Source organism: Danio aesculapii, chromosome 15, assembly GCF_903798145.1.
Source record: "Danio aesculapii chromosome 15, fDanAes4.1, whole genome shotgun sequence".
NCBI classification, from domain to species: domain Eukaryota; kingdom Metazoa; phylum Chordata; class Actinopteri; order Cypriniformes; family Danionidae; genus Danio; species Danio aesculapii.
In genome coordinates, this window is record NC_079449.1 from 6121847 (window position 1) to 6246846 (window position 125000).

A 125000-nucleotide genomic window follows, 5' to 3' on the forward strand; every position below is an offset into this window, starting at 1 on the left:
AATGAGTTTTAGGTATTTTAATTAGTCACTTGTGTACTTGCCATAAATACTGTAAATAAATTCAACAGTTCTGTATCAGATCATGTCCTGTAACAACATGCGACAAGTCAAGACTCCAGCGACAAGCATTTTGTCTGTCTGCACTAAACATGACGCAATATGACAGAAACATTTAAATACCAGCCACTGCACTTCCAATGAAATGGTGAAGGTTTTTAATCAAATTAATACATATTAAACTTCTTTAACATTATTAATAGGCTACTGAGTGACTGATGTTGTCACAGTTCTGATTTTCATTTTCAAACCATCTTGTTGTAATTTTATTTTTCAGATCTGAGCTGAACTATCTGCTGCTGCTTTCAGTATGTCAATAAATGTCACATAAAATGATATTCAAACTCACATTATTAGCATTTAACACTGATTAAAGCACACAATCTTTACTAGAGGTGATCATTGTCACAGTAGTATATGCTGTTGTTTAGCTGCAACGAATAGAAATTTCACACGTCGCCATCGCAGATGGTTAGGACAAACTTTTTCCTTTTAACATGAAAAATATAGCTTTTATCTCATGTCATGGCGCTGCATCGCATATTATTAGGACATGGTATTAGGACTGTATTACGTTTTGTCTGGTTTAAAAGAGAATCTACAGTAAAATGTGGACAACTACTGAAGCAATCTGTAACATTAAAGGTGCATTAAGTTCTCAGTGGTTGAACTAGGTATTGAATTCCTGCATCAAAACACTCAAAATTGAGAACCAACATAAGCGAGCCTGACTATCGAGCCTAGAGGCTGATTTAAATTGTGTTCTATATAAAAGCAATGGCATGCGTAGAAGGAATATTCTCCATATTAAAAGCAGTTTTTGTCCTAACCAACACCTGAAATTTATATTTTAGAAACGGCTTCTATTTCTTGCAGCTAAACAACAGAATAAACTGACAATGATCAGCTCAGGTACACCTCATGTGCGTTATTCAGTGTTAAATGCTAACAATGTGAGTTTGAATGCCATTTCACATGACATTTATTGCCATACTACTGAAAGCAGCAGCAGATAGTTCACCTCAGATCTTAAATATAAAATAAACCGCTTGAAAGTGAATTTTAGAAATGTGAATCAGTGCAAACCAACATATATGCATGATTCAGCATCTACATTTAATAATGTTAAAGAGGTTTAATATGTATTAATTAGATTATAACCTTACCATTTTGTTGGAGTGCAGTGAGTGCACTATTCTGTGCTTCTGAATGGCTGTATTGAAATTTATGTCGTGTGTCGTCTGGTTAAAACAGCCAAATTGCTCATCACTGCCAATCTCGTCATGTAGCGTGTTGTTAGGACACGTGGCTACAATGTAACTTGTTCACCTAATGTTTACGTTTGTAATATTTATACTATTTGCTCATTAATAACCACATCATGTAGATCTCTAAGGGTGCTCTCACACTATGCTATCTTAACCGTGCCCAGGCCCGTTTCCCGGATCGTTTGAGAAGTGTGAGTGCTCTGAATTGGGCTCAGGCGTGGTTCAGTTGGTCCTGGCTCGGTTGGAAGAGGTAGGCCAGAGCGTGGTTCACTTGGACTCATGTCTTGTCTCAGTTTGAGCCCGAAACTGAGACGAGACGTGACTTTTAAGGGACTGTTTCATATGGATTTATTAATCATTCTTACTGTTCAATGAACGCAAACTGTCATAGACTATTAAAGACGCAAACCTCTCACTGCACTTCAGCAAACCTCCTAATTCCTGCAGCACGAGGACTTTTTTATGAGCGTCAAAGGCTGATCTGTTCGGCGAAATATTTGACTGCGTGTCACTGCATCCCAAACGACTAAAACAATATAACTAAAGAAATAGCCACTTTGCTGAGCGAGAGCGCTTCTTACTGAACAGCGAATCATTGATGACGCAAGCGTGCCCAGGCACGAATGCAATATGAGTGCGGGCCGTCGGGGGAGACGGGAGGGGGGACAAGCGTGCTTCGGCCCGGTTCAAGGCAACTGTACATAGTGTGAGTGCTCCCTGAATCTGCGTCTCATTTCAAAGTCTGCTACTGACCACAAGAGGTCGCATTTCAGTCACAGACACATGCTTTGAGAGCATTCCTGAATGAATGAATGAAATACTCTGTTTTCCACCAAGGCAACCCGGAGTACTGAAATATAATTGGCTAATCTGGTGATGGGTGGGTTAAAAGAACCAAAACAAAGACACATTCTGGCACGTAACTCCCATTTTCAAAGCAGAATATCTGACTTCAGCATTGTTTTTCAGATAAACAAGAATGTTCACTTAGCATTTAGCGTGTTTCTTACATATCTGCAAACATATTACGATATTTTTATGCTTTAGGAGAGTCAAACATTTACAGACAGTGCCTTATGTTAAACTTTACTCTTGTCATAGTATACTGCTACTCTCTGATTATTTACAGTGCTTATTTTATCCTTACTAGTAATGCCGAGTTCAGACTGCATGATTTTCAAAGTAGTCATGTCACGGATGTTTTCACACTGCATGACTATCTGGGCTAGCGTTCTGTCGTCCTGTGTTTACACTGCAAGATGGATTGGCGACAGGAGGTTTCACACTGCATGACTTTACAATAGGAAGAATCCCAGACAACTTTGTCCAAACTACATTTCACAACCAAACATGCAAGAAGTGACATGGAAACAACCCGAAGTCTTGTAGTATATTTTGTTATCAACTATATAATGAGAAAGAAGCCTTTAGTGATGTAGAAAATGTACTTATTTTGCTCACCTGGGTCCTCAACTTCTTTCTTTTTTGACTCAGTTTTGGTTTTGCTCAGATGACACGTCAAACAGACACAAGTGCTTTTGCCAAATTTGCACTAGTATTTCCTCCATTTCTTGGGTCCAAATAATAATAATAATAATTCCTTACATTTACATAGCACTTTTCTGGGCACTCAAAGCGCTTTACACATAGGGGGGATCTCCTCATCCACCACCAGTGTGCAGCATCCACCTGGATGACGTGACGGCAGCCATTTTTGCGCCAGACCGCACACCACACACCAGCTGATTGGTGTAGAGGAGACAGAGTGATGAAGCCAATTATAATATGGGGATGGTTAGGAGGCCATGATGGACAGAGGGCAGATTTGGCCAGGATACCGGGGTTAAACCCCTACTCTTTTTCAAAGGACATCCTGGGATTTTTAACGATCACAGAGAGTCAGGATCTCAGTTTAACATCTCATCCGAAAGACGGTGCTCACTGAGCAGTATAGAGTCCCCGTCACTATACCGGGGCATGAGGACCCACACAGATTGCAGGTTGGGCGCCCACTCCTGGCCTCACTAACACCACTTCCGGCAGCAACCTAGCTTTCCCATGTGGTCTCCCATCCAGGTACTGACCAGGTGCAGCCCTGCTTAGCTTCAGTGGGCGACCATGTGAGAGTTGCAGAGAGCTAGCTGCCGGCTAAATAAACTGATAATGAGTGCTATTAACTTCTCTCCCAACCCGCTGGCCTGCAGGTACCCATGCTAGTAAATGCTGCTCTCTCATTGGCTGTAGGCAATCGCTGATGTTATTTTCAGTCAAAACTCATTTCGCACAGCATGATTTAAATCTGTGTGGTTTAATATTGACTGCTGAGAGTTCAAACAAAGTGAATGTGAATATTCATTAATTAATTAATTCATTTTCTTTTCGACTTAGTCCCTTTATTAATCAGGGGTCGCCACAGCGGAAAGAACCACCAACTTATCCAGCATATGTTTTACACAGCGGATGCCCTTCCAGGCGCAACTCATCACTGGGAAACACACACTTATTCACACACATACACTACAGTCAGTTCTAGCATACCCAATTTACCTATAGCACATGTCTTTGGACTGTGGGGGAAGCCAGAGCACGCGGACGAAACCCACGCAAACACAGGGAGAACATGCAAACTCCACACAGAAATGCCAACTGACCCAGCCGAGGCTCGAACCAGCGACCTTCTTGCTGTGAGGCGATCGTGCTACCTAATGTGAATATACAAATACATATTAAATAAGCTTTGTCTGTCTGTGTGTTTGATATATTGCAGGACTCTTGGTGTTTAGTTTGCTCAGGACATGCTGATTGCGAACAAAAAGAGAGAGATATCAGAGAAATCTATCAACACAGACTGAAGACAGACGTCAGAGTGAGAACATGTTGCTGGTGTTTTTATTATAAGATTTGCATTCCTAATGATATTACACTCTTATTATAAAAAGAGTGTAATATATTTAAACAACTGTTGATATTTAAACAGGTCAAATACATTTTTAGAATTAATGAGGGACTGTCTTTGCTCCTTTATACCAGCAGAGGGCGACAAAAACCTGCCGTTTATTTTAGCATTGTTTTGTACGGTTTAATATTGATTGTAAAGACTGATTTCATATATACATATGATTTTAATTCCAGTGTTGAATTCTGAAATAAGCACGTTTTTTTATAATTAACTATATTATACGTAATGTTACAAGTTTTCCCAGTCTTGCTGTAAGCTTAGGGTTTGTTGTCATACTGTATATGGTGCCTTAAGGGAAAATACAGTCAAGGGGCCTGATTGTACTATTTTAACGGATAGATCTAAACACAAAGGATTCTATTTAAAAGAGTGCTAGAAACCGGCACTCATTACCTCCATTGTATTTATTTCCCTGCTATGGAAGTTGATGGGTGTCAGCAACCAGCATTCTTCAAAATATCTTCCCTTGTGTTTAAAATAAAGGTTTAAAACCACATGAGGGAGAGTAAGTGATGAGGTAATTTCACTGACAATGGTGATTATTTTCCGATCACTCATCTGACATTGTACTACCTAACAGGTTAATACATTTTTACACATATTGCATATGCAGAGAAAGTGTGTTGTTCTTGCAGTGTTCAGAATGCAAGTGTGTGTGTGAGGAGAAAACAGAAGCAGCTGGTGCTGCAGCACAAGGTCACAGATCCATAATCCTCCACGCTAGATTAAAAAGTCTCCGTTTTGATTAAGAAAGCAGGGTTAGAGGATTACGCTCCAGTCAACAAAAATGAAAGCAGTTTTAAAGTCAATCCCAGAGTTGATCAAAATACACAACCCTCAGACTGCCCGCAGATTAACGCTCAAGCTTCTCTGTGGTGGGTTTCATTCAAGAGAAACGCTTTCTGTGCTAATACGCCTGTGTACAACATATGACATAAACAATCGTTATTAACTGGTAAATGACTGTAATTATGATATAGAAGTCAAATATATCAAATAGTTAATATCATTCCTTAAGTCATATCATTCATAGGATGGCACATAAAATAATAAGAGATAGCACACACCTCTTAAACAAATATTTTGAGTGGATGCCCCTTGGGCAACATCTAAGAACAATAAGCTGTTCCACAAATCATTATAACTTTACTTTTATGCCTTAAGCTAGTGGATCTCAAACTTTTTTCACCAAGTACCACCTCAGAAAAAAAATTGTCTCTCCAAGTACCACAATAATGAGCACTACTGAAATACAGTAGCATAGTAGGCCCAGTAAAGAAGCTACAGCTCTGTACAGTTCAAAAACGTGGCAGATTCTTATTATTAAGAATATTTATTATTATCAACCACTTTAAACATTATAAATAACACTGCACTGTGCTTATATGTAAAAAAACAAACAAACAAAATAAAAGTCAACGTTTATATTGAAATGTGCTTTTAAAAGTTAATAAAGGTAGGTTATTGTTCTTAAAAGTAAAAAAATTAATAAATCCTGTACTTAAATGTAAAGTATTAACATATAGTAGCCTATTCATCTGGGGATGTTGCTCCTCATAAATATAGGCTATATGTCATCACATTGATATACAAATCATTTTTGATAGTTTTTGAATATATGTAGCATGTACAATACGACACATTTGATTCGTTCGCATACCACTAGATGGAAGCCACAGTTTGAGAACCACTGCCTTAAGCAATTCGAATACGTAATGTAGTTTATCAATTGATTATTATTAGCGGTGTGACGAGATGTCTAGTCCAGGAGACGAGATAAGAAACGAGATGAGATTTTTACAGTATTTTTAAGAAATCCTTAATGCTGAAACATATGAATGGAATAGTCTTAAATATTTTGCTAATATTTGAATATAGATTTTTATAAAAAATAAAAAATAAAAAAATCACAAAATGGAAAACAATAAACAATATTTTTTTTTTTATCAAATTGTTATGAATTTACTTCAATTTTTTAGAACACGCATACAATCTGATGTATGCAATAGTTTTATATTAGTTTACATTGAATTCTATGCAATGAACATGCGAACACTGTAAAATATTTGGTAATATATAAATGAAAAATAGCAAACTCTACCGACTGGCTTTTCCGCTATAGAATTTCACAGTATTTACAATGCAGATCTTGATGGTCAATTCAGATTTCGTGACTGTATCCAATTATTTAGATGACCTGTTTGATTTATCATCTTTTAAAGGTGACTCGTATCAGATTGTCTGCATTTACACTGCAAGGCGCAATGACCAGGGGAAAAATAAAAAAAGAGTGGGCGCTGACTGACAGCTAAACGGCTCATTATGCTGCTTGATGTTATTTTCTTATTACATTAATCTACTTTTTATGTATAGTCATAAATACGCTTATTTCTAGAGCAAGTTCTAGAACAATCAAAAACGAGCACACTTCCGCATTGAAGTATACGGTCAACTTTGAAAATGTTTTTGCATACCCTTTGTCATGCCCTCAAACTGATTGCTGCTGCTTGTTCAAACTACTTATGTAAAATGAGCTGAAACAACACAATTCTTGATTTTTTCCAATGACCAGAAAAAAAAGAGCGATATAATTAAAAAAGCACTTTCCATTCCTGTATTTATTCTGTTCGCATGGTTTCATTTCACTTTCTTTTTGATATGTTGTTTTGCTATAGTTTATGACAGAAAAGTTCTGTTTACATATCTGTACTGCACTTTAATAATGCGATTTTCAGCACATCTAAAGAGATATTCCATCGGATGATAGTGTCCATGGTTAATTTGTGTGGCTGCAGTTGTAGTTGCAGCCTCTGCTTGGATATGAATAACACAGCAGCCTTTGAACGCTAGTGAGAAAAAATGGTTGCATCACATTTCATTTTATTTTTGCAGCTTTTGTTTGTGTACTTGATGTTCAGTGTTGGTGCTTAATGTGTTGTGTCATTATGTGTAGCAACACCATGTCTGAATGAATTGCCCCTAAAGGAAAAATAAAGCTTTAAACTAAACTAATTATAGTATTTCATATTGACTAATCAGTTTTTATCTGTTTGTAATCATTTAATTCTTTTCTTTTCATGTTTCTTTTATTCATGTTTGTGTAAAGCACTTTGAATTACCATTGTATGTGAAATGTCCCATATACTGTAAATAAACTTGCCTAATATTGACTTTGACTTAATATTGTGCCAAATATTCTTTCAAAAGTTATTTTTTTGCAACAGTTTTAAATTATAATCGTTATATTTGAACATTTGATCTGAGATTTATACTGTAGGTCAATCGCAGGATTTCTAAACACGTCATCTCTTTTTAATCACATTTCTGACACTTTATCTCATAATTATTTCCTACTTTCCACGTTGTTAGTGTACTTTGTGCCTCATGTATCTTACAAGTTTAAATGTTCAAAAGTGTACTTTTTATCTCAATTATTGAGCTTTTTCTTGACATACGAGCAGCCACAACCATTGCAATTCAATTCACCTTTCAATTCAGCTTTATTTGTATAGCGCTTTTACAATGTAGATTGTGTCAAAGCCGCTTCACATAAAAGGTCATGGTAAATTGGAACAGTGTAGTTCAGTTTGTAGTGTTTAAATTCAGTTCAGTTTAGCTCAGCTCAGTGTGGTTTAATAATCACTACTGAGAGTCCAAACACTGAAGAGCCATTCTTTTTGGCTTCTCTTTTCATTCACTTCTATTGATTTTTAGACGTTAAAAATGGCACATTACGCTACTTGATGTTGCAAACTGATATTATTACATTAATCTACTTGTTATGTATATTCATAAACACATTTCTAGAGCAAGTAGTTTGACTACTTTCTGTCATTTACATTTAGTCATTTAGCAGACGCTTTTATCCAAAGCTACTTACAAATGAGGACAAGGAAGCAATTTACACAACTATAAGAGCAGCAGTGAACAAGTGCTATAGACAAGTTTTAGGTGTGTAAAGTCTAAGAAGCAAAGCATTAGTAATGTAATTTTATTATTATTTATTTTTTTTTTTTGAGAGAGTACAGTTAGTGGTATAGCCAGAGAGGCAGTTACAGATTAGGAAGGAAAGTGGAGACTAAACAGTTGCGTTTTTAGTCGTTTCTTGAAGACAGCAAGTGACTCTGCTGTTCTGATGTAGTTAGGGAGTTCATTCCACCAACTGGGCTGATTGAATGCGAGTGTTCGGGAAAGTGATTTCTTCCCTCTTTGGGATGGAACCACGAGGCGACGTTCATTCACAGAACGCAAGTTTCTGGAGGGCACATAAATCTGCAGAAGTGAGAGCAGATAAGAAGGAGCAAAGCCAGAGGTCGCTTTGAAAGCAAACATCAGAGCTTTGAATTTGATGCGAGCAGCAACTGGCAGCCAGTGCAAACGGGTGAGTAGCGGAGTGACATGTGCTCTTTTGGGTTCATCAAAGACCACTCGTGCTGCTGCGTTGTGAAGCAGCTGAAGAGGTTTGATAGAGTTAGCTGGAAGCCCGACATTTATTCCCAAGGTTTATAATTTCTCGCATAGGCAACTGAATCGGAAGTTCTAGAACAATCAAAAACGAGCACACTTCCACATTAAAGAATAAGGTCAATAACTTTGAAAATGTTTTTGCATACCCTTTGGCATGCACTGAAAAATAATTGTTGCTGCTTGTTCAAACTACTTATGTAAAATGAGCTGAAACAACACAATTCTTGATATTTTTTTGGAACAACTTAATTGTTTTAAGTTTAGTCCACTTAAATGTGTTACGTTAAAACAATTATTTGTGTTGAGACAACATAAAGGAATTGTTGTCTGCGATTCTTCCTATTTTAAAGTCATGTAGTATAAAACCCCCTGTCGCCGATTCATCTTGCAGTGTAAACAAAGCAGCGACGAAACACTCCCCCAGATAGTCATGCAGTGTGAAAACATCCGTGACATGGCTACTTAAAAAAAAACATGCAGTCTGAACTCGGCGTAAGAATCATGTCATCGCAGGAGTGTTTAGTCATTATTTCTTAGTCTTTATGAACCGCCAACTTCCGGCATATGTTTTACACAGCGGATGCCCTTCCGGCTGCAAACCAGTACTAGGAAACACCCACACACACACTCATTCACACACAACGGCCAATTTAGTTCATCCAATTCCCCTATAGCGCATGTGTTTGGTCTTGTGGGGGAAACCGGTGCACCCGGAGGAAACCCACATCAACACGGGGAGAACATGCAAACTCCACACAGAAATGCCAACTGACCCAGCCAGGACTCAAACCAGTGACCTTCTTGCTGTGAGGCCACAGTGCTAACCACAGAGCCACCGTGACACCCTCGTCCATTTTATTCAAGTCCTAATCAAAATGTCTAAATTTATTTTTCATCTCAAGCATATAAAATGTAATACTCTGTAGACAAAACATTCTCTGTGGACTATATAACACAGTTAAAATGAGTATAATCATTTCTTTTCTGATTAACTGGAAAGTGTTTTATAAAACCAAAAGAGTCTTGATCAACACGTAGATCCTGACCCAATGCTTATTATAGTAGGACATTCTGATCATACATATTCATTGAGCAGAACACAACAGAAATTCCTTAGATATTGTTTGATGACAGCCAAAAAGCTGCTATTATTATACTGGAAAAATGTTAATCCTCCAACTGCTAAACTATGGCTAGACTATGGCTTGAAGAATTGATATCTACTCTGCACTTGGAACGAACCAGATATATTTTAAAAGGCAACATTGGACAATTTCAGAAGATTTGGGGCCCTTTCTTTTGTCACTTCATGGGGAATTCTTCCCCCCAAAGCAATGTATTGTAACTAAAAAGTTGTATTGATTATCACTGTATTGTATACTTACAGGCTGGGCTTTAGGTGTTTGTTTTTGTTTTGTTTTCGTTCGTATTTTTTCATTCGTTTTTGTAAATGTGTGCATATCAGAAAAAACTAATCCTGGAATCTGTGATTATTGTAAGCTTATTCAATCACCAAATACAAAAACTTATTTGACAAAAAAAAAAATCAAACCAAAAGAGATTTGACACACATTAAACACTCTTGCAACACAGGAGCATTGCATTGAGCATTTCAGCTCTCGAGTGCTGCAGGAACAAAGCCGCTTTTTTCTGAATGTCACTGACAGAGCAAGTAAAAGGAAAATTGTTTCAGTTTTTACCCTTTTTCTGGAGCTTGACGTGTTTTCAAGCCTTCAGGTTCCAGAATGTCACATGGACAAATCCAAAAGGTCAGAAAAGGTTGAAAGATTTTTTTTTCATTTCGTATTCTCACGTTAAATCCTTTGAAGGGAGGCAGAGATCACACACACACACACACGCGTGCACACACACACACACGCACGCACGCACGCACGCACGCACGCACGCACGCACGCGCGCACGCACGCACACACGCACACACGCACACACACACACACACACACACACACACACACACATACACACACACACTCTTTATGGGGACTTCCCCTAGATGTATTGATGCTTATACTGTACAAACTGTATATTCTATCCCACTAAACCAACCCTCAAATGAAATAATCAGCATTTTTACAATTTTAAAGTACTTCATTCTGTATTTTATGAGCTGACCAAAAATGTCCTCACAGGGTGAAAATATTGCTATTCTTGTGGGGCAATGTGGTCCCCATAATGTAAGGAGTTCAAGTTACAAACACACACATAGGTGTACGATATCTGATCTTGATTTGCACGGAGTTATTTCTCTTAGGAATTGAGAGATGACTCTTTTGATGGTCGGACCCCTGAGGACACAACTCATAATCAGATGGAAATTGTTAGACGTGAGAACTGAATACCTGACTCTAGAACAGAGTTTGATATCAAAGGTTTCATGCAGGATGGCATTTCCAAATGAAAACCACAGGCGGATGTTTAATCAAACTCTACAGCACGCATCTCTGCTGTCCTCACTGTATTTATGAACACACATTCAGTATATTTGCATTACTTACCCACACATCGAGGGAAAACGTCCTGATTTTTCATATTTTGCTGCTGTGTTCAGTCATTCTGAATGGAAGTCTGTGGAAGAAACTGAACATGATTACAGTTAATTCACAGCCTCAGCAAACAGTCCTGTGCACATTTAAGTCAGTCTGGAGTGTGTTACTCTGGTTTTGCCTTGATGTTTTTGACTCTTAAAGTGCTTGCAGCTATTAGCAGCATTTGATGAATTAACAATGATCATCGTTTCAGCTAAACATCTTCTTTAATGTTAAGTTTAACTCCTTGAGCAGTATGATGTGGGATTGTCATTCCTGTACACCTGTCCCACATGTGGGATTTGGAAGGCTCAACATTTAGAATTGAACAGAACATGGTGCCATTCTTCTTAATTGAAGTATTGTGTGTTGCCATGGAAACTAAAATAGAATACAATCTAAAGTTCTAAAGCTGTTAAGGAACTCACTCCAGGAAGACACTTGAAGAGTTTTAAACTTACCAGTGTAGAGGTTAAAGTTAAGAGAAAAAAGTCATATGCAGCTCGGTATGAGGATGAGTGAATTAATGAGTTCAACCAGCACTTCAACCTACATAAATGATGCATGTTTAATTTAATTTCACAATAAGAGTGCCAATAATCTATGAATAGCTCTGATTATAACTTATATATCTACTTTTCTATGTAAATGTAAAAAGAATGTACACTTTACATGCTTATACCTTAATATATAGATATACAGTTGAAGTCAGAATTATTAGCCCCCCTTTGAATTTTTGTTTTCTTTTTGAAATATTTCCCAAATGATGTTTAACAGAGCAAGGAAATTTTCACAGTATGTCTGATAATATTTTTTCTTCTGGAGAAAGTCTTATTTGCTTTATTTCAGCAAAAATGAAAGCAGTTTTTAATTTTTTATGAACCATTTTAAGGTCAAAATTATTAGCCCCTTTAAGCTAATTTTTTCCCGATAGTCTACAGAACAAACCATCATTATACAATTACTTGCCTAATTACCCTAACCTGCCTAGTTAACCTAATTAACCTAGTTAAGCCTTTAAATGTCACTTTAAGCTGTATAGAAGTGTCTTGAAGAATATCTAGTCAAATATTATTTACTGTCATCATGGCAAAGATAAAATTAATCAATTATTAGAAATGAGTTATTAAAACTATCATGTTTAGAAATGTTTGAAAATATCTTCTCTCCGCATTAAACAGTAATAAGGGATTAAGCTAGTATTTCAGGACGGCTAATAATTCTGACTTCAACTATATATATATATATATATATATATATATATATATGGACACACAGGTCTGTTTCATTCTTCAATCAAATGAAAGCAGAGGCGGGGTTTCCACTGAGATGACAGCAGTGTTTGTGTTGTCAAGACGACTACAGAGACTTTTAAAGATGACGGAGAGACTAGTGGTCGCTGTTTCAAGTTATCCAGGTCTGTATGATGTTACAAATATTGAATATCACAATATTATTCAATATTAAAATTATATTAATATCAACAGCAACACTCGCACACAATATGCAGCTGATTCAGTCTTTGCCTAGTGATGTAAAAAGTATAGTGTGCTTCTTTAATTCTTGTCAACAAAAAGGCAGTGAGGTGCGCCTTGCGTTTTTGGAACGTAAAAACGTGTTCAGTGTAATCGGCCCCTGAGAGGGGAGTTTGAGCTCGGGTAGATCTCGACAACTCCCCTGCTTATAAATGGCAAATTATGAGGTGCTATGGAAATATACTGCTGACTCTTCTATAGTGCCATTTTGGTTTGGTTAATTCACCTGTCGCATGTCTTTGGACTGTGGGAGGATACCCAAACAAGCGCAGAGAGAACATGTAAACTCCTCACAGAAACGTTGGCTGGCCTGGTAAGAATTTGAACCAGTGATGTTCTTACTGTGAGGCACCAGTGCTAACCACTGGGCCACCGTGCAGCACTATAAAGGGAAAGGTGGAGTAGGGGTGGAAGGGGATATTCTTCAAAACAAAGATGCTGAGGTAAGAAACTCTGGTTATTTATGATGAGTTAGGAATTGACTGATTGGTGAATTGTGTATTAGCTAATGCAGGGCCAGCAGTGACAATCAGAAGCACATGCTACTCTCGAAATAAGTTTATAAATAACCCACACTTCAATTATAAAGCCTGTGAACTTGATCCAATCAATTCAAGGAAAGGAAAAACAAAGTAATCATAGATTGTGCTCATGAAGTAATGATTTCAAAGTGATATTTATATGCATTTTTAAAGTGTCAAACAATACAAAAGCAGAAATAATGCTCAAAAAAAGACAAAGTCCTGCACTTGTAGACTGGATAAAATATAACCATCTGAGTTTAATCCTATAATAAAACATTTGTTGAATCCGCACTGCATCTTAAACATTACAAATGCTCATATATTATTTGATCACTTCACTCTGCATTTTCAGCTCCAGCGAGGGCAGGTCAGGACTTGTGTATCTGTGGTTCTGCATGTTCAGTCTGCATCATAGACATTTTTTGTTTGATTTCACTTAAGTGTGTGCGATATGATGTTTAAATAATTCCCCTTTTAACATTGAGTGACCTGACATTATAGAGCTACTCATTTTGGTTAAAACAAAATATATAATTGTGATTATTCTGGTTTTCTGATGAAAACGATTCAAAACAAAGCCGAGGGAGTACAGAGCAACACTGCAGTGTTCAATTCCCGATTGAATCTGATTTTGAACAAATCATTTGATTAAATCAGGGGTGTCAAACTCAGTTTAGCTCAGGGGCCACATGGAGGAAAATCTATTCCCAAGTGGGCCGGACGGGTAAAATCATGGTATATATAACTTCAGATTGTTTTCTTTGTTTTAATACGATCAGCGTAAAACAAAGCTGGAGCCTGAGGACAACACGATCTCAAGACAGTTCATAACTTTTTGATTTAGTGGCTAATTCATATGAATTCGTATGATCTCGTACAATTTAGTGCGATTTTCTCATTCCCCAATGATGGTTGGGTTTAGGGGTGTGGACGGGTGCCACGCCTCCTTTTTTATATTGTACATTTTTATACGACTAAACTCGTACAATTAGCCACTAAACTAACAAAGCGTAAAATAATTACGTTTTTTTTGTGAGAACACCTCAGTGTGGTATGGCAGGGCATAAATGTAGCCTTTCTGTCTGAGAAGGCTGTCAAACTGATGCTAGTTCAGGCTTCTGGATTGGATGAAATTAACAGTTTGCAATTGATATTGCGCCAGTGGACCCAGTGGACACAATTGGAATAGCATTTTTTTTTTTTTTTTTTTTGGAAAATTGCATCTCCTTTTTATACTTTAGAGAATCATCTCGCAAGCTTGATTAAACCCTTTTGCCGGCCTGATCCGGCCTACGGGCCGTAAGTTTGACACCCCTGGATGATATGATTTGACGATACATATAAGAGAATCCCTTGCTTTGTTTCTTAACGAATCAGTCGTTTTGAATGAATCATTTGAATGTATGACTCAGTGAATCAGTCTGGGATTTGTTGTCATCTACTGGTTATTTTCATTCTCAAAAAAAAAAATCCAACTAAAACTGAACATTTCAGTATCAAAATATCGCACATCCGTCTTCTCACTACTTAAAAAAGGGGTCAAATAACACACAGGTTTAAGACAAAAGTTATTAACAGTCATTAGAGTCTTTCAGCACGCAAAATTGGCAAAAACAACGCCTTAGCCTTGTTTTTTTTGGTTTGACGTGCTTTGTTAAAAGCTGGTTGACCAGTGAGACCAATTTGTTAGTGGCTCACTTGGTTTCATTTCACTTAATTTTCTTTCACGGCTTGTAACTTTTTCCAGCAAACTTTTGTGTGCTGTATTGGAGGAGGTTCAACAGAAGTGGATAAGCTTGTGCTATAAATACATTAGTAAAACGTGTGAGGGTGATGACTTCTTCTGTGCAACATGGGAGTGTCAGGAGTTGCTTAGCGCCACCTTGTGTGCCGGAGTTTTTCTGTTTTTCATTAAGCACCATCTAGTGTCAGAGTGATTTAGCAATTTTACATGCTTACCGCCAGTGAAGATTACAAATGCTGAAAAACATCTTGAAAAACCCTTTTTATAAGTAAGAGCGAAAATCGATGTGCATAAGCCGTAAGACTCATGTCTTCATATTTCAAATAAGCTTAATTTCATCCATCGCCTAAAGTTGGGGAACTGTCGGGCATTGAGCAGCGTCTGTAGGGTTAGCTTGTTTGGTGTGTTTACCTCTCATGAGTTGTCTCATGTAGAAACAGCGTTGGTGAAAAAGAGCTTCTACTGCAGGGGTGGGCAAACTCGGTCCTGGAGGGCCGGTGTCCTGCATAGTTTAGCTCCAACTCTAATCAAAAACACCTGAACATGCTAATCAGTGTCTCCAAGATCACTAGAAATGTATAAGCAGGTGTGTTTGATTAGAGTTGGAGCTAAACTGTGCAGGACACCGGCCCTTCAGGACCGAGTTTGCCCACCCCTGCTCTACTGGATGTTCAGCCGTGAATTAGAGTGTGAGAACAAAAACCAAACTAAGCAAACGATTCGAGTGAAGAGGGAACACAAAGAAGCCAGCTGTGATTTTGTTGCATTTCTCACATTTTTGCAAACAACATGAACTATTGTTGTATTTGCATCAGCAAATCCCTTCGTGGTGAGTGAGAAGTACTGTCAAAGTGGTACTAAACATTGCTTTGCTGACATTTTGTATGTGTGCAGCACTATTTCCGGTCCCCCTTTGTGTATTGACAATACAGATACTGTCCCCTGCTGGTGTGGAAACACATGTCCTCTCACATAGTAGCATAACGGGGCTCTTGTTTCAGTCTGCTTTTTTCGGTTTTATGTTCACACGTATATTTTTGGCTCAGAGAAGACCAGACCCGACCGACGGGTCCACATTTCAGAGAGTCAAGGTGTAAAAGTAGTTTGGAAACCTACTATTATTAAATAAAACAATTAGTTTTATAATTAACCCTTGAATTAATGAATGAAGCTTCAAAGGAACATTTTGACATTGAAACAAAATCACCTTTTGTCTTATCATAAATTACAATAAGAAGAAACGTTCATATGATAAAAATACAAACAACATGGACGTGAACTACTTGAGTAAATAGAAACTTGCAGAATAGTCGAACTGCAAACCAATAATCCTGTCATCATCTCAGAAATCCATCTGACATGTCAAATGTAAAAAAAAACAAGGAAAAAGTCAAATTTTGCTTGCTGTCCAACATCGCCCCCTATATATCGGCATAGGTACTGTAGATTCCATGTTTCAGAGGGTTGAGGCATAAAAATTGTTTGTAAAGCTCAGAGTCAGTATTTGTTGCCAACAGTTGCTAAAAAAAACAAGTAATTTAAAGAGAGAAAGGCTAAGACTGTCAAAATAAGCCTTAAGAGTTAAGGACGTCATTTCTGCATCCGAGAATATAATCAAACAGGTTTCCCAATAACCACAGGACAAGTTTTTGCAAATCAATCCATGATAGAATGAAGCTCCAAATCCCCATTTCAGCATGAATACCTCTAATAAACCTTGCAGACATGTCTTACCATAAATTACAAAAAAGTAACCTCTGTATGATCAAAATACAAACAACATGGATGTGAACTACTCTAGTTAAATAGTAACTTGAGGAACAGTCAAACTGCAAACCAACACTCCTGTTGTCATCTCATCTTTCACCTTAGAAATCCGTCTGACATGAAAAATAACGTAAAATTGTTCTCGCTGTCCAACATCGCCCCCTATATAAGGGCGCAGGTACTGTAGAGTCTGTGTTTTGAAGGGGTGAGGCATAACAGTAGTTTGTAAATCTCAGTGTCAGTATTTCCTGCCAACAATTGCTAAGAAACCAAGTAATTTGAACAGAGAAAGGCTGAGATGGTCAAAATAAGCCTTTAAAAGTGAAGAATAAAAAATAATAAAATCGAACAGGTTTCCCAATAACCAGAGAACAACCATCTCATGAATGAATGATGCTTCAAATCCCCATTTTAGCATGAAAAATTTGTACTTATCATCAGTGCTTAATTTGTGAATTGCAAGGTCCCAGAACAGATCGGGGTAACGGATCCAGCATGTTACCCGAGGATGGAGAGGTGTCACGCATAAAAGAGAGGGAGAGGGGGGGGGGGGGGGGGGGTTGGTGCAGTGGATGGCAGAGGGGTGGCGCGGACAAAAGCGAGTGGGGTGGGGGTGTCGCGGACAAAAGTGAAGAGTGTTGGGGAGTCGCGGAGGAAAGTGAAAGTGAACAGCGGGTCAGTTGAGGAGGGAGATCGGTAAAATAAGGTCCCGTAAAATCCGCATCCGACGTGTTCCGGCACAAATTAAGCCCTGCTTATCATAAATTAAATTAAAAAGTAACACCTGTAGGATCAAAATACAAACAACATGAATGTGAACTACTCTAGTAAATAGTAACTTGAGTAAATGGTCGAACTGCAAACATCTTTCACTTCATCTCATCTTTCACTTCAGAAATCCGTCTGACATGAAAAACGTGAAGAAAAAAAACGTAAAATTTTGCTCGCTGTCCAACATTGCCGCAATCCGCATTACATGAAATCTGCGGGAAAAAAAATAAAATTTTTGCTCGCTGTCCAACATCATCAAAAATCGTCTGACATGAACAATGTCTAAAATAAAACGTAAAATTTTGCTCGCTGTCCAACATCGCCCCCTATATAACAGCACAGGTACTGTAAAATCCGTGTTTCGGAGCGTCGAGAAGTGAAAGTATTTTTTGTCAGTATTTGTTGTGCCATTCGCACTGTCCGACGCTCACCTCCTCGATGTCCAGGTTTTTTCTGGACTTGTAGATAAATTCTCCGATGGCCACGAAGACGGAGAGCACGAGTCCGGCCGCCAGCACGATGAAGATTCCGCCGATGTTCTCCACGCCGAGAGCGCTGGCCTCTTTACTGTCCTCCTCAGGACAGCCGTTTCCTCTCCACCATTTCTCCTTCATCATGTGCAGCTTTCCTTCCTCCTGCAGCTGAAGGATGGCGATCGTTACCTTGTCACGGTATGGGGAGCCTGAGAGAAAAACAGTGTTACTTAGCATTCACTCAAATAAAAAGTAAATCAATACATATTTTAATTCATTAAAATAAATAATTATATGTATTTTAAAGGTTTTATCCAAGGTATTTATACCTATATGTAAAATTTTCATCATAATATTATATAATACGTAAAATATATAACATGTAAAGAAAAAAAAACTATTAGCCCTCCTGTGAATTTTTTTTTTCTTTTTTAAATATTTCCCAAATGACATTAAACAGAGCAAGGAATTTTTTTATAGTATTTCCTTAAATATTGAAATATTTCTTTCTTCTGGAGAAAGTCTTATTTGTTTTATTTGGGCTAAATAAAAGCATTTTTTAAAAAACATTTTAAGGTCAAATTTATTAGCCCCCTTTTGGGTGTTTAACAGTGTTTGGTTTTATGAATCAATTACTTTTGTTCCAGTGTATTCTGTTTTTGGCTAAACACAAAGTTATGTTCAATAAAAATTATTTCATATTTCCATGTAAATCTTATAAAACTAAATAAAGGTGCAGTGCACTGAAAAATAAAAATTTACTATGACATTCATGTCGTTTTAAAACAGGATGATTTTTCTTTTAAGTTATTTTTAAAGATGTAACCAAATCTTTTTGGGGCTGTTATAACATTCTGTTATTTCTCAATATTAAAAAGTGCCAATACTAGCATAAAAGTTCATTTGTATTAATGTCTATGTTGAATGAAATAAAAAGAGTTTGAATTCTTATAACTAACATGCAAAAGATATAGCCCCTTTTACAGTAATTTGCTGTAATCATTCTACCTGCCTTAATTTCACAATAAAATTATGAATACAACATATTACTGTGAATTTTAACTGTTAAATCCTGTCAAGTGATACTAATGTAATTTACTATGAAAAATTACAGTAACTTGTTGTAAAAATCTGGACATTTTTACAGTGCATTACTTTCCATAAGATGTAACTAAGCAAAGCAACTAGTTTTTAAGGAGTAACTCAATATTGTAATGCATTACTTACAAAAGTAACTTTCCCCAACACTGAATAATACTATAATACATATATTATACCATGATGTTAGATAGTAGTTAGATACTATCATTTTGAAATACTTACAACAATAATTTTAGTTGTATATTTTAGGTGTAGTATTAAGAATAACCTACTTTATTTGAAACCGTTGTTAAGATGATTAATTTATGTAATAAAATAAAAATCAGTTGAAAATATATTAAACTAAAAATACAAACTGATAAGCCCTGACATGTCCTTATAAATTTTTAGTTTACCGATGGGAGTGCCGACGCCGTATCCCTTGGAGTCGATGAGTCCGCCGATCTGCGTGAGGTTGCAGTTCCTCTGGCTGATGTACTCGATGCTGGTGGACTCCATCAGAAGTGCGTAATCAGTGGTCAAGACCCGCTGGATGCCCTCACGGTTGTTCTTCACCAACGCTGTGTTCTTCCGGCTGCTCATGAATGCCCACATCTTTTCATACGTCGAGATCTTTGACTTCTGCAAACCAATGAAAGCGTCAGAGCATTATGATTCAGCGAATATACTGAATATATTGTCATATATGAAATAAACCATCAAAATATGAGGAACTTTTAATATTTGAGTTCATACTGTATATTCATTCATTCATTCATTTTCCTTTGGCTTAGTCCCTTTATTCATCAGGGATCGCCACAGCGGAATGAACTGCCAACTTATCCAGTATTTTTTTTATGCAGCGGATGCCCTTCCAGCCGCAACTCAGTACTGGGAAACACCCATACACACTCATTCACAAACATACACTACGGCCAATTTAGCTTATTCAATTCCAATATAACGCATGTGTTTGGACTGTGCGGGAAACCAAAGCACCCGGAGGACACCCACACCAACACTGGGAGGACATGCAAACTCCACACAGAAACTGGCCCAGTCGGGACTCGAACCAGATACCTTCTTGCTGTGAGGTGACAATGCTAACCACTGAGCCACTGTAGGCATTTTTAAGTATTTTTATTTTTAAAAATTCAGAATATTCTATTATTAAAAACAAAAGTTTTAATTATTATTTTTGATTAATTAAAAAAAGTCAGCTTTTCAAATAAAATAATGAAATAAAATGATTATTTACAAAAATGTCATAACAGTGTAACTGAACTTGGATAAGATTAAATTAAATTAAATAAAAAATAATAATAATAAAATTAAATTAAATTAAATTAAATAGAAAATAAATAAATAATAAAATAAAATAAGATAAAATAAATTATTTACAATGATGTTATAATGGTGTAATAATATTACTGAGGCCCAATAAAACTTGCTTTATCTAATATAAAAAATATCAAACAAATAGTGAATGGTTTAAATAACTTTATCAAAATAAAGTAAAATAAAATAAAATTAACTAAAATAATTATTTACATTAATGTTATAATGGTATAATATCATTAGAAACAAAATAGCATGTTTAATGTTTAATAAATAATAAATGAAACAAACTGTAGACAAAGTTTAAAACTATATAATTAAAATAAAAATATATAAATAATTATTTACAATTATATTATAATTGTGTAATAATATTACAAAAACAGAATATAACTTGCTAATGAAATGAATAGAAAATGTGAATCAGAAATGTGAAACAGAAAATGTAAATAGTTTAAATTACTTTATCAAAATAAAATAAAATAAAATTTTTATTTATATTTTTACTTAAAAAAACAGCTTAAGATTTTACTTAAAAAAACAGCTTAAGATACAATTCTTTACATATTTAAGTATTTTTATTTAAAAAGAAAATTGTTGATATTATTTCAACAACTGTATTAATTTACATGTTTGATTAACTACAAAAAAGTTGTTTCATAAGTAGACATACTGTAATGTATGAAATAAAAACTGCATCAACTTTTTTTATATAAACTGTAAAAAGAAATTCCTAAATACATAAAATAACATAATATATCTAATATAACATACTATAACAAAATATTTATTTTGTTGTTTGCTTTTTCATCAATAATTGTGTAATTTACTAACTGTTTCTAGTCAAAACTGTTGCAACCATTTGTTTCAGTGTAGTTTATATACATACATGTATATATCACCATTCAGCATCCAGAACCAAAATGATCCGTTAGATAAAGCAATTTAACAGCCAAAATGATTGATTTCTTAAAGATAACATTCACAAACTTTCAGTTTCTTTTGCTAACCCTCACATTCAGCCGTGTTTATTGTTAAAGCTTTGAGTAAATAAATGTACAGTACGCTGATCTTACGACTGGATTTCCTGCGCTCGTGTCTTATTTCTGCAGCAAAATCCTCATCTGCAGTGACAGACACTCTCATAACACTCCCTTCCTCCTATAAGCCGCTTTCATTCACTCTCTACATGCTGAAAACACACTGTGCTGTAATCATTCCTGCCAATCTGTGCCTGTCCAAACCTCACTGACCTACAAATACAGCACAAAACACATAGATACTGCATTAAAGCCCCTCTCAAATCAAAACTGATGGTTTTTATTTAGTGTCAGTAGCAGAATGTTAGTCTTAAAGGAACACTGCACTGTTTTTAAAAATAAAAACATATAAATAAATAAGATAACAGTTCAGTTTTACTATTTTTGCATCAATTTAAAGAATCTCCTGGTCTGGTGGGAGAACTTTCAGCTTAGCTTAGCATAGATCATTGATTCAGATTAGACCATTAGCATCTCACCATTACAAAACAAATAACCAACAGTTTTTGATAATTGTCCTATTCAAATCTCTAACCTAATCTATCACTTATCCTAACAAGCCATACATCAACTGAAAGACCATGTTTTCACCCTGTATAAATCTCTATTAAAAAAGTATACTTTGTGATAAAGAGTCACATATACAGTGGGTATGAAAATTATTCAGACCCCCTTAAACGTTTCACTCTTTGTTATATCCCAGCCATTTGCTAAAATCATTTAAGTACATTTTTTTTTCTCATTAATGTACACACAGCAGCCCATATTGACAGAAAAACACAGAACAATTCTAAGCACACAGCTAAAATAATGGAGTGGCTTCACAATAATTTTGCGACTGTTCTTGAATGGCCCAGCCAGAGCCCTGACTTAAACCCAATTGAGCATCTCTTGAGAGACCTAAAAATGGCTGTCCATCAACGTTTACCATCCAACCTGACAGAACTGGAGAGGATCTGCAAGGAGGAATGGCAGAGGATCCCCAAATCCAGCTGTGAAATAACTTGTATCTTTCCCGAAAAGACTCATGGCTGTATTAGATTAGGAATTGTACTTTACTAAGTATGTTTTAAGTTTTAAAAATGTGCACTTTTACTTTCACTTGAGTACTTTTTTAATGCTGTATGGGTTCTTTTACTCCACTATTTTCCCTCAACCTGCAGTCACCGCTTTATTTTTTTGCTTATTTTTTATATTTGATTGGGTAAGTAGAATAATCAGTCCTCTGATTCAAATCCAATCAAATCGTGTGAAGAAAAATGGCATCATACAGAACAACCTTAAGACACTGGCACTTTAAAAATGCAGCATATACAGTGTGGAAACATTAATAGTGTCCAAAAAGACAGATGATGTTAGATGATGATAAAGATGAAGGATGCTTACTGTATGAGGTATGAAATCACCAAATGGCCTAAAACAATCACTAAATTCCCTACAGAATGTTTCGTTTTCAAACACACGCATGCACAAATAGCATGTAAACAACATCGTAATACTCACTACTCACTACTCTTTAGTACTTTTAAAAGGGCTACTTTTTGCTAATACTTTGAGTAATATTTACAACAGATACTTTTACTCTGCTTGGACCACATTTTTGGTCAAGTAATGGTACTTTAACTTCATTCATTCATTCATTCATTCATTCATTCATTTGTTTTCCTTCGGTTTAGCTGATGAATAAATGTCAGTATTTGACGTCAATATGAAGTTGGTTTTAAATGTTGGGTCGATGTTGGATTTTGGTTACTTTCTAACAACCTAAAATCAACCAAATATCAACGTCATTTGACATCATTATTGGAGATCAAAATAACGTTGTCCTTAGACGCTGACTAGACATTGAATTTTGGTCACCTGACGTCACGACATAAATCTAACCTAATAATAACACCTTATGCCGTTGTGTGCCTGCTGGGCAATAACTAAATGCACTACAGAATGTTACGTTTACACACATCCACAAATTACATGTAAATACATCAGTTTTTAACAGCGTAATACTCACTACTCTTGAATACTTTTGAAAGGGCTACTTTTTACTCATACTTTGGGTAATATTTACAACAGATGCTTTTTACTCTACATTTTTAGGCAAGTAATGGTACTTTTACTTGAGTATGATTTTTCAGTACTCTTTCCACCACTGCCTATAGCACATGTGTTTGAACTGTGGGGGAAACTAGAGCACCCGGAGGAAACCCACGCCAACACGGGGAGAATATGCAAACTCCACACAGAAATGCCAACTGGCCCAGCCGTGACTCAAACCAGCGACCTTCTTGCTGTGAGGCGACCGTGCTAACCACTGAGCCACCATGACTCCGGTATTTTAACTGGAGTATTATTTTTCAGTACTCTCTCCATCAATGCTGATGTCCTAATGTCCGCTGGCAGAGCTGTGATATAAACTTTTAGCTGTTTTGGAAAAGGGGAGGAGCTACATGATACGCCCGCCCTGTTTTCAAGCATCCGTTCAAATGACATCACACTTTGAAGAAAGCTGTGGATTTCAAGGCATTTTAGGGCACCTTTAACCACATGATATCTAGCAAATATAATATATGTTCTGTATTGATGTTCAGAGGCTTGAATGAAGACGGTGACTGACCTTAAAGAAGGTCATGGTGGATCCGTCCCTCACAGCGCCGTACTCAATCTTGGTCTGCTTGGCCAGGTCATCAGCAGAGTCGATGGGAGAGTCCATTCTCTCTACGGTCAGGAAAGCGGCGAGGTTTGCAGTGTATGAGGAGATGATGATGAGGGTGAAGAACCACCAGATTCCTCCCACAATCCTTGTGGATAAAGCCTTGGGCATTAGCTCCGATCCTGACCACAGGGGGGACAAAAAAAAAATCAAGCATTTCTTAAAAACGTCCAAATATTCAGTTTGTTGTTTTCAGTTGTTTTATAGTTAAACAATTCAATTAAATATTAATAAAAAACAATAATTTAAATTGAATCAATAGCAAAAAATTAGAATTTCTACGTGTTGATAAACAATTCAATTAAATATTAATAAAAAACAATAATTTAAATTGAATAAATAGCAAAAAATGAGAATTTCTACGTGTTTATAAACAATTCAATTGAATATTAATAAAAAACAATTATTTAAATTGAATAAATAGCAAAAAAATGAGAATTTCTACGTGTTTATAAACAATTCAATTAAATATTGATAAAAAACAATAATTTAAATTGAATAAATAGCAAAAAAATGAGAATTTCTATGTTCATAAACAATTCAATTAAATATAAAAAAATAATAATAATAATTTAAATTGAATAAATAGCAAAAAATGAGAATTTCTACGTGTTTATAAACAATTCAATTAAATATTAATAAAAAACAATTATTTAAATTGAATAAATGGCAAAAAAATTAGGTTAAACTTGCCCTGACAATTAAAAATCTGGAAAAGTCATATCTCAAAGTTCTTTTGGTTCTACATGTCATACAAACACTCTTTTTTGAATTATATTGCACATCATATCTCTGCCTATAATCAGCACAAACATTAAGCAGCTGCCATAGGCGGAGGGTGAACAAACTCCAGGTTAAGGCATTTAAAAAGATTTGCGGTCGACCAAGAAGAGGTTTTGATAAAAGCACCGCTTATCAACAAACGTCTATTATATTCAACACGCGCATTACATTATTTTATTAAACTCTCCCACTGATCTACACTACCGGTCAAAAGTTTGGGGTCAGTTTATTTATTTATTATTATTATTACTTTTATTTTAAAATCTAATTAAAATTATTCTGTTCATCAAGGTGGCATTTAGACTATTAAATATTTTTAAAAATTGTTAAATACTTAATTAAAAAATATTTATTTATTACTTACTGTGTGCAGTTTCAAATGAAATTATTACTCCTTGTTACTTTTATTACTACTACCAATAATAGTAATAATAATAATAATAATAATAATAATAACAGAGTGATTTCTGAAGGATTGTGTGACTCTGAAGACAGCTGAAAATTCATCATCGCGGACGCAGCCCTCACTATTCTACCACCCTAAGCGGCCGCCTAGGTCGCCTCGGGACGCGCCGGCCCTGAGAATACGAAATCATTCTCTTTTTCAAGAGGCCAATCGAACACCAAACTTGTAATACAGCAATAAATATTTGACCTTTAAAATGTAAAACTCCAAACGATTGCCTAAACAAGATCACTACATTATAGACTAGATTACAATGAAACTACCAATTTCATTTAACGCTGACAACAAATTAAACCAGAATAATATATTATTATACCACTCTTGTAATACTCATTTGTCGTTTTATTTTTTATGTCCTTGACCAGCAAATCAGAATAGTCTGCTGGCCAGCACTTTTGGTTTGGTTTTCAGAGCAGCTGCTAACTCCAGTAATAAACAGCGCTCATCAGTGCAACGTGCGGGGTTGGACAGTTTAATTTCTGTGTGGAGGGGGACTTTAAATTTGACTGACAAACTGAAAATAACTAAAGTGTTGTGTTAATCATCAACATTAAATTACATTCATATTACGCCTTACACCCGTTACATGTTTTCAATGCATTTTTTTCTTTGCTGCTATCTCCGTGGTCTCTGGCCAGGTGGAGGCTAAACCTTCCCTAGCCTTACACACGCTCCGCCTATGGCAGCTGCTGAAAACCAGCGCTACTTGGGGAAAAGATAACCAAATCAGCATACATGTAAGGATTTATTATAGTATCACCAAGCACACAGCCAGTCCTACAATCACTTAATTCCTCAGACAACTCGTTCATTTAAACATTAAAAAGAGCAGGTGAAAGTAAACCTCCTTGTCGTGCTCCATTACATACTTTAAATGTATCAGATACAGCATTGCCCCACTTAATCCGCATACTTTGATTAGTATACGACTACGTAAAAATTTTAAAAATACTATTAGGTATTCCTCTTTGTTTTAATTTACTAATAAAAACATTTAATTAAATTTAAGAAATAGCATAAATGTGTGTAAACAATTCATAAATAATTCAATTAAATAATAAAAAAATTAGATGTGTTATATTATTATTATTATTATTATTGATTATAATAAATTATACAATAAATAAAACAATGTAATATAGCAAATCAAAAGAATAATATTACTTGATATTATTAAGATAATATTATAATGGTATAATAATATTACACAAGCATTAAATAATCTTTATCCAATATAACAATATCACAAACTGTAGAAAATGTGAAGGGTTAGTATTACATTATCAAAATAAAAAAAATAAAAAATAATTAAAAATAAAATAAAATAAAATAAAATAAAATAAAATAAAATAAAATAAAATAAAATAAAATAAAATAAAATAAAATAAAATAAAATTAAATTAAATTAAAAAATAAATAAAAAATTAAATTAAATTAAATTAAATTAAATAATTTAAATAAATAATAAAATAAAATAAAATAAAATTTAATTAAAAATTCAATTAAAAATTAAATAATTTAAATAATTTAAATAATTTAAATAATTTAAATAATAAAATAAAATAAAATAAAATAAAATAAAATAAAATAAAAAATTTAAATTAAATAATTTAAATTAAATAATTTAAATTAAATAATAAAATAAAATAAAATAAAATTTAAAACTAAATTAAATTAAATTAAATTATTTAAATAAAATAATAACATAAAATAAAATAAAATAAAATTTAATTAAAATTTACATTAAATTAAATCATTTAAATAAAATAAAATAAAATTAAATTAAATAAAATAAAATAAAATAAAATAAAATAAAATAAAATTAAATTAAATTAAATTAAAATTTTATTAAATAAAATAAATAAAATAAAATAAAATAAAATAAAATAAAATAAAATAAAATAAATTAAATTAAATTAAATTAAATTAAATTAAATTAAATTAAATTAAATTAAATTAAATTAAATTAGTTAGTAGTGGCTCATTAAACAATACACATTTCCTTTGACGTATGAAATAAAGATGTGTGTAAAAGCTGACCTTGCTGCATCAGAGCTCCAACACCGAACCACACACTGTTGATCAGGGTGAAGTTATTCTCCACCACGTCTGAGTCTGGGTTACACGGATGAGGATTATACCACTCATACGGAGTAAACCTGAAGAAACACACAATAAATAGACAGCTCTGCATTTAATTGTGCATTAAATAACACTGTAGCTGTCACAAGGGTTTGTGTAGTATACTGTACAGAGAGCTTGTGAAACCATGCAGAATTATACAATAAATAAACTGTGTAAACTAAACTGTGCTGGGCTTCGGCCCTCCAGGAATTGAGTTTGACATCCCTGCCTTAAACAGATAGTTCACCCAAAAACGAAAGTTTGGTCATCATTTACTCTGCCTTCACTTGTTCAAAACCTGTTTGATTTTTTCTATTCCTGTTTGTTATTGGTGGGTTGTTTCTGCGCTGTGTGTGTGTCTCTTGTTCTCTCTCTCTCCTGTCCTGTTCCTGTTTCCAGGTCTGTGGTTGGTGTCCGGAGAACGCAGCATCTTTTGAGAAAGAAACCGATGGAGTCAGATCGTGGGGGGAGAGACGGAGAGCTTTCCAAAGAATGTTTCGTTCTTGTTCAAAACCTGTTGTAGTGATTTCTAGTTGTTCTTAAATTGTGAACTTTAAGGTGCTCTCCACATTTCTTCTCTCCCCTCCTTGTTGTGACAGTCACACACATTTTTGTAAGATAAAGCTGAAAGCTGGGCGCTGTAGGGGCTGAATGCCATTTACTTTGACACTGACATTTTCACCCGTTTTTGGCTTAGTTAAGGAGTGAGGGTAGTATTTGTAATTTATTTTCTGCATTGCTTTTGGTTCATTAGGTAAGTTATCTTCGGGGTGGAGTTAGTGAATGTTTTCTTTATTATTTTGGCCTTGCTCAGCAGCTATTTTTGTTTGCGCTTGTTCTTTGTTTTCTTGTAATTACAAACATTTTCCCCCTTCTCACAATAAAAGAACCTTTAAGGTCATTTAAATAATAACCTGCTAACTGTTTGTTTATTTTCTTTAACTTTTATGTTCAACTATCTCAAATGCAGAAAAGCTAGTTCATGCTTTTATGACTTCTAGGCTGGATTACTGTAATGCTCTGTTAGCTGGCTGCCCGGCATCCTCTATTAACAAACTTCAATTAGTACAAAATGCAGCTGCCAGAGTTCTAACCAGGTCTAGAAAATTTGATCACATCACCCCAATTTTATCCTCCTTACACTGGCTGCCTGTTAAGTTTCGTATTGAATTTAAAATATTGCTTCTTACATATAAAGCTTTAAATAATCTAGCTCCTGTTTATCTAACCAACCTCCTGTCTTGCTACAATCCAACTCGCTCTTTAAGATCTCAAAACTCAGGGCTTCTAGTAGTACCTAGAATAGCAAAGTCAAGTAAAGGAGGTCGAGGCTTCTCATTTATGGCTCCTAAACTCTGGAATAGCCTTCCTGATAATCTCTGAGGCTCAGACACACTCTCGCAGTTCAAAACTAGAATAAAGACTTTTTTAGCAAAGCATACACTCAATGCATCACATAGTGTGGTATGATGCATGAATGTGCTCCACGCAAGTTTTTGTATCTTGTTTATATACACTATGAACAGCAGCTACGCTAATTGTTCTCTTTATTCTCTATTTCGACCTGGGATACTCATCCCGAGGCCCCCAGAGATTATGCAGTGCCACTGAAGTGATCCAAGACCTGTGAAGAGATGATCACAAGGTTCCCACATTCCTAGACCAGGCTGTAGCAGCTGCTGTGGTGGTCATAGAGGAGTAGAGAGCCTGAGACTGATTTCTGTGAGACTCCACGGACTGCCAAGTATTCACTGACGTCTTGCGTTTTCCAGCCTCCAGCGCCTAGACTGCATCTTTCCACAAGACATTTTGCCATATGAGAAATGGTCATGCTAACTGAGCCAGGTTTCTCCCGAGGTTTTTTTTTTCCTTCACTTTCGCCTATTGGTGAAGTTTTTTTCCTCACCGCTGTTGCCACTGGCTTGCATAGTTCGGGACTTGTAGAGCTGCGCATCAATAGATTACTCTTCAGTGCTTGGACTCCTAGTAGTGAATATTAAAACACATTGAACTGAACTGAGCTAATCTAAACTGAACTGAACTTAAATTCTGAAAACTGAACTACACTGTTTCAATTCACTATAATCTTCTATGTGAAGTAGCTTGACACAATCTACATTGTAAAAGCGCTTTCGAAATAAAGGTGAATTAAATTGAATTGAACCTCAGCCCTAAACATTTGGGGTCGTAACACTGTTGAACAACAAAAAAGATATTTTGAAGAATGCTGGAAACCTGTAACCACTGACTTCCACAGTATTTGTTTTTCCCACCATGGAAGTCAATGGTTACAGCTTTGCAGCATTCTTCAAAATATCTTCTTTTCTGTTCAACAGAAGAAGGAAACACATGTTTAAAATCACTTGAGGCTGAGTAAATCGTGAGTAAATGATTCTTTTCTGGGTGAACTATCCCTTTAAACACAATTAAACACTAAAAAATGTTGGGTTCCAACTGATTTGTGTTGGGACAACATGAAGGAATTAAGTTAACTTATAAGTTTTTACAAACTGAAGTGGACTGAACATAAAACAATTAAATTGTCCCAAAAAAACCTCATTATTATATATGAATATAATTTTTTGAGTGTATTCTTCGCAATAAAAGTGAAATAACTGAACCTACACAGGAGACAAATGCTCATTTTAGACGATTTTGCCTCTGGAGTCTTTATATCTGCATTTATCATGCACTTTAAAGACTGTTTACATTAAAGCACAGCTTCTTTACAATGCGCAAATAAGATAATTTTTCAAAAACCCATAAGAACTGCTCTTTAAGAAAACAACAGAGTGCGGAGAACAAACTGGTGCTGAACAGTGGGATTCATGACCCTTTAACACTCATTAAAAAGATTATAACCTTACCATCAATACCAGAACACAATAAAATGATTGTGCACATCTAATATAAAGCCTCTAATATTCATATCACTAACGCCACATCCACTAAATGTCAGACAGACATAAACCTGCATTTCCTACTAACAATAAACATCCATAAATCAATCAATCAATCTAAATCAATAAAAGATATTGCATCATTACTTTTATTTAATCACGCTGTCATTTGTGATGCATCATGGGAGCTCGTATCGGTCAGGTGTATTGGGTTATTTTGGCCGCTTGATCTCTTTATTGTGTTTCCCATGTGCTGTCCACACAACTAATCTTGCTTAACTGGAAAAAAAGCCACTGATCATCACACTGGCCATACATAAAGGATGACGTGTGTTTTATTAGACTCAAGAAAATCTGATTCTTCCTCCCTTCAACTCGGGTTTCTTTCTTCGACTGAACACAAAAGACGATAGTAGTTTGAAGTAGGGTTACACAATACAATATTCATTCACCTGGCGATGACGAAGAGCACACAGCTGACCCCGAGACAGGCCAGCAGCACATACATCCAGATGTCTGGAGAGAGCGGGTTGAGGAAGGAGAAAACGCCTGGATTGGTGCCGTTGGGTTTGTGGTAGAGAATGGAGATCCCCAGAGTCATGAAGGGCTTGGAGAAATCGATGACTTTCTCTCGAACGTAAGTGATGGTGAGCGGAGCAACGGCCAGATCTGCCACCTGAGCTCAACACAGACACAGTCAACACACTGAGTTACACACATTTACTGTTATTTCAGTGACACAGAGACGCTATTATAGATTTTAATATTGTATATTTCAAACATTTTCAGATTTATTGATTACTAAATTTACAAAAAAACTAATCGTTATTAGTTTGTTAATTCTTTTTTGAATATTTAGTTTTGTCTTTTTAATTATCTTTTAATAAACAAAATAAGTTTAGTTATTTAACAAACATTATTTTTATTTCAAGTAACATTTTTTTTGTTATCTTTAAAATATGAGTAAATAGTTTAATATTTTATTTGATTTTTATTTAATTTATTTGTATTTATTTGTATTTATTTTTTATTTATTATTTATTTATTTTTTATTTATTATTTATTTATTTTTATTTATTTTTTATTTATTATTTATTTATTTTTATTTATATATTATTTATTATTTATTTATTTTTATTTATTTTTATTTATTTTTATTTATTTTTATTTATTATTTATTTATTTTTATTTATTTTTATTTGCATTATTTAGATTTTGTTAATTAATTTTTGTTTATTGAGTTTTTATGTCTTTAATTTTTTTATTAACAAAATAAGTTTAGTTAATTAACATTATTTTATTAGTAACAAATGTTTTTATAGTTAATTTAAGTTTTTCAAATGCATTGTTGTTATTTTTAAAAATGACTAAGTTGTTCATTGACAAACATTATTTTTATTTTTTAAAAAAAATGTTTTTATAGTTTAAGCTTTTTAAAAATACATTGTTGTTATTTTTAAATATGACCAAATTTATATATATATATATTTTATTTGATTTTTATTTCATTATTTTTTTTGTTAATTCATTGATGTTTATTTAGTTTTTATGTTTTTTAAATATTTTTTTAACAAATAAAGTTTAGTTATTGAACAAACATTATTTTTATTAGTAACATATATTTTTATAATTTCATTTATTTTTTTTAAACAACATTGTTTATTTTTTTTTTAAATATGACTAAATAGCTTTTTAAATATTTTATTAGATTTTTATTTAAAATATAATAAGAATATATAATAATAATTAATATTATTTATTTAATTGTCAGTTATTTTAGTACATCAAGGTGCTTTAAGGGAAAATTTGAATTACTGCCTTTTCATTTATTTAATTTATACAATGTTAAATTTATATACAGCTTCCAGTTTTACATATGCTTATATTATTCCGTTTCTGTATCTGAAAACTTCTATTATTTACCTGAAAATCACTGTTTATTTTAGTGTTATCTTTGCTATATTGTATTCATTTGTGCTTTTGCATGTGGATTTTCTTTATTTTTATTTGACAGTGTTTTTTGTTACTGAACACAGTTGAAATCTGAATTATTAGCCCTCCTGAATTATTAGCTCCTTCCATTTCTGTTTAATGGAGAGAAGATTTTTTCAACACATTTCTAAAGCATAACAGTTTTAATAACTCATTTCATAACTGATTTCTTTTGTCTTTGCCATGATGACAGTACAGAATATTTGACTAGACATTTTTTAAGACACCAGTATTCAGTTTAAAGTGACATTTAAAGCCTTAACTAGGTTAATTAGGCAAGTTAGGGTAATTAGGCAAGTTGTTGTATAATGATGGTTTGTTCTCTAGACAAAAAAAATAAATAAATACTTATGGCAGCTCATAATATTGACCTTAAAATAGTTTTTAAAAAATGACAAACTGCTTTTATTCTAGCCAAAATAGAACAAATAAGCCTTTCACCAGAAGAAAAAATATTTTAGGAATTACTGTGAAAATTTCCTTGCCCTGAAATATTTTTAAAAGAAAAAAATGCAGGAGGGCAAATAATTTCGACTTCAACTGTACAGTATATACCAAAATCGTGACATGAACCCGACTATGAGTACACAATCCAGTAGTAATTTCCGGTGTAATACTCATACAAACTCAAAACCCTATTCGAGTTGGACTCACATGATCGATGAGCTCTCGGACCATGCCGTTCCACTCTCCTTTGTCATTCTGGGCTCCGTATTTCCCGTCGGTCACGAGTTTGACCTCGTAGGAGAAGCCCAGGATGTTGGAGAGCTCCTTCAGCAGGTCCAGACAGTAGCCCTCGAAGCGGTCGTTTCCGTACAGCGGCTTGTCCGACTTCTTGTACATCACATAGGGGTTTTCCTGCAGCACACAAACACCACATATATTTACATCCACCTATTTTGGTTGCCATTGCATTGAAAAAAGACAAAGATGTGCATACATTTAACTGAAGAAGCACATCCCCTCTGTCACTACATGAACATTAAATGTACTTATTATTTAAAATTATGGATTAAAACAAGGTGCATTTTCTTTATCCATCCATCCATCCATCCATCCATCCATCCATCCATCTATCTATCTGATTACCTGCACCTGTACACCACTATCTGGATGGATAACTATTTGTGTCTTGGTTATATAGAAAATGGATTTAGCTGATTGGCTGGAGATATTTACATTGAACAAACCAATCAGAATGCTATCGCGAGCTCTATGGTGCAACAATTTATTTTATGCAATATTTTATTTTTGCGCATAGAGTAAATTCTGAGCTTTGGTCAGAGCTATCAGTCATTTAGGGTGGGGCTATCAGTGCTTTAAAGCGGGGCTATCATTCATTTAGGGGCGGGCCTATCAGTCCTTTAGGGTGTGGGTATCATTCCTTTAGGGCAGGGCTATCAGTCCTTTATGGTCAGAGCTATCAATTCTTAAGGGCAGGGTTATCAGTCATTAGGGTGGGACTATCAGTCCTTTAGGGTGTGGTTATCAGTCCATTAAGGAGTCTCTATCAGTCCTTTAGGGCGAGGTTATCAGTCCTTTAAGGTGTGGCTATCAGTCATTTAGGGCGGAGCTATCAGTCCTTTAAGGTATGGCTATCAGTACTATAGGGCAGGGCTATCAGTCTTTTAGGGTGTGGCTATGAGTCATTTAGGGCTGGGCTATCAGTCATTTACAGTGTGGCTATCAGTCTTTTAGGGAGGGGCTATCAGTCCTTTGGTGTGGCTATCAGTCCTTTATGGTAGAGTTATCAAACATTTAGGGTGAGGCTATCAGTCCTTTCGGGAGGGGCTATCAGTCCTTTAGGGTGTGGCTATCAGTCCTTTAGGACGGGGCTGTCTTTCTTTTAGGGCAAGGCTATCAGTCATTTAGGGCAGGGCTATCAGTCCTTTAGGGTGTGGCTATTAGTCCTTTAGGGTAGGGCTATCAGTACTTTAGGGTGGGGCTATCAGTACTTAAGGGCGGGGCTATCAGTCATTTAGGGTGGGGCTATCAGTCCTTTATGGCATGACTATCAATCCTTTAGGGCAGGGCTATCAGGCCTTTAGAATGGTGCTATCAGTCATTTAGTGTGGGGCTATTAGTCATTTAATGCTGGAATATTAGTCCTTTAGGGCATGGCTATCAGTCATTAGGGACGGGGCTATTACTCCTTTAGGGTGTGGCTATCAGTCATTTAGGGCGTGGCCATCAGTATTTTAGGGCAGGCTATGAGTCATTTAGTGACGGGCTAACAGTCCTTTAGCACAGGGCTATCAGTTCAGTCCTTTAGGGCGGGGCTATCAGTAATTTAGGGCGGGGTTATCAGTCATTTTGTTAGCAATGCCCATCTTCCAACAATACAATCAATTCCCAAAGGATGAAATCATGCACCGCCCTACATTTTTTCTAATTTAAGACTGTTTCAAGTGGATGTACATCATGATAGAGGAAAAAAGACTTTCTTAACTTCCGTTTCATGGCAACTTTAATGTTAGTTGACTGATTTGTACCAGGATTGTGGTGACAATGAGTGTTCGGTTGGCCATGGAGTCAGTCACGTTGGTGTTTTTGTCCTTGTTGCTGTCGGTCAGATTTAGACCCGTGTTTGAGTTCCACACGCCAACCTGAGAAAAAACACAAGCACACAAATACACAATCAGTCTAGGTGCTGATCAGAGAGGACAGATTTCTTTCAGAAGTAATTGACTAGTTATTCAACGGGATGCAGTACTTTTCAATATTATCAGAAATGTTAGAAAGGTAAATGTGTTGCATTGAAAGATATTTATAGTAGTTTGTCTTGGCAGATATAAAATTGAGACTACAAGAAACTACTTAAACTATTAAATACCTACATGCCTTTATAGATTATGTATTATATTTTACAGAATATAATTTCGTCTCAAAATTACAATATGATGTAATTTTACTGATTAATTTACTGTTATTTTACCCCCAAAATAACTGAATGAAAACAAACAAACAAATAAACATTGCACAACAATTACACACCAGCGGAAGGGTCGCAGTAAAAAGACGAGGTAAACAAGACAAGAGGGAAAAAGTCCAAAATTATGCTTTAAATCTAAGAAAATAAATGCAGATTTAATCTAATAATGAATTTATTTATGTAAATTAATCTAGAAAGAGCACTGGAAACAGCTGTATTACTGAGTATTTAGTCAAATATATTATTGTACAAAAGATCCATCTCTGACAACGTCTGCATACATTGATGTAAATCCACTAAAGTATATTCGTGCAAAGTGTAAGTCATCTGAGAGTGTGCGTATGTGTGTGTGTTTTATATGCTACACCATGTCTCCTCTGTCATGCACAGCCTTTAAAATATACATTAAGAGTCTTCAAACTGAGAGCTTATTGTGTAATTAGTGTTCATAAGCAGATGTTTTATCAAATGAGCTCTGCATTGTTGACTCTTTGACTGATGTGAGATTACAGAAACGGCTGCAGCTTTCTGCTGTCTCTAATAGAAAGTTTGACAACGTGTTAACAGAAAAGTTTAAGTGATTTGTTAAAGGGATAGTTCACCCATAATGAAAATTCTGGTTTGGTTAGGTTAGGTTAGGTTAGGTTAACTAGGCGGGTTAGGGTAATTAGGCAAGTTATTGTATATCGATGGTTTGTTCTGTAGACTATCGAAAAAAATATAGCTTAAAGGGGCTAATAGTTTGACCCTTAAAATGGTTCATAAAAAATTAAAAACTGATTTTATCCTAGCCAAAATAAAACAAATAAGACTTTCTCCAGAAGAAAAAATATTATCAGACATACTGTGAAAATTTCCTTGCTCTGTTAAACATAATTTGGGAAATATTTAAGAAAAGAATAATAAAAAAATCAAAGGGGGGCCAATAATTCTGACTTCAACTGTACTTGTTTCAATCCGATTTGAGAATATGATGTGTATGATGTCTGATATGATGTTTCTTTCTTCTGTTGAAAACACAAAAGAAAATAGTTTGATAAATGCTGCAAACCTGTAAACACTTACTGTACTTCCATAGTATTTGTTTTTGCTACTATGGAAGTCAATGGTTACAGGATTTCACCATTCTTCAAATTATCTACATTAGTGTTCAACAGAAGAAAGAAACTCATAAAGGTTTGTGAAACCAAGTGAAGGGTGAGTAAATAGGGAGTATTTTTTTTTGATTTTGGTGTGAACTATCCCTTTAAGATTATATAATGCAGCAATAATTGAATGTCATAATTAAGTATAATGTATAAGTGAGCCAGATGCTGATGAAAAATATATTAGGGAAAAGAAAGAAACATAAGCTGGGTTTCTGTCAGCCTGTGTTAATGCATATTTTGACGTATCGCATGAGAAACAAGTGACGGAAATGACAAATTTATAATACAAATCCTTTAGTAACAGTTTTTATGCTTTCTTGAGGCGATTTTGAACTTTAATGTGAATAATGTGAGATGGAAATGCACTTGCTGAATAAACTCTGCAAACATTATACACACAGTATGTCATAGTTATGTCATTTTGAACAGATCTTAATAATAAATTAACTCAACTATGTTACACTGTCGAAAAAACTGTTTCGCTTCCTTTTTCCATGACACAACTCTCTGTCATAGCCGGAAACGACATCACATTTTCAAATAACCTGATACAATATTTCACATTCGGTGTATTATATTATTCATTTCCCATCTAGATGTAAATAAACAATTAACTTATGGCTCTCACAGATCAGCTGTCTCCATTATGCTTGGCTTGTTTATTTTTGGTTGCTAGGTTACCAATACTACTGTCTCCTGCTCTAATGGTAAAGTCTAGATAGGATACAGCTGCGGATACTCACATCAATTTAGCATCATTTTTGTTAGCACTGTATAACAATAATTATGATTTTTACAGTACAGTGATGGTTAATTTAATAGATAACATAAATAATACTCTGTACAAATACTGTTTTTACATTACTGTGACGATTGGGTATAGGGTTGGGGTAGATGTTAATAAAATACAATAAATGTTAAATTTTATAAATAATATAAATAATTCTCATTGACTTCCGGCCACAACCATATCTGATCTAGCAATAACCTGCTCTAACAGCTTCAAGGAAACACTCGTAATTGAACATTTGGGATTTTTTTTTTGTGGAAAGATTTGCTTCACATTAGGATGTAAACTCAGCTAATGCAATACTTTTTTTTCAATTACTGCATATTTTTAGTGTGCTTTTAGCCATGGAACAAAGGACTATAATATCACATTTCTTATTATTAGGAATTTAGGAATTTATTATTTATTATTAATAATTTAGGAATTATTATAAATAATTTTTAATCAATATAAAAATATTATTAGATAAATATTTTGTGTTTAGTTTGTTATTTAATCATCATAAGAAATAATATTTTATACTTTTAAAATCCATCTAATTTGGCAAGTGATAAATTGAGTAAAAAAAATTAATTATCATAACATTTTGTGTTACTCAGTGTTATATTCCGTTTCCGTTTCCGTTTCCGTTTCCGTTTTTCCGTTTCCTTTTATTTTTGTCATTCAAATCATCACAATAAAATTGTAATGCAGAACGAAATTACGTTGCAACAGACCCAACAAGAACATAAAAAACATCACTATACAAACATTATAAAATCCTGACATGATAAACAAACCTTATAAATTCATAAAAATATAAAAATATAGTTATATAAAATATAACCTAATTTAAAAAGAAATCTCAATAAAGAGTAACTTAATACTAAAATACCTATTTCACCATTTGTTATAATAGTTATAATATTAATAATTTATGCTAGTTTAACTATTTATTGATTTACTATTTTACACTAGCTATCAATAGTGTTTAAGAATTGATCTTATTCAAAAGTCTTATAATGACAGGATAAAAACTATCACGAAACCGCACTGATTTGGTCCTCAGGCTTCTGTAACGCCTGCCTGATGGCATAAGCGTGAGCAGGCTATAGCCAGGGTGAGTTGGATCCCTTAAAATGCTATTTGCCCTAGACAGACAACGTCGTTGATAAAGTTCCTCGATAGATGTCAACTTGACTCCAACAGACCTTTCAGCTGACTTTATGATCCTCTTGATGGTGTTCTTGTCAGATACACTACTATTCTCATACCAAAGGGAGATGCCATTAGTGAGAACACTCTCAACAGCCCCTCTGTAAAAAGTTGTAAGAATTGATGGGCTGAGGTGTGCCCTTTTTAACCTTCTCAGAAAGTGCAGTCGTTGGTGCGCTTTCCTTGAAAGACAAGTGGTATGGAGAGACCAAGTCAAGTTCTCGGTAACGTGGACTCCCAGGAATTTAACCTGCTGTACAGTCTCCACCGCAATATTGTTGATATATACAGGGGAGTAAATGGGGCGTTTCTTCCTGAAGTCGATCACCAACTCCTTGGTTTTTTCAACATTCAGAACTAAGTTGTTGTTACTGCACCACTCTGTAAAGAGCTTTACTTCCTCCCTGTAGTTTCTCTCATTATTATCCCGGATGAGACCCACTATTGTGGTGTCATCAGCATATTTAATGATGTGATTAGTGCAAAATTTTGCACAACAATCATGGGTCATCAGAGTGTATAGCAGTGGGCTCAAGACGCACCCCTGAGGGGAGCCTGTATTCAGCAGAGTGGTAGATGACGAAATACCCTCCGCTTGCACAAACTGTGGCCTGTTTGTCAGAAAGTCAAGAATCCAGTTCCGAAGAGGTGTATTCAGACCTAAAGATGCTAATTTATTGACCAAGTGCTGAGGAATGATAGTATTAAAAGCAGAGCTAAAATCAACAAACAGCATCCGTACCGATGTATTTTTATCCTCCAAGTGTTCAAGACTCAGATGCAGTGTAGTGGATATAGCATCATCAGTTGACCTGTTTGGCCGATAGGCAAACTGAAATGGGTCAAGTGAAGTAGGCAGGATGGAGGTGATATGACTTTTAACCAGTCTTTCAAAGCATTTCATTATCAGTGAAGTTAAAGCTATTGGCCGATAATCATTTAAAGAAGTAACTGAAGGCTTTTTTGGCACTGGGATGATAGCAGATGTTTTGTAGCATGATGGCACAACAGCTTGATGCAGACAGATATTAAATATGTCCGTCAGTACATGTGCAAGTTGTTCTGCACACCCTTTAAGAACTCTGCCTGGTATTTTGTCAGGCCCTGCCGCCTTACCAGCATTTAATTTCTTTAGGGTCTTGCGGACATCAGTAATATCAAAACTTAGCACCTGTTCGTCATGCTGCAATGTGGCCTTCACTGCTGGTGTATTATTAACAGCATCAAACCTTCCAAAGAAGTTGTTAAGATCATTTAGAAAGTCAATGTTATTTTCGCAGGACAATGAGATGCTTTTATAGTCTGTGACAGACTGAATACCCTGCCATAAACGTCTCGTGTCCTTGTGGTCCTGGAAGTATTCTTTAATCTTATTTCCATGGGCTCTTTTTGCCACTCTGATTGCCTTATTCAGATTGGCCCGAGCAGACCTAAGGACGGCTGCATCCCCACACTTGAAAGCAGAGTTTCTTGTTTTTAGCAAAGCCCGCACCTCTGCAGTCATCCAGGGTTTCTCATTCGCTCTAACTCTAATGTTTTTTGTGACACAGACATCCTCCATACACTTAAAAATGTAACTGGATACAGCATCAGCATATTCATTAATATCTGTGCCTTGGCCGTTTGTGGAGGCCTCTCTGAACACAGACCAGTCTGTGCGATCAAAGCAGTCCTGTAATACAGACATTGCTCCCTCTGGCCAAATTCTCACTTGTTTTATAGAGGGCTTGGTACTTGTAAGACATGCTCTGTATGTTGGTATTAACATGACAGAAAGGTGATCTGATGAGCCAAGATGGGGGCGGGGAACTGCTTTGTATGCCAGTTTAATATTTGTGTACACATGATCCAATACATTCATACCTCTTGTGGCAAAATGTACGTATTGAAAAAAGTGGGGGAGCACTTTCTTCATGTTTGCCTGGTTGTAATCACCAGCAGCAATGATTACTCCCTCTGGATGAGAAGTATGAAGTCTGTTGATAAAATGGTATAATACTTCAAGGGCTGTTTTCGTGTCTGCATCGGGAGGGATATATACAGCAATAATAAAAACAACGGAGAATTCTCTCGGAAGATAAAAAGGGCGGCACTTTACTGACAAAACCTCAATATCAGGTGAACAGTATGAGTAGATCATATTTACATCCTTGCACCATCTATTATTAATATAGATGCAGAGACCACCACCTCGGGATTTCCCACTAAGTGTGCCGTTTCTATCAGCCCGGGATACAGTTAGTCCCGTTAGGCTTATCGCTTCATCCGAAATGGAATCGTTTAACCACGTCTCGCTAAAGACTAGTGCACAACAGTCTCTCACCTCCCTTGTCGATGTTAACTCGAGTCTGAGGTTGTCCAGTTTGTTTTCATAAAGTAGAGTATTGTTTCATAAAGTAGAGTTTAAAAGGTAAAAAATAAATAAATAAATAAATGTAATATTGCAAAAATGTCACTTTAATAAAACTAAATCAATAAATAAATGAACAAATAAATTAATTAATGATTGAATGAAAAAATAAATAAACTAATTTAATATTTATAAAGTTTTTGTGTGTAGTTTGTTATTAAAATCCAAATTTCCTTGGCAGGCAGTGAACTAAAAAAAAGAAATAATATTATAATTACAGTTCGTGTTACTCAATATTCATGAGGTAAATGAATAAAAATGGTAAAGAAAAAAGAGATAAAATCTAGCACAAAAATGGCACTTAAAAAAACTCAATAAATGAATAAATGCACAAATAAATAAATGAATAGATAAATAAATAAATATTAGTAATATTTTTGTGTCTAGTATGTTATTTAGTCATCTAAATTTAACTTTAAATCATACAGTAGTAAATTAAATAAAATCCAACTATAATTACATTTCTTGTTACACAATATTATTGGTTTCATAAAGAGTTAAAATAGGTTAAAAATTAAGTAAAAAATAAATAGAAAAATATAAACTAAATATAAAAAAATTAAATTAAAATAAAAAATAAAATAAAATAACATTTAATAAAATTAAATTAAATTTAAAATAAAATAAAAATAAAAATCAGGTTGTGGGGCAGAAAAACATACCATGGAAATTCTTTTACTGAACTACATATTTCATAACATCCTTCAGGACCATGGTATATTTTTAAAGTACTACAGTTCATCAGCAGTACTTTCTGAAGGAGAAAAGGGACCAACACATCACGTCTCTAGAGTTTAATACCGACCTTCTTCCACACTTTGTTAAAACGGCCGCTCTCCAACGGCTTGTGAAGAGAAAACAGAAAGGCCACATTTGACATGTATGATCAGACAGAAGCAGATGACAGGACAGAGATCGTCGGCTGATTTTACCTTCTCCAAACCGTCCTCTTTCAGGCTGATGATGTCCAGGTCAAAGTCTTTCCTCAGGCCGTCTGTCTTGTTGATGATGATCTGTCCGGTCAGACCGTTCCACTGAGCCTGAGCACACAAAACACAATTAAACATTAAATGAATGGACGACATGATCTTACGGTTTTTCCATCAGTAGATCAAACTCGCAGTGCTCATCTGTTTTTTCAGTCTTCGTTTGGATGCCAGATGAAGGATTGTGGTCATTGCCAAACAAAACAAAAGTGAAGTACATTCTAGTAAAGTAAAGGTAAAGGGTGAAGCAACGCAAAGATAAAGCAGCCCCATAGACGCAATCCAAGACCAGCGAAGAAATTATGCCATAATGATGTCCATAATCCTGGAGCAGGCTGCATCCTGAGCTGATGCTGTGGCGGTCATCCTGAAAGACTCCAGTGACAGACAAGTCTTTGCATGGATCCCGTGGGCCAGCCTGAACACCCGCTGGTGACTTACTTACACCTGCAGCTTCTCCACGATGGACGTCCAGTGTTCTCCAGCCTTCGGCGCCTAGACTGCAGCTCTCCACAAGAAGTTTGGCCATGGGAGAAGTGGTCGTGCCCAACTGAGCCTGGTTTCTTTCAAAGTTTTTTCCCTTCACTTTCGTCAATTGGTGAAGTTTTGTTCCTCGCCACTGTCGCCACTGGCTTGCTTGGTTTGGGACTTGTGGAGCTGTGCATCGATGAATTTGCTCTTCAGTGTTTGGACTTTCAGCAGTGAAAAGTAAACCGCACTGAACCGAACAGAACTCTGAAAACTGGACTGACAGTTTCAGTTGACTAGAACTTCTATGTTAAGCTGCTTTGACACAATCTACATTGTTAAAGCGCTATAAAAATAAAGATGAATTTAATTTAATTGAATAAAGGTAAAGTTAAGGTGAAGAAAATGCAGACCAAAGAATAGTAAAAATAATCTAAATGTAAAGTAAAAATGAAGTAAATGTAAAATAAAAGTAATAACAAAGGAAAATTAAACTGAATTAGAGTAAAGTGCAGGTAAAGTAAAATTAAAGGTGAAGTAAAGACAAAGTCAGATAAAGGTAAAGTAAAAAAGTGGAGGTAAAGTAGAAGTGAATAGAAAAAGTGAAGGAAATGTAACAGAATAAAATATAATAAAGGAGAAGTACACTCGGCGGCCACTTTTTTAGGTACACCTGTCCAACTGCTCGTTAACGCAAACTTCTATTCAGCCAATCCCATGGCAGCAACTCAATGCATTTAGGCATGTAGACATGGTCAAGACGATCTGCTGCAGTTCAAACCGAGCATTAGAATGGGGAGGAAAGGTGATTTATATGACTTTAAACGTGGCATAGTTGTTGATGACAGACGGGCTGGTCTGAGTATTTCAGAAACTACTGATCTACTTGGATTTACACGCACAACCATCTCTAGGGTTTACAGAGAATGGTCTGAAAAAGAGAAAATATCCAGTTCTGTGGGCGCAAATGCCAGAGGAGAACACTCGTTATAACCGAGGTCTGCAGAAGAGCATCTCTGAATGCACAACACATCCAACTTTGAGGCAGATGGGCTACAGCAGCAGAACACCACAACCGGGTGCCACTCCTGTCAGTTAAGAACAGGAAACTGAGCAACAGGAAACTGCAGCAACTGTGTGATGCTAGCATGTTAGTATGGACCAAAATCTCTGAGGAATATGTCCAGGACCTTGTTGAATCTATGCCACGAAGGATTAAAACAGTTATGAAGGCAAAAAGGGGGTCCAACCCGGTACTAGTAAGGTGTACCTAATAATGTGGCTGGTGAGTATAAATGTCAAGTAAAATAAAGAAAATGCAAAGTAAATAAAGCAAGCAAAGGTAAAGTAAAATAAAGGTGAGGTAAAGGTAAAATAAATACATTTTTATTAGAATTAGAATTCGAAATTTCATGCATTTCTGTTGGTAAATTACTTGTTTCATTTATAAGAGAATCAAATGAAAACAAATGGAGTGAAGTGCTTTCGAAAGCCATACTTACATGGTCTCATCCAAAAGCCAGAACAACAGCTTGATTGGTAAATGGACTCTATAATCAATCTCACACGATAAACGAATGAATTCTGTCTGAACAAAAGCCAAAATCAGAGATGGTCCAGCCCAACGCATGATTCAGAAGAACTTTCACCCAGATCATGAGCATTTATGAAGACCCAGTGCATTCAACAGACGCTCAATAAAACCTCGTGAGCAAAGCCGCTGGATTACTTCTTTAATTTGCTCTTCTGTAAGAATTAAAACAGGGTTGGTAGCATTCATAATCTTCCTATATAGTAGTTTAAATCTTCAAGATATTCACACTGAGGTCACGTGACCTTCGTCCAGATATGTTCCGGTTAATATTCTTTAGTGTAAATCTCACTTGATCCTTCAGTTTTATCACGTCCGGCTCAAGATCACATGTACTGTACAAAGAGCTCCAGTTACAAAAACCAAGCCAAGATTAAACACACCAGCACTGGAGTCAAGACGTCAGTATTTCAGAGATGAGCTCACTAACAATGCAAAGAGTCAAAAAGCTTTTGGATCTGTTATGATGAGCTGCAATTACTATTACTTAATGAATTTATTTGGTAATCTAAAATAAAAATTCAAGCTAAGGGTGTACTCACACTAGGCATGATTGCCCTCCCTCCCCCTCGACTTGCACTCACACTGCAATTTTACCTTTCGAGCCTGAGCACGCTTATATCATTGATGATGGGCTGTTCAGTTAGGAAAAGAAACACTCTCGGTCAGTACAATGGAGATTGCTTTAGTTCTATTTTGAGTCGTTTGGGATGCAGTGACACACAGTCAAATCTTTTGCTGAACAGATCTATTACTTATGACACTCATAAGTTATCATAAAAGTCATCGTGCTGCAGGTATTAGGAGGTTTGCTGAAAGTATAGCTGTCGTGCAGAGGTTTGCGTCTTCAATAAAGTATCACAGTTTGCATTCATTGAAAAGTAAGAAGAGTTCCTTAAGTCACGTCGTGTCAGTTTCACTCTCAGGCACGCTTTGCACACTACAAGCATACCGCGCCAAAACCCAACCGAACCACGCTCTGGCACGCCTCTTCCAACAAACTGAACCGTGCCTAAGTGCTATTTGGAGCACTCACACTGGTCCAACGAACTGGGCACGGATAGCCTAGTGCGAGTACACCCTAAAGCTCTATCCACAAGAACACTGTTATTGTGGTCATTTGTCCACATGTAAATGCAGTATTACGTGACTGAAACCAAAACTGCAGCCAGGGTGAAGATTTTCAGAACCTCTTGTTACAGTGTTTTTGGTTACAGGTCACAGAGTTTTTGTCTCATGGAGTCAGCTTGCAAGCCATTTCTATTCATTCATTTACCTTCGGCTTAGTCTCTTATTAATTAGGGGTTGTCACAGCTGAATGAACCGCCAACTATTCCAGCAGCAACTTAGTTCTGGGAAACACCCATACACACCAGGGCCGGAGTGGGACTCCTTTTCAGCCCTGAAGTTTTAAGCCTTAGACCGGCCCACCTCAGTTCACGACTGACTATAATAAAATAAGGTCATTTCCAATTCAGTTTCTAATGACACTATCATGTCTTTTTTAAGGAAACCGCTGCTTTAGAACTTCAAATGTTTTCCATAAATATGAGAACATTAAAGGGTAGCTAAATCTCCAACACTATTCTTTAAAACATCACAATGTCCTTTCCTGCAATATCTGAATATATATTGTGCAAAATTCTTTATATATATCCAGTCCTTTGTAACGGTGGTCACACAAAAAATACAAATAAAATATGTAAACCTATATAAGTAACCCAAACACTAAAAGTGAAGAAAAAAACTAAAAATAAACTACTTAGGTGAGGTTCGAACTCGAACGCAACATGCTGACCACTTGCACTGTCATCTGCAATACTCTTATCCACAATATTACTTTCTATTGATGGCTTAATCACTTGTCCTGTTTTTGGATTTCTGATCAAATTATGTCAGATTTATTAATGTTGTGAATCATCTGATTCTCATTAAGCAGGTGTAATATCCATTAATATTAATTATTCGAATTCTTATATTCACTAAAGTGCCGCAGTTTGGGGTCAAATGATTACATCATCAGTTACATTATCATTAACCTGTAGGCTGCATTTTGTGAGGCTATGGTCAAATAAATAAATAAATGAAAAAAGTGCGACTGCTGAGAGTGCAAGCAGCTAGGGACACCAGCCCTCGCGGCCAAAAAATGGAGAGTTCCACCGGGAATTCTCCCAGTCCTCCCGGTTAGCCAATCCAGGCCTGATACACACTCATTCACACACACAGTCATAAACTATGGCAGATTTAGTTCATCCAATTCACCTATAGCGCATGTCTTTGGACTTGAAACCAGAGCACCTGGAGGAAACCCACACCAAGAACATGCAAACTCCACACAGAAATGCCAACAGACGCAGCCGGGACTCGAACCAACGGCCTTCTTTCTGTAAGGCGTCACTAAAAGTGGTAGATGAAAGTGGTGAGGGAAATTCTTCAATTTTGCGACAAATGTGTAATGCAATTCCGCATCATTCATATTGATCAATCATTTGAAATGTGTCAGACATTCTGCATCATTCACACCAATCAACCAATAGAAACCAATCACGCATTCGCCGTCATTCATATTGATCAATTAAGAGAAGTGAAGTGAGCCTTCTCAAGCATGGTTTTATTTCAAAAGTGGTCCTCAGCCTTTTACTCATCCAAGTGCACACACACACCAAGTGCTCAGCTGGGTATTGAAGGCGGAGAGACAGCGGTTCACATTAGAACCTGCAACTTTTCGATTACAAGTCTAACTTCCTAACCATTAGGCCACAACTGCCCCAAAGGAAAACCAATGGCGAATTCTGCATCATTTGTGCCACACAGTGGTAATCTGTTCATGTATTTGCATTCACTTTATATATAACTTACTCGTGAATAGCTATTCTTGCATTTGGTTTGAACCCAGCATAGTTTTTAATCATAGATTTTTGAACCCAAGTTTTTTATCACTACCTGCTGATTCAACATCCCCTTGACAGTGCATCACAGTGTGTTTTTGCATTTTCAGGTGGACTGTTTTTTTTAAACAAAGGTGGGAAAAACTCACTTTACAGTGTTTCCTCTAGGATTTTTTCCAGCTGTGGTGGCAGGCCTTTTTTACACAGATCTGCCAACTACCTGTGGCGTTATTTCAATGACAAATGTGGTGAGCGCAGTATTACAAGTCGAGATCGCATTCATTAAATACGACCATGCAAATCTCTTTGCTTGTGCCCCGATTTCCTCTGTTCGTGCACAAATTCTTGACCGCCCTTAAATACACGCTGCTCAAGTGCATTTTCTTGTGCGTTCTCAAATTAACGCTGCTGAAGTGTGATTTAGTGCGTTTTTGTAACAAGTATGCCTCCAACATTTATTAGAATTGTTAGGAATATTAATAAATGTCTCCAATAGACCTACAGAGCGGCATTAATGCATACTGCAGTAAAGTTAAACGGCTATTAACTCCAGTAAGATAAAGTCATTGTATGCAGAACCACAGACCTTTATCTATAAATAAAGTATAATTATGGAAACTGTGTTCGTCATAACTAGGCCCACACAGAATCTGCGCGCGCAGAATTCTGCAGATTTTTATCCCATCATTAATTCTGTTTATTTACTTGAGTAAATGTGTGTAAATCTATATTTATATAGCTTTTTTTATTAGTTACAGTAATATCATTGACTAATATGAAAATGTTCATCTGATTTATGTACAACGCAGTTTGTACAGTAATATTTTCTGTCTTTTAGTAGATATATTACAGGAGAGACTTGCGTTGTTTACCAAATAAAGTGAGTCTAATTGGATTTGCATTTAAACATTAAATAAAAGTTTAAAAGATACTATTTTTTATTTCACATATTAAAGTTTTAGTTATGATACTGCCAAAATAATTACACAGAAATCCGCAGATTTTTATGAAAATTCTCAGCAGAAATGGCAAAAAACGTCCTCAGATTCCACCTGGCCCTAGTCATAACTGAAAGCTACATCGAAAGATACATGTTTGATGGCCTCACGCATCTGTCAGTCAGTCAGTACGTAACCGTAAAGGGTTAAACAAATAACGCACAGCACTATACGGTTACAGAAAAGTTTGCGCTTATGAGCAGCTACTGTGATGGTCATGGAAGAGTGGAGAACATGAGACTGATTCCTGTGACGCTCCAGGGACAGACGAGTCTTCGCTGAGGCCAGCTTCCAGCCTCCGCCACTGAGACTGCAGCTCTGCACAAGACGTTTGGCCAGCGGAGAAATTAAAATGATCCTGGTTTGAGTCTGGTTTCTCTCAAGGTTTTTTTTCTTCACTTCCGCCATTAGTGAAGTTTTTTTTCCCTCTCCGCTGTCGCCACTGGCTTGCATGGTTCAGGATCTATATAGCTGCGCATCATTGAATTTGCTCTTCAATATTTGGACTCTCAGTAGTGATTATTAAACCACACTGAACTGAGCTCAACTGAACTGAACTTAAACACTACAAACTGAACTACACTGTTCCTATTTACTGTGACCTTTTATGTGAAGCTGCTTTGACACAATCTACATTGTATAAGCGCTATACAAATAAAGGTGAATTGAATTGAATTATAGTTAACCTTTAGTACATTTTAGTGCGACTATAATCTGCTATTAAAAAAATACATGACTGAATGTGTTGAATGAGAAGCTGTAATGTAGCCGTAGTGGGATGAATTTTGATGTGGCGCCCCACCACGGAAGAATGAATGTAGCGGAAACCATGCTTTATAAAGATATACTGTGTATATGTGGACAAGGCCTAAAATTGTTTGTCCCATTGTGTGCTATGCTAAACAGAACTATTAAATAACTGATTTTATCCCTTTTTATTTTATGTCTCATTAAAACTCATAAAGTATCAGGAGATCACATAAAAACAATGAAACCTGTTCAGCGATTATCCATTGGGGGTTGATCTGAGTGAATGGCATTATTTTATTACACAGATCACCTCCAGAGGTGAATCACTGAATTTTCGCACTCATTTCTGAGATTTATGAAATCACATGACCTTGCCAAGTGCGATACATGCTCCAAACCACTTATTCAAAACAAAATATTCGCAAACATTTCTGAGCTTCATGAAGTGTTTTGAAAGCTGCCCTCACTAATTCATACTGTAATGAACTCTAGCGCAGCCAGAAAAGCTCAGCATCAGTAATACAGCAGGAGCCATTAAGATATCATCCAACACAGACTCATCCTTTAGACTGCAATGCCAAAATGCTGAATCAACAACAACAGCTCCAGAACAGAAGAGCCCTGACAAGAACACTTGGAAGATGTCACTAGCAGAAAGAGAGAGAGAGAGAGAGAGACAGAGAGAGAAAGAGAGAGAGAGAGAGAGAGAGAGAGAGAGAGAGAGAGAGAGAGAGAGAGAGATTGTCGATACATAAATCATGTGCAACTGATTTGAAGAGCTTCCAGAGGAGTGAGAAATGATGCATTTTACCTAAACAGACTGAATTCTCCATCAGCGAGTGTTTGATAGTTTAAAAGATTACATTATGATAATTCTGTCATCATTTATTCATGTCAATCAATAAGCACATGATGAGAAAATGATTGCCAAGTTTTCATTTTTTTGCTAAATGACCTGCTTAAGTTGTTGTGAAACAAGTTGTATTTGATTGAAGGCAATATATCAAGTCAAAATCTTCTTAAATGTGAACAAATATGGGGCGGGGCTTAATTTTGTCTTCCAGGAATAGACTGATTTCACGTGGCCGACATTTTTAAAAGTGAAATCGAGGCTGCGGTGGGAAGAAACCCGGAAGTATCATTGGGAGTTACATAGGAACGTTGTGTGCCTGACTGTATATCTTATCAGTGAACAGAAAGTGACACAAATTTATAATTTCACCGCCTTCCGAGTGACCCGAAGGTCCATTCTGAATGAATGGTGAAAATAAAAGGGATATCAGAGCTCATTTTCAGCTAAGTTAAGGGAAATGGCATTAGTTAGCTAACGTTTTCTTTCCCAAACACTCATTTTAGATGCCATTTATCAAACTAGAGATAATGAACTGATTCTTTCACTATATTAGACTTGTCACGATACTGCATTAAAAGAAAAACCGTGCATTTCCTGCTAATATTTAAGGCACTGTTGATGGATTTCTTAAAACAGCGCTGATTTGCCATTGTGTTCACGTGCTCAACAGAAATAATTGTGATTGGCAGAGAAGGTCATCAGTTCACCCTCCGCTGTTTATCGAGTACAAACACAGACGAGCGATATGCTTGATGACTCGACTGATCTTCACGGCTGCTTCGTGCTCCAGTGTCCGTGTATCTGTGTTTGCACTGGGTGAAGAGCGGTAAACTGATGAGCACTGGTGAATACTATGGTAAATCAGCGCTGTTTATGAACGCGCTCAGCGGTGTTTGAATGTTAGCAGGAAATAAACGTTTTTAAAACTTCAGTACCGGGACAACACAATTATGGACAACACGAGGATGTGCTACAGAGGACTGCAGCGTTTTATTGCTCACCGGGTTACATAGGCTGAAACAGGAAAGCGTCCCCACGGTGTTTAACTGGTGCCATGAACTGAAGCCTAGGAGGACACTTAAGCGTATTACTCTTAAAGAGATTGTGATGTTGTTTTCATGCTAAATTGCTTTTAATTGTTTAAATTAAATGTACTGAATGATATTAAAGTGATATTTACACCATTTCTGCATTTTGAAATCTCGGCAACAGCTGGAGGTTAATAATCCACAGCATGTTACTGCAATTTTTACAGTGCTGGCCCTATACTTCCGGGTTTCTTCCCACCGCAGCCTCGCTTTGGTTCTTTAAAATGGCGGCCGTGTGAAATAATGAATATGAAGATATTGATTGGAAGGTTGGATGACTGTGATTTTCTATAGCGTGCATAGGTGCCTGTCCACTTTTTCAACACAGCGGTCTCCTAAGCTCCTATTTTCCCCAATATGGATGTTACAAAAGTCTATAAAGTGTTAGAAGTAGAAATTATTTTATCTTCTGTAAATTATTGTTTCTTCCAAATTTTAAAGTAAAATGTCATTTAAATAATTTTTTTGACATAAAATAACAAAAAAGGTGTCATGTTTTCAGACATTTTTATTTACATTTGACATTTTGTCCTAATAACAAGATTCCAGCGAGAAGCATTTTTTTCTGTCTGCACCAAACGCGATGCGCCCTGACAGAAACCTTTAAATACCAGCCACTGCACTCCTTACAAAATGGTAAAGGCTTTTAATCAAATTAATACATATCTCTTAAATAATTCAAGTTAATACAACCTCTTTCATATGATTAATAGGCTACTGAGTGACTGATGTTGTCACAGTTCTGACTTTCATTTTCAAACCATCTGCTATTTTATTTTCAAGATCTGCTGCTTCTTTCAGTATGGCAATAATTGTAATGCAAAATGGTATCAAAACTCACACTGGGAGTATTTAACACTGAATAAAGCACATAATCTGTACCTGAGGTGATCATTGTCATAGTAGTATATGCCGTTGTTCTGCTGTCAAATCGCTGAAATAGAAACCATTTCTAAAATAGATGTTTCACATCACCGTCGCAGATGATTAGGACAACTTCTTTCAACATGGAAAAGAGCGCTTTTATTGGATGTTTCTCACTGTGTCGCATGTAGTTAGGACACGGTTTAATGCAGGGGTGTCCAAACTCAGTCTTTGAGAGACGGTGTCTTGCATATTTTAGTTCCAACCTCAATTAAACACACCTGAACCAGCTGATCAAGCTCTTTCTAGGTATACTAAAAACTTCCATGGAGGTGTGTTTAAGGAAGTTGGAGCTAAACTATTAAAAAGTTGGAGTCTGGGCACCCCTGGTGTAATGTTTTACTTCCAGAAGAGTTATGAAATCAGTATTTGGTGGAATCGCCCAAACTTTACTCCACAGCAGCATATAAGAGTTGTCATCATTTTGACTGTATAAGCAGGTTTTATTCACCTCTTTAAACATGCTGATGAATCGCGAGCCAAAGCGCCACGGTTTGTGTCGGTGACACTGCAGTGAGCTGACGGTGATCTGAGACGCTCGCTGAGACGCTGCCGCCACCATATACACTGCGTCATACATCAGAGCTGCTTCAGTCTGAAACACACGCAGAGATTTACATGAAACACCTACAGTAGATAAATCTGCTGAATCAATGCAATGACTCAATATTATTTGCTTTTATGTTATATTTATATTTATAATGAGTTATATAATATATTTTAGGGCTATTTAATTGAATACATTTTCAAAAATTATGCAGTTTGCAATGTCAACACTTATTGAACTGAACTGAATCAACATTGAACCGACTGACTCTTGTTGATTCTTTCTCTCTGATTCCTCTCTAGGCTCAAAATGAACACTTAATTTTGAGAAATGTTATCAATCTTCCGGCACTGAAGAGGGCTACAGAGCTGCTTTATTTCACATTTGTTTTGAAATTGATGACATTAGCAATATCGACACTTATTGATCTGAACTGAATCAATATTGAACCAAATAGCTAATACTGGTCTGTTCTGTAGAACTGCTTTTTGAGTTAAATCAAGTGTGTTTGATAACTAATGAACTGTACTTGATTCTCAATAGGGCTGTGTAATTTGATGATATATCATATGGACAAAATAAAAGTCTATCGTATCATATTACGCTCTATTGTAGTTTCACAAAATGCATGGTTTATGGCTATACTTTTCCATAATTTATATATGCACGATATTACACGCCATTATGGGGATGCAGAAAGAAACATGAATAATAGCATTTTGTGAAAGTTGCAATCTTGAAAGTACCATGTTTACATTTAGCATTTTATTTAGCTATATTTTTGTTGAATTATTTTTATCTTGGCATAACCTGTAATCATTACATTTTTAAAGTGTTTTTTTTTGTTTTATTTTCTTCATATTCATTTAATATTTCTACATTTTCGATCGAATATTACATACGAATGAGTACATTTCTTTTTTCTTTTTTTTAATAATTTTTTTTAAGGGTTTTCATCTTTATTTTGACAGGACAGTAGAGAGAATTGACAGGAAAGTGTGGGGAGCAGAGAGAGGAGAAGGATTGGCATAGGACCTCAAGGCGAGAATCGAACCCGGGTCGCCGCGAACACCATACTGCTTGTGTCAGTGCACTTTCCACTACGCCATAGGCACCGACTGAATGAGTACATTTCTAAGTGTATAATTTAAAAATATATACACTCATTGGCCACTTTATTAGGTACACCTGTCCAACTACTTGTTAACGCAAATTTCTAGTCAGCCAATAACATGGCAGCAACTCAATGCATTTAGGCATGTAGACGAAGTCAAAATAATCTGCTGCAGTTCAAACTGAGCATCAGAATGGGGAAGAAAGGTGATTTAAGTGACTAGGCTCACCAAATTTAAACAATTTAAGATTGGAAAAACGTTGCCTGGTCTGATAAGTCTCAATTTCTGCAGAGACATTGGGATGGTAGGGTCAGAATTTGACATTAACAACATGAAAGCTCGGATCCATCCTGCCTTGTATCAACTGTTCAGGCTGGTGGTGGTGGTGGTGTAATGGTGTGGGGGATATATTCTTGGCACACTTTTGCCCATTAGTACCAATTGAGCATCGTGCCAACACCACAGTCTACTTACTGTACGTATTGTTGCTGACCATGTTCATCGTTTTATGACCACAGTGTACCCATCTTCTGATGGCTACTTCCCGCAGGATAAACCACCATGTCATAAACCACAAATCATCTCAGACTGGTTTCTTGAACATGACAATGAGTTCACTGTACTCAAATGGCCTCCACAATCCCCAGATGTCAATCCAATAGAGCACCTTTGGGATGTGGTGGAACGGGAGATTCGCATCATGGATGTGCAGCCCACAAATCTGCAGCAATTGCGTGATGCTATCATGTCAATGTGGAGCAAAATCTCAGAGGAATATTTCCAGTGCCTTGTTGAATTTATGCCATGAAGAATTAAAGCAGTTCTGGAGGCAAAAAGAGGTCCAACCCGTTACTAGCAAGGTGTACCTAATAAAGTGGCCAGTGAGTGTATATTGTCCTTTACATGTGGTAATTAACTATTAATGAGCTAAATAAACTAAATAAACTACTAATTGACAGAATTTACTGAAATGGTACTATATCGTGATCAGAATATGAGATGCCTTAAATCCTTATATGAGTTGTTTTGTCATATCACTCAGCCCTAATTCTCTTTATGTACTATGAATGTGCATATATTTATAGAATAAACAGACTGTCATCATTCCGTCCTGCAGGCCGGTCTCAGGTTTGGGTGGAGCCTGCAGTCTTTCCATGGACCATTTCTCCACCACTGACGCCACCTGAGGATTGTCGATGTTGAGCAGACGGAAACCAGTCATGTTCACACCACTGTATCGAAACGGCTCCAGGTCCAGCGAATACAGATCCTGTCACATAAAATTAATTTCCATGCTACAATTTAGACCGCCATGACTGCATTCAATTTTAAGTCCCCACTGGGATATAAAAACTTGTAGACAAACACACAAAGGAAGAATAAAGGAAACTCACCAGAGTGGTAAAGAAGAAGTGGTAGTATTCGGTCATCATGCCCATTGACAACAGCTATAGCAGAAACACAGACAGAAGAACATGAAAATACAGCAGTACATCACTCATTTTATAAACAAATATCAAATAATACAAACAATTATTCCCTTTTCAGCCTTTTTTACAATTCTTTTTGAAAGAGTCATGTTTAATAAAGAATCAGTCAAGGTTGTGATTTAATTTTAATTGTGCATTCTATTTAATTTGACCTTTTTTAAGCAACAAATAATGCCTTTATACATTTTTTTACCCTGATTTAAAAACAGAGATCCACAAAATGACATTGAAGTTTATATACAAAACAAATCGACATAAGCATATTTATTTATCTCATTTTGATGCAATATTAAAAGTGTTTATTAAGGGATCACAAGGCACAAACTCATTCTAAAAATTCTCATTTTAAATCTTCATGCTTCACCAATACTCTTAAAATCACTAGGTTTAACTTATTTGTCAGCAAGACATTATTAATACTCAAAATAATATAGCATTTAGTATAATCAATCACATACTCTGTTAAGCATTTTAATAAGCACAGTACAGAATTCATATATTGTTTAATTTTTACATAAACATACAGTTGAAGTCAAAATTATGAGCCCCCCTGAATTTTTCGCCCCGTTTATTTTTTCCCCAATTTCTGTTTAACATAGAGAAGATTATTTCAGCACATTTCTAAACATAATAGTTTTAATAACTCCTCTCTAATAACTGATTTATTTTATCTTTGCCATGATGACAGTAAATAATATTTGATTAGATATTTTGTATACAGCTTAAAGTGACATTTAAAGGCTTAACTAGGTTAATTAGGTTAACTAGGCAAGTTAGGCTAATTAGGCAAGTAATTAGGCAAGTTATTGTATATCGATGGTTTGTTCTGTAGACTATCGGAAAAAATATCTAGCTTAAAGGGGCTAATAATATTGACCTTAAAATGTTATTTAAAAATTAAAAACTGCTTTTATTCTAGCTGAAATAAAACAAATAAGACTTTCTCCAGAAGAAAAAATATTATCAGACATACTGTGAAAATTTCCCTGCTCTGTTAAACATCATTTAGGAAATATTTAAAAAAGAAAAAAAAAAAAAAAATCAAAGGGGGGGCTAATAATTCTGACTTCAATTGTATATGTTACCCTGAATGCAGATGATCTGTTTCATCCATATTTTGACAATTCACAAGTCATGTAAAACATTAAAGTGGACACTCTTTTCTTTGCTCGCATTTCTGAAGTGTGTCTCACAAGGTGAGTGGGTTTGACAAACCACCTGTAGAAACACTCTTCTCTCTATAAGCACCACACACTAACATGTTTACCTGCGAATGTGCCACACAATCACGTTGGGCTAATTGTTTTCTTCAACATTAAAATATCTTACACAATAATGTTCTGCTGTACGCAAAAGTACTTGTCTTAGATTATGTGTATAGTTAAAGTAGTATATGCACAGTTAGTAGTAAGTAGGCCCACACGGAATCTGCGCGCGTAGAATTCCGCTGATTTTCCCAGAATTCCGCAGAGTTTTAGCCCATCATTAATTCTGTTTATTTACTTGAGTAAATGTGTGTGAATCTATATTTTATCATTTTTTTTATTAATAACTGTAATAATTAATGACTAATATGAAAATGTTCATCTGATTTATGTACAATGCAGTGTGTACAGTAATATTTTCTGGCTTTTAGTAGATATATTATATGATAGACTTGCTTTGTTGTACCAAATAAAGTGAATCTAATCGAATTTGCATTTTAAACATTAAATAAAAGTTAAAAAGATACTATTTTTTATTTAGTTATGATACTCCCAAAATAATTCCACAGAAATCCGCAGATTTTTACAAAAATTCTCTGCAGCAATAGCAAAAAACTTCCTCAGATTCTGTCTGGCCCTAGTAGTAAGTACAGTTAGAATACTTGTGCTGGATCATCTACTAAATATTAGTATTTAGAATCCATAAATTAATGCCTAGTCATTTAGCTTCTTTTAAATTGTTGTTGCCATAGAAACATTCTGACAGTCAGAATCAGTTAATTGCCTCATTTAAAAAGAACACCTTACAAGAAGTCACTTACAATCATCTCATCCTGTGATCATCTGTAGAAGCATTGTCTGTAAGTCTGTTATCTGTTTGTATTTATATTCTATCTCAGATATTATTGTTATGTATATAGATAACTATAGCTCATTTTATGTACATCTTTTTACATAGTTTCACTCTGTTTCAACATACTCAATGTGGCATGGAATAAAGCAGCATTCTCCCACAATCTCACGTGTTGGAAAGAGTTTATCTGTCTGTCTAACTTTGGGAAGAGAGACACCGGAGTGAGGGCAGAACAATACTGCTCCATTATGGTAGTTATAAAATAGTTCTAACATTAAAATAGTTCTTACATCCAGTGTTGTTCATATTTATAATTATGTTTACAGCGCTCAGCATAATTGACTACAGCCCATTTTGAAAATGAATGCTTCTCTCCATTTCTCAGAGATTACAGGCAATGTACTTTGGTGCATTTACACAAAATAGATTTATTAAACAGATATATTTAATCAAATAATACTTTAATCACCAAACATATTTAGAAATTGAAAGATAATTCAATTAAATTCAAGCAAAATATTGCAAAAAAAATTGCTTCTATTGATTTTTCCTATTTTCCTATTGATTTCTCCTATTTTTCCCAATTCAAAACTAGATTAAAGACCTATCTGTTCAGTAAAGCATACACTTAGTGCACCACTTAGCGGGCTTCCACACAGGTTCTGCATCTTGTTGATACACACTATGAACATCAGCTTCGCTAATTATTTTCTTTATTCTCCATTTCCACCTGGGGATACTCTTCCCGAGGCCCTCAGACTATGCAGAGTCACTGATTCGATCCAAGACCAACGACGAGATGATCCCAAGGTTTCCATATCCTGGACCAGGCCGTATCCTGAGCACCTACTGTGATGGTCATGGAAGAGTGGAGAACATGAGACTGATTCCTGTGACGCTCCAGAGACAGACGAGTCTTCGCTGAGGCCAGCTTCCAGCCTCCACCACTGAGACTGCAGCTCTGCACAAGATGTTTGGCCAGCGGAGAAATTAAAATGATAGTGCCCAACTGAGCCTGGTTTCCCTCAAGGTTTTTTTTCTTCACTTTCGCCTTTAGTGAAATTTTTTTCCCTCTCCGCTGTCGCCACTGGCTTGCATGGTTCGGGATCTGTAGAGCTGCGCATCGTTGGATTTGCTCTTCAATATTTGGACTCTCAGTAGTGATTATTAAACCACACTGAACTGAGCTCAACTGAACTGAACTTAAACACTACAAACTGAACTACACTGTTCCTATTTACTGTGACCTTTTATGTGAAGCTGCTTTGACACAATCTACATTGTATAAGCTCTATACAAATAAAGGTGAATTGAATTGAATTGAATTTTCTATGACACATAAATTTAGGTCTACTAGTTTTTGGACCGTTCTCATAAGTTATTTTGTTAGATAAGCTCCAGACTTGGCTTCAGTCCTGACTAATCTAATGTATATGCACATATATAATATTGTATAGCTTCCTATTAAAAGTATGGATTTAAAAGAGAGATTTGTGAGGGGTGTACTCATATATGCTGAGCACTGCATTTATGATTATGTTTAGCTCTATGGTCCTGTGAGACATGACGTTTGGTTCCACTGTACTGTATGTCCACACATGTAGAGAAATGACAATAAAGCTCAAGGTGACTTGATTTGACAAGCTTTCTATGCATATAAACCTGTTTTGTGAGTTTAATTTGATGTAGACACCAAAAATGTCTTTGACCCTAAAATCAAAACATTGAAAATAAAGCATGTCTTTGTCCTTTAACAACAGGCACAAAGTGGAGCAATCAAATGGATCACATTTGATGGGGATTTATTTTAGGGATTAACAGTTTTTTTATTGCTGTAACACAGTAAATGGGATTTGATGATGTCATCGTATGACATCAGACATCATCTCAAAGGACATCACATTCAAACAGCTAATGTACTGACTGATAGATCAGAACTGTTTTCAAATTCAAATTTAAACAGAGAATTCCAAACAAGCATTCCGTTTGCTGATTCAAATTCAAATTCCTAAACGGAACGTGACCTTAAAAGGCTTTAGTGAGTGATGTTACCTGTTTGAGGACGTCTGCTGCCGTTTGATACGAGCAGTCAAAGATGACACAAAACTCCTTTCCCTTCTTCATCTCTTTCAGAAGCGGCCGAGCGTCTTTACTGCCCGTTGGTAACTGCCGGATTTTGATCTTGATACTGTACCGGGACGGAGCCTTGATCAGCTCCTGAAGACGAATGAGACCTGGAAATATCACACAGACAAAATAAGCAATACTAGACCTTTTTTAAAGGCAAATAAACATTACAGACAACATTGTTGTACTTTTAGTCAGCAAAGGGTGCATCAAAATGATAAAAAGGGATCATCAAGATTTTCTTCTTCGACCTTTCTAAACATCATCATACTCAAAAACAAATAAATCAGTGTAACATTGATAATAATACTATTATTAATATAATGTTTCTTAATCATTAAATCAGAATGGTTTCTGAAGGATCAGGTGATGTAAATCTAAAAATCCAGTTTTGAATCACAAGAAAAAAAATCAGTGTTGGGCAAAGATTAATCGTAATTAATTGCATCCAAAATAAGAGTTTGTTTTGACATAATATACACTCAGTGGCCACTTTTTTAGGTACAACTGTCCAACTGCTTGTTAACACAAATTTCTAATCAGCCAATCACAGGGCAGCAACTCAACGCATTTAGGCATGTAGACATGGTCAGAAGAAAGGTGATTTAAGTGACTTTGAATGTGGCATGATTGTTGGTGCTCAACAGATTGGTCTGAGTATTTAAAAAAAAACAACTGCTGATCTACTGGGATTTTCACGCATAACCTTCTCTTGGGTTTACAGAGCAGTTCTGTGGGTGAAAATGTCTTGTTGATGCCAGAGGTCAGAGGAGAATGGCAAGACTGGTTCCAGCTGACAGAAAGGCAACAGTAACTCAAATAACCACTCGTTACAACCGAGGCATGCAGAAGAGCATCTCTGAACACACAACACGTCCAACCTTGAGGCAGATGTGCTACAGCAGCCGAAGACCACACCGGCTGCCACTCCTGTTAGCTAAGAACAGGAAACTGAGGCTACAATTCACACAGGCTCACCAAAATTGGACAATAGAAGACTGGAGAAACGTTGCCTGGTCTGATGAGTCTCGATTTCTGCTGCGACATTCAGATGGTAGGGTCAGAATTTGGCATCAACAACAAGAAAGCATGGATCCATCCTGCCTTGTATCAATGGTTTAGGCTTGTGGTGATGGTGTAAAGGTGTGGGGATATTTTCTTGGCACACTTTGGGCCCAAAACCATCGTGTCAATGCCACAGCCTACCTGAGTATTGTTGCTGACCATGTCTGTCATAAAGTGCGAATCATCTCAGACTTGTTTTTTGAACATGACAATGAGTTCCCTGTACTCAAATGGCCTCCATAGTCACCAGATCTCAATCTAATAGAACACCTTTGGGATGTGGTGGAATGGGAGATTCACATCATGGATGTGCAGCCAACAAATCTGCAGCAACTGCGTGATGCTATCATGTCAATATGGAGCAAAATCTCAGAGAAATATTTCCAGTACCTTGTTGAATCTATGCCAAGAAGGTTTAAGGCAGTTCTGAAGGCAAAGTGGGTCCAACTCGGTACTAGTAAGGTGTACCTAATAAAGTGGCTGGTGAGGGTACACAGTACACACATATATATTGAAAAATATATATATATATATTTTGTAAATGATTAATCGCATAAAATTTTAATAAAAATAGATTTTAAAATCCTTTACAAACAGATATTTTTAATTAAAAATGATAGTTTTTTTTATTTTTCTTTTGATTATAATTGTGATAAAATAAATGCAGCCAAGCTACTTCAAAACTATTTTACCAACTCAAAAATTCTGATGTTGAAAAAGTGAATAAAGTTAAAAGTTTAAGTTTAAAGCTTTATTTCAAATTCTCTACTCTCTTTAACAGGAAATTACTGCACAAGTCATTTGTTCTACCAAACTGGAATATTGAAAAATGACACATCTCATAAGCGTATTAATAATGCAGAAATGTCATTTCAGCAAACAAATGATCCCACATATGATCTCAAAGTCAATATTAACTGCAGCCGTTTCCACAAAAATGTCAAATTCAGAGCACAAGCATGAATTATGGATATTTGTCAACCTAACAGCTATCATATATTCACTGCCTGGTTAATAAATATGAAATACACTGAAATGATGTTGATAAATGTTTCTAAGTAACACTCTTTTTATGTTCAGCATAGTTATAAACAAGTGGCCTGTAAATGCATTTAATGATATTCTTAAAATGGACAGTATCACTTTGTTTCAGCAACTTGCCGAGAAAATTACTTGAAACAAACATATTTATAAAATAATATACTGTAAAACCCAAAAAGTTAAGGTAACTCAAACCATTTGAGGAAACTGATTACAACAAATCATTTAAGTTCAAAAACTACTTCTTAACAGTACTGTGAACTTAATCCATTTGAGTAAATGAAGTAATTTGAGCACAGTCAAACCCAATAAATGAAGAGAACTCAAACCAACTGATTACTGAAAAACGCAATTAAGGTAACTCAAACCATTTGAGGAAACCGATTGCTACAAACAATTTGAGTTTGTATGTAAATGAGTACTATATGTACTCTATTTGAGTACTGTGAACGTACTCCATTTAAGTTGAAGTAATGAGGTATTTGATATTTGAGTACTGTGAACTTACTCCATTTAAGTTGAAGTAATGAGGTATTTGATATTTGAGTACTGTGAACTTACTCCATTTAAGTTGAAGTAATGAGGTATTTGATATATGAGTACTGTGAACTTACTCCATTTAAGTTGAAGTAATGAGGTATTTGATATATGAGTACTGTGAACTTACTCCATTTAAGTTGAAGTAATGAGGTATTTGATATTTGAGTACTGTGAACTTACTCCATTTAAGTTGAAGTAATGAGGTATTTGATATTTGAGTACTGTTAACTTACTCCATTTAAGTTGAAGTAATGAGGTATTTGATATTGAAGTACTGTGAACTTACTCCATTTAAGTTGAAGTAATGAGGTATTTGATATTTGAGTACTGTTAACTTACTCCATTTAAGTTGAAGTAATGAGGTATTTGATATTGAAGTACTGTGAACTTACTCCATTTAAGTTGAAGTAATGAGGTATTTGATATATGAGTACTGTGAACTTACTCCATTTAAGTTGAAGTAATGAGGTATTTGATATTTGAGTACTGTGAACTTACTCCATTTAAGTTGAAGTAATGAGGTATTTGATATATGAGTACTGTGAACTTACTCCATTTAAGTTGAAGTAATGAGGTATTTGATATTTGAGTACTGTGAACTTACTCCATTTAAGTTGAAGTAATGAGGTATTTGATATTTGAGTACTGTGAACTTACTCCATTTAAGTTGAAGTAATGAGGTATTTGATATATGAGTACTGTGAACTTACTCCATTTAAGTTGAAGTAATGAGGTATTTGATATTTGAGTACTGTGAACTTACTCCATTTAAGTTGAAGTAATGAGGTATTTGATATATGAGTACTGTGAACTTACTCCATTTAAGTTGAAGTAATGAGGTATTTGATATTTGAGTACTGTGAACTTACTCCATTTAAGTTGAAGTAATGAGGTATTTGATATATGAGTACTGTGAACTTACTCCATTTAAGTTGAAGTAATGAGGTATTTGATTAACTCATTACCTACATCACACAAGGAGTTCAAAACTCCTTTCAAATGAGTAGAATTAACTTTCAATCAATTTTGATTTGACTACGCTTCACTTATTTCAATTCATAAAGTTGACTCTTGGGTTTTACAGTGTACATAATTGCTCTTCTTTTAAACTTTGTTCATCAAAAATCCTCTATTGATTGTGCATTTCCACAAAAAAACTGAACTAGAATAATGGTTTTCAGTATTAATGACAATAACTTTCTTCAGCAGTAAATCAGCATAAATGATTTCTGAGAAATGTTGTGACTAAAGAAATTTGTGTCACAGAAATAAATTCTATTTTAAACATGGCTTATAAATGCATTTAAATTATGTTATTTTTTAAAATAAATGTCTTAAAAATCATACTGATATTTGAAAGAAAATTAAAAACCATTTAAAATAAAATTAGAATGGCTAAAGTACATTTATTCATTCATTCATTTTATTTTCGGCTTAGTCCCTATTATTCATCAGGGGTCGCCACAACGGAATGAACCGCCAATTTATCCAGCATATTTTTAACCCAGAGGATGACCTTCCAGCCACAACCCAACACTGGGAAACACCCATACACTCTCATTCACACACATACACTACGGCCATTTTAGCTTTTTCAATTCCCCTATAGCGCATGTGTTTGGACTGTGGGGGAAACCAGAGCACCTGGAGAAAACCCACGCCAACACTGGGAAACCCCGCCAACACTGGGAGAACATGTAAACTCCACACAGAAATGCCAACTCACCCAGCAGAGACTCAAACCTAAGACCTTCCTGCTGTGAGGCGATTGTACTACCCACTGTGCCACCGTGACACCCTAGAATGGCTACAGCAGGGTGTCCAAACTCGGTCCTGGAGGGCTGGTGTTCTGCATAGTTTAGCTCCAACTTCCTTCAACACACCTGCCTGGATGTTTCTAGTATATAGTGCTTGTGACTGTTAATACAATTTGTTTGTGTGCATGTTTTTATACTATGGGAGGAAACCGGAGGACACATGGGAAAACCCACACGGGGAAAACATGCAAACTCCGCGCAGGGAGTACCGACTGGCTCAATTAGAACCTAAACCTTTGGCCGCAGCGCTAGCCACTGATCCACTGTGTCGCCCAATCATAGAATGAGGAGGAAGAAGGGAAGGATGGGGGGGGGTTCCAAAAACGAAGACAGGGAATGAAGTTTAGGCAGGATATATACAGTAGTTTTAGAATGATCTGATAGGCTAGCTAATGATTAGCGATAAGGATCAGCTGTAGTCGACCATATCACATGCTCCTCTCGAAATTAGTTTGTGAAACTTCACTTAAAAACAAAACGTATTTCCTTTGTGGTAATAAAATAACACAAGCCTTTTGACAAATCAGTCAGAGATTAACAACCAAAGTCTGCATTTAAAAGCCTGAATATTCACATTTCTCAACATATTCCTCCATAATTTCTTCCTTCACTCTAATAAAACAGAAGGTTTAAAAATGGTTTTTATAGAAATGGATTATATGAACCATTTTTGATCCAATAAAAAACTTTTCAGGGAACATTATAAAAATCAATGAACAGTTTTATTAGTATAAAGGGTTTTCTAAAAGTCTTTTAAAGACTGAATTTATTTTTATTTTTCATTATAAAGAACCTTTTATGCAATAAAATGTTTTCTTGGATGTGAAACATTCCTCATGGAATCAAGTTTAAAAGATTTACTTGAAGAAAGATTGAATTGTTTCTGGAAGAAAGCTTTAATTGCTTCTTTTTCATTACTTAAGGCTAGACTGTGCAGGTGGATGGGGTAAATTTAACAATCTGTAAAAAATTAATTAGCAGTTTTTCACCATATTTCCCTAAATGATTGACTGAAGAATAGCAATAATTTAGATGTATATGCAAGTCTTTGTGTATTCCTTTTGAAAAAGCCCCTATTATGGGTTTTTGAAAATGAGCTTCCATGCAGTGTGTAACACAGCTCTAAGTGAATGAAAATATCCAGCTGAGGTTTAAATCTGAAAGTGCACAGTGTTTTAAACTATGTAAAGTTTCATAAACTAATTTCGAGAGGAACATGTGATATGATCAACTTCAGCTGATCCTCATCTCTTGTCATTAGCTAGCCTATCGGAGCATTCCAAAACTACTATATATGTATTCTAGCTAAACTTCATTCCCTATCTCTGTTTTCGGAACCCCCCTCCCCCCAACCCCCCTATCCTTCCCTTCTCCCTCCTCCTCTTTTATGATCGGGCAACACTGTGGCTCAGTGGTTAGCACTGCTGCCTTGCAGCAAGAGGGCCACTGGTTCAAGTCCTATTCAAACCAGTCGGCACTTCCTGCGCGGAGTTTGCATGTTCTCCCTGTGTTTACATGGGTTTTCTCCGGGTCCTCCGGTTTCCTCCCACAGTCCAAAAACATGTACATAAGTGAATTATAATACAGTCACAAGCACCCAGCGCATACATGACTAACCAACCAGTATCACCCATTAGCCAGAAGCACGGGGCATTTGAGAAACACCTGATCTCGTGTCTCTCCTAATGCTCATTAACCAGGCGGGAACCTTGGGCTCATCTATCTCCGAGCTCAGGGTTCTCTCCTGGGACAGCATGCCAAACCTAATATTATAGTTGAGCATTATCGAAATGTGAACTCTTAAATGATTCTTTAATCAAATAGTCGATTCAGAGTCGAATGAATGAATCGAGTTGGATTCAGATCTTTTGCTTAAACGCGTCGATGTCGATACGGTGTATCGCCAAATATGTAGAATGTGAACGAACTTTCCTTTCAGACACTAGCTGATCGCGGGCCCGCAGGGATCACAGGCCTGATCATGACACGAATAGATGATGATCACTGACAGATGGAGATTTGGCTGCGGGGAATCAAGGGTTAAAGTTTATTTTCACATTTATGCTACAGTATAGTCAACCGTGTGCTGTGTTTGTTCCTGTCATTTTTCAGATTTTTGGATATAATAACCAACCATGCAATGCAGGATTTGTCAGCCATTTTCTATTAAAGGAAGGAGCAGCAGAGACTATTATGCATGGTACTTTGTCAGACTTTCACAACTGTTTCTTCTTCCTTCAGATCATAACATGTAAGTGTAATAAAAATTGTTGCCTCGTTTTGTGTAGTTTGCAAAATATGTGTTTAACTGTGTGTTATAAGTTGTAATCCCCCTGCCGGGCTTGTAATCACTTATCTATTATAGATTAGTGTTTGTACTGTCTCTCTCAGGTTAAACCTTCATGGGGCTGTTCACATATTGCGTTCAAAACCATGTTGAAAACGCGACGTGTGATTCTTCCTTTACCAATTTAAACACGTTTCTGAACTCGTGATCCTCTGCTGTTTGTAGTTGTCACCACCATCAGCTGTTCATGCACACACAGCACATCAACTTTTGCCACTGTGTGGATTAAAACTGAATGGGTGTCGTTGTTATTAATTGGGATTAGGTTTAAGAACAGAGTTATATGCTGGTGTTTAACTGCTTTGCTTTAATGCATGCCTGCATTGGGCTCACACATATACTCTGTGCTCTGAGCACTTCATAAGCGTGTTAGGCATGCAGACTGAGTCATCGGACCAATCAGCCCAGATTAACATCATGCAAAGCAGGGGTTTGGGAACAAATGAATCGCTGAACAAATCATAATGGAGTAAATTAGGTAAAAATAAATGCATATTATAAGACAATGAAAGTGTTTTTTGACCTTGCATGCATATCAGCCTGTTGTTGGAGACCCCCAAAACCAAAATATGACCTTTTACAATGAATAATAGGGGCTCTTTAACTTTTCTGAATTTGATTGTAATGCAATAATGTGCACATTTCTAAAGCTGTTTTGAAACAATAATTATTGTGAAAAGCGCTATCCAAATAAACTCATATTGAACTGATTAATTCCTGCTTGTAGTTTCTCGCCTTCATTTTTAAGACTGTTTTTTTGGTCTGATTTTTAATTGGATGCATCTGTAATGAGTGTGCGCACCTGTAGCGTCCTCATAAACCACCGTCACGGCTTTCCACTTGTAGAACTGCACGATGTCCAGCACAGCGCGGCTGATGGAGGCGTAATCCGGGTACAGGTTGATGTAGAAGCTGTCTTTGTTGTCCACGGACGGGTGTTTCCAGCGGGTCTGGATGTGAGGAACCTCCAGCGCATTGCAGATGGACTGAACCGCACTCACTGAAGAACTGTGGGACGGCCCGAACACTGCGGCCACACCGAGAGCCAGCTGATCACAGGCTGACCACAACACACACACAAAAAAACAGTCTAAGCATTTACATCAACTCAAATTAAACACGTTAAAAGAGATGTTTCAATAAAGTTTTCTTCCCATGTGTGAAGTGAAACAGCTTTCTGATTAATGAAATCTCGTCTATTAAAGTGTAGTCTGAAAAAAAATCTCATATGTGGTGCTGTTTTTGTGAATCATACAGTCGCAAACTGCACTGCTCCACGTTGCCAGTTATACTCGTTATTAAAGGTGCAGTATGTAAGTTTGACACCCAGTGGTTGAACTAGGAATTGCACTCCTGGATCAAAAGAAACGAGACACTGCTCGCTGCAGAGCCATTTCAGCTCCAGCGAGGGGGAGGTTGAGCTCTCGCTCCTCCTCCTGTAAGCTGTTTTAATGCGTACACCCACCCCACCCCTAACCCCAACCGCCAGTGACATCACTTGCAGAAGAAGTGCAAGAAAGGAGGAGCTGGAGCTCAAGCTCCCCCTTGCTGGAGCTCAGCTCTGCCCAAGTGGCTCTGCAGTGATCACCACTTTTAAGAAACACAAGCAAACGCAGGTTGCCTGATTGAGGAGAGGAGCGAGTGATTAAACCGCGTTCTAAATAAGCGCAACGGCACCTGATAAAAGGAATAGTTTCCATATTAAAAGGAGTTTTTGTTCTAACCAACACCTGGAATTGATTTATTAGAAACAGTTTCTATTTCTCACAGGTGAACAACAGAAGCTGACAATGACCACCTCAGGTACACCTCATGTGCTTTATTCAGTGCTAAATGCTAATAATGTCAGTTTGAATGCCATTTTAAATGAGATTTATTGCCATATACTGAAGCAGATAGTTCACCTCAGGTCTTGAAAATAAAATAAACCATTTGAAATTGAACTTTAGACTAAACACATATGTGTGACTCAGCATGTACAGGTTTAATATGTATTAATTAGATTATAAACCTTAGCATTTCGCCGGAGTGCAGTGAGTGCACTATTCTGTTCTTCTGAATGGCTGTATTTCAATTTCTGTCATGTTTCATCTGGTGCAAACAGCCAACTGCTTATGACTGCAAATCTCATCACGTAGCATGTTGTTAGGACACGGGACTACAATGTAACCAGCTCACCTAATGTTTACGTTCGTAATATTTATATTATTTGCTAATTAATAACCTCATGTGGAACTCTGAATCTGCATCTTATTTTGGAGTCTGTTACTGTCCACCGGAGGTCACATTTTGGTCACGGACGCAAGCTTTGAGAGCCTTCCTGACTGAATGAATGAATGAAATACTCTGTTTTCCAACAAGGCAACCCGGGGTGCTGAAATATAATTGGATAAACTGGCATTGGCCGGGTTAAAAGAACCAAAATAAAGACAGCCGTTTTAGCACGTAACTCCCATGTTCAAAGCAGAATACCTGACTTCAGCATTGTTTTTCGGATAAACAAGAATGTTCACTTAGCATGTTTCTGAAATATCTGCAAACATATTATGGTGGTTTTATGCTTTAGAAAAGTCAAAAACTTACATACAGCACCTTTAATAAGCGTCACGCTGTAGGACTTAATTCTTAATACAAATACTGAAGGTCTTTGCACAATAAAGTCTGAAATTTTCATATGCATTTTTTTCGTATTCAAATCTGGCAAATTCTCCATGCTGTACGCACACAAACCTTTCATACAGAGTCTGATGCATATTATTAATCTATTGCAAAATAATTCAGAAAACAATTCAAAATGAAAGTGTAAACAACGGAGAGAGAAAGAAGAGTTGCACATCCTTATCAAAGAGCTGTGGGATTATCCAGACCTATTCAAAGTTTACTTCAGGATGTCCATGGCTCAGTTTTATACTTTTCTAGCAATACTGGAACCACATATTAAAGAGAAGACCACCAATTTCAGTGAACCCTGAACAGAGACTGGCAGTTTGTCTAAGGTACGGAGACACCGACAGACACATGTATGCTGTGTCTTTATATTCCACACTTTGCTTATCACAAGGGCTTTGTGTTGAGAGACCAAGTGGATTAGTGCAGAAACCATTTGTGCAATTTGGGAATTTTTAAATCATCTTTTCTTCTGCAATAATATTTTAACTCGGGTGGTAAAAACATCCTGTCAAAAGTCCAAGACATGGGTTTGAGTCCAAAGAAATGCATGAAGTAATTCATTTGTGCAGTGAATGAAAAGTGTAAGAGATGTAAAAGGAAGCATCAAACCTCTTCTGGAGGCCTCGAAGCTGTCGAACAGGTTGATTCTCTGGATGTCGTAGGTCAGGGTCGTATTGGGCATTAAAGTCCTGTTTCTGTTAATGTTGGTCACAGCGAATTTGAAGGCAAGTTCCTCCACGCTAATCGGTTCATTCTCGAGCGTCTCGAAAATCCCACCTGTGAACAGAAAAAAACAAGTTAAACTTAGGCAAAGCATGGCAAGTGTATTTATTTAGCACATTTCATACACAATGGTAACTCAAAGTGCTTTACATAAACAAGAATAAAAGAGACAAGTATAAGAAAACAACAGGATAAAAATTATTAAAAACAGGTTATAAAGGAATAAAAAAGGAAAGAAAGACATAATATAGAGCGATCTGTGGTCCGTAGCACAGTGCTCATTCAGTAAAGGCACAGCTAAACAGATGTGTTTCAGTCTTGATTTCAATGTGCCTAATGTTGGAGCACATCTGATCATTTCTGGAAGCTGATTCCAGCAGTGGGGGGCGTAGTAGCTGGAAGCCGATTTACCCTGCTTTGACTGAACTCTTGGAAGTTCTAGTTTATATGATCCTAAAGATCTGAATGTCTAATCTATTAGGTTTGTATTCAGTGAGTATAGACAAGTAATAACACTTTAAAATCTATTCTGAATGTAACTACGAGACTGTGTAAAGACCCGAGGACAGGTGTGATGTGCTCTGATTTTCTGGTTTTAATTTTCTGGTCTTTTTTTAGGAAGGCCAGTGAGAAGCCATTACAGTAATCCACCCTGCTGCTGATAAAAGCATAAACAAGTTTCTATAAGGCAGAAAATCCTACATGCTGGGAATTATTAGTTTGGAATATACCACAGCCCAAATAAATGGCTTGAGACTTCCAGTTCCATTCACTTCCATTGATTTATAGACAATAAAAACAGCTCGTTCAGCTGCTTGATGTTACATACTGATGTTTTCTTATCATATTATTCTGTTTTGTCTGTAAAGTCATGAACACACTTGTTTGTAGAGAAAGAAGTTTTCTGCTGTTTGTTACTCCTAGTCATTTCTCCCATAGGAAAATGAAGTCCTAAAAGAGCGCACTTCCACATTGCAGAATGAGGTCAATAATACTACGCAATTTATGCCTATACATGTTCCATGTACAGTGCATCCGGAAAGTATTCGTAGCGCTTCACTTTTTCCACACTTTTTAATGTTACAGTCTTATTCCAAAATGGATTAAACTCATTTATTTCCTCAACATTCTACACACAATCCCTCATAATGACAATGTGACAAAAGAGTTTTTGAAATTGTTGCAAATTTATTAAAAATAAAAAGCTGTAAAATCACATGTACATCAGTATTCACAGTCTTTGCTCAATACTTTGTTGAGGCACCTTTGGCAGCAATTACAGCCTCAAGTCTTTTGAATATGATGCCACAAGCTTGGCACACATGTCTTTGAGAATTTGAGAATTTCTCTTTGCAGAACCTCTCAAGCTCTATCAGGTTGGATGGGAAGCGATAGTGTACAGCTATTTTCAGATCTCTCCAGAGATGTTTAATAGGATTTAGGTCTGGGCTCTGGCTGGGCCACTCAAGGACATTCACCGAGTTGTTGTGAAGCCACTCCATTGATATTTTGGCGGTGTGCTCCGGGTCATTGTCCTGCTGGAAAATAAAGCGTCGCTCCAGTCTGAGGTCAAGAGCACTCTGAAGCAGGTTTTCATTCAGGATGTCTCTTCCAGTTCTTGCTGCTGAAAAACATCCACACAGTATGATGCTGCCACCACCATGCTACCCTGTAGGGATGGTATTAGCCTGGAGATGAGCGCTGCCTGGTTTTCTTCAAACGTAACGCCTGGCATCCACTCCAAAGAGTTTAATTTTAGTCTCATCAAACCAGAGCATTTTGTTTCTGATTCCTTCAGATGCCTTTTGGCAAATTCCAGGCGGGGAGTGGCTTCCGTCTGGCCACTCTACCATACAGGCCTGATTGGTGGATTGCTGCACAGATGGTTGTCCTTCTGTAAGGTTCTCCTCTCTCCACAGAAGAACACTGGAGCTCAGACAGTGTGACCATCAGGTTATTGATCTCCTCCCTGACTAAGGCCCTTCTCCCCCGATCACTCAGCTTAGATGACGGGCCAGCTCTAGGAAGAGTCCTGGAGGTTCCAAACATCTTCCACTTACGGATGAGGGAGGCCACTGTGCTCACTGGAATGTTCAGAGCAGCAGAAATGTTTCTGTAACCTTCCTCAGCCTTGTGCCTCGAGAAAATTCTGTCGCGGAAGTCTACAGACAATTCCTTTGTCTTCATGCTTGGTTTGTGCTTTGACATGCACTGTCAACCCTGGGACCTTATATAGACAGGTGTATGCCTTTTCAAATCATGTCGAATCAACTGAATTTACCACAGGTGAACTCCAATGAAGCTGCTGAAACATCTCAAGAATGATCAGTGGAAACAGAATGTACCTGACCTCAATTTAGAGCTTCACAGCAAAGGCTGTCAATACTTCTGTACATGTGATTTTTCAGGTTTTTTATTTGTAATAAATTCGAAACAATTTCAGAAAATCTTTTGTCACATTGTCATTATGGGGGATTGTGTGTAGAATTTTGAGAAAATAAATGAATTCAATCCATTTTGGAATAAGACTGTAACATAAAAAAATGTGGAAAAAGTGAAGCGCTATGAATGATGCACTGTATGTTCAACAAATAAAGAATAAAAAAATGACTTTGGTCAAAGAGAAGCTGACATGATGCTCAATCAGAAAATCATCTGCAACACAAAGTACTAAAGGTGCAAAAATAAAGCTATGTTCTTCCAAAAGTAATGGAAATTGAAATATTTTTTAAACCACAATGGAATTTTAATGGACAGCAAAAGTAGAAACAAATGAACTTTGGTATATTCGTTTATATGAAATGTTTTAATCATCTAAAAGCACACTGAGGAAGGCATTGTGCCGAAACGTTTGTGTTTTTAAATCGCCCGAAGAATGTAAAAATAAATAATAAAAACAGTAGAAAGCAATTACTTAATGAGTGCGAATCATTATCTTTTTGAATCATCTAAAAGCTTCAATAAAAAATGTAAATTTGCATTGGATTTTGTATCTCTACAACGCATCTAAACTACCTTGATGTCAAAATAACATCAAACTGACATCTAACACTGCCATCAAAAACACATTCAAAATCAAATATGACGTGTTGTTTTCATATAAATTGTTAACTGTAGAGTTTTAAATCATGCTTCATTCAAAACCAGATATTTCTCCTAAAATCCGCTTGGAGGTCACCTCATGAGGACAGCAACAAAAAGCTGCAACTGAAACAATTATTTCTCCAAGACACAAGTCATCCTGTCAGTCTCATAATCCCTGTCAGCATTGCAGATTTTTATTTTTTTGCTCAACACAAAAACAGTTAATGGATTTTTCGGTCATGACGTCTCTAATCCTTAAATGACCTTTAATCTACATCACAGAACAGCTACAGACAGAATAAAGCAAATGAATAATGTGAAATCTGTTTTAGGGCAGAGCAGACACGCACACTTGAACGCAAGCTAGAAGCTAAACCTCTAAGAAAACACACATTTGTTGACCTAAAAAGATGCACTGCTGAATATACACTACCTGACAAAAGTCTTGTCGCCTATCCAAGTTTAAGGAACAACAAATAATAACTTGACATCTAGTTGATCATTTGGTATCAGAAGTGGTTTATATGAAAGGCAACGGCCTCTAGATTATGCTTATTCTACCAATATATGCATGATAGTGAATTCTACCTGACGTATGTATGATAGTGAACCGAGCTCATGATCTAAACTAAAACAAAATGACTAAAATGACGGGCAGGAGGGTCTATCTAATTGAGCTCCCCACTCACGCCAAATGTTGGGCTCTTTATAGAAGACACATCAGGGTCTCGGGTCAAATGATCCACCCACAAATCACCAACCAGGCTCTGCAAATGACTAAAAAGAAATCAAACAAACAAAACAACTAGGTCCAGCACGGGATATACTGTAACAGTTTTTTTGTTAAGTCCCCAGGTTCTGCAGGTTGCAATGTCCCAAATTTTGCTCGCCAATCTTAAGCGAATAGTAATCGATTGTTTTGGTTCAATTTGGAATTTCCCCAACCAGCGCAGAGGACCAGAGTGAGTGCTCCGACTTGGCCCCTCCTGGTCCACGAGATATAACAGTCAATCTGACCAGATCATCTGAACTGATGTTTAGGGATGTACGGATCTATCCTGAGGTATCGATATTTTCGATACTGGGAATGTATCAAAAGGATCGATCATAAAGTAAAAGTATCAATCTTTTCTGGGGGGTTTTCTTACTGAGTAATCAGAGATTTTAGAATATCTCAATACTTATAGCGCCATATATAATATAAATATTTACGTAAATAGGAAAACGAATGGGAACTTTAATATTCCATTGCTGTATCTCCGCTAATAGGTCAGCGTTAGCTCACGGTACAGTAGTAAAGATACCACACACACCCAGCGCAGGTTGTAAAACTCGAGAGCAGAGCTGTGGTCATTGTAACTGAACGTAAACAAAGTATAATCTGGAGTTATTTTACTCCAGTAAATAATGACGAGGCTTCGTGTGATATTTGTCACAAAACCATTCGCCACAGTAGCTATACCACCAATATGACAAAGCATCTAAAAGCAAAACATCCTCAATAGCATGATGGAATGCAGCTGACGTGTGCAGAGGAGGTTTTAGCAGCACAGCCCCAACCTTCCTGTTTGAGTTCTTTAAAAAATCCAGTCATTACCCAGGTACCAAGTGGGAATTGTTTGTGGGAATTAGTATTTTTAAAACCGTGCAAATTTTCTCCACCGCCTTTAGCTATCCTTGGTTTGCCTGCAATGCATTATGGGATACCTGTGCTTCGCAAGGTCGCACAAGTCACTTCTCGATGCATCCTTGGCAAAAAGGGCAGAGCAAGTACACATCCGGGAATTTTATCTGTGCTTGGCAAGATGTGAACATTAAATCAGAACAGCACTTCGGCGACGGTTGATAACCATACCTGTCAACATTATGATGTGAAAATAAGGGATATGTCCACCATAATAAGGGATTCACCCCCCAACGCACCCCTCCCCCCTTAAAAAAATCCCTAAATTACTAAATATGTTCATTTGGAGCGGTTTCATTGTAAATAAACAGTTAAATGGCCAGTAACCCTTTTTTTTATTATTATTTACAAAAGAAAAAGTAAACAGTATACATTTGCAGCAAATACATTAGCAAACAGTTCAGCTAATTAAAATTAATAACTATTATAATGAAATAGAATCAAGCTATCAAATCATTGGGCGTTTCTTCACTGTATAACTTACACATTCTGATTAAAGTGCAACGAATGAATCTCATTTATTTAGATTTTTTTCTTTTCATTACATTAAATAACAGGTGTCACTTTAAAAATGCACACATCTAACAGTATAATGAAAGCATTCAATTGCTTTCCTAACTTTTTATGCTCAATTAGGACGAAATTAGTTGTGTTTGAAAAACAAAACCCGCCAAGATCGACATCTTTAGATATTATTATTATTAATTATGTGTATATGTCTGTTCAAACACGCACCCGAAACCCAGACTTTCACTCCGCTTCAAATCGCGTGTACAGAATCCATCTGGGAAACAGCGTCTATTTAGAACTATGGAGCGTGTCAGCAGATAGTCATGCACCACTATATGACTGTTTTGAGGATTGCATGTGAAGAGGAGACGGCAACTGTAATGAAAAGGAAAGGGAATCCCGCCGTTTTTATATTTATTTTAAAGTGTTTTTTATGCCTAAACAAAGCCAAAGCACAGAACAGACTCACATTTAAGAGCAAGGGGCGGCCCCTGGTGGTTCGGCGGTATGGGTTGCGTATAGGGAGGCTCGGCCCTTTAATGTTTATTTGCCACTCTTCAGTGGAAGACTGAAAATATGAGTGAAATACGGGAAAATACTTTTAAGAGATGATAACGGGATAGAACTGTAAAATACGTGAGAATCCCGGGAAAAACGGGAGGGTTGATAGGTATGTTGATGACGCTTCACGAGGACACAAGAACAGTACAGACAAGAATGAATATTGAGAAATAGCCATGAGAAGCATATTGAAGGGGGCGGGGCATGTCAGATACTAGAGAGAATTTGATTGGTCCGAAGATTTGATGAGAAACTAAAGTATGAGGTGACATCAAAAAAGTCATTGATCCATTTGTGCGGAGGCGACAGACTGAAAGCTTTGGATTTTTATATCTTCTAAATGTGAATTTTGTGACTGTTTTGGAGCGCACTAGCTTATAGATATCCTTAATTCTAGCATACCGATACTAACATCTAAAAATAGTTATTTTTTTAATTCCACAGAGCCTTTAAATCAAAACAGTTTTTGTTTTGCTGCTACTCTTCATTCCCCTCAAATCACATCAAATCAGCACGTCGTTCTTCCAGACGTCTGTTTTATAAAGGACAATTCTTGACAATCAGCCAGCGATTGACTCTGAGCACCTAAAAAATGATTTCAACAGTATTTTTGAGTGCGTCCGTGATTGACGGAGACGTAAAGACTGGCTTCCCCTCTGGGCTCTGATTGTGAATGACCTTTTTCTTCCAGCACCTTTCATTCGCACACTGAGAGACCCTTGTGTGGACAAATCCAGCTCATAAACACTGGGGTTAATCTCGGTTAGCAAAGCAACAGAGCTGGCTAAATTACCTATGAATTGTAACAAGATTAGTAGTCAGGAATATCATTTATTATGTTACATGTGTATGATCATGTAATCTGAGTACTTTTGGATTACATTTGGATAAGGATGTGTAAAATAATTATATGTCATTTAGTTGCCTTGTACTTGTACATGTGTGATGACAATAAATTGAATCTAATCTAATCTAATATGTGATCTTGATATTTTTATTCCACAATAATCGATGATGTATACAGTATATCGATATATGAATTGTTAATGCTGACATGTTTAAAAGAGTATCCCAACAATGACTGAAGCCACAAAACTGAGGGAGTTCTTAAGTAATGTTAACATACAGTTTATTAGCAGAAACCATAGACTGTAAAATATATGGACGTAGCATCCGTGACGTCACCCATAGGTTTCTGAAGAGCGCAAAAGAAGCTACAAGTAGGCGCGGCCAACCGTCGCCATTTTGTTCGCGCGTCATCGCACCCACGGCGGGATACCAAACAAGGGCAAAGAGGCGGAGAGTGGGTGGAGCTACAGACACCTGCTGGCACTTTGCTTAGACCTGGCAGACAGACTTTACTTTGGGAGAAATGCTTAATACTCTATTACCTGCGACTCGTTTGTGTTCTGACCACATGCGCTTGGCTGTACACTATATCAATAAAGTGTTTAGACTTTCAAAAACACTGTAGTAATACATTGAGCCACTAAACATTGTTCTTATGATGTTTTTCTACAGGAGGAAAACGCGAATTACTTCCAAACACTTCAAATATAGTCTGTGTTAGTAAATGCAGGACTATTGATGAACTCCAGGCATAACACTGTATGATAACGCTTCAGATGACTGTTCTAGAGCCTACAGCTAATCAATCTGTCACATTCTGGAGTGCTTTACAGCCCTAAAGAACATTATAAATGATAAATGATCTTGAATAAAACACATACATTTATAGAGATGGTGTATAAGTATATAACTTTACTCACATGGGAAACGGAGACCACATGAATGGTTTGTGAGCACAATTAAGTGCACACAGCATCCCATATCATCTGATAATTGTAAGAAATAAGTCCAAAAGGCAGCTGACTGTGTAAAGCCACATAAAACAAAAGAAAAATACGATGAATATGCCGAGATCAGTGGCTAATCTGCCGGATTCAGCTGAGGTGAAGTGACGGCGACCAGCGAGACCTAGCTGTCACTCAAGTGGCCACGCCCTTAATTATGCATACTTAATATAACCTATTATAAAGGAAATGGATGAGTTATAAAAAAATTCACCCCCCTCACAGTTGTCATGGAGGGTAATAATAGCTATATGAACCAAAATTGTTCTTTGTACCAGGCTGTAAACACCTTTTTTTCTGCTGTAAAGTTGGCCATTTTAACAGTGGGCTCAATTGCAACTTGCTCTATTATGGAGCCAGGACTAGCGGAATTTTGATGAATTGCAGTTTCAGTTACTTCCGTATTGGCTTCCCGAGGGAGAGCGGGAGGTTGCCGCTTGGCAGAAACGCTTTACACATGTGGCCCTACAAAATTGACTTAAATTAGACAATTTACTAAAAGTAACTAAAAGCTTGGCAAAAGAAGGTAAATGAGAGTAAAATGTAAATATAAAACTATTGTAAGCTTTTGTAACATTTGTTTTGTTTATTTTGTCCACAGTGTGTGGCTTTAAGACGGAGATTAAAAACCCCCAAAAATGTAGAAAAATGAGGTGAATCAACATATTGTGAGCAACTAACTGCACTGCAAAAACTAAACTGTAAATATTACGATAAAAATGGCAGCTGTGGTTGCCAGATCTTTACGGTCAAAAATGCAGTAGCAACAAAAAATAAATTATTATGTAAAAATATAAATGTGAAAAAAGAAAATAAATCAGGTGAATCAATGAATTGCGAAAAACTAACTGCACTGTATTTAAAAAACGGTAAATTTTACAGTTAATAAAGGCAGCTGTGGTTGCCAAAACGTTACCATTTTAAAAAATCAGGTTTATTACAAAACATATTAAATATAAAAAAAAGACAATTTTCAGATGAAACAATGGATTTTAAACAACCACTGTAAAAAATAAATATGGTAAAATCGGCAGCTTTGGTTGCCAGAACTTTGCTGTCCAAAACGCATGAGGAAAAAAATCTAACTTAAAAATTAGGTGAAACAAGGACTTGTGAGCAACTAACTAACTGTAAAAAATAAGCTGTAAATATTACCATAAAAATGGCAGCTGTGGTTGCCAGATCTTTACAGTCAAAAATGCAGAAGCAAGAAAAAATAATTTTGTTTATTATGTATAAATATAAATGTTAAAAAAAGAAAAAATCAGGTGAATCAATGATTTGCGAACAACTAACTGCACTGTAGTAAACAGTAACAATGGTAGCTGTGGTTGACAAAACATTAACGTCAAAAAAGTGGTAGCAACACAGTAAAAAATATCAGGTTTATTGCAAAAAATATTAAATGTAAAAAAGACAATTTTCAGGTGAAACAATGGATTTTAAACAACCACTGTAATAAAATAAATACGGTAAAATCTGCAGCTTTCGTGGCCAGAACTTTACCGTCAAGAACGCAGTAGGAACGTAGTTAAAAAAACAAAAAGGTTTACAGCAAAAAGTAAATAAATGAATAAATTATTAAATAAAATTCTAAACTTAAAAAAGGAGAAAAATTAGGTGAAACAGTAAATTGTGAGCAAAAAAAAAAAACTAAATTTTATGGGAAAAACGGCAGCTGTGGTTGCCAGATCTTTACCATCAAAATTGTGGTAGCAACGAAGTAAAAAATATCAGGTTTACTACGAAAAAATAAAAGATGTAAAATATCAGGTAAATCAATGAATTGTGAACAACTAACTGCACTCTAAATAATAAACTGTAAAATTTATGGCAAGAACAATGGATGTGGTTGCCAAAACTTTACAGTCAAAAAATGCGGTAGCAATGTAGTAAAAAAAATAAGCTGTGGTTGCCAGATCTTTACCATCAGAATTGTGGTAGTAACGAAGTAAAAAATATCAGGTTTACTACGAAAATAAAAAAGAGAAATATCAGGTGAATCAATGAACTGTGAAAAAGTAACTGCACTCTATATAATAAACTGTAAATTTTATGGCAAAAACAATGGCTGTGGTTTCTGAAACTTTACAGTCAAAAATGCGGTAGCGAGGCAGTAAAAAGGTTTATTACAGAAATATATCAAATGAAAAAAAAATGAAAAAAATCAGGTGAATCAATGAATTGTGAAAAAACACAATTCTTATATGTAAATTTTATGGTAAAAAAATGGCAGCTGTGTTTGACAGCTGTGTTTTTACACCGTAAAAAAACCTAGTAGAAAAAAATCATAGTAAAAACAATTAGGTTTCTTAAAAAAAAACCATAAAATGTAAAAAAAAAATGAAAATAAATCAATGAAATTACTGTATGGTTGCCAGAATTTTACCATCAAAAATATGGTCAAAATATATTAAAAAAAAAAAAAAGAACATTAAGTTTATTTAAAAAAACAAAAAAAAAAAAAACTGAAAATGTAAGAAAACAACAACAACAACAACAACAACAACAACAACAACAACAACAACAACAAAACACAAGAATCAGGTGAATCAATGAACTGAACTACAGTAACTGTTAAAAAAACATAAAAAATTAAATGTACAAAACTGTGGTCTGAATACGAGTTATTTAAAAAGTAGTTTACTCTACAAATACTTGATTTTTTTTAATCTCATTACATAATCCAAATTACAAATAATCCATTACTACCAGCTCTGCAAACCATGCAGTGCAAAAGCATAAAAAAGCAAGAGTCTCTGATGGCTAAGCTCAAGGTAATGCTATCTGACTGAGCAGAAGCACTTACCGGCTGAGAAAAGGGCACGAAAATCAAATATGTGCTAAAGCTTCAGACGTTCACACGAGTTTCAAATTCATTTCTCTGGTCTTGACAGCTTCATCGTTCCACTCAAGTCTCGCCTTTGCTGCTTTAATGATGCTTTCTATCTTGACACACTGCATAAACTAATTGCATTTGTTGAAGCAGCTATAAATTTCTTGTAAAAGTGTGCATAACATAACGTTCGCTGTATAATAAAAGCAGACGTGGATGTACGGTATATCAAACTTTTTTACAACATTATTATTTTAAGTAAAAGCTAAACAACGTTTTGAGGCATCAGTGAGATTACAATAGAAAATAACACACTGAATTCTGGTAGCATTACAATGGAGATATTAGAGAAGCACTCCATTACTTGAGAACTATTGATCGTAAATGCACTGATTATTATCAATAATTATCTGGGGGAAACCGGAGCATGCAGAGGAAACCCGTGCGAATATGGGGAGAACATGCAAACTCCACACAGAAACGCCAACTGACCCAGCCGGGACTTGAACCAGCAATCTTCTTGCTGTGAGGCGACAGTGCTAACCACTGAGCCACCACATTGCCTTATGCATAATCATTTTAAATAATTTTATGATTCATATATTTATATTAATTATCCCATCTCAAAAATAAAATTCCATATGTTGTTGATTGTTAAAATTAAAATGAATTATATTTTCATTGCATTTATTTTTCACGAATAGTATTTATTGATTTATATTAATAATAGATTTTTCAGTCCATTTGATCAGTTAATCAATTCCATAATAATAAAATAATAAAAATCATTTCTTTCCACAAAACTTAAAATATGAAACAGCAGACACCATGGAAAATTTTAGTTTTGATTTTGATTCATCTAAAACTAAAATAAACACAAAAATAAAATTACAAATTTTAAAAAAAATACAAAATTCTTAATAAAAAATAAAATATCAAAATATCTTAAACGTGAAAATTACAATGAAAACTAAACATTTAGAAAAAATAAAATAAACCAATTCAAACCTATTAATGAAATATAAAAACATAACAAATATGACTCCATCACATGTTTTTATTACACGTATTTAATGCTATATTACAGTATTATTTAAAAAATAATTACCACTGTGGCACACTTTCACCAAACTCTTCAAATTGCTATTTGTACGCAATAAGGTGCAAGATGTGTTTGCTGCGATTTGTTGCTATTTTCAGACCAGCGCAACAGTAATTTTCACGTTTTGCGCCAAGTAGTTTAAATAGCTCATCCATTTGTGCCACTTTGTAGACTCACGGTTGTTTTGGTCTTTAAAGGAGGTGTGTCAAGGTGCAGTGTTGGCGTGTTGCTATTTTAAGGAACTGAAATGGGCGCACTATTGACCAGCTAAAAGCTGTTCTAAAGTCCAGCGCAGACCATGTTAGTTATTCGCCAATGCAGGTCCAAACGATTACACATTGCTTAATACACACAGGATGTACAACAAAACACAAATATCTTTACAAATGAAAATAATTAAAGGATTAAAATGTTACAAAATTATTATTTTCTACCTGAATATAAAAACCACTGCCTCCATGCCTTCTTCATCTTGAGGAGCTTTTTTAGTTTACAATTTGCATTTGTATAATGTTGTTATTATTAGCAGTATTATTTATTATATGCATATTTATATTTGTTTTAATGAAAACAAGTTTAGATTTGTCCACCTGTCGGGTTTTGGAGACGTCTGGATCACTATATGGGGCATAAGAACAGGACGTGTGTTTGAATATAACTCAGGTTTTTGACCACACTTCATTATTATTGTTCATTTATTCGTTTGCTGGAAATTAGAACTGAATTTAGAAATAGTTTTGAAACAAATCTCTGCGCTTAACAAATGAAATTAAATATGTAGACCAGGGGTCTCAAACTCAATTTACCTGAGGGCCGCTGGAGACCGAGCCTGGGTGAGGCTGGGCCGTTTCAGGTTTTCCACAAGAAATTAATTATATCACATATATCAATGACAATACAATGCAAGTAGCGCGATGCAAATGACCCACAAATAACGGTGCGACCCCATAATTAGTCTGGTTATGTCACGGATTGGTCAGGCTCTCACGATCCCCACTCACGAAGATCACCATCACCTGACTTCTAATGAGCACACAGCTGCATCACATTCACGAGCACCAGATAAAAGCACAGCACTCCAGTCGCTCATTGTCCGGGCTCGTCTCGACGAAAGCGGACAACTGAGCGACCACTCAGCGTAGTCATCCTCAGCTAAACAAACGATTTACTTACCTGTTCTCTTTGTATTCCTCCCTAGTCTTCCTGGTCCTCCCGTATCGTCCTGTCTTCCAGTCCTTCCAAGTCTGTGTCATCCTCTGTCAGCTGTATCTGGTGTGTGCTGTCCATCCTCGTGTATTCCTGTTACCCAGCCACGGAGGAGAAGACCCCAACATCATTCCTGATCCTCCTGGCTATCCTTCATGTGCTCCTTGTTGTCATTCAATAAACACCCTAACGTTTCCTTACCTCTGTCTCCTGTCCGCTTCATAACAGAAGCCCGGACCAATAACGACGACAACATGAGCACCCCCGATCACTTTCAAGAGCTGGTGGACCAGTTGAAGCGGATTCTACAGCCACCAGCTCCACTTTCCAACGCACCACCAGCACCGAGCACTTCCGCCTCCACAGTTTCTTCTTCGGCCCTTCCTTCCAGTCCCATGGCCCGACCAGCGCCCTACTCAGGCGGAGCGGGGGAGTGCAATGGTTTTCTGTTACAATGTTCCCTCATATTCGAAATGCAACCTTCTCTATATCCCACAGATAAGTCAAAGATCGCCTACATCGTATCTCTACTCTCTGGACCTGCACTTAAATGGGCTGAGACGATCTGGAACCAAGCCGGGCCGGTCATGAATTCCATCACTACCTTCACGGAGTATTTCAAAGAGGTGTTTGGACGTTCTGATGGGGAAGTAGCCGCTGGAGAGCAGCTGTATCATCTAAAGCAAGGTACTCTATCTACACAGGAATATGCTCTCCGGTTTCGCACTCTAGCAGCTGCAAGTGGATGGAATGAGAGATCGTTGTTGACCACGTACCGGCTCGGCTTGGAACCCACTCTCCGAATCCAACTGGCCACATTAGATGATACAATGGGTCTGGAGAGATTCATCCAACATTCTCTCCGATGTTCCGATCGTCTTCGTTCCTATCAACAGGACACCATCACCCCCTCGTCTGCACTCCTCCAATCGCCTGAGTCAACAGCCTCTCCAGAACCAGAACCCATGATAATAGAGTCTGGAAGACTGACATCAGCGGAACGACAGAGGAGGCTGACCCGGGGTCTGTGTCTATACTGCGGTGTCAGTGGACACACCCGTATGGAGTGTCCCCTTCGTCCCATTCGGACTTCAGTGAGTGTATTCAGTACGAATATTGAACAATGTAAACCACTTACTACCACCGTACAAATAACTACTGCCTCTATTTCTCTCCTTGTCACAGCCCTCATCGACTCCGGGTCAGCAGGGAACTTCATCTCCCAATCCCTCTGTCGTCAACTCCACCTCCGTACTGAGGCGTCCTCGCATATATACCAGATACAACCGATAACCCAGTGCACTCGATCTTCGACCCGTATCCATCGACAATGCGAAGACATCCTTCTTCAAGTGGGGGTGTTACATCAAGAGAGGATTCAATTTCTGGTTCTGGAGGGTGCAAATATGGACATCATTCTAGGGCGCCCGTGGCTGGTGAAGCACGATCCCATCATCTCTTGGGGCACAGGAGAGATAAAGAAATGGGGATCTGGATGTACACCTGCCTGTTTTCCAAATCTCCCTCTTCAAGGTCGGAACCCCATTTCTTTGTTTGCAACATCGGTCGAGAGCCCTCCTGAGAAGCAGTCTATCCACATTCCTAAGGAGTACAGCTCCTTTCATGATGTCTTCTGCCCCAAGAGAGCTTCCCAGCTACCGCCGCATCGGCCATGGGACTGCGCGATCGACCTAGTTCCAGATGCCCAGTTGCCAAGAGGTAGGATCTACCCGCTCTCGCTTCCAGAGAATCAGGCAATGGAAGATTACATAAGGGAGGCTCTGAGTCAGGGGTACATACGTCACTCAAAATCACCAGCCGCCTCAAGCTTCTTCTTTGTGGCCAAGAAGGACGGAGGGCTGCGTCCATGCATCGACTACAGGGTCCTAAATAACGGTACAGTAAAATACCGATATCCCCTTCCTCTGGTACCAGCCGCTTTGGAACAGCTCCGAGAAGCTAAAGTCTTCACTAAATTGGACCTCCGCAGCGCGTATAATCTGATAAGAATACGTGAGGGGGACCAATGGAAGACAGCATTCGTGACCCCTACTGGCCACTATGAATATGAGGTCATGCCTTACGGTCTGGTCAACGCCCCCCCCCGTATTCCAAAACTTCATTCATGAAGTCCTCCGGGAGTTTCTTCACCACTGTGTAATAGTGTACATAGATGACATCCTCATTTACTCCCGGAGTGAGGCCGAACATCGCCAACACGTTGCGGAGGTCCTACACACATTGAGAGAACATCACCTCTACCTCAAAGCGGAGAAATGCTCATTCCACCAGAAGTCGATTCATTTCCTGGGATACATCATTGACCAAACCGGTATACGTATGGATGGGAAGAAAATTGAGGCTGTTCTATCCTGGTCAGAACCCACTTCCATTAAGGAGCTCCAGAGGTTTCTTGGGTTTGCTAACTTTTATAGACGATTTATCAAGGACTACAGCAGGATTACATCACCTCTCACTAATCTCCTCAAGGGTAAACCCAAAGGACTGGAGTGGACCAAAGAAGCAGCCGCAGCCTTCCGCCTTCTTAAGAAGGAGTTCACAAGGGCCCCACTCCTGATTCATCCTGACCCAAATCTTCCTTTCGTGGTGGAAGTGGACGCATCCACCACCGGCGTCGGGGCAGTATTATCTCAACATCATGATACACCGCCCCGACTGCATCCCTGTGCCTATTTCTCTCGGAAGTTGAGCCCGGCGGAGCAGAATTACAGCATAGGAGACAGGGAGCTTCTAGCAATCAAGCTAGCCTTGGAGGAGTGGCGTCACTGGTTGGAGGGAGCCAAACATCCGTTCCAGGTGATCACAGATCACAAAAACCTCCAGTACATCAAAGAGGCCAAGAGACTATGTCCACGTCAAGCCAGATGGTCACTTTTCTTCTCACGTTTTGATTTCTCCATTTCCTATCGTCCAGGACCCAAGAATCTAAGAGCAGACGCTCTCTCTCGTTTACACGAGCATCACGATCATGAAGAACTCCCAACGAAGATTCTTCCCGAACACATCTCCATTTGTCCGATCACCTGGAACGCTCCTCCAGTCGTTGCCACTCCGGAAGCTCCTGCTCCGCCGGGATGCCCTCCTCATCGGCAGTTCATACCACCTGAACACCGGGTAGATCTGATCCACTCCTTACATACCTCGCTAGGCACTGGACATCCAGGGATCAACAATACTCTCTCGCTAGTATCCCAACGATTCTGGTGGCCAAACATGGCAAGGGATGTGAGGCAATATGTTCAGGGCTGTAAGGACTGTGCCCAATCCAAGAGCCCACGTCATCTACCCGCTGGAAAGCTCCATCCCTTGCCGATTCCGAACCGTCCCTGGTCACACCTAGGAGTGGACTTTATCACTGACCTCCCTTCGTCAGAAGGTAATACCTGTATTCTAGTCATAGTAGATAGATTCTCAAAGTTTGTCAAACTAATCCCTCTGAAAGGTCTTCCCACAGCCTTTGAAACTGCCGACAATATCTTTAATCAAGTCTTCAGGTCATTTGGTATTCCAGAAGATATTGTGTCGGACAGAGGTCCACAGTTCATCTCACGTCTATGGAAAGCCTTCTTCAAGCTCCTAGGTGTGGCCGTCAGCCTCTCTTCTGGATATCATCCCCAAACCAACGGGCAGACAGAGAGGAAGATTCAGGAGGTGGGACGGTTCCTGAGGACCTTCTGCAGTGGTCACCAGAAACTCCTGGAGCCAGTATTTGGGCTGGGCAGAATATGCCCAAAATTCACTGCGGCAACCCTCCACCGGACTCACGCCATTCCAGTGCGTCCTGGGCTTCCAACCACCGCTCTTTCCCTGGGATGGCGAACCATCTGATGTCCCCGCAGTGGATCACTGGTTCGGGGAGAGCGAGAGAGTCTGGGACGAGGCTCATCAACATCTGCAGAGGGCAGTCCGTCGAAGCAAGGTAACCGCCGATAGGAGAAGGTCTGAAGAACCCAGATACACACCCGGACAAAAGGTGTGGCTATCCACCCGGGACATACGCATGCGACTGCCCTCTCGCAAGTTAAGTCCCCGATTTGTTGGTCCCTTCACCATCGTGGAACAGGTTAACCCCGTCACCTACAAACTACAATTACCCTCTCACTACCGTATTCACCCTACATTCCACGTATCACTCCTGAAACCCTATCACGATCCTGTTCTTCCCTCCACAGAGCCTGACCACGAAGAGGAACCCCCTCCTCCACTGCTCCTAGAAGAAGGAGCCGTCTACGCAGTGAAGGAGATCTTGCGTTCCCGACGTCGTGGTGGCCAGTTGGAGTACCTGGTGGACTGGGAAGGGTACGGCCCCGAAGAAAGGACATGGGTTCCCAGAGCTGATATTCTCGATCCTAGTCTCATGGTGGAGTTTCATGAGAGCCACCCTGAGTTCCCAGCGCCTAGAGGCAGAGGGAGACCACCACGGCGTCGGAGGTGTCGGCCCTCAGGAGCGGGCCCTGGGGAGGGGGGTACTGTCACGGATTGGTCAGGCTCTCACGATCCCCACTCACGAAGATCACCATCACCTGACTTCTAATGAGCACACAGCTGCATCACATTCACGAGCACCAGATAAAAGCACAGCACTCCAGTCGCTCATTGTCCGGGCTCGTCTCGACGAAAGCGGACAACTGAGCGACCACTCAGCGTAGTCATCCTCAGCTAAACAAACGATTTACTTACCTGTTCTCTTTGTATTCCTCCCTAGTCTTCCTGGTCCTCCCGTATCGTCCTGTCTTCCAGTCCTTCCAAGTCTGTGTCATCCTCTGTCAGCTGTATCTGGTGTGTGCTGTCCATCCTCGTGTATTCCTGTTACCCAGCCACGGAGGAGAAGACCCCAACATCATTCCTGATCCTCCTGGCTATCCTTCATGTGCTCCTTGTTGTCATTCAATAAACACCCTAACGTTTCCTTACCTCTGTCTCCTGTCCGCTTCATAACAGGTTACTGGGGACTCTTATTGCCAATGGACAGGTGTCGATAGGTGACTGCAGACGATTCCATTAGGCTGCATTGGGTTCCTTACTTTTCTTTTATCCCTTTTCTTTTATTATTGTATGTATCACTTTGATTTATTTAGAGAGAGAGAGAGAGAGAGAGAGAGAGAGAGAGAGAGAGAGAGAGAGAGAGAAAGAGAGACCTCATATTAACTCACTAAGTGCCATTTCAGTTCACTTCCAAGTGAAAAATAGTAATTAAATAACTCACTCTTGTCTAATCTTCAAGAAGAGCCCACAGTTAACTTCTCCATCATGTTCTGTAGCTGACTTGACTCGCGTTGCTTCTGTATCCCGCTATCCAGATCCAGCGAGGCAGTTCCAGCAGCTTCTCGAGATTTCTTTTGATCAGCCTCATTATCAGATTTACTCATGGTTTTAAAGTAATGAAAATAAGCATGACTGCCTCTTTGCTATTTTGAAAATACAGATATCATTTACGCAGGCCACTATGCCATTATTTATCTTCTCTGCTTACTGCAGGCGAAACAAAAAACACCAACCAATGAGAGCGACTGTAAGAATAAGAAAGATGATTGGCTGAAAATATTGTTCAGGACCAATAGTTAAACGTGCCTTCTGCTTTAGCTTGCGCATGGTGACTACCGCCATGCGTGCGCGCACACACAATCAGCCTTCATATGCACATTCTCTCTCTCTCTCACACACACACACAAACACAATTTACTGCCGAACCAATTAAAATAAATACCGGAAAGCAAAACACGAATATCTGACATTTCCCAAAACAAAATCCAGCAAGATCCGGCTCAAATTAAGCACTGATTTATATGCATTTATTTACGTATAATGTCCCGCTGGGCAGAAACGTAAAAACTTTTTTGAAGTGTCGAGAATGAAGTGTCCTGGGACTAATGTCCGCGTGTGCCCAATAGAAACGAGGCAGCCTGCCAGGCACGGGAGAAAACACTCCAGGGAAACACTGCCGTAACTTTCACTGAGAAGTGTTTCTCTGCCTGCGTCAAGTCCAGCCGAAGTCCCGCCCCCAAGAGCCATATACACCAGTGTGATTGGTAGGATTATTCAGCTCTGCACACAACACTGTAAAGCACCATCCATATTAAACTCGTGGGCTGCACTGTCATTAAACTTTTAAATTAAGGTGGGGGCCACAAACTATCGCAGGTGGCGAGTTTGAGACCCCGGATGTAGACTAATGGATGTCCTCAGTGGAGTGCGTACAACACCATTTTCTTATGCACAAAAGAGTACAGTAAAGAGTTGAAGTAAAGTAAAGAGAAAGTAAAGAGGTAAAATGGAGAATTATCCATCCTTAAAATAGCAGAAATGGATTCAGACATGCCCTTTAAACGCTTTTGCACCATGCACTTTAGACTTTGTGCCTAGATCATTAAAAAAGAGCCCACAGAGTTGCTCCCTACTTGGAGTGTTTCAAATTAGTCACTTAAGATTTTAATTAGATGATGCCTACATAGTGTGCATAACATTATATCACTCATCCTATATAAATACTCTATCTTTCGTTTCATATAATCATCATCTAAGCACCTCTTTAAGCCCATATAGAAGAAATAATAACAATTCATAACAACCAATCATCAAATCTTCACAAACTAGATTATATTACTACAGTAAAGAATATTATTGCTGAGCCGTTCTGCAAATACAACATTCATTTGTTACTTCTTTAAATGTGATTTCAATAGGGAGCTCAAATAAGAGCCATTTTTCTCTCTCGGGCAAAGATGAAGGCAACCGTGACCGACTCCGGATCTGCTTGTTGCCGGGTTACGGGTTCAGGCTCCCAGTTTCACAGAACACTGTGTAAAGTCAATGATGGCAGGAGAAACTGATTGAGGGTCACAGGGTCAGTCAGTGAATCACAGAGGAGAATAAAGCTTTATCTGTATGTGAAATAAACTGCTCAGATGTGCAGTATACACGCGGTAAATTTTCCAGAGTAATATAATAACTCATATTGAGGAAATTATACTCTATAAAAGATACTGTAACATTTGGTCCCTCTGAAGAAAGAGTAAAACTTACTCTTTTGAAAGAGTCATTTCTCCAGAGTTAATTTTACTCAATGTACTGTTATTATTTTACTCTTTCATGTAATGTTTAGTTTTTTTAAATCTACTCTCATACTATTTTACTTCATTGAGCGCTGTAAGAATTTGACTCAGCTATTTTTTAATACTGTTCAGAGGAACTACAAATTTACTCTGCCACTATTTTACTCAGGTGAGAGTTATAAGAAATTGACTCTAGGCTAGTATTTACTTCACCTCCAGACTTGCTTGTCATCAAATATGAGTGAACTATGAAGAATAATGACTCTATCCAGGGATGAATGTTAAAATTTTACCTGTCAAACCTCTAAAATAAACGTATATTTCAGAAAATAAAACCAAAACTGTTTAATAGTTGTTCATTACATTTATTCTGGATACAAGCTATTTTGAAAGCATGAGAACAGTATGAAGTTGATGTATTTTTCTAATAAAATAAATTGGTTTAATAAATAAATTAGTTGTTAGAATGAAATTGTGAATTATAATTTTAAATAATCAACTATGTTTGACAATTATGCTTTTTTATTTGCATTTTAATGAAATATTTTCGATTAAGAATTATGTTTATAATATACTAAATTACATTAGATATTTGATAACATATAATATTATCATTTCCTAAAAAAATATTAGAAGTAATTTTATTAGTTTCATTGTCAATTATGCCATTATATTCTTTTTTAATTTTAATTTTAATTCAATATTTTCTATTGAGGTTTATATTAATATGAAGAGTTCATGCAAAAAGCCGCTAAATGTCACTTCTGCCAAAAATGATATAACGACATTGAATGAATGCTTTAGGCACGTACTACATGTTCAACAAATAGATTTGCTTCAGATCATCTGAATCGCAGAGTCAGCTCATTCAGAAATAACAGTTTGTTGGCAAAAGCCGCTAAACGCCACTTGCCTCAGCAAATGTCCCGAGAACCAATCAGAAGGCGCTAATCGAATCATTTGTTTTCAATGTAGCAGCGCGCTGATATGCTGGGTTTTATGAGGAGACTGTTTTATTCAGCTTTCGATTTCGATTTTAAAAGATGGAGTTTGATGAACTGGATAAGCCTGTCTGACTGTCAGTGAACAGCAAATGAAAACGTCCCTTACCTCAAAACGCTGTGCATTATAAGGAAAAGAAAACACGCTGTACAGTCGGAAGTATAGCATGCATTCATAAAGTTTTTTTGCACAGTGACGCTACTTTGATTGAGTCCGATTTACTGTACATTAAACAGAAACTCCATTTTAACGAAAGACAGAGTTAAGACGCTGTTCTTTCATCCCACGTGGATGCTATCAGGATAAACAAGTGACCAAGACCTTAAGTAATGGTGAGAATGAATAAATGACAGCGTCTAAAATTGTCTGAGAGGCATGCCTTTTTGCCCAGTAGGCCTACCTTGTGTTTTATCTGCTAATTTAAGCTATTTTTTTAAAAGATAAATATAATATATAAAACTATACATTATTTATATTACTTCATAATATCTATACGTCTGATAAGCTTTTTTATTAATGGACAATGCACAGATATTGATGTTTCACAATGTTTTACACAACATTATTTGACTACCAAGCTTAGTTTACAATGTTTGCTCTGTTTAAATAGCTCTACTTAAATTAAATCTAAATTCCAAATATCAGAAATTACAACAGATAGTTAAGATTTAATTGATGTCAGTTTTAATAGTATTGATTAATGCATTTACTTGACAGATTTCATTCATTCATTTTCCTTCTGCTTTTTTCCTGCTTTATCACAGCGGAATGAACCGCCACTTACTTGACAGATTTATGTATTTTTAATTCTAGGTGGTTTGTGTAATGTGTTTTATGTTAGAACTCATTTCTAATTGCATATTTAGTAATTTTTCAACTAATTACTCTGTCTTGTCCCATTAGGTGGATTTAGAGGTTTTTGCAAAAAAAGCACTTGTGGATTCAGCTGGTTTTGACGTAAAATCTAATAAAATCTACCGTGTTAAAAACCAAAGAAGTGTCTAAAGTGAATAAAGTGAATAAAACTTCTGAACCTAATCAGAGGAGCCTGATAGAAAATGCTCATTTACAAGAAAAGAGGTCTGATGGATTTAGAGGGTTTTGCATCTGAACTCTTCATATACTAAGTTACATTAAATATTTTATAACATAATATATAATCATTTTTAGAATAATTATATTAGTGATTATAATTTTATAATAACATTTTTATTGCATTTTTTAAATATGGACATCAAAACAAATCCTTCCTTTCTCAAACGAAGTGTTTAAATTAAATTGACATGAAATGTTATTAATCTATTTAAAATAAGCCATTATTCTTTATTTTATTATATTTTGACTACAAAATTAATCCTTTTAACTATATATTCTTTTTTTATTTAATTTTAATTTCATCCTATTTTTCACCCCAAATATTTCCCTTTAATTATACATTTTGATTTCATTTTAAACTCTTCCACTAAAACAAGCCTTTCCTTTCTCCTGTTTATTCTCCAAATTTACTGTATTCATATTCGCAATTTCATAGTGAGGCTGAACGAGGCTGCTATTACTCAGAGTATATTAAACGCATTCATTTTTTAAATGACATTTATTTAAACTTTATTACATTGTACATTTATCACTTATATTTTATAATAATAATTTCACTCCCTTTTCCCTAACAAATACTTGAAGTTAATTTTTAACACTTCCAATAAAACAAGTCTTTGCTTTCTCAAGTTTTTCAGTACACATGCAGCAAACATTCTTAGTCATAATACAAGACGGAGGTCACCTTAAGGATCGTATTCAAATCCTGTTCTGCCATTTGTGTACATTTATTCATTTTCCTACAGCTTAGTCCCTTTATTTATCAAAGATGGCCACAGTGGAATGAATCACCAACTATTCCAGCATATGTTTTACACAGCAGATTTCCAGCCGCAAACCAGTACTGGGAAACACCTATACACTCTCGCATTCACACTCATACACTACGGCCAGTTTAGTTCATCCAATTCACCTATAGCACATGTGTTTGGTTTGTGGGAGAAACCCGGAGGAAACCCACTCCAAAATGGGGAGAACATGGAAACTCCACACAGAAATACCAATTGGTCCAGTCGGGACTTGAACCAGCGACCTTCTTGCTGTGAGGCGACAGTGCTGACCACTGAGCCACCGAGCTGCCCCTCATTTGTGTACAATATAGGGCAAATATCATAATCACAGAAGAGCATTAAGGGAGTGAACGATAGCACCGATTAAAACATAAGGCTCAGAAACACTGAACATGTGACCTTCCTTTTCAGCAGCACTAATGAAGACTTCATTAGAAAAATGATTTACTATTCAAACTGATGTTCAGATTATACACTGCTTTTTTCGAGTTTTGCTCTTACATTCAGAGCTAAAAAATCTGATCAATAATGTAGTCATTTAATATTTATAAAAAATATTAAAAGCCCCAGAAAATATAAAAAATGTGTAAAATTACAGCAAAAAAACTGTACTTTTGAATTACAGGAATTTACTGTATTTACTTATTGCGTGTGTATAATTTAAAGGTGCAGTAGGTGATTGTCTTCAGAAACATTTTTTGTAGTGCTGGTTGAAAGTCCCTTCACATTCCAATAGTAATAATTAAAGTAAATGATCTGAATGTGTTTATATGTGTTTTTAAATTCTGGATGAGACATAAAATTAAAAAATGTTCATCCAATTAAATATTGTCGGGCCGACATTTCCCATAATTCTGTTAAGTAGCCCAAACTGTCTGTCAGCAAGTAGATTTGTCTATCTATGCACCCGTTCACGCAGATCCGCCATTTGCGTGTGCACGTGCGTATTCACGAGTTCACGCTTGCAATAGTTTCAGAATAAAGCGTATTTGGCGTGCTGTCCGGGGAGAGGGCTCTGAGCTCAGGGAAGACACCCAAACTCGAGTTATTCCTCTTATCAGGAAACAGAGAGGAATAGGGATTCGAGCGAAGTATCTAGCTCGGCCCCAGAACGCTCCCCCTGGGATTGTAATGCTTAAGAGGTGAGGTGACGGGGTGGTGGAGGGATGCTAAAGTCGTAAGATGCTGCAGGTAAGACAGCTTTGGTATATATAGGGGTTTGGTCAAGAACTGATTGGATAATAGAATAATTATTTAAAATTAATTACAGAAGTGTTGTTCAGCCACTGAAATCTCCCGGCGAATGTTCGATGTGACTATTTTCAGTTTCATGAGGGACCTTTTACAGCATCAATAATGTCAATTTTAATGTCAATGTCAATTATACAATTTAACAACAAAACATCAGTGAATAGCGCTATTCCGCCTACCCTGCTTTACTGAATATTCTACTCTGAATATTCGCTCTGAAACAGCATGCAAGTATTGTTTAGTCTTGCACCTCGCCAGTCAAGCACCAAAGTTGCTTTAGGACAAGGTGTCTTTGCATTAACTCGTGCTTGACGCTTCATCTACCATTAAATTATTGTCTACATTTACTGACCACAATAATATTTAATAAAAAAAATATTAAATTAAATGAAACCTACGGTATTTACATTTATTTGAATAAGTTCACATTTTGGGGCATCGCGGTGGTGCAGTGATCACCTCACAGCAAGAAGGTCGCTGGTTCGAGTCCCGGCTAGGTCAGTTGGCATTTCTGTGTGGAGTTTGCATGTTCTCCCCGTGTTTGAGTGGGTTTCCTCTGGGTGCTCCGGTTTTCCCCACAAGTCCAAACACATGCGCTATAGGTGAATTGGGTAAATAGTGTGTGTGTGTGTGTGTGTGTGTGTGTGTGTGTGTGTGTGTGTGTGTGTGTGTGTGTGTGTGTGTGTGTGTGTGTGTGTGTATGAGTGTATGGGTGTTTCCCAGTGATGGGTTGCAGCTGGAAGGGCATCCGCTGCCTAAAACATATGCTGGACAAGTTGGTGGTTCATTCCATTGTGGTGACCCCTGATTAATAAAGGGACTAAGCTGAAAAAATGAATGAATAAATGAAGTTCACATTTTACAATTACTCAAACAACTTTCAGATGCATAACTTACAGTATGAATTGTTGGACGTTTAGAGAGATCCAGTATTATATCACTCCCTGAACTTTGATCTATTATTAATCCAATCATGGACCAAATAAACAAACACGCAGCTTAGTCTTTGGTAAAAACTATACAGCATTTCAGAGAAAGCAGCACATAATGAGCTTCAATACATGGATTTCATTTAGATTTCAGCATGTGCAGCTCATTGGCAGACGAGTCTCGGCCTCTGACATCATCATCATGGCTAGGGTGTTTGGGTAATGAGATGCTAATCAAATGAAGGCATCAATCAAAAGCGTGACTTTGACAAATTGCGCAATTGGCCGTGAAGTGGAATAAATTGGAATTAATAGATTTCAGGCTCTGGGCTGCTAATGTTTGTGTGTGTCGCACCGAAGACCTTGGTTTGTCTTTGAGACGGTTGACTATAAAGCAAAGATCAACTACACTCAATGATTGACTGACTGAATGAACATAACTCCATTAGGACAAACTCAGTTATACACAAATTCTATTGAAGCTGCATTTTACTAATAAGAAGTATGGTCACACTTTATTTTAAAGTATAACTCTCGCTATTAACAAACCATTGACTAAAGCTTTCATCTCAATTAAGTACTAATCTGCTGCGTATTAATAGTTATTAAATGCGTGTTATGTTAGTTTTTGACTCTTCTAAAGCATAAAATCACCACAATATGTTTGCAGATATTTTAGAAACATGTTAAGGGAACATTCTTGGTTTTCGGAAAAACAATGCTGAAGTCAGATATTCTGCTTTGAAAATGCGAGTTACGCGCTGGAACATCTGTCTTTGTTTTGGTCCCTTTAACCCACCCAATGCCAGTTTAGCCATTTATATTTCAGCACCTGGGCTGCCTTGGTGGAAAACAGAGTATTTGATTCATTCAGTCATGAAGGCTTTCAAAGCATGCGTCCGTGACTGTAATGCGACCTCCGGTGGACAGTAACAGACTCCGAAATAAGACGCAGATTCAGAGTTTCACATGTGGTGGTTATTAATTAGCAAATAATATAAATATTAGGAACGTAAACTGAACTGAACTTAAACACTAAAAACTGAACTACACTGTTCCTATTTTCTATGACCTTTTATGTGAAGCTGGTTTGACACAATCCACATTGTAAAAGCGCTATACAAATAAAAGTGAATTGAATTGAATTAAACCTTAGGTTAAGCAGGTTATATTGTAACCCCGTGTCCTAACAACATGCTACGTGATGAGATTTACAGTGATGAGCAATTTGGCTGTTTTCACCAGACGAAACACGACAGAAATTTCAATACAGCCATTCAGAAGCACAGAATAGTGCACTCACTGCACTCCAGTGAAATTGTAAGGTTTATAATCTAATTAATACATATTAAACCTCTTTAACATTATTAAATGTAGATGCTTAATCACTGATATGTGTTGGTTTGCACAGTTCACAGTTCTAAAGTTCAATTTCCAATGGTTTATTTTATAAATGCTGCTGCTTTCAGTATATGGCAATAAATGTCATGTAAAATGGTCTTCAATCTCACATTATTAGCATTTAACACTAAATAAAGCTGATGAGGTGTCCCTGAGCTGATCATTGTCAAAGTTTTCTGTTGTTCAGCTGCAAGAAGCAGTTTGTAAAATATACATTTCAGGTAAAATATTCTTTCTATCGTATGCCGTTGCTTTTATACACTCAAATCAGCCTTAAATCAGCCTTTAGGCTCTCAATAATCAGGCACACTGCTGATGGTGTTGTCTATCTGACAACCTGTGTTTACGTGTGCTTTGAACCAGGAGTGCAATACCTAGTTCAACCATTGGGTGTTAAACTTACATACAGTACTGCACCTTTAAGGTAGTAGTTGGGTTTATTTACGAGTTTCACTAAAACAAATATTTTGAAGAATGCTAAAAACTCTATAAACATTGAGGAATTATTCTATAAACTATAGTAGGAATAACAAATATTATGGAGGTCAGTGGTTAGAGGTTCCCAGCATTCTTCAAAACATCTTCTTTTGTGTTCAACAGAAGAAAGAAAGTCAAACAGGGTTAAAACAAGAGAAGGGAGAATTCCGAAAAAAAAATGTGAACTGCCCCTTTAAGAACTGTTTACTGTAAGGTTCTTTGAGGAAGTAAAAATGGACGGATCTTTCTCAAATCTGTCATATAATCCTGAGATTATACAGCAGTTAAACATGACTGAGAGCTGTGGCTGTAGACGAGTAGAGTGTTGTGTTTGAGAGAGAGCGACTTCACTGTGCTGAAGGATCTAAGAATCTCAGGACAAAGATGCTGTTGTTTCATTCATTCCACATCACTGGATCACAGTGTGTGCGTGAGAGAGCACTTCCTCTCCCACTGCCCAAACTATCAGCACATCAGAGCAACGTTCTACCCCAAATTTAAGCTTATTTACCCTGAATTCGCAGGGTAAGACAATAAAACAACTTTAATATTTACTAGGTGAAAAAGCAGATTGTATCTTACTAGCGGCATGATACATTAATGCCTGTCACACAAAGAGGCAATTAAAACATCAATAAAAAACATCAGTGATGCACTTACAAACACCACACACACACTAAAGTCTTAATTGTTATAAATGAATCCTCGGAGGGAGGGAGAGAGGGAGAGAGAGAGAGAGAGAGAGAGAGAGAGAGAGAGAGAGAGAAAATATATTTATTTTGTTTATATATATATATACTAGTGCTGTCAATCGATTAAAAAAATGTACTAATTAATCATATTTTTTGCAATTCATCACGATTAATTGCAATTAAACGACTGAAATTAAAACTTTTTTGGCTATTCAAATGTAAAATCAATGTAAATTCAAGACAAAGAAACTATTTAATTCATAATATGATTGTTTATCACAATTTTTGCTTAACTTGTAACCGATTTATTCATGTAAACAACATACAAGAAGAAATAAACCATCAAGATCCTCAAACTTTTGGCTTGAAAGCCATATTTATTTCAGAAATAAAAACACAGGCATGTAAGTGCCATTTGAAATTCAAAACAATCAATGCCAATAAAAAACTAAAATTTATTTCCATGTTGGATTTTAAGTGGACTGCAAAAAAACTCCAAAATACAGGCATCGCAAATATGGAAAATTATTATAGTAAGTGTTGAATGCAAACAATTGAGCTCATTGAAAAGTTGTATTGCTGAGAGTTGAGAACATTAATTATCAAGTAGAAACCTCTTTGCTTAGTCCTCCTTTACATTCAGTCAGTTGCTAAGACAGTCCAGTCTGTTGACATTATTGGGGGACAATGTGGCCCTTTTCCTTTGAATGATGTGAGCTGAGAGTGAGAATCACAGAATCAGCATATGAATTTCGGTTCCACTGGTGCTGCGACAAGGACGTAAGAAGCAACAAAGGCACACACAGGTACGCGTTGTGTCACACCAAGGACTATAGAATTCTTACAGGGGACTTTGGTCACACCATTTCTAAACATTTCATTCTAAACAACATTTAGGGATATGGTCACTGTCCGTTTGTTCTTGCTGCTAGGAAACACACACGCACACACAAACACACACACACACACACACAACAGGCGCAGTACAGAGCACCCGAGCGATTCCCTTCAGATTCATCAACACGTATGATCGAGTTCATCAAATTGGCTTAAACTAAGTGTTCTAATGTATGGCTATATTGTACAAGCAAGGATTCTGACAGCAACGTGAGGCAGACGCTTTACAAAAGTTGTGTGTAAAGGGGAAACACGTCAAACTTAATGAAACATTTGAGGGCGCATAGACTCAACTTAAGGAAGAGGAATGCGCTGTCTTTGACAATACTCCGACTGTAATATGATTAAGATAATAAGCTGATTAAGAGTCTACCATGTAAACAGCGTTTTTTGATTACCTTAAAGGATTTGATTACCCGAGTCATGAAATGCTGAAGTTTTTTCTTTCCATTTGACATGCGGTATCAAATTCCATTAAGTCCTTCTTTGGTCTTACCCATATTTCTTTGCACGTTGAACACACGTTGGCCACAAAAGGAAAAAAAAACTGCAACTGCGTTAAATTTTTTTAACGCATTAAATATTTCAAATAAATCGCATGCGTTAACGTGCTAATTGTGACAGCTCTAATATATACACATTTTGAGCAAGTAATGAATGAAGAAAGGACAATTTCTAGATTTTTGTCTTTTCACCATCACCGCTCAAGAATGTTGTTTGAATTTACATTTGCGAGGTTACCATAGAAACGTAAGCTGTTTGCCCTTTTATTGGTGCTACGTTAAGATTATCTACAGCTCCGGATTGGTCGAAACGTCCTTTTAGGCCTCGTTTACACCTCCAGTAAAATGTGACCCAATTCCGATTTTTCGCTCATTGGTGACACAGATCACATCTGTTCTTTGACCGTGTAAACACGAGAAAAACAACGCATGCATTCGGATATTCAGGCCTCCTTCATACCGTATGTGGAAATAAATCAGATATAAATCAGATATGTGACAATGCGACAGTAAACAGGCAGATCAGATTTACTGCGGCATTCTGTTTTGTACGTCATTAATTTTGGGACAATGTGGTACTTCTCTGCAGTTTATTGATGTAGAAGGAAGAAAGTGTGTGGAGACGCTGACGCGGTAACCATCAACAACAAAGGGTTTACTCATCCTAAAATTTCAGACACACTCCTCCTCATTAAAGCCCGTACTGTAATGGAGTAGTTTTTCTCAGGAATTGTAATTTACTGAGTAGTTATAAAAATCTGTACTTTTACTGTCCCTTGAGTACATTTTTAGTGCTGTATCCATACTTTTACTCCACTACAGTACTTTCCTTTAACCTGTAGTCTCTACTTTATTTTATCTTGTCTATGGGGATTAAAAAAAATCAGTCCTTTGATTCCAATTAAATCACACATAGACGGTAAATCGCAGCATAATGAACTACTTCAAGACATGGGCGATTTATAATTGCAGCAAACTGTTTGGAGATATTCAAAGTGTCCAAGAAGATGTCCAAAATCTTTACACAATTGACCCAGAGACTGTTTAAATGAATGTCACTGATTAGAAGATGTCGGTTGTTTACTGTATGATGACCGAAATGGCCTTAAACACCCAGCAGGCCCAACACTTAACACTCATCATGACATCAGACTGACATTGTACCCCAACATCATGGGGACTTTGCATTTTGTTTGGAAATGAAAATCGAGTTTTATTTACAAATGTAAATAAAAGCACAGACAGCTCATTTTAATAAAATTGTTCATAACCTGAACTATGTAACCTAAAAAACACACTAAAGACATTGAGCTCTATTTTAACGATCTAGACGCAAAGTCTAAAGTGCATGGTGCAAAAGCATTAAGGGCGTGTACAAATCCACTTTTGCTTTTTTAGGAATCAAAAAATACGGGTTCTGCTCCGGCGCATGGTCTAACAGGGTTGTGCTTATTCTCGTAATGAGTTATGGTTGTGTTTTGAGCATAACCTGCATTACACCAATCAAAGTCTCATCTCTCTTTTCCTTTAAGAGTCAGCTGTGTTGTGCCATGGCGAATTTGCTATTTACAAAGCAGAATTTATAAGTGGAAAACTGAATGCTTCACTAGCATAAAAACAGTTAAAAAGAGCATCTGCAGCGTGAGGATAAAGAAAGAGCCTCCTCCATTCGGCCTCTTTACTTTCTCTTTACTTTTACTCTTTTCTTTACTCCTTTACTTTCGTGGATAATCCATCAGCCCACATATTTAATTTTGCTTGTTAAGCACAAAGATTTGTTTCAAAACTATTTTTAAATTAGGTTCTAACTTTAAGCAAATTATTAAATGAACAACAATAATAATGAAGTGGGGTCAAAAAGTTATATCCAAACACGGGTACTATTCTTATGTCCCATATGGTCCAAAACCCAACAGGTGGACAAATCTAAACTTGTTTTTATTAAAACAAATATAAATATGCATATAATAAATAATACTGCTAACAATAATAACATTATACAAATGCAAATTGTCATGAATAATCTGACAAAAAGACCCCCCCGGGGTGAGGCACAGAGGCAATGGTTTTTATATTTATGTAGAAAATAATAATTCTTGTTACATTTTAATCCTTTAATTTGTAAAATATTTGCGTATTGCTGTACATCCTCTGTGTATTAAGCAATGTGTGCGCGTTTAAGGCGCACAACTAACGCGATCCAAAATGCTAAATGACTGAATGTAAATGTAAAGTAAATAACATGCGTGTAAAAGCATCTGAATAAACGCACAAATGTAAATAAAAGCACAGACAGCTCATTTTAATCAAATTGTTCATAACCTGAACTACGAAAAGAAACCTACAAAGCCTCACGGCATCCCAGCAGTGTTTTTGGCAGGGGTTTCTGGATGTCAGTGAGCGACTCTGAGCTGAAAGCAGATTAGCCCAGCTTGTTTAACATGCTTAACGGGGACAAGTGCCCAGAATCACACAGACACTGAGCTTTTAACCCAGAGAAAAAAAGCTGAGAGGACTAATTGAAACAGCAGCCATATGGAGCAGATTAAAGGTTTGCGCAGATAGATTAGATTCGACCTCAGAGCGGGAGAAATTATGCAGGCGGATTAAACACACAAAGAGCATTATTAAAGGACACCACAGAAACACCATTAACCACCGCCGGCACTAATCGCTCCATACATCTTAATTATGAACAAGCTAAATGCATATTGCGCGATTATACATTAGCTATGCATTATCAAACTTGCGACATGGATTGCAGTGGATCAGAAATCTCAATCAACACAACAATAACAAATCTCGATATAATAACGAATGTCTGTCTCTCTTTCTCTTATAAAACAGCAGGATTGGCAAATCAGGATTAGTTGGAATGAATTGAAAAGTTCAATGATAATTCTGCAGCTTTGGAAAACATCATCTCTTGCATCATTGCATGAACAATACAAAGTCACCTGAAGACACAGCTTCATTCATTCATTTTCCTTCAGCTTAATCCCTTTATTCTATCGCCAACTTATCCAGCATATGTTTTACACAGTGGATGCCCTTCCAGCTGCAACCCAGTACTGGGAAACATCCATACACACTGATTCACTCACATACACTACGGCCAATTTTATTTATTCAATTCACCTATAGCGCATGTGTTTGTATTGTGGGGGAAACTGAAGCACCTGGAGGAAACCCACGCCATCACGAGAAGAACATGCAAACTCCACACAGAAATGCCAACTGACCCAGCCGGGACTTGAACCAGCAATCAGTTTGAGCCGCTATTGCATTACATTCCAAGAAAAGAAATCTACTTTTAGGATCCAACAACATTTTAACCACATTCAGCCTCCTATTCAACTTACATTATTAATATTCCTCACTCAGCACATAATAAAAAACTGCTTACTAATGCTAAAATCCATATGCAATTGTGCATGATATACAAAAAGGAACTACAGTACACTAAAGTGATTTTTTCATAACTTAAGTTGCACCAAATACAGGGTTCTTACACGTTTTCCAACTTCAAATTTCAGCACTTTTCAAGCACTTTCAAGGTGCAGTTTTATGCTTTTCCAGCACCTAACAACCACTGTAAATTGCATTTATATATGCTTTATGTACCTTTTCACAATTAAATCCAAAGTGCTATTTTAAAATACACAATATGACATTTCAACTTAAAGGCCACCTATGGTAAAAAAATCTACTTTTCAAGCTGTTTGGACAGACATTTGTGTATGTATGGTGTATAAACTGTCATATTGGGGTGATATAAGCACACCCAGTTCTTTTTTTTTTATTTAACAACATAAAAAACGGTGGACCAATTGGAGCGGTTTTCAGATCGACCGCAACTTTACGTAGGAGAGCGGTCCCCCCGCCCACCAATATTGATTGACAGGCGTGTCATCATATCCTCAGTTTGTTGATTCACGTCCGCCATTTTCAGCGTGAGTCGAAGCGATATCACTAAAGGAACACGCTAGCTCTATTTTTAGATGCAAGGCTCATTGGGCTCAACACAAGAGCAATATTCTCCACATTATCGCTCTAATCGGAATTATTGGTTGTATCTTTAGGTAGGTTTGCAAACATGTGTACTTCTCATTGAGTCTACCTTATACTTCAGCCGTTTGCATTTCTCGCGATCCCAGAAGCTCCCTATAATCTTAACTAGCATGCGTTTTAGAATTCTAAACATAGGTTTCTATCAGAGTACACTCAAGTCAACGGCTGGGTGCCGCAGACCGCTGCAGAAACCTATGTTTAGAATTCAAAAATGCGTGATGTGACGATTCGGGACACTTCATGTTTCTGCCGCGCCACAGAGAGTGTCTGGTGTGCCATGTCGCGGCTTCGAGCGGCGCATCCGGTGCCTCAGTCAAAGTTAATTCAGTGTGCGTGGTTATTAGTCTCTGTGTACAAGCTCGGCACTTGAAACTATCACACAGTTGGCTGTAAAACTGTACAAAGACACAAATGATTTTGTACTCTCTGCTTGGTCTGTACAAAATCATGTGTGACTGAATGCGGATCCTCTCAGTCTGCCTGTCTGTGTTGCAAACACAGAGCGGGTGAGCTCATGGTCCCGCCCCATTGTTACGTTGGGCGGGAAGCCGAAACTAGTCTACATGTGAAGCAACACACCCCTAAATCAGCGAACTGTGGACACGCCCCCAACATGACACTTTTTAACACATTATAATAAAAAAATCTGAATTGTGTTTTGAACTGAAGCTAAACTGGCACACTCAGAAGAACCATAATATTAATATTAAATCAGAAAAAATAGGTAAACTATGTGCCCTTTAAATTGTTGAATACTTTGGAGCATAGATTTATTGGGATAGTATGCATATACATACATTTATTGGGATATGCATTCTGCGTGAATGTCTTCTAAAATCTGCACATACGGTGAACGAATTCCGAGCCCTGCAATTTAAAATTCAAGCAGGTTCAAGCACCTTGTCCAAAATCTAAGCACTTTTCTAACCTTGGAAACACTACATTAAAAATCAAGCATTTTTCAGGATTTCCAGCACCCGTACGAACTCTGCAAACAACTGCATGGGCCGATATAAGATTCTGACGATATGATTACTTTGGATAAAAATATCACGGTTTCACAGTATAACGATATTGGTATTGTGAAAACAACAACTTCTTCCCCACATTAAACACAGTATATTTTATTTTGAGATAGATTTCAAATATTTTGGAATAATAAAGATGTCAGGCTGAATAATTAAAATAAATCATTTGTTGATTGGCAGGGGTGTCGCGGATAAAAGTGAAATGGGTTGAGGAGTCGCAGAAGAAAATGAAGAGCGGCGCGGGGGTGGAAGTGAGGAGGGGGATCGGTAAAATGAGGTGCTGGATCAGATTTCAGAGGTGCTGGATCCGGATCCGACTTGTTCCGGCACAAATTAAGCCCTCGTTGCCCTAAAAAACGAAATAAAATAGTCTAAAAAAACAACTTGCATTTACCATAGGAACAGTATAGCACAGGGGTGGGCAAACTCGGTCCTGGAGGGCCGGTGTCCAGCACAGTTTAGCTCCAACACTACTCAAACACACCTGAACATGCTAATCAGTGTCTTCAAGATCACTAGAAATCTATAAGCAGGTGTGTTTGATTAGAGTTGGAGCTAAACTGTGCAGGACACCGGCCCTCCAGGACCGAGTTTGCCCACCCCTGGTATAGCAGAAAATCTGGTTATTGTCCCACGCCTATAACTGAATGTTGCCAATATCAAATAATATTGCATGTGCAAAATTAAATAATTAACAAGCACTGCCTTATCTAACTTCACTCAATGACTTTTAATGTAATATTTTAAGTGTTTGTAGTAGATATTACAGATAAACCTTCTCAAATTGATACAAATAGACTGACAAACTGTCTTGTTTCTAGTCCAAACATCTAAAAATGTTTTAAATCAGGAAGCATTTTGTAATCTTATTTCAAAGTGAAACCAAGATTATTTGACTTACCCCATAGGCAGGTTATTTTATTTGTTTTAAGGAAAAACTCACCTAATATTGACTTATTATTTCTGATAACAGAATATTTTCATTTGTCAAGAAAATGCTTCTTGATGCAAGACCTTTTAGATATGTGGACTAGAAACAAGACAAGAAACCTAAGCATTTATTTTGCAGTGTGCGTCACTACACTATTGTCATAACAAAATGCATTAAAATAAAATGGGATAGGTGCTAATTTATAGTCACAAAAAACAATCAAGATATTAATTAAACATGATATTTCTCCAGTTATTTTCTCCAGTAAACGGTTTTATTTTGAAATAAATAAAAGATAGTTGTGCAGTATACTTCTTTAAGTTCTTCTGAGTGACTTAAAGGGATAGTTCACACATAAATGAAAAGTTTCTCACCATTTACTCACTCTCTCCACACGTTTTTGAGCTTCTTTTTTACGTTGAACACAACATAAGATATTTTAAAGAAATCTGAAAACCGGCAACCACTATGGAAGTCAATAGTTACCAGTGTTCAACAGACGCAAGAAATGACAAGTGAAATAGTAGCTCATGACAATCTTTAGTTTTGGGTGAACTATCCCTTTTATTTTAATGCAACGACATTCATACAGGCTTGTGATAGAGTAGGTGAAGGGAGAGTAAATTGTGAGGGTTTTTTTTGGGGGGGGGTGGTGTGAAGGTGAACAATCACCTTTTTTTAAGTTATTAGTAATGAAGATTATACACTTTTGTCTTGCGAAAACACCATACAGTAGGACTAAAACCAAATGAAGTTAATGTTTCAATTAGACGCACTGACATTCATGCAGGTGTGTGATGAGTGAAGGTAGAGTAAATAGTAAGAATTTTTTTTTTGGGTGGGGGGGGGGGGTGCTGGGGGGTATCAATCACATAAAAACACTTCACACAGGACTAAAACCAAATAAAGTTGATTTTGCAGTCAGATGGGATGACAATAATCATTTTTAAAGTGTCTAAACAAGTTTTGGAACCACAGAATAAACCCAAGTAAACAAGCTTCCTTTACATATAATTGTCACGGTTGCAGGTTTGTGCGCTTTCCGGAGTATCTGTTTTGTCACATGGGTTTGTGTTGTTTGTTTGTCCACGTGTATTTGTTTGGTCCTGATGGCACTCAGCTGTTTGATTTGATCACCAGCTGAGGTTCATTATTGAGCCTATATCTGGGCTACGTTTCTATGTCTCCTTGTCAGTTCGTTGTGTTTGCTTATGTGAGTCTGTATTGTGCTCAGGACTAAGAGGAGTGACTGCTGGACTTCGTTTCGCTCTTCTGTTCCTGCCCCAGTATCCCAGTGTCCTCACGCTCCATTTGAAGCCCTGTTGGCTTTATTCTGACAGTGTTAATTAAAGTTTCACTTGCATATTGGATCCTTCTCTGTACCTTTATTTACACGTGACAATAATTGGTAAATTGAGGAAAAGTTGGTTATATTTTTGCACATTCGTTCAGTGACAACTAGTGACATGCTCCCTATATTGTTTACCATGGTACTTTTGAATATCTGGTCTGAAATCAAATGCAAGCATAACTTCAAAACAACATTAGCACTATTATTTTGAATGTGAACAATGTTGTACTTAGTCATTGGCTGCTAATATGTAGAGGCAGATTTAACCAATAAGCGAGGTAAGCCTGTTATGACGCGGTTAATGGTCATCATAATCTTAAATCCTTGAAAGCTTTTAATATTTTGATTTTATAAAAAATGTATGAACGTTTATATGCATTCATGTGTGTATTAAATCATCTTTGTGTCTGTTGTGTATGTTAAATATTAGACCACTCACAGGCTTTCAACAACGAATGTTTTTTAATGTCAACTTCACGTAAAACACAGCGCTCTTATACAGCCTCACACAAGCTTCCTGGTTTATCATTTCTCTCTAGCAATTTTCTGAACTAACTTGACTGACACTCATTCTAGCCAATAGGAACCTAGAATGCCCTGCTTGTGCAATGTCATTGGCTTAGAGTAAAACACAAATATTACAGTGTCAAATTACAAAAAAAAAAAAGAATTACCGCTTACGGATGTTTCTAATGCAGCGTCTATGGGGCTGTGAGTAATTTTGATGTTATTCTCTCCTCTGTCTGCCATCTGATACTAATTTTTCCCTTTTTCTGAAAGTCTTGATAACACCATCGTGGAGTTTTTCTTTTATTGTTTCAGCAAATAGGATTGTAAAAAAATGATTTGTTGTAGTCCCCCATTCACTGCACTCTAAGTTTACCCAACTAGGACGACTTCTGCTGATGAGAAACCCGGAAATGTGAAAAGGGTCTATAAATATCATGAAGTTTCTATAAATTATATATAACATTTTCAATAGAGGATCTAACAAACACAATTTTAACATAAGTATTACATCCATGGGCGTCACAAACTGTGGGCGCACAATCGCCTTACAGCAAGAAGGTTGCCAGTTGGAGCCTCGGCTGGGTCAGTTGCCATTTATGTGTGGAGTTTGCTTGTTCTCCCTGTGTTTGCGTGGGTTTCCTCCGGGTGCTCCGGTTTCCCTCACAGTGCAAAGACATGCAGTAAAGATGAATTGATTAAGCTAAATTGTCTGTAGTGTATGAGTTTGGGTGTTTCCCAGTACTGGGTTACAGCTGGAGGGGCATCCACTGCATAAAAAACATATGCTGGATAATTTTAATTATAGGTTCATTCCGCTGTGGCGACCTCTGATTAATAGAGACTAAGCTGAGAAGAAAATGAATGATTAATGAATATTACATCCATGCAAATATATCCTGCAAATATATCATGGAGCAGTCCAGCCCAGGAAAAGATTTAGCTTTAAAAACAAATCAAATAAAATGTAGAGACTGAATTAACATATAAATGTAGAAAAGAAGATAGTGTAATATAAAAAAAGACAGAAAAAGAAATATAAATGAAAAACAAAACAAAAATAGGTAAATCTGCCACTGCTAATATGATTTCACTAATTGGAAATTGTCCAAAATACTCAAATCAAATCAAATGATTAAGGAGAAGTATAAATGTGTGAATATGTAACCAACTTCACCCCTGTGTTGTTAAATGACATATTAAGCATTATATAACACAGTCTCACAGGCGCACAGTCTTTAGATTTTTTTTAATTAACCGTGTGAAGATGACTTATGAAATATAGTTCCAGAGGCAGTCTGGCAATCAACAATTAAATAAATTCACTCAACATCTATCTGCGTCAAACACGGTTTATAACAATTTAAAATAATTTATAGGCTGCACTTTTCTAAAACCAAATTGTCAAGAATAATCCCAGAAATTGATCCAACATGTTCTAGGTGCCACAGAGATGAGGCCACCTTGGGCCATATGTTCTGGTAACACAATCTCACGACAATTCGTAACTTTTTAATTTAGTGGCTAATTTGTATGAATTCGTGCGATCTAATTCGTACAATTTAGTACGATTTGCTCATCCTCCAATGACGGTTGGGTTTAGAGGTGGGATTAGGTGCCACGCCTCCTTTTTAAAATCTTACAATTTTGTACGACTGAACTCATACGAATTAGCTACTAAACTGACAAAACATAAAATACTTACGTTTTCTCGTGAGATCAGGCTGGTTCTGGATGTGTCCAGCCCAAGGACCATTTTGGTCTGCTGTGTTTGAGATTTTTTCTTATGCAGTTGAAGTCAGAATTATTAGCCCCCCTTTGATTTTTTTTTTTTTCTTTTTTAAATATTTCCTAAATTATGATTAACGGAGCAAGAAAATTTTCACAGTATGTCTGATAATATTTTTTCTTCTGGAGAAAGTTTTTTTTTGTTTTATTTCGGCTAGAATAAAAACAGTTTTTAATTTTTTAAAAACCATTTTAAGGGTCAAAATTATTAGCCCCTTTAAGCTAATCCCCCCCCCACCTTCCACACTCCCCTGACTGTCTACAGGACAAGCCATCGTTATGCAATAACTTGCCTAATTACCCTAACCTGCCTAGTTAACCTAATTAACCTAGTTAAGCTTTTAAATGTCATTTTAAGCTGTATAGAAGTGTCTTGAAATATTTCTAGTCAGATATTATTTACTGTCATCATGGCAAAGACAAAATAAATCAGATATGAAGTTATATATAAATCAGAAATGAGTTATTAAATGATAAGTTATTAAAACTATTATGTTTAGAAATGTGTTGAAAAAAAATCTCTCCGTTAAACAGAAACTGGGGGAAAAATAAACAGGGGAGCTAATAATTCAAGGGGGCTAATAATTCTGACTTCAACTGTATATGTGAAAAGGAGATACAACCAGATCCAGTAATAGCACTATTTGGTGTGACACCTGAAAACCTTGCACTACCAGCAGGTCAATTAAATGCACTAGCTATCTCTTGCTTGTTGGCCTGAAGGCTTAAACTTCTACAGTAGAAGTCAACTAAACCACCAACACATACTAAAGGGGGAGAAAATGTCATGGCATATTTAAAGCTAGAAAAACTCAAATATTGCACCTAAGGCTCAAATAATAGATTGGAGACCATTGCTGTCATATTTTGAGGATAGATTTATTCCAAATACTTGAATTGTAAGCCCCAACCCAGCATCATATGACAACATTAGCATTACTATTTTGACTGAACTATGTTGTGCTTTGATAATCATTGGCTGCTAATATGATTTCACTACTTGGAAATTGCAAAGAATACTTTTCTGAAGTTATATTATTAAGGCGAATGTCTGAATGTGTGAATATGAAGCCAACTTTACCTCGATATTTTACATGACATATTTAGCATCGTATGACAACATTAGCACTATTATTTGGACGGTGAACAATGCTTTGATAATCATTGGCTGCTAATATGATTTCACTATTTGGAAATTACAGACAATACTTTTCTGAAAAAGGCAACAGATTGTGGAAATTGGCAACCAAAAATCTTCATATCTAAATGTAAATCATATATACCAAATATACCACAAGGACCAGTTTTAGGTCCATTATTGATTATATTTTACATTTATGATATGTGTAAGATATCAGAGTTGTTCGTATGATACAAGTATCTTTTGTTCTGGGGATAATTTAGCAAAACTTATGGAGTTGATTAAAACAGAAATTAATAAATTGAAATTGTGGTTTGGCATTAACAAATAGTCATTAAATACAAGTAAAACAAAGGTTATGTTATTTGGGAAATTAAAAAGTAGTCATAATTTAGATTTAAAAATTAATAATGAAGTTATAGAAAGAGTATATGCAATTAAGTTTCTTGGTGTTGTATTGGATTACAGGATTAGTTGGAAACTGCAAATAAATAATGTGATATCAAGATTAGTAAAAACTGTAGCAATAGTGTGTTAAGCAAGATTTATCCTGGACAATAAATCAATGTATGTATTATAGAGTATAACACACTTATGTTGGCATTAGACAATGGACGATAATAACCGCTTTCAAGGTATACCGCAGTTTAGAAAAGTCAAGGTTTTAAAACCGCTAACATTTTCTGCTCTACCGTTCCTAATGTATATGTACAGGGGGGTTAAAGTAACCTGTGTGTTTGAAACTAATGAAGACAGCAGAAGTCAATGATTGATTATTTAGCCTGACATGTTTACTGCTCCAAAATATGATAATGTTTTCCAAAATAAAATATATTGTGTTCAAAGGGGGAAAAGTTCTTGTTTTTTACACAGAAATTAATACAGAATACATTTTAGAGAAGTAATCGCAATACTGTAATATCTTGAAAACGTAATATTTTTATCCAAGGATATCATGCCGTCAGAATCTCTTACCAGCCAATGCCTAGTTTCCATATATGAGTTATTGTGTTGAAATTTGGCGGAATACATATAAATCAAACTTACAATCCTTATATACAGTACAGAAGCAAGTAATTAGAATGATAGAAAATGTGGGGTGTTTGGAGCGTACAAATCCTTTAATTTTTAAATTGAAGATATTTAAGTTCAATGATTTGGTTACATTTAAAACAGCACAATTTATGCTTAAAGCTAGGATTAAATTACTTCCGAAATGCATACAAATGTTTTTTGAAGAAAGACAAGGGGATATTATCTGAGAGAAGAACTAAATTTTAGGAGGTTGAAAACAAGGACAACTTTAAAAAAGTCGTGTATGTCTGTATGTGGTGTGAAATTATGGAACAGTGTGGAGCAGATTCTCAAACAATGTCAGGATATTAATCAATTTAAAGTTGTATAAATATATATTATTAAAGGAATATAATGATGAAAAGGGGTGATTGACAAAGAATAAAATGAGAAAGGTATGATGAAATTTCAATTAATGGGTGTTTGCAATGCTATGTATTTTTGGGTCTATGTTATAAAACAAAAATATACAAATGGAATCAAACAGAAAATGTAAAAGATGGCAAAAGGATAAAATATGTCTCATGTAAAGCTCATATGTCTCATGTAAAAAAAAAGAGATAAGTAAAAGAAAAAATAAATTGAAGTAATAGACGAATGATGTGTGTGATAATGGGAAAATAATAAGCGTGTACTCCGTCCTGCTCCTTTTCAACCATGTTGAAATGTATTTTGTTTAAAGAATTGTTTTGTGTGTGATTTTTCTGTCCAAAATACTCAAATCAAATCAAATGATTAAGGAGAAAGTGTGAATGTATGAATATGAAACCAACTTTTACCTCAATATTGTTAAATGGCATATTCAGCAACATTTGACAACATTAGCACTATTTGTTTTTACTGTAAACAATGTGTGCATTGATAGTCATTGGCTGCTAATATGATTTCAATATTTGGAATTTGCAACAATACTTTTCTGAAATTATATTGTTAAGTCCAAATCAGTGAAACATAAAACAAACTCTACCTCAATATTGTTAAATAAACTTTAGCACTCTAAAAAAATACATAAAATAGTTGAAAAAAAAAACAACAACTTACATACTGGAGGAACAGTATAACAGAAAATTCTAGCAGTTTTAAAACCTTAACTTTTCCAAATCACGGTAAACCTTGAAACTAGTTATTGTCCCATGCCTATAACTGAATGTTGCCAATATCAAATAATATTGCATGTGCAAAATTAAATAATTAACTAACACTGCCTTATCTAACTTCACTCAACGACTTTCAATTAAATATTTTAAAGTATTTGTAGTGGATATTAGAGATAAACCTTCTCAAATTGACAAAAATAGACTAAAAATATAGTCTTGTTTCTAGACCAAACATCTAAAAATGTCTTAAATAAGGAAGCATTTTGTAATCTTATTTCAAAGTGAAACCAAGTTTATTTTACACCCCATTGGCAGAGTATTTTGCTTGTTTTAGGGAAAAACTCACTTAATATTGACTTATTATTTCTGATAATATAATATGTTCACTCGTCTATAAAATGCTTTTGGATTTAAGGATTTTTAGACATGTGGACTAGAAACAAACTGCTTTTTTTGCAGTGTTTTGTCACTATATTCTGTCACAACATAATGCACTAAAATAAAATGGCACAGGACTTTGAAAATGCTAGTCACAAAAAAAAGAGCATTGAAATAAATAAATAAAAAGATAGCTATGCAGTGTACTTCCTTATGCAAATTTTGCTTGTGTGCTGTAGTTGTTTTTAATAAAAGAGTGATTATTTAGAATCCTTCTAAATGATTTAAAGGGATAATTCATCCATAAATGAAAGGTTTCTCACTCTGAAGTAATTCCAAACCTTTATGAGTTTCTTTTTTATGTTAAACACAAAATAAGATCTTTTAAAGAAATCTGAAAACCGGTAACCATTGACTTCCATAGTAGCAAAAACAAACATTATGTCAATAGTTACAAGTGTTGAACAGAAGTCGAATAGTAACTCGTGTTTGGTAAATATCCCTTATGTTTTATAGTTATTATTAAACTTTACAGTAATGAATGATTGTTAATAATCATAACTCACCGATCCTGAGGACCTGCTGCGCGCTGAGACCGACCTCCGCCATGAGACACAGCAGGATGAAACTCACACCTGTCCGCTTCAGCAGCGCACACCTGCGGGAGGAACGTTTAACATCCATATCCGTCTTCCTTCTGTATCCATCCAGGAACAAATCCCATCCGAGCAGCATATCTTTCCACTCACTCGCACTGGTGCTCATGGGAGTCACTCATCCTGGTGCTAACTGGGCATCACTTTCCAGAACAAGTGGCCGAGAATGAGCATCCTTTCCCGGGGTGCTTCAGGACATTCTGGCGCTGCGAGGAACCGAGCGACTCCAAATGAGGCCACTGGCGACTCTCTGATCCGCAAACATGGATCCGTTTGTGAAGATTAACTTCAAATCTGGCTGCTGCCGACCTCGACAACGTCTTTACTCTCTTGGTACACCGAGGAAATGATTAAATCTTGTGCCGGGGCTCTGATGGAAGCGCACATCTGCCAGCGGATTAAATACGCGTTTATCTGTCACTCACTCGCCGACTGTCTGTGAGTTCACCAAAACGGGAAAGACACCTCATTCAAAGGCAGTTTAACCCACTTTTTACAAAAAAAGGTTCTTATTGTATAGAAGAAAAAAAAATCAACCCAAACGAGATCAGGAGAGCAAGTGTGCTAGGGAAAGTTCAGGGCAGAGGGGATTTGATTCGTTTAGATGACTCGAATCTTTCATTTAAAACAAAAACATAATAAAACACGGTAAAACACCTCATTCAAAGGCAGTTTAACCCACTTTTTTAGAATAAAAAAATACAAATAAAAACAAAAATGGTTCTTATTGCATTGAATAAGAAAAAAATCAACCCAAGCGAGACCAGTAGAGCAATGCGCTGAGAGACGTTTGTTGTGGGGATATGACTCATTCAAATGACTCAAATCTTTAATTTATAAAAACATAATAAAAAACGCGAAGACACCTCATTCAAAGGCAGTTTAATAAATTTTTACATAAAAGGAGTTATTTTAAAAAAAAATAATAATAAATAAATAAATAAAATAAAATAAAATAAAAAAAATCAACCAAAACGAGTTCAGGTGAGAAGTTTGTAGCTGGTATTTGATTCATTCAAATGACTCGAATCTTTCATTTAAAACAAAAGCATAATAAAACACGGGAAGACACCTCTTTCAAAGGCAGTTTAACCCACTTTTTATGTAAAAATGGTTCCTATATAAAAATGTGATTTGATTCTTTCGAATGACTCGAATCTTTCACAAAAAAAAATAAAAAATTAAAAACGAGAAGACCTCATTTAAAGGCAGTTTAAGACAAGTTTCTTATTGCAGAGGGGAAAAAAATCGGCCAAAAAGAGATCAGGAGAGCAGTGCGCTGAGAGAACTTTGTAATTAGTGGAGATTTGATTCATTCAAATGACTCTAATCTTTCATAAAAAAAAAAAAAACTATTAAAAATATTATATATATATATATATATATATATATATATATATATATATATATATATATATATATATATATATATATATATAACTGCCTTTTAATAAGCTTTCTCTCTCTCTCTCTCTCTCTCTCTCTCTCTCTCTATATATATATATATATATATATATATATATATATATATATATATATAAAATTTATATGTATAAAAATGGTTCTTAATACATAGAATAAAAAAAAAAACGAGATCAGGAGAGCAATGCAGAGAAATTTGTGGCTAGTGGGGATTTGATTCATTCAAATGATTCGAATCTTTTATAAAAACAAATAAAAAATAAAAATAAAGGTAGTTTAACACACTTAGAGAAGCCAAAATGAGATCAGGAGAGCAGTGCACTGAGAAAAGTTTGTAGTGAGGATTTGATTCATTCAAATGACTCGAATTTTTCATTTATAAAAACAATAAAAACTGGGAAGACAGCTCATTCAAAGGCAGTTTAACCCACTTTTTGGATATAAAGATGTTTCTTATTGCACAGTAGAAAAAAATCAACCAAAACGATTTCACGAGAGCAATTTGCTAAGAGAAATTTGAGTCATTTGTTTCATGACTCGAATCTTTCATTTAAACAAAGTAATAAAAATAAAATAATTCAGAATATAACGCTGTTTTTGCTATTTAAGCTAAATGAAACTGCTAGGAAAAATAATAAACAAGTCGCTACACTTTTAACAATTTTTGTAATCACACTATTTAATTATAATATGAACTGTATTTTACTGTAGGACACTTATGCAGTATGTTACTGCATTTTAAAGTTGCATTGTGAAAATTACTGTATATTTTACAGTAAAGATACACATACCATTCTGTAAATTTATTCAAAACTTTACTGTATAAAAACCTTTAGCATATAGCTAGTTCTGCTAGCCTAAAGCCATGTTTGAAAATGGTGTCACATTCGTCTAAATTATACTTAAATTTAAACCATTAACTGTAACTGTCTTTTAAGCGTGAGAGCTTTCAGAAGACTCTGGATCTGGTTTAAGAGGTGATTGCTCCTTGTATCCTTTAGGTTTTTGAGACAGTGGGTTTATACGGCATTAGAGGGATTACAGAGAGGATCTGTATCATTTAGAGAGGGAGGATATACAGTTGAGCTTCAGTAAACAAAGCTAGATACAACATGACTCGGGTTAATGCATTTCTACGGCATGTTTAATAGTAAAGGTGTTTTCTTTGACAATACACTTGACTACAGTTGCCTTGCCATACATTTTTATCATTGTAAATATTTTTGGGGAAATAATGCAAAAGAAGTTATCCAGAAATTAAAAAGATAGTATCTGAAATCGCCCCCTATATCCCAACTCTCTATTCCCTACATTAGCCAACTAATATAGTCCATTTTAAGGAGTTAATAAAAGCGAGTGGGTATATTGAAACACTCAAGTGATGCTGTTTGTGTTTTGCTGGTTAATAAATCCATCAGACAAATCAGGTTTTCAATTTCTTGATCAAACCCTATTTACAGTGCATCCAGAAAGTATTCATTGTGCTTCACTTTTTCCACATGTTTTAATGTTACAGTCTTATTCCAAAATGGATTAAATTCCTTTATTTCCTCTAAATTCTACACACAATACCCCATAATGACAATGTGAGAAAAGAGTTTTTGAATTAGTAGCGAATTGATTAAAAATAAAAAAGCTGTAAAATCACATGTACATCAGTATTCTCAGCCTTTGCTCAATACTTTGTTGAGGCACCTTTGGCAGCAATTACAGCCTCAAGTCTTTTTGAATATGATGCCACAAGCTTGGCACACCTGTCTTTGGAAATGTTTGCCCATTCCTCTTTGCAGTACCTCTCAAGCTCTATCAGGTTGGATGGGAAGCGACGGTGTACAGCTATTTTCAGATCTCTCCAGAGATGTTCAATAGGATTTGGTTCTGGGCTCTGGCTGGGCCTCTCAAGAACATTCACTGAGTTGTTGTAAAGCCACTCCATTGATATTTTGGCGATGTGCTTAGGGTCATTGTCCTGCTGGAAGATGAACCGTCGCCCCAGTCTGAGGTCAAGAGCACTCTGAAGCAGGTTTTCTTTCAGGATGTCTCTGTACATTGCGCCATTTATCTTTACCTCTATCCTGACTAGTCTTCCATTTCATGCTGCGGAAAAACATCCACACAGCATGATGCTGCCACCACCATGCTTTACTGTAAGGATGGTATTAGCCTGGTGATGAGCGCTGCCTGGTTTTCTACGTAACGCCTGGCATTCACTCCAAAGAGTTCAATTTTAGTCTCATCAGACCAGAGAGTTTAGTTTCTTATGGTCTGAGAGTCCTTCAGACGCCTTTTGGCAAATTCCAGTCGGCGAGTGGCTTCCGTCTGGCAACTCTACCATACAGGCCTGATTGGTGAATTACTGCACAGATGGTTGTCCTTCTGTAAGGTTCTCCTCTCTCCACAGAAGAACACTGGAGCTCAGACAGAGTGACCAATGGGTTTTGGATCACCTCACTGACTAAGGCCCTTCTCCCCTGATCATTTAGATGGCCGGCCAGCTCTAGGAAGAGTCCTGGTGGTTCCAAACAACTTCCACTTACGGATGATGGAGGCCACTGTGCTCACTGGAACTTTCAGAGCAGCAGAAATGCTTCTGTAACTATCCCCAGCCTTGTGCCTCGAGACAATCCTGTCTCGGAGGTCTACAGACAATTCCTTTGTATTCATGATTGGTTTGTGCTTTGACATGCACTGTCAACCCTGGGACCTTATATAGACAGGTGAATGGCTTTTCAAATCATGTACAATCAACTGAATTTACCACAGGTGAACTCCAATGAAGCTGCTGAAACATCTCAAGAATGATCAGCGGAAAACAGAATGTACCTGACCTCAATTTAGAGCTTCAAGCCAAATGCTGTGATCACTTCTGTACATGTGACTTTTTTTTTTTTTTTTATAAATTTGCTAAAATTTCAACAATTTTTTTTTCACATTGTCATTATGGGGTATTTGTGTAGAATTTTGAAAAAATAAATTAATTTAATCCATTTTGGAATAAGGCTGTAACATAAAATATGTGGAAAAAGTGAAGCTCTATGAAAACTTTCTGGATGCACTGTAGGTTATCATTATTATTATTATTATTTTTTTTAAATTGCTTAGAGAGGTGTCAGTATATAATTCAATCCAATATGTGGGCCAAAACCTTAACCTTAAACCATAAAGTAGAGGTCAGGAATTTTGGAATAAGGCTGTAACATAAAAAATGTGGAAAAAGTGTAGCGATATGAATACTTTCCAGATGCACTGTATGGTCGAAAGGTCAACCAGGTTGTTGCGATGCCTGTTACAAAGTTAAAGTGACAATTCTGAAACACACTCACACACAAATAAAGTGTCAAACTCTCTAACTTTGGCTTAAAAACTGAAATAGCCCTTCTGACAACCCCAATCTCCCCTGTATAATAAATTGGAAAATATTAGTCTCCTCTTTGCCAAAAAACAGAGAGTGCTGGGATATATATTCACATGACTGTCTCTTCAAATATGGTGATATTCTCAGCTCCAGGACAAACTCACAGCTGTTTATTTAGAGAATAACACACCGCTTCTTAACTGCCAGCAAATATGATCCCAGAGGGCTAAAACCAGTCTGATGATTGCAGTGTTTGCAGTCCACATGCCTCAATGTGAAACAGAGGTTGTTTATGGGGGCAGGATTCAGCTGGCATAACAAACAAAAACAATGAGTTCAGTTGTGCATTATTAACAGCTTTACCTGAGTTAACATTCAGGTGCAGGGCCTTCTTATTTATACTTACAGGTGAAAGTTGTCGTGACGGTTCCTTCCACGGCTGCTGTTCTCAGCTGTGAAGTCAAAAACAGCTGACGGGCAAAATTTATATAAATCCACTTCACATTTTAAAGACCCCTACTGTAAAAGGCACAATTCGCACAATGTTACCGTAACCCACCGGTCCTACTGCTCCCAATCTGCTCTGAGCTGGGATCGAACCGGTGATTCTTTGTATGGCAGTTGGTTGCTCTAACAAAGAGGTTAAAGACCACGGCCTCTACCGTCTGTCGCTATAGCACCTTCAGAGGTCAGAAGAGTGAGGTTTACCTGCATAGCACTTCGCTAGCTGGCCTCCGTTACACTCATCTCGGACGAGCCCCCATGGTTAATTCAAATTTTCATTGTTGGTCTTTAAATAATCTTTAAAAAAAACTGCTGTAACAACAAACAAAATTCAAACAAAATTAAACAGATGCTTAATTTGAAATAAGATTATATTTATGCCATACTTCTAAGCACATGATAAGACAAATATATCTAAAAATAAGCTAAAACAGCTGAAAATATATGTTGTTACTGTTGACTTGCGTAACGTTTCAATTTCATAACATGTCTGCTAATTGAATGAATGTCATGTCATTAGTTTCAATGACTTTTCCAGATCTAAAAATCATAATTGTTAAGATTAAGACACTGAGATAATTATTATATGCTTGATATTTAAATATTTATATGCATGTAGACATGGTAAAAGTGCTTAGATTGGTCTAAAATTGTCTATTAATTATTTGTCTATAATAATATGTCTAAAAAATTAATGTCTAAAATTGAGCGTTTATTTTTTGAGCATATTGAGTCATGTATATTTATTCATATAATTTTAAGTCTTGTCGCTTATCCAAGTTTTAGAAACAGCAAATAATACCTTGACTTCTAGTTGATCAGTTCGTAACAGAAATGGCTTATGCAAAGGCCGCTAGATTATGCTTATTTAACCTAAATAAAATATGATCCTGCCTTGATTTTTAATGATTTAATTAGGACAGTAAGTTCTGACTTTGCTTAGACAAAAAATCTTGTCACTTAACAGAAATAATGCTAGTATAGAATATAAAGTCATGCTGCAGTGGGAAAAAGAATGAATATTGTGTCTGACTCCATCATGAGCTTGGAGGACTGCATCCATACATCTCTGCAATGACTCAAATCACTTATTAATAAAGTCATCTGGAATGGCAAAGAAAGCGTTCTTGCAGGACTCCCAGAGCTCATCAAGATTCTTTGGATCTATCTTCAGTGCCTCCTCCTCCATCTTACCCCAAACATGCTCATAAATGTTCATGTCTGGTGACTGGGCTGGCCAATCCTGTAGCACCTTGACCTTTTTTGCTTTCAGGAACGTTAATGTGAAGGATTCCTTCACCAATCTTGACTGATTTCTGTGAGAATCTTGGGTCCATGCGGGTTCCAGTAGGTCTTCTGCAGTATTTGTGATGATTGGGATGCAGTTCAACAGATGATTCATCTGAAAAATCTACCTTTTGCCACTTTTCCCAAATGAGCAACTAGAGGTCAAGTTATTATTTGTTGTTGCTCTTACAACTGGGATCGACGACAAGACTTTTGTCAGGTAGTGTGTATATTCTGATCGTCTATTTTTAGTTAAGCTTACATCTAAATTTAACTTTTACATTTGTTAAATGAATGTAAATTAATTATTCTAATACTACAACCCCTAGAGTCTGTTGCAAATGTACATTACATTTATAAACATTATCTTTGCAGGCTTTTAAAGAAAATAGGTCAAGAACCGCTGACTTGAAGGACTTTATATACTACAATCAAAACTACTGGAATTTTCAGCACTTTTTATTTTTAAATAAAGGTTAGAACACAGACAAACTCTTATATACGCAGTCCTGTGCTACTGTTTGAGCTACCAGACTGTACCCGGGAGTAATTATACCCCACATACAGCGGGTTCTGTTGTACAGGATGAAACGCAGACTCTGTGTTAAAGGAATCACGGGGATCACTGACAGGGTACTTAGCATGTCTGGATAAAATCTGACTTTGCATTACATTCTGCCCATGATAATTCACTCTCTGAGGTGGAATCATGTTTGGACTGTTTACTAAAGACCCATTGATCACCGGCTGCATGTTGTGTAGTGAATATTGACCACTAGAGGGCGTCACAGCAAAGCTGAATGCAGACGGTGAATGCTGAGGAGTGGAAAAACTATTATTCTGGAGCAATGGCTGACGACGGATAGAGTTAAAGGCCTGGAAATGATTCAGAACTTGCTTGTTACATGGTGGACGAGCATAAAATGCCTGCTCGTTCGAATCAACACGACGACAGAGAAAGATGACTCCAGATGCCAAAAGAAGCGCGCTAGTTACCCAACCGATATACAGAGCCTCTCCTAGTTCTCTCCGCTGGGCATCCAATAGTAATGGATTGTAAAAGTCTCTGATAATCGTATGGGCCGTCCAGGAGACGGGGATGATGATGCAAAAACTTGCTAAGATTTCAATTATGCCAGTGATCATTAAAATGATGCTTTTGTTGCGTGGTTGATCGCTCAGACAAGACATGCAACGAAGGCCGAAGAGGGACACTATTATCCCGAATCCACACAGCGCCAGAGAGCAACAGGTCAATCCGCGGGCCGCCTGCAGATCCGGAGGAAGATACAGCAGAGAATCGTACACTTTACACTGCATTCGGATGTTGGCTTGCCTGTAGCAGTTCATCCACAAACCCTCCCAGCGGGTCTCCATCACGATGATGTTTTCTCCGATGAATGCAGTCACTCTCCACATCGGGAGCGCTGTAACTGTGGCTACGCCAATCAGGCCGATGAGGCCCAGACAGAGGGCGATGACATCACACGGACCCTGAACCATTTTTATTATCTCATCCGCGATCCTAAAAGAAGAAAAGACAGAAGTGTTTTTTTTCTGAATTATTAAGTGAAATAAATATGGATTGCTATTTTTGTCACACAGCAAAGATTTTCAGGGTCAGTGTAAAATTAACAGTGTTAACACTACATGGTGATGAAACAACACTGCTATTGTTATTTGAACAACAGAGTCAGTGTGAAAGGTAAGAGTATTTTCAATTTTTCAAAAGCCTTGCCTCCATTTAACACTTACACCACATGTATTTGTCCATTAATTCATTTACTCGAAGACTAAAAATGAAGCAGGCAATGACTACACGAGTTCAGACTACACGATTTTCAAAATAGTTATGTCACATATGTTTTCGCACTGCATGACTATCTGGTGTAGCGTCGGTGCTGTGTTTACACTGTAATATGGATTGGCGACATGGGGTTTCACACTGCATGACTTTACAATAGGAAGAATCGCCGACAATGTTGTCTTGGTCCACAAACTACGTCTCACAACCAAACACATGTGAGAAGTGGCATGGAAACAACACAAGGTCATGTAGTATATCTTTTGTTATTAACTAAATCCGTGATCCTAAAAAAGAAAGAGAACCAGAGGTGGTTTCTTTTCTGAATTGTAAAGTCAGTGAGACAAATATGGATTATTATTTTTACACAGCAACATTTTTTAGGGTCAGTGTAAAATTAACATTGTTAACACTACATGTGTGAAACAACACTGCTTTTGTCATTAGTAAGAAAGTGTGAGTGTGAAAGGTAAGAGTATTATAGTTTTTTTAAAAGCCTTGCCTCCATTTAACACTTAGACCAAATGTATTTGTCCATTAATTTCATTTACTCGAATACTAAAAAAGAAGCAGGTAATGCTGAGTTTAGACACCACTATTTTCATGTAAGATGTTTTCACACAGCATGAATGTCTGGGGTAGCAGTTCGTTAGTGCTGTGTTTACACTGTAGGATGGATTCTTTCAGATCGCGTTTTTGATCGTTAATTGTTACTCACATGAACAAGCACCAATTTGCCGGTGATTTCAGGCATTTGTGTACAATTTCTCAAAACCTGCTGGCGAGTCAAAATAGGGGCTAAAATCATGCTGTCTCAACTTGGCATAATTCAGATTCATAAAAACCACATATGAATCAAATACTTGTTTTTACATATACAAGGAGATTCTGTGAACACCTTTGATCAGCTGTTTCCCTTATTATGTTAAATCTGGGCTATGTTGTAAGTTATTATATATATATATATATATATATATATATATATATATATATATATATATATATATAGGTTTGTGAAGGTCGGTTTGATGTGCTGGGCTAGGGCACTCAAATCAACCGTGGAAGTCACAGTAGTATCCCCAAAAACCATGACTTACGTTTACTTTACATTGACATTTAAGAAATTAAGAGCCATCCAGGACTTTGTCATCAAGACACTGAAGCAGTGATTCAACAGTCTCACTTTTTCTAATAGGGACATAGATCTGGGTGTCATCAGCATACAGGTGAAAAGACAAGCCATGCCTCCTAATTATTGACCCAAGGAGGAGAAAATAGCGGGAAAAAAGAAGAGGACCAAACACTGAGCCCTTGCAACAGAGGGGCAGGAGAAGAGACATAATCCCCAATGCTAACACTAAGAGTCCGTCCTTCCAGATGGGACCTAAACCACTCAAGCGCTGCCCCTTTAATGCCCACCCACTTTTCAAGGCAAGAAATTAAAATTTCATGATCTACAGTATCTCTCCTACTTGGGGTGAACAATCCCCTAACACACTCATACAAACAAATCTACTTTTAAACGTTCTGTCTCTCGAGCATCCGCTTGGTGTTTGTAGCTTTAGCCTGCTAGCACCGCTGGTCAACTAAAGCTACCAACCTCTTTCACTCATTTATTTTCTCACTTTCTGGCTTTGCTCTTCACCTTGTACAATGTCGCTTGCGTGTCTGTCCTTGAGTGCAGGAGAGGCATCGATGGAGGCGCTGGAGCTGGAGCTGGAAGCGGTGGAGTCCCAGATTCGCTCGCTGGAGACGAAGCGAGAGGGCATCAGGGCTCTGCTCTTAACCCGTACTCGCTCGTCTGAGGTAAGTGTCCGATACAACGACAATCTCCCAGTTTCTTCAACCCCGCGTGTTTCTCTGTCCAGGCCCAGCGCACCGAGGACGCGGTGCACCCAGGCGTCGTTCACGCCGACTCCCGGCTACCACGGCCCCTGGGTGCAACCGCGTAAGGTGCTTGCCAGGTCCCGGGGCAGAACGTCTCCTCCTCCGGTGTTCGAGATCCCCACGGAGAACCGCTTCGCCCCTCTCCGCGAGACGGGTCGCGATGTTGCCATCATTGGCGACTCAATCGTCCGCCACGTCCGCTCCACTTCCTCCAAAGGTAACAAAGTACGCACTTTCTGCTTCCCTGGTGCCCGAGTTAAGAATATTTCTGCACAGATACCTACTATCCTGAGCGCTGCCGAGAGCCTCGGTGCCGCCGTCCTCCACGTGGGGACGAACGACACCGGGCTCCGGCAGACGGAGATCCTGAAGAAGGACTTCAGGAGCCTGATCGAGACTGTTCGACGCACTTCGCCCGCCACGCAGATCATCGTTTCTGGACCGCTTCCTACCTACCGCCGAGGAAATGAAAGGTTCAGTAGACTTTTTGCTCTGAATGAATGGCTATTAACATGGTGTGAAGAACAGAAATTGCTCTTTGCCAATAACTGGAATCTTTTCTGGGAGCGTCCTAGGCTTTTCCGCGCTGATGGGCTGCACCCCAGTCGAGCTGGAGCTGAACTCCTGTCGGACAACATCACCAGAATACTTCGCTCTATCTGACTAGTAAGTAAAAATTCACAAAATTCACAATTTAGCCACACAGACTCCTATTCGTCCCACATAAATAACAGTAATGCATACCTAACTAACCACATAGAGACTGTGTCTGTTCCTCGTATTATTAGATCAAGAAACAAACGTACTGTGTGCTCCAAAAATAATCTATTAAGAATTAAACCAGAAAAAACACTAAAAAGTGAAAATACAAATTTCATGAAGCTTGGTCTCCTAAACATCAGGTCACTAGCACCTAAAGCACTTATCATAAATGAAATAATAACAGATAACAATCTTAATGCACTCTGTCTTACTGAAACCTGGCTGAAACAAAATGACTATATTAGTTTAAATGAGGCAACTCCTCCAGGATTCTTATATAAACATGAGGCTCGTCAAACTGGTCGTGGTGGTGGAGTTGCGTCAATCTTTAGTGATATTCTTAATGTTAATCAGAGAAACGGACTTATGTTTAGCTCCTTTGAAGTACTAGCGCTTAATGTTGTCCTTCCAAACACTATGCAAAAACCTATGTTATCTCTCGCTCTAATCACCATATATAGACCTCCAGGACCCTATGTCAATTTTCTAAAAGAGTTTTCTGATTTTATCTCTGACTTACTAGTTAAAACTGATAAAATACTAATTGTAGGAGACTTTAACATCCACATAGATGACGCTAACGACACATTAGGGCTCGCGTTTACGGACTTGCTGGTCTCACTAGGAATAAAGCAAAATGTTATTGGTCCAACTCATCGCCTAAAGCATACACTAGATCTAATTCTGTCTTATGGAATTGAGGTCACTGATGTAGACATTATACCACAAAGTGATGATATTACAGACCACTACCTCTTACTATATAAGCTGTGTTTACCTGAAATTAGCAGATCCGCTCCGATATATCGTCCTAGTAGAACTATTGTTCCATCCACTAAAGATGAATTTATAAATAACTTACCTGATCTTTCTCTACTTCGAAATGCACCCGCAAACGCAAATGACCTTGATGTAGTAACCAGCAGTATGGACGCCATCTTTACTAGCACTTTAAATACTGTGGCACCCATCAAACTAAAAAAGGCTAGAGAGAATAAAACTACACCGTGGTATAATAGTCATACCCGCGCTCTCAAAACAGCAACCCGTGCCCTGGAACGTAAATGGAAAAAAACTAATTTAGAAGTCTTTAGAATTGCATACAAAGACAGTATGTCCAGCTATAGGAGGGCTTTAAAATCTGCCAGGGCTGAGCACCTCCGCAAACTGATAGAAAATAATCAAAACAATCCTAGATTCTTATTTAACACCATCGCTAAATTAACAAATAATCGGTCATCTTTGGAACAAAACGTTCCACCGCAAATTAGTAGTGATGACTTCATGAATTTTTTCAGTGATAAAATAGAAGGCTTTAGACAGAAAATAGGAGATATTAAACTTTCTGCACCGCCTTATACTTCAGATCCAGTAAACACGCCTCTGAATCTAAATAACCTACAGTGCTTTAAAATCATAGAACAGGAAGAGCTAGACAAAATTATAAATAGCTCTAAATCAGCTACGTGTATATTGGACCCAATTCCAACAAAGTTACTGAAAGAATTGCTACCTGTTATAGGAGAACCTCTTCTTAACATTATCAACTCTTCTTTATCTTTAGGCCATGTTCCAAATCCCTACAAGTTAGCTGTTATTAAACCTATTATTAAGAAACCACAACTGGAACCCAGCAACTTAGCTAATTATAGGCCTATTTCAAACCTTCCATTTATATCTAAAATACTAGAAAAAGTTGTTTCTGCTCAATTATGCTCCTTTCTGCAGACCAACAATGTTTTTGAAGTGTTTCAGTCAGGTTTCAGAGCTCATCACAGTACAGAAACTGCATTAGTGAAAATAACCAACGATTTACTCTTAGCTGCTGACCAAGGGTGCATCTCGCTATTAGTTCTACTCGATCTTAGTGCGGCATTTGACACCATTGACCATGGTATCCTTATTA

General features: G+C 36.8%; 4 protein-coding genes across 8 annotated transcripts in view; 2 read left to right on the top strand and 2 right to left on the bottom strand.

Annotated features, from left to right (window-relative positions):
• Positions 1-4203, top strand: part of si:ch211-181d7.1 (NACHT, LRR and PYD domains-containing protein 3) — a 16074-nt gene extending 11871 nt beyond the window's left edge. Inside the window, exon 10 of the mRNA XM_056474054.1 lies at positions 4093-4203. Coding sequence (XP_056330029.1) covers positions 4093-4094 — 2 coding nt within the window. The 3' untranslated portion in view covers positions 4095-4203. The remainder of the gene's footprint in view (positions 1-4092) is intronic.
• Positions 4204-17480: 13277 nt separating this feature from the next.
• On the bottom strand, positions 17481-112182 carry grik1b (glutamate receptor, ionotropic, kainate 1b). Its single transcript, XM_056474055.1, has 15 exons — positions 111984-112182; positions 68991-69158; positions 66514-66771; positions 58827-59008; positions 54621-54674; positions 54323-54496; positions 52016-52159; positions 41951-42058; positions 35037-35150; positions 33199-33402; positions 31005-31228; positions 27569-27687; positions 24184-24401; positions 19608-19833; positions 17481-18320 (listed from the first exon to the last, which is right to left on the bottom strand). Exons 1-15 carry the CDS (start codon positions 112180-112182, stop codon positions 18031-18033), a joined length of 2682 nt encoding a protein of 893 aa, XP_056330030.1. The 3' UTR covers positions 17481-18030.
• A 6900-nt stretch (positions 112183-119082) lies between these two features.
• LOC130241952 (claudin-8-like) overlaps positions 119083-125000 on the bottom strand; it is a 12668-nt gene continuing 6750 nt past the window's right edge. For all 3 annotated transcript variants that reach the window (XM_056473956.1, XM_056473957.1, XM_056473958.1), the window contains exon 3: positions 119083-120166. In XM_056473956.1, the coding sequence (XP_056329931.1) occupies positions 119137-120144 (1008 nt within the window). In that variant the 5' untranslated portion in view covers positions 120145-120166 and the 3' untranslated portion in view covers positions 119083-119136. The remainder of the gene's footprint in view (positions 120167-125000) is intronic.
• The window catches only part of LOC130241955 (uncharacterized), a 4236-nt gene continuing 1286 nt past the window's right edge, over positions 122051-125000 (top strand). For 2 of the 3 annotated variants that reach the window (XM_056473961.1, XM_056473962.1), the window contains exon 1: positions 122051-122998. In XM_056473961.1, the coding sequence (XP_056329936.1) occupies positions 122099-122995 (897 nt within the window). In that variant the 5' untranslated portion in view covers positions 122051-122098 and the 3' untranslated portion in view covers positions 122996-122998. The remainder of the gene's footprint in view (positions 122999-125000) is intronic. The other variant, XR_008838926.1, reaches the window with a different exon arrangement.

Bases quoted from the DNA above. Each gene is read 5' to 3' on its own strand.
- grik1b (XM_056474055.1), bottom strand. From the start codon at position 112,182: ATGAGCACCAGTGCGAGTGAGTGGAAAGATATGCTGCTCGGATGGGAT. The intron at 33,403-35,036 runs GTACAAATCAGT...TGTGTGCTGCAG, and splicing joins TCATTGTCACCACAATCCTG to GAAAACCCCTATGTGATGTA. The intron at 31,229-33,198 runs GTGAGTCCAACT...TGTTGAGCTCAG, and splicing joins TCCGAGAGCTCATCGATCAT to GTGGCAGATCTGGCCGTTGC.